Below are 144,179 nucleotides of genomic sequence, written 5' to 3' on the forward strand. Positions count from 1 at the left end.
GGTAAAAAATAAAAAAAGATACACGAAGATGTTTAGTAAAGCTTATGAAGATTTGAAATGAAAGCGCTAAAGCTTTACTAAAAGTCTTCGTGTATCTTTTTTATTTTTAAACTATATATATAGATATATATATACATATATATAAAAGCACTAAGTTCCAACAACACCCGATACCTAAAAGTGTCGGATCCACAACATGGATACAAGGTCAAATACAAAAAGTTATACATACATGTAGCACTAAAATGACCAACGACACAAACAACCAGATTGTCAAATTTTCGGGACGACCCGTCCCTTCTTCAGGACAAACGAAAAGAATGACATAATGTGACCATTTTTGGGGGAGAGGGATCTCCGCAATGGTGTAAATGCGGGAGTGATTCACCCCCGCGACATTTTCGATCATTCTAAACATTTGCTAACTTTCTTAACGTAAATAAAATGATATTCTATGTTTCTTAGTCAATATATAGATTTACAACCCTCAACGTATGATTTGTGAGACTCTATTCTACCGTTTCCAACAATTTCGATATATTCCAATTTCTCGATTAATATTTGTGCGCAATGTTTGATGTACTGAATTTCAACTTCCGATTGTCAAGTTATTTGCATATGCCATATAAGGTAGTATTTACATCAATGGACAAGTACGGATGCGAAAGCTATTTCGTCGGTATTAAAAAGGTTTAGATTTAATATCAAATTAAAAAACGAATAGCAGAGTGTAATTTTTTTCTACAACCATATGGTTTTCCTTTCTTTGTCGAAATGGCTCGAGTAAATACATTTTCGCTCAGATTTTCAATGTTTAGGTTTTTCAGTAGATCCACCCACGAGATCTCGCGATGACAAGCATGGCGGAGCAGACGAAGAATTTACATGCTGTACATGATATTTAATGAAAAACACCTTTATTAGACATGCCCGAGCACAAAGTTGGTACTCATTTTGGCATAAACAACATTTGGGAATAATACACGGAGCTCATTATCGGTTATTCATAAAATTAGTTTGCACCATTACGGAGATCCTATGGAATTGTGGTCATATCCCGAAAACGCCAGAATAAAAAAAAAATCGAATAGGGCTACATTATTGCAGCTACAATTTATCATATTCCTTGTGTAATTATAATTCTTATATCACTTCTGGTTTAGTAAACAGAGTAGGAGATATGGTGCATACTTTTGCTTTGACGTGTCTAATATGGGATTTTAATATTCCTCTGATGCCTTTAATCCGTTCTGAAAATGTATCAAGTTCCTTGTCGTATTTAGCTCATCGTCTGACATAATCTTAGACATAATTCACACTGGAGATGAAGTTCTGTTGCCAATTGAAAGACCGGGGTTCTCTGTATTTAGGATCTTTTAGTAAGTGATTTGATGTCCTCATTCTCAACTATATCAACATCACCAGTAACGACATGCCCAGTTGGACTATAGTTGAAAGAAGACGAAGAAAAGAGCACGTGGATTAAGTATAAGATAGTTTATATCTAGGCACTGCAAAATTTGTTAATAATTAAACTTTGGATGCAATAGTAGAAGTATATTCGTAGGAAATACAGGGCGTACACTTGAACTTGAAACTTGGAATGAAAGAGTAAACTCGTTGATGACGAAGAATGTTGCTTATGTTGACGGTATTTATTGCTTTGTGAATTTAGGAGTAAGGGAAGAAGGTATATTATCCATCACCCGCGATGGTTTAAAGAGCCTTTGATTGGCACCATCTATCATCATAGAGTTAAGTCTATATAATGGTGTTGAAATATTCCAGAAAACACTAACTTGGGTTATTCTTCAAATAACGTATATATATTGTTGTTTTTTAAATTCCACTGACTGAAGAAGCGAAAGTGCTTTAGAATAAATGTGAAATCGTCATGTGACTAATATATATATCAGATCAAACGAGACGCAAATACTTCTTAACGCAAAGTGTGAGCGCAGAGTAGATCTAGTATAGCTAGTGAATAGCTCTAGGTGGACGCAGTGACTGATTGATTAATTTTTTTCAAAATTTTTTCAGTTATCTAGTGGCGCCTAACTTTTATTGGTGAAAGAGAGAACCCAGATACAATGTACCTTGGAAGATACCACTGACCGTCCGAAAGTATACTGGGAGCCTTTCTCACTTGTCGGCGCGAGCGGGATTCGAACCCTCACCGACAGAGGTGATAGGCCGTGTGATTTTGAGCGCGATGTTCTAACCATTCGTCCACGGAGGCCGTTGGACGCAGAGTGAGACGGGGATGTAGAACGTATCCAATAATAGCAATAACCTTATTATTGCTTTACATCTGTCACGGAAATTGAAGATAACAAACAGTGATCAATCTCATAACTCCTATAAGCAATACAAAATAGATAGTTGGGCAAACACGGACCCCTGAACACACCAGAGGTGTGATCAGGTGTCTATGTGTCCTCTGTCGACTGGTTACACCCACCGTGAGCCCTAAATCTTTATCAGGTATACGGAGGTATCCGTAGTCAAAATCAGTGTGCCAAGAACGGCTTAACGATCGGCATCAGACACGTCAGATAGCATTTGCCCAAGGTTGTATCAGCAAACTAGATCGTTTTAACGACCATAGAATTTGCGATATGCTGACTTTAAACGAAATGTTGGAACCCCTGCAGTGGCCTGCACCATCAACTTGTTTGTCAGTAACCTGCTTATCAATATGATACCGTTACTATTTCCTAATATATCGAGCTTCTATATTCAAACTGAATTACCTTTCGCATATCACGAAGTATTACGAACTCAATATTGATTCAATTCTTATTTTTCATGTACGTTATCAACGTTCAGATCTTTTGAAACGCTAAGGATTTCATTTTATTCTTACATCTATTTAAGATCTACATTTTTATCAGATTTTGAAAAGGAAAAAAATATACAGCACGTGCAGTGATGCGGGAAAGCGTATCCGTAGACAGATAAAAATTATAGCGAATTGCAAGATGTTTTGAACAAGCTGATGTAAACCTGTCTACATACATGAATAAAATGTGATAAATATATCATACATCCCCTCTTGAGCATTACCATGTATAGGTGAAATAGTCAATATCATATTGATGAAAGGTGAAGATAACGAACTTTGATCAATCTCACAACTCCTATAAGCAATACGAAATAGATAGTTGGGCAAACACGGACCCCTGGACACACCAGAGGTGGTATCAGGTGCCTAGGAGGAGTAAGCATCTCGTTCGACCGGTCACATCTGCCGTGAGCCCTAAATCTTCACCCGGTATACGGAGTTATCCGTAGTCAAAATCAGTTTGGAAAGAACGGCCTAACAATCGGTATTAAACACGTCAGACAGCATTTGACCCAATGATAGGTTGTATTGACGAACTAGATCGTTATAACGACCATATAATTTGTGAAATGCTGACTTCAGTCGAGACTGTTGAAATCCCTGTACCAGCAACTTGTATGTCAGTAGCTTGCCTCGATTTAAAAACTTACTATACACAGAACAAGCTGTTGTAAAACGAATCAGATAAAAGATATAAACCATATATTGACGATATCGTAGATATCGTATTTGCATCGTGTATTGGATATTATTTGCTCATGTAGTGTACATTCAGGTAGCTTTACTCCATGGCCCGGAAAATTATTTCAATTTTACATAACACTAATTACTGAAAAGGATCGTGTGACAAGGTGTGATGGTACTCGTTGTTATGTAGACTTGTTGACCCCTGAGGTCAGCAACAACATGATAATAGTAGGACAACAAAAAGGGTTCAGAAATTTAAAGAAGGACACATATCTTCTATTTTCAATAAGATACATGTAGCTAATGAATTTGATAGGATCTCTTATATAATTTATAGTTAATAAGATAGCTTATAAAATATATAAGGTGTCTTATAAACTATATAAGAAATCTGGAAAAGTTTATGATAATAAACAACATGTAGTATAAAGTTATGAGATATCTTATAAAACACATGATATCATTTAATTTTACATGTTACACGTTTTTTCATTGGTTGAAAAATTATTGGAATATCGTATCCAACGAAAAATAAATAAATAATTTTCTATTGGAATGTTGGGGATTCCTCTGGATGCTTCGTATTTATATATAGATTAAGGAATCCTGAAAAGAAAATCTTATCAATTATATCGATCTATATAAATTTATTAAACAAAAACAAACAAATATCAAATATAAATCCGGGTTGAGAGTTAAATGTATTCAACCGGGGATGACAATAATCCAGTTTGCAATTTGCGACAACTTCCTTTATGTCACGAACCCAAATACCAGATACACCGCACACTGCCTCAGAAATACTGCGGCATAATATGTTTATGAGTGCAGTGGGCACCAAAACGAGGCTTCCGTACGACGTTACAACAGCTGTGACGCCTTAGATATTCACTGATAAAACTTGAAGAACCTTCAGTAACACTCACTTGTCCACTTGGAGGCCGTGACAACCCTTAAGAGAACTCTACCTGGCATCCCGCATCTTGATTATGCACGTGTCCCACGCTTTCCTTTAGCACCGACATCGAACTTTGCTCTTAATTCAAGTTCCACTCAACAAAATTCCAGCAATTTTCTCTCAACAGGACTTCAAGAAACCCGTTTGCTCAACAGTTCGTGGAAGTCGCCATTAGGCCTAACGGATTTAGTTCTTTTTTAAGTTGTGTATTCACAAATTACTATGCCCATCTCGAAATGACATAGAATGTAGTCCAAGAATAACTCGTTAATTCAACTCAAATCATATAATGTTTTATCATATAAACTCAATGCTTTAAAATATTGAATGATAGGGAATAAATTTATGTTTTTTTTCGTTGGATGGAGGTATACCACGAAAAAAAGAGGACTACGCGCAATGATGCAGTTTTCCATCTTTTATTTCGTGGTATACCTCCATCCAACGAAAAAATAACAAATACATTTCTTAGATCTTGTATCTTTTAAAAGATATATGATAAACTTTATAAGATACTTTATATATTTTATAAGATATTTCAGAAATGATTTTTATAAAATATCTCATAAACTGTATAAGGCATTTAAGATATATCATGCTTTCTAAGATAAAACAGATAAACATAATAAGTTTACGGGTCTAGTTTCCTAACGCTTTGCATGCACCCTTGGTGCCAAAATTATTCACATTTTTACTTTGATTATTATATGACAATTGGTTATATGCAAACTCGTTTATCAGTTTTCTATCTTACCTTTGTATCCTAGAAATTGGTCTAAATTCTATTTATATCACTCATATTATTTTTCTTTCACTAATTAAACATATTGATCATTCATTATTTGTCTCGGTTATTCGTAGTGCACAGTAATTACAGAATCTCACAGGAAATAACCTGCATTTTGCAATGACTGAAATGATTAATTGACTCGGCGTACCTGAGATTAATCAAATGTCTGTGTACGATATTACCATGTTAATGGCTATTAATGGGCATGTGTCAGAATTTCATAAAACTGGGTATATATATACTCTATATAACCCAACTTGAATATAATGATGGTAATTTTCATTTCATTCCATCGATAACCATGAAAATTATTGACACTGTGTACTACGCGTTTCGTTTATTATTTTTGTTGAAAAAATTAATATGTCATGCAGTTTTGGTTTTATTGCAAAATCCGTGCATTAACATTTAGTGCACTGTGCTATGAATTTCTATGTATCTCTGCAATATCATGGAATGAGCGTCATTAAAAATATGAAAGTGTTGATATGACGAAGATGCTGAAATTTTACCAAACTGTACTTATTTGCACTAAATTAGGTATACTTGTCTAAGAAACGCCTTAATTGATATTTAAATATTTCTTTGATCTATTTGTATTGAAAAAATAGCTGTCTTGAATATTAAAAAACCTAGTGTTTAATATATAATGAGAAATAGTGAGGAGATAAATTGATTTAATGGTGTGTGTTTTCAGATTTACTGGAGAATATCGTTTTATATTTGCAAATATGATTTCAGATTTACTAATGTTTTCCAAGATATATATTTATTTTATGAAAAGGTGAATATAACGAACAGTGATCAATTTCATAACCCATATATGGAATACAAAATTAAAAGGTGGGCACATGAAACCCTGAATATACCTGAGGTGGGATGATGTGTAGAGTAAACATCTCCTGTCCACCGGTTTCATCCGTCGTGAGTTCTATATATTGATCAGGTAAACAGAGTAGTTCGTAGTCAAAATCAACGTGTAATGAATAACCTAACGATTGGTGCCAAACACGTCATTCAGCATTTGCCTCATTATCGGGTTGTTTAGGTAACCTAAATCTTTATTACGACCAAATATATGTGAAATGCTGACTTTAAACCAGACTGTTCAGACCACTGTAACATGAATATGTTTGTCGGTAGCCTGCACATATTTAACAACGTACACAGACAAAGATCCAGTATATCATGATTCAATATAATTAGCCGTCGTTAATTGTTAATACACGTATATATATATATATATATATATATATATATATATATATATATATATATATATACACATGTGTATGTATGTGAATATATATGTATAGCTTTTCATACCCGCCCCTTTTCCCTCTTGGACTACATGTACTTCTTCTACACCATGAATATTGACCCCCATGGTTGTTTTAAATACCACTTGTTATAAATTATATATGATCACGGAACCCATAATTTTATTCTTATCTTTGCTTGTACGTATCATTATGAGTATATTTTTTGGTATTTCAGAAGGCCCCGGGGAAGAATAATACCATGTATTAATCGGGCCACCTTCTCTAAATAAAATATTATTACTATCATCATCATCATCATCATTATTATTATTATTATTAATATTGTTATCATTATATAAACACCATATGTACATGTACCATGTGTAGGTGATAATGCATCAAGATGAATCTTGAACACCATAATCCATCGTTTCCTGAAGTGATTGTTGTTAACTGAAAGTGTGATCCCAGTGAACAGGAGTGGACGCAGATTGAGACGGAACACCTAATGGGGACGTAGAACGTATCCCGAAATAGCAATAACCCCATTAGGGATTTCATATGTTGCTTTTTCATGATATATCGAGCTTCATCTATTCAAATTAAAGTATGCTTCGCGTAGCACAAATTATTACAATATCAAGATTGATTTAATTCGCATTTTTCATGTAAGCTATCAACGTTTATATCTTTTGAAATGCCGAAAGGATTTCAATTTAATCTTACATCTGACTAAAATCTACATTTCTATTACGTTTTTAAAAAGAAAAAAATATAGGGCATGTGCATTGATGTAGAAAAAACGCATACTTACAAAGATAAAAACCATTTTGAATTACACGGTGTTTTGAACATACCATGGTAAAACTATCTACGTAAATGAATAAAACATCATGATTATAATGAACAGTGACATTTAATGAATCCTATAAACAATAAAAAATGAGAGTTAGACAAACACGGATACCTGAACACACCAGAGCTGTGATCGGGGTAACTAACCGGCTACTATTGATCGGCCACCTCTGCCGTGAGTGCTATATATCTTGATAATCTAAATGGGGTAATTTTATTCTCCAAATCATCGTCGCAAGTCACGGCTGAAACGTACACACTTCTTTCCTTTCACCCGTGGTTCTTTGCGTGACGATTTCTTCGTTTCTCATATATATGCATGACGAGAATGACGAAATCTGTTATCAATAGACGTAAACCTCTATAATGGGTTTGGCAATGAAATCGTGTTCTTTGTGTTTCAAAATTCCAAAATTGCATAAAAAAGTCCGTCAGATCGATGACACTGTTTATTTCATCATATTCGTACAGAATTTTCCTATGTTCCATTGGGAGTTTTACATACGTTATTTGAAGATGCCACATACAATCTGTACTTGGATTTTTCAACACCTGAATATAGACTGAATTCTATGGATGTTGCCAACCATATGCTCTATAAACCACCACGGGTCATAAGTGATATTCCTTCCAAATCATGCCGTCAATTTCTTAAGCTCAAAATTACAAATAAAGGAATATATGCCATCAACATAGCAGCATTCTGTGCCAAAAAGGGTTCAGTCGCGTATTACAACTTATTTCAAATTCAAGTCTTTACCCTGTATTTCCTACAAATATACTTCTATTATTGTTTTTTGAACTTTTAATCACCAGAAAATGTATAGTAATATTAGAGGTTGTATGGCTACGTTTAACCACGAATGACAACTACGACAGTTCATTGTTGGTATTAAAGTTTTCCTTGCAATTATTGACATTTTTATTTGTGATTCATTAAATTTTGATTTAGAGACGGAGATCAAAATTATCATTGTGGGAAATAATGATTTTCTTTCCCAAACCTAATTAATGGTTTGAGTATGCAGGGATATATTCATTGTAACTAGAATCAATTTGAAAATTCAGAGCGTTATAGACAGTTTGTCTATTCTAGTGCTCTTATAAAAACAATATTTCATGGGACAAACTGTCTAAACAAGGGAGTGAGCTGTCTATGCAAGGACTATGTGAAGCATAAAACTGAAAGTAAAACAAGATGTATTTGTTTACCTACGCCTCGAGTGACAACAAAGAACAATACACAAGGTCAATAACTTTGAAACGAAAAGAAAAGTCTAGTCACACGAACATAACAGTTCTATCTTTCACCATTCAAAAGTTCTTAGTAAGGTCAAAGTTCTGAAATTTGAGTCAAAATCAAGCTAAAGGTCACATTGTCAACAGATTTAGCACCAAAACAAACTTGACCTGTAACCTATGGATGTAAGTTCCTGTATGCATGTACAAATCAATAGTTGCAGAGAATGATACTAAAAGTAAAAAACGAAACAAGCCACATCCCTGCAATGTCCTACGTTTAGGGCTCATAATGCATTTAGAAATAGGTAAACTAAACCCAAACTCAAATGTGATCTGTAATTCATTGATATGAGTTCACATATAAATTTTCAAATCGATAGCTGCAGGTATATCAAAAGGGTTAGGAAAACTGTCAATACATGAATGCTCACACTGGCTGATCACTTTAGAGCTCTTAGCTACAGCCTATAATATACATTTATGTTATGAAAAGGTGAAGATCACAAACAGGGATCAATCTCATAACTCTTATTAGGAATACGAAATAAAGAGTTGGGTAAACACGAAACCCTGGACATACCAGAGGTGGGGTCAGGTGTCGACGAGGAGAAAACATCTCCTTTTAATCAGTCATACCCGCTGTAAGTCCTATATCTTGATCAGATAAACGGAGTAATTCGTAGTCAAATGAATGTATAAAGAACAACCAAACAATCGGCCAGACAATAGTTGACCCATTGACAGGTTGTTTTCTTACAGTGGATCGTTTAACGACCAAATATTTGCAATTTTGACTCTAAACGAAATTGTTTAAACTCTGTGACATCAAATTGTTTGTCGCTTACCAGCTGAGATTTAAAAACTTACCATACACAGAACAAACTTCTGTATATAGAAAAAAATCAACAGACACAAACATAATATACTAACGGAAAAAAGAACTGTGTATTATTTAATATATGAACAAATAATAAAAAATAACAATGAACAAATTTTATTTTTTGTAATACTGATAACAAATGTATTCATTGCAACATTTCATAATCCATTAATGTTAACGTCGAATAACGTCAATTTCAGCAAACTCGAAAGACACTGGTATTCGACCTTGAATTAACAAAGTTAATACCGCGTGTGACCATCATTTGCATTCATGCATGCTTGACAACGACGCCTCATTGATGCCACTAAAGTGCTCAGAAATGCTTGAGGGATGTTGGTCCAGATGTTGGTTAAAGCCTGGCCTAAATCAGCCAATGCCACTGGTTGATTTGGTAAACGGAGTAGTCGTCGTTCCATTTCATCCCAGACGTGCTCGATCGGCGATGAATCGGGGGGAACAGCTGGTCAAGGCAAGACATCGACATTTTGTTGAACAAAAAAGTCCCTGACTAGACGTGCAACATGTGGCCTTGCGTTGTCTTGCTGCAGAGTGATGTTATTTTGCTGTCTCTGTATGAAGGATATCACATGACGCTGAATAATTTCGCCTCGATAGCATACGCCGGTGAGATTTCCATTGACAATTTGTAGAGGGGTCCTTCCACGTGCTGTTATTCCACCCCACACGATAACGCTACCTCTACCGAATTATCGACGTTGCACAACACAAGCGTCCTGGTACCTCTCCCCAACGCAATGATACACTCTACAACGGCCCTCACTGCTATCCAAATAAAATCTGGATTCATCAGTGAACAGAATATTGATCAAGTCCTGTATTCTGAATCGCAGATGTCGTCTGCACCACGCTAGTATAGCGATAAGATGACGTTAAAGCAGTATTGGGCCCACCGCTGGACGTCTTGATCTGATGTTGTGCTCGCGCAGACAATTACTCACAGTTCTTGGACTGATTGGTCGAAGTCCAGGAATGCTACGAGCAGTCAAACATGCTGCCTGGAAACCATTTCTCGGGTGCACAAGTCTAATGTGGTTGTCCTGTCGACGCGACGTCACGAGAGGACGCCCATAATGTGGTCGATCCCGAATGTTACCAGATTGTTGGAAAAGTCTCCAAAATAACTGGATGGTGTTCCAATGAACTCCAAAGTGTCTTGCTACGATATTTTGTGCCATCCCAGCTTGAAGCATCCCACACTGGATGAAAACGCTAGTTTCCGCAAAACTGAAACCATATGGAAACCTTGCGGAAACCTGACGTTGAGGTTTCCCATATGGTTTCCGCAGTGCGTAAACGATTATATAGTTTCCGCAAGTTTCCGTCAAGTTTCAGTCTGCGGAAACCTGAAGTTGAGGTTTCCCGTATGGTTTACGCCGTGCGTAAACGATTATATAGTTTCCGTCAAGTTTCAGTCTGCGGAAACTGTAGGCTTTGATTCCTAATGGTTTCCGCAATGCTGAAACTTAACAAAAATTCGGAGGTTTTTAAAGTAATAATTCAATATGCAATAAATAATTCAAATGCGAATTTAAAAAATACACAAGAAACTTTAAATTTTAAGTGAGAGAAGAATAGTAAGCACTTTGTATACATCATATTGTTATAAGAATTTTTTCAGTTAAACAAAACAGATATGAAATGAGATACAGAAAACAAAGTATATTCCGTGTGTTGTTACGTTTGACAAGCTAGCATGCCTGTGTACTTCAGTTAATCCCTCCGTGTATTTCTTGTTAGTTCCATGTTAATTGCAAGGATTTTCCTCCGTCATGGGAACAATAGAGATAAATACACAAGGTAAACTGGAAGAATAATGTCCAGCTTTGTCACCGCATAGAAACAAAGATCGAAGTTCATTGTAATTAAACATAAGTGCATATGTGGGGTTGAATTGAACATAAACCTTCAACTGGGACATTCATATACAATCATGTATTTACGCAGATTTTACGTTGCATGTGCATTACTAAGAATGTAGATTTTTTTATTTTCATTTTTAGCAGCACGATTACGTTGGTTTTCGCTGAGCCGTGGCATGACAGAAGGGTACAGTTTGTCAAAACTAAAGTGCTTTCCTTAAGGAATAGTGTCCAAACAAACATTTTACACTTCTTACTCCAAACAATATAGGCCAATATAACTCGTGCGTATGAACACTTCAATAAACAACATGTGTTCACTAACCATGAAAAAGTCCGTGCATTTGAATCGGGTATTATCCGATATTGTTAAAAAAAAAACATCACCTTTATCGATTGTTTAGATTTTATAAATATAAACAATAAATATAGAAAAATTATGCTAAATTTTCTAATGTACAGTTTCTTTTTTCCGCTAGTATATGTATATGTACATGTATACTACTGCTAATATATAAGTGTGTATATTTGTTTTCAGGAACACAATGTAAACTAGTTTTTAAACTGATTGTGCTATCCTGTTTAAATAAAGGACATTATTATTATTATTATTCAAAGTTAATTCAAGGAAACGGACTAATATAAGCTGCTACAACTTCTTTCCGAATCCTGTGTGCATATTACTTATTGTATATGTGTTGACTTATTCAAATGAAATAAAGTATAAACTAACGTGTGAGCGAATTGGTAATCAAGTGAATAAGAGTGCGATAGAGCATCTGATGGGGACATAGAACGTATTCATGAATAAGAATGATATCATTATTGGTTTTATCTATCTTATGACACGGTGGCTGTTTCGAGATATATCGAGTTTCATCAATTCAAATTAGATTACTTTTCACAAAGCACGAGGTATTACAATATCAAAATTGATGTATTTCGTATTTTTCATGTAAGCTATCAACGTTCATATCTTTTGAAACGCTAAGGATTTCACTTTTTCCTTACATCTCATTAAAATCTACATTTTTATCAGATTTTGAAAAGGAAAAAATAAAATACGGCACGTGTATTGATGCGGGAAAGCGCATCCGTAGACATATACAAACTATAATGAATTACATGGTGTTTTCAACCAGCTGATGTAAATCTGTCTACATACATGAATAAAATGTGATAAATATACCGAACAGTGAATAATTCAATAAATGGTATAAATATTTCAATGTCAAGAAGCTATAACTCTGTTGGGATGCCAACACAAATATCCCCGAACACCTCCACATGTCAGGAAATATTTGTGATGCCAGAAATGGACCCGGGATCCTCAATAAACCCTAGAAATTAAATTTGGTTGAAATCCGTCAAACTTGATTTTTGGCAGCCATTTTCTTAAATGTTGGTCATTTTGAAACATTTGGAAATTAAATGGAAGGAATTACTAATGCAAGAAATGAACTGTGTACCCTCAATTGACCACATAACCCAAATGACGAAGATATTTTAACAGTTTGAAATATCTCGGTATATGACGGCCATTATGAAAATGGTGGCACAATTTTTTTTATGCTAAAATTGACTCGGGGTGATCAAAACCTAAAACCCTAAAACTAGAATTTGGTTGAAATCCGATAAACTTTATTTTCTGACGTTTTTTTTTAAATTTGGCAAGCTTATTTCACCCCTCCTTATGATCCCCTATCATCTCACAAAGTTGAAATAGATCTGTCGAAGCACTTTCATAAATCGCGGGGACAACTCAAGAAGAGGAATGATAATAAGAACAAGAGAATAATAATAAGAAACGGAGGAAAAACAATATGTCCCCGACATTATGTGTTCGGGACATGATAATAGGGCAAACAAAGATATCTGGACACGCTAGACTTGTGCTCAGATGTCTAGGACGACTAAACGGTTACTATTGACCGGTCACATGTACTCAGGAACGCTATATATCTTGATCATCTATACGAAGTAATTGGGGGTAATTCATTGTCAAAATCAGCACTTCAAAACGTATTTTATACAGGTTAAGAAGGACAAAGATGAATTTCTTACAAAAATCATATTTTCAAGACAGAAAACACAAATCTAAAGAACCCCAAAATTATATTGAAGTAGTTAGTTATCAATCAAAATTGTTGGGAGCATTATGGTGTTTGGTTTATTGATTAATGAAAGGTAAAATTATGCATGTAATATTATTTTCTAATAGATTGGTTATTATGTAAATTTTGTGGGAGAGAGCGTGTCTTTAGGAACAGAATGCATTCATAAAGATTTATTCTTGATTTATTATCACTAAATGTAAATACAATGATATTAAATATTCATATTTATTCGAACGTTCGCATGGTGTTAATACAAATCATCGACACACAAAAAAGGAAATCCTCTTAACACTGACGATGCGAAATATATTTAATGAAAGGTGAAGATAACAAACAGTGATCAATCTCATAACTCCTACAAGCAATACAAAATAGATAGTTGTGCAAAAACGGATCCCTGGACACATCAGAGGTGGGATCAGGTGCCTAGGAGGAGTAAGCATCCCCTGTCGACCGCTCACACCCGCCGTGATGCCTATATCCTGATCAGGTAAACGGAGTTATCTGTAGTCAAAATCAGTGCGTCAATATTCGACATTCTGCTGCTCAATGCTAGGGGTTTATTTTGGATAAATCTCTTCATTTATTGATCAAAGGTATCTTAACATATTATGGAATAGAATCATTTCAAAACGCATTAAAGTTAAGCAGCATTTGAATCTGAAACATGCTGAAAATGGATCTCATAAAAGGCATATACTTATTTCTATAATCATGGTATATGTATGCATGTTATTTCTGACGATTGTTTACTATGACACGTGGTCTTGTGTTTACAGTGTTGCTAGTTTGGATCCTTTGAACGGACACAGTTTCGCAAATATTTTTTTTTTGTAAAGATGAAGTCAAATGTTCTAGGGCAAGACTGAAGACATGAATTGCGATCTAGACACAGAGCCCGTTGACAAAGTCTATACTATGGGGGATGATGGCCATACTATCTGAAATTGCATAAATACATATTCTATTATCGGAAATTGGAAAATATGCATAATGTGGTGCGTATTTCATTTTGTAGAATAAATAACTGAATAACCATATCACTCTAGAAAAATAAGCCCCAATTTTCCAAAAAAAAAAAAAAAAAAAAAAAAAAAAAAATGCAGTAAAAGGCAGAAAATGATATTCAATTTACGTTGATTGATACACGACTCTCCCCGGAACTTTTTGATTTTAATTTTTACTTTGTGGAACTTCGAATCTAACTGTCGTTTCTAAACACAGAGGTAATTCCAAAGAGAGGAAATGAATTCTACAGTACTTGAAGAAATATTTTAAGATTTGTCGGTGTTGTTTTCGGAAGAAGTTTATGTTGTTCGATTTTTCCTACATATAAACTATTTTTCTCAAAATTTCCTCGAATAGAAAGAAACATCATATCGATTGTTAGGCCGTTCCTGGGACTCTGATTTTGACCACTGATAACTCCGTTTACCTGATCAAGATATATGGCTTACGGCGGGTGTGACCGGTCGACAGGGGATGCTTACTCCTCTTGGGCACCTCATCCCACCTCTGGTATGTCCAGGGGCCCGTGTTTGTGCAGCTCTCTAGTTTGTATTGTTTATAGGAGTTATGAGATTGATCACTGTTTGTTATCTTCAACTTTCATCATATTATTTTATGAGTACCGGTATTGTCAGACAAGGTGAATTGTTATTCCAGGAAATCCATTAACATTTATGTCTGGACTTAACCCAGATCCTAAAACCAGTAAAGCACATTTAATCTCTCTGATTTTTAAACCATACATTTATAGGAAGCATTATCTGAATGGAAAATTCTCTATTCAAGGATTACTTGTAGATATCAATACACACATTTCAACATTGAAATATATGGTTATCAAAACATGCGATCTTGACAATTCAATTACTAATAGTATTTTACATCCAAACACATACAACTTGACTATTTAAATTCCTGACATTAAAGATATGTTTTATATACACTTGATGTTTCCAGGTATGACAACTTTATTATTTATTTATTATTTTATTATCATTTGAGTACTTTCAATTATGGCAGCCTTATGTTTACTCTCTCTCTCTCTCTCTCGTTCTGTTTTTCTTTTTATATCTCTCTCTCATATATACACTGTGATTTGTATCATTTTGGTGTCATGTATTAAAAGATGCTTATACCCACAAAATTAAACAGTGAAATGAGAACAGATCTTTGTTCTCTGGGAAAGTAACTTTGCTGAAAAATATGAATGCACTGTGAAGCATAATCTATGCTACTGCTTTAGTACAATGAGTGGTACATATATTACACTCTACCATCCAGGATTGATATGTATGCTATTTTTTTCTAAATAAAATGGTTTATCGTCTCGAAGATTTTTTTATTCTTTTGTTTGTGTCAACAGGGGATGCTTACTCCTCCTAGGCACCTGATCCCACCTCTGGTATGTCCAGGGGTCCGTGTTTGCCCAACTCTCTAATTGATTTTGCTTATAGGAGTTATGAGATTGATCACTGTTCGTTATCTTCACCTTTCATTTATACATGTAGCTGTCATTGCCTTTTTTATTTCCAATACTGTAAATGGTTTTAATATCACGATGCTAAAAGTTCGCGGTTATTCATATTGGTCTAACTGCGGTTGTTTTAATTTCGCGGAAAAATCCCGACAGCGAACATAGCCAAATTAAAACCACCGCAATCATTTCCCCATTTACAATATTGTTATTACATCACGAATGTATGCTGAAGCACGAAGCTTTTGCTACCAAGTCAATCGCACATAATAAAGTCTTTTGATCGGAGTGTGGAACGTATGAAATCATTTTGCTGTTTGGTAAAAGGAAATCATGTATTATGTATAAATTTATATAACCATATTGTCGTATAAAGTTGTTTTAGATCAAAGTGAATGAAACCCCTAATCGGTTTAATCTTTTGTCAAATGCACTTGTTTTCTTAACAAAAACAACAACAACTATCTAATACAGACAAGTATATTTTGGGATATCTTTCATCTCAACATTTTAATTACATTAAAATTTATGTAATGCATAATATTATATGTTTTATTTTTTACGTGTGAAATCCTCTGATAGCAAATATAAAGTGGGTAGCAAGTCACATGCATTCAGTCACAGCAGGAAAATAACGACATTCAGAGAAGATAGGTGTAGTTTTAAGGTAAGAGTGTTTTCAAAAGTGTATCATTGATCATTATTTTAAAAAAAGATTAGATATTATTCTGAACTTGATACAAAGAATCAAAATAGGTACCCATGTTACCATAGTTTTGATATTTTCTTTATGATGTTCTGAATTCCTTATACCACAGTCTTATTTTTCTTTCATCACAGGGAATGTGGATATTTGGATTTGAATTGTATTATTTCAAAATCGTACAACAGTTTACATTCTAAATAATTTACTGTAAATATACATGTATATTTAGCATGCTAACCACAATAGACGTTCTTTGTCTATATTCATTCATACAGTACTAGAAACATCGATGTAGACAAACGCGAATTCCATACCGACAAAACGGTCACCTGTTGTCCTCCGTAGGAGACGGTTCAATTGTGTAGAAACTCTGCCAAGCAATTTCGATATCAAATTATGTACATATTATTTCAAAGGTTTCTTTCAATAACAAGTTTATGAAAATACGGTTAAATCATTAACAGAACTGAACCAAATAACCAGAATACCTTATTGTTTTATACCATTACATCCTATTTTATCACTACATATTCATCGCAGTTGCATATAACATTTCACATGTGTTAACATAAAAAAGAACGTGTCACAGAATGTGAAAAACATATGATAAATCCATATGAAAGTTTTCTTGCTTGATCATGCAAGTGCGTGTTTTCAAAGATGTGTTGCAGTGATTCTGAAAAATGGTTTCCAATGCATATAATATGAATTAATTTACTCCTATACATGCTTTAGTTGGTTTAAGACAGTATAGACAATACATTTAGACAACACAGTTCTGAAATAATCAAAATAATGATTGTTTGTACCTAACTTCCATTCTTTCCTGCACGTTCTAGGCTGTGAATCATGGGTTTGTCTTTGATGGTTTTCGCTATAACATTCACCCTGTCGATAACAATCAATGCTGGAAAGAATTCAGACGGTTATTTTGCAGAGAAAGGATACAATAAGAAGGATGAGTGTTATTTATGGGGTTATCCCAAAAATCGCAAGCTGCCTATTGGTTATGGAGATCAGGATTCAAAGATCAAGTAAGTATTCATATCATTGACAATTTGATGAATGGGGAAATGTAGGTTTTGTTTGTTTTGTTTTGTTACATCAGAGTAAATTTCTTACTCGCTCTTTCTTTTTCTTTCTCACGAATTGTGCTCCTTTGTTAGCTGAACTGTTTTTATATTCATATGAAGCAGAATTTATTTAAACACTTCTACGTGAGAAGAAACAATCTCTCGCTGTGACCTTCAATTCGACTTTTAGATATATCGATGACATTTTGTCTATTAACAATGATAGCTTTCATTCATATGTCGATTTGATATATCCCTGTGAGCTCGAAATAAAGGACACTACAGAGTCCTCCACTTCTGCTTCATACTTAGATATTTTATTGAAAGTAGACATTAACGGCAAACTGACAACTCAACTGTATGACAAACGGGATGATTTCAGCTTCTCCATCGTCAACTTCCCATATTTGTGTAGCAATATTCCATTATCACCTGTATATGGTGTTTATATATCTCAATTGATTCGATATGCAAGAGCTTCTTCTGGGTATAGTCAGTTTTTAAATCGAGGTAAGCTACTGACAAACAAGTTGATGGTACAGGGATTTTAACAGTCTCGATTGAAGTCAGCATTTCGCAAATTATATGGTCGTTATAACGATCTAGTTCGTCAATACAACCTCACATTGGGTTAAATGCTGTCTGACGTGTTTCATACCGATTGTTAAGCCGTTCTTGGTACACTGATTTTGACTGCGGATAACTCCGTTTACCTGGTCATGATATAGGGCTCATGGCGGGTGTGACCGGTCAACAGGGGATGCTTACTCCTCCTAGGCACCTGATCCCACCTCTGGTGTGTCCAGGGGTCGTGTTTGCCCAACTATCTATTTTTTATTGCTTGTAGGAGTTATGAGATTGATCACTGTTCGTTATCTTCACCTTGCATTCACACCCACGCACTCGTACACACATGGTATTGTTAAATTCATTGCTAGATTTGTCCGTATCATGAATGTTGATATTTTTCGTTTAGTTACTGACCATTAACTGTAGTCTTCCATCATGTTTACATTCTTTAAAATGATTTTAGACGGAAAATTTGCGACGCACTTAAAGATTATCCAGCTGTTAAAGAATCCCTGAAGAACAGTAGAATAGAATGCGAAAATGCGTGAGTATTTAGGTGAAAACTTAATAGTTTTATAATTATATTTTATAAACATTAAAGTATGTATACATGTACATGTGCAGGTAGATGTCGGTATTAAATTCAAGGTTTGTCTGAGTGTGACAATATTTCATGAGAAGCATCAGAGAATAGTGGTGGTAGTTATGATTAAGATGATGAGAACAGAAAAAAATAAGCAATACATTTTGTGAGTGTGTACAAGTATCAACACCTACTGGATACAAAATAAACATGGGAGTACATTTTCGAAACACGTGGTTGCATTCGACTTAATCACTCTATGGACCAAGGCGGATGGGGAATAGGTATGACTGCCGTGGGGTACTTCTGCTGTAACTAAGGACCTGAACAAATTCATCATAAATCCACTTTTTGTTTCTGACTATATTCCATTGATATCATTAACTCGATTAACAGGAAGAAAATAAATTATGTAAATGTTACATAATAAAGATTATATCTAACGTTCTGAACGTGGGGTGCTCTTAACTTAAGTTATCTTTTGAATTTGATTTCCTTGGACAATCTAGTGTTATTTCTAAGAAATCGATATCCATGGCATATTCAGAAAACATAGTTCATTCTGAGATGAGGCCGTTTAGGCTTTTAAAGCCCCTACCTCTTTCACACCATGAACCCTGCGGCCAGGATAGGAGCTAGGTAGGATTCCAAAGTTTCAGATAGAAAAATCTAAAATAATTATTTCAAAATGCTCTCTCAAACCGATCTACTTTATAAGTACAATTGGTCACTATATCAACTGATGACTGACGCGTTCCATATGTATTTAGTAACAGTTCTTTACATAATAAATTTGACTACGGGTTACTCCGTTTACCATATCAAGATCTAGGGCGTACGACGGGTGTGACCGGTCAACAGGGGATACGTACATCTCCTAGACACCTGATTCCACCAGTGATGCGTCCAGGGGTCAATGTTTATCCTACTCCCAAGTTTGTATTTTTCATAGGAATTTTGAGATTGAGCATTGTTCGTTATCTTCACTTTATCCAGATAGTACAACATGTGATGGTAATCGATGTACCCATATAGTGTAACATTATGTATCTTTTTTTCTCAATAACCCAGTAGAATGGTTTCAATTTTACATAAAAATATCAAAATACTTCCAAAGGTAACACTGTGGAAAACATATGGAATTTATATAGGCAAAGATATACATAAATTATATAATCATGTTTCAACACAGTATTGTGTTCAGAGTAAGATCACAGATGGGGTTTACTATTCAATTCGTAATGATGCACCCAGCAAAATATCTTTTGAAAACAAGTTGTGATGGTACTCGTTGTAGTGTAGACTTGTTCACAATCCCAACATAACCCTAGAGACAGAGGACAACAGAAGTTGTTCAACATGTCACTCGCGAATGTTTCTTGCAAATAATTTAAAACACAATAGATATATTATCTCATATTCATATGCAAGCCTGCTCATGTAGTGTCGATTTATATCTCCAAATTCCACGACCTTTGGGGCCAGGGAAAGCCATTAAGAAAACTTTAGGCATAGATTTCAAGACATGAATTCTTACCGAAATCTTCAGAATTCAAAATTTTTCTTCGGTAACATTTATGATTGATATACCTTTCATACAACTAACTAAATGCTTGAATTAATCCTTTGAATTAATTTACTTATCGATGGTTAGAGCATCAAACTCAAAATTACACGGCATCTCACCTCTTATCGGCGCGGGTTCGAATCCCGCTCGCGCCGATAAGTGAGAAAGTTTACCAGTTTACTTTCGGAAGGTCGGTGGTTTCTTCCCAGGTACATTGCTTCTTGGTCCTCTCTTCTACCAATAAAAACCGGGCGCCACCAGATAACTGAGAACATGTTGAGTGTGGCGGAAAACAGCACAACAAACAAGCAAACAAGCACTTGAGCAAATCGATACATGAAATCTAAAATTTAATAAAATGTAGATATTTTATTATATTTCTTACATTATTATTTTTCTCAATTTTAAGTTTCGTGTAAATCAATAAAAACCACCCTATCAATCTTTTTAACATTTCATAAATTTTATTTACGTTACACTAGAGATCGGACTCAAAATTTCCATTATTTTCGTTGACAACATGGATATGTATTCAATTACTGTAGACGATAAGATTATATTCAAAATCATGAGGAAATGATGAATGAATACTTCTTTCTTCGGTAAGATTGATTTTAAATCTACCTTCGCAGAGAGAAGACTTCTAAAAAGTCACACGTAAATCGAATCCTATGTGCTACGACTACGACAGGTTTTGTGAAACGTCCGTATACCTGCACCTCGAATTTCTTTATGTCAGTCCACATTTGTATAAATTGGTAGTTAGATATATTTTTTTAAGACTCTAAAGTGCGATGGTCGCTCCAAAGTGCGATGGTCACGCCAAAATCCGATGGTGCGGGGTTCAGTAACATTTGTGACGTAACATCATTGTGACATCATTCTTCACGTCTTTCAAAATAATACCGTAGAAATGCAACGTCAGGGTTTTTTTCTGCATGGATTTTGCACTGATATTGTAGTGAAACAACACACGGTTGGTACAGCCTGTACCAAAACACTGAGTCGTTCACAAACCAACGAACTTCGGCGGGTCACTCCATCGCACTTTGGAGCATTAGTGTGTGCCACCGGACTTTGTCATCTCACACCATCGCACTTTGGCGTGTCATACCATCACACTGTGGCGCATGAGTGTGGAAAATCACACTTTGTAGTGAAACACCATCAGGATGTGGTGCCGATCATCGCACTTTGGAGTGTAATCGCACTTAGAGGAGTCCTACATATTTAAATAAGAGATTATGCAAGATTATGTCACAAAATGAAATTGATTCAACAAAAACTTTTAAACGTCTCTGTTTGATACAATCCTTAGTAATATAACGAGGGATTTCAAAGTATAGCTTGTATTGGGAAAATATATCAGGAATATTTCGTTCGAAAATCTTGAGGCAGCGGCATGAAAATATGAAAATGTAATACCAATTATACGCAAAAAGTACATGTATATTGCATAATCATACCTATGTGATACATATGTTCTTGTATTTTTGTTTTCGACTCATTCTGACCCCCACTAGCTATTCTGTTATATATAACTTCGTCATTTTCAAAATAAATGACATTTTTTCAATTCACATCACTGCACTGTTTTCACTGCCTTTATCAAGTAACAAGCAAAGGCTACTTGGCAAGCCATATTAACTAAGGAACATAAAAGTATTATTATTTCTGTTTCCGGTTGTTTTTTGTTTTTGTTTTTGTTTTGTCTTATGTACATTTTTCTTACCTAACGTTGTTATCAATTCCAACTCTACTCCCCTTGTTCAATGTTCAATGTCTTAAACTTATTCAACGGTTATCAATATATGTCTCATGAAAGATAAATAATATAAGCTAATCTTTGTATGAAACAGATACGACTATCACTATAATGGACAAGACGAAACATGTCCGACCGAGCTTAAACTGGTCACTAAGGTATACATTGGAAAGGAGTGGTGCGACGTGGCTAAGCCTGACTACCAGTGTGTTACAGCTGCATCTTGCTCAAAACCTAAGTATGTCACTCTGTCTGTCTATCTGTCCGTCCGTCTGTCTGTCTGTCTACATCCCTCTCACTCTCTATCTGTATCTGTGACGTTTGTTTAAGCTGTGTAGTACATACATTTGAAATTTTCATCGATGTTGAAATATGAAATAAATATGAAAATATATGTGAACCAATGGTTTGAAGCTATAATCTCCACTGTAGGGACTATTGTGCTGGGAACCAAAAATGGCCAAAGTCCAGTTCTTGCCTAGAAGCCGGATTCCGATACTTCCGTGTCTGGGTTTACTGTTACAGTTGTGGTTTCAAGCTAATCAAGCTCAACTTGCCTCAGTGCTGTTCCTGTAGAAAAGTCGTAATGTGTGAGGATGATACCATTCTCCCGCCTTAAGAAAAGAAAGGCATCAAATTTCTAATAAATTTCCTGCATTCAGAACTGTGTTTTATTATTTCTTGCTACACTATAATGACATTGCATGTATTTGATTGGGAGTTTGTTCGTGTATGTATTCAGATATAAACAGTCAAAAATGAAAGAGTTGGTATCGCACAGTCAAATTCATTAAAATAAAAAAAAAATGAAAACATACTAAAGTAGACTACCAAAGACATTGTAATCCATACTTATTCTTAAAAGTACATTTTCCAAGGAGGAAATAGAAACGCTGGAGTAGGGCTTTACACTTACACCAACACTCAACCACGACAATCTGACTTTGGAAAAATACAGACGAATTCATTTTTTTTTTCAAATTAGGATTGAAGGAATTTTTGGACGTGCAGAAAATTATAATGATTGTATCATCCGGAATAAAAAAGGCATACCAATACGTATACGAAGGGGGCGAAACAAGGACTCAGATTGCTCTATAGATGTCCTTAACGCTACAAAATCATAGCAGTGTAACAAAAAGATAGTTAAAAACAATTTGAATGTAATACAGAAAAAGCCCTTCAAAAATTACAGAATGACTCTGAAATCATACTTAAAGGACAAAGGAGGAGCAATTATCCGTATGTATGAAGCATTCTATAAATTCCCTTTGCTTCAACATCTAGGAAATGGGGAACTTTTATACACCTCTGGTGTGTCCAGGGGTCCGTGTTTGCCCAACTATCTATTTTGTATTGCTTGTAGGAATTATGAGATTGATCAATGTTCGTTATTTTCACCTTTCATGTAAAACTACCAGAAAATCCTGATAGAAATATCGTAAAGGAATCAAAAGAGCTGAGTCATACATACGGACATATTTTACATGTGAAGGAGAAAACGTTTCACTATTTAACAAACTTTGAAATGCAAAAATAGTAATCCCTATGGGCTACCGAAAATACATCAATGCAACCTAATCAAAACCATCATTGAAGAGCAAAAAACAATCATATATACCAATGGATCTAAAACCACTGACCTATTGTTAGCCCTGCATGTCCAACACACAGACTTAGTAATTTTCTAGAGATCTGGGCACAAAATTCCAAGCTACATTCTGGTAAATATGGATTGTCTTAACAAAACCCCGGAAATGGTAGATCCGAATTCCTTACTTTTAACGTTTGATGTAACGAGTTTATACACAAACATCCCACAAAGGATTTTGGAATAGAAGCTATAACCTTTTGAATAGAAAAACATACAGAACTTATTTCAAGAAATTTCTCGATGGAATTTACCATAAATTCCATGAAGTTAATTTGGAAAACAGTACATTTCATTTTGATAGCGAATTCTACAAAACAAAATCAAAGGAACAGCCAAGGGAGATCTAAAATGACCCCTCCTGCATCAAGTAGTTTAGTAATGGGATATTTCCAAGATATATTATATAGAAAATTTGAGGAGGAAATGAGTCAAGAGCTGGGACAAAATCTGAGAAACTCATGGGAAAGATATCAGATAACTGTTTTATTTATTGGATTAAACCCAAGGAACCGATCAATTTGTACAATTTGTTGAATTTCCTTAATCCAAATATCCAGTTTACCATGGAATACAGTGATATTTTAATTCCCTTTTTGGAGTATGGGGCATTGAAAATAGTGTTTTCTAATTTTCCCATAGATTTCTTTTTTTCAAACATTTGAAACCGCACCACGTTTTGATACCCCTAAAACACATTTTTCCTCCAACATATTGTAAAACTTGAATGCTTAGGATCATCTATGTACATAGGCCTACCATACCATAAAATGATGTGAACTTGCACCTAGCCATTTTGGACAGGTTTAGCTGCGAGGAAGGACGAGAAAATAATAAGAAGAGAAGAAGAAAAAGTGAACGACAAACAATAAGTCTCTAAACTTCGGGGCACTGAGAAACCCAACAAGGATAGCAGATATATTCTAATCAGTACCGGAAGTGAGTCTAGAAAATTATAGCAATACTGTTCTCATGCCCGTAGTCTGATAGTCACACATAACACTCAGTCTAATTTTGCACTTCATTTTCCTGAAGTCGTTTTTCCTCTTCCGCAATCTAGAAAAGACATTCATATAATTATTATGAAACTTTCATATTATTTAATCATCTATCAGAGATGAAAACTCCTTTAAGCAAATTCACCATGCTCTGTAATCAATGATATTCTACACCTCGCATACATATTGTCAATATGATACATGATTGATCTAAATATTAGTTTATTAGGGAAAAGTATTAAATGAGTAAATTGCAAATAAAATTCAGTCGTTGTACCTTTCTGAGTTGATGTCTTCGGTAAACTATTCTGCTGATGAGAATACAGATTGCTAGAATTCCTAATCCACCAGCCGCGAGTCCCGTTATCATTCCGATTTCCTCTGCAATGAATGAATGTTGAAATGGAAACGAAAAGAATATAATATTTACTCCCGTATTGAATGTTGTAGATAAGTATAAAGCTGAAGACTACTCATCTATTTTATTTTAGGAGCAGACAACAAACCCGGGTGTCTTATGTATTAGAACGAATTCAATGATAATATTTTCTACTCAATTTAAAGAAGATCCTATTTTGACAGACAAAAAACGTGGTTGCCTTTCCTTGTGTTCATTATTCTTAAATGTGACGTAAAACAACTTATAAACTATACATTATAAATCTATATTTACAATTACTTTTTAATCCATTAATAAAATGCTTTAGAAAGTTTCTAGTGATATTTGCTTATAAATGCAAAGACCGAATCACTAGGCGTATGGATACTGTCAAGCATATCATCTGCACCTCAGTCCACAGGAACCAGTAATTTTGTAATGATAATAGGGGTCTATACCATTCCCTTATGATATTATTATTACCGCTCACTGGGGGTAGTGTGGTATATGATATGTTGTAATTCGCTCCACACTTAACATTGATTGCCAAACCTAAATCCCCAGAAACATATAGTCTGTAGTGTAAATACGTTTGTAGATTTAGTGTACTTTTATTGCTAGGTGTCTTTTTGTTGTATTGTTATTACATGTATATAAACTTTTTCGTTTGTCCTGAAGAAGGGACGAGTCGTCCCAAAATATTGACAATTTGGTTGTTCTATATATCAATGTGTGTGTGTGTGTGTGTGTGTGTGTGTGTGTGTGTGTGTGTGTGTGTGTGTGTGAAGATAAGGAACAGCACCTCATCAATGCTATAAAAAGATATTAAATTAGAAGAAGGGCATACTGAATCCATGGTCACGCCAGAGGTAGCATCGGGTGCTTAGGAGGAGTAAGTACCAAATGTTGACCGGTCACACCAGCCGTGCGTCCTATATCTTGATCAGGTTAACGGGGCAATCCGTAGTCAATACCAGTACGTAAAGAATGGTCTACGTGTAGCGACCAACAAACCAAGTGCTGATCACACTCGCCGTTGATCAAGAGAGATACTCTACCACATAACTAGAATATAAGCTCCATCTTACACTGTCCGTTACACACGTTAGACAGCTTTCGACCCAGTGATAGCTTGTATTTGCAAATTACATAATTTCAACAACCATATAATTTGCGAAATATATGTAATGAGGAAATATGTGAACAAATGATAATAATTATCATAATATAACAATTAAAGAAATTCCTTAATTTCAGAACCTTAAATTAAAGTTACCGGGTAAATCCACATTTTATTTTTTCAAGTTGCAAATATACATACCTTTTTCATCAGATAAGGAAGGAGTGTCAGCTGCTATATTGAATCGGTCACTTTTTTCGCATATAATCTCGATGAAATCGGGTGGAGTGGCTGTCAAGAAACATGATATATCATTACGCCACCTGTACTTCTAGTTTTTCACCAATCAGAAACTTACGTTGAATTTAATCGTGTCGTTATTACAAGACTTTGAACATAAAACAAACGAATATACAAACTGTTCAAACCTTCAAACAACAACAGTGAATTGTACACTTACAATTGTATACTATCCATTAATTTTCATCTTAATGAAAGGATTACAAGGGTCATTAAACATTAACTACTTAATAAATGTCCGTCTATCTTGTCCACGCACAGCAATAGAACACATTGCAAAAGTATCAAGCGCGATTATCCTAGTAAGTGTGACGCTGTGGTTGCCATAGTACATATGTAAGATTCCATTATTAAGCAAGAAAGGTGAAGATAACGAACAGTGATCAATCTCATAACTCCTATAAGCAATACAAAATAGATAGTTGGGCAAACACGGACCCCTGTGATGCACCAGAAATGGGATCAGGTGCCTAGGAAGAGTAAGCATCCCCTGTCGACCGGTCACACCCGCTGTGAGCTTTATATCTTGATAAGGTAAAATTAGTCATCCGTAGTCAAAATCAGTGTGCTAAAATGGTCCAACAATCGGCATGAAACACGTCGGACAGCATTTGACCCAATGATAGGTTGTGTTAACGAACTAGATCGTTATAACGACCATGGAATTTGCGACATGTGAAAAGCATCTAAAGCAATACATAATTTCTGAACGCCTAAAAACTTTAAGTAAATCATTTTTGAATGAAGAAATGCCTTATGATCCTGTACGGTATTTGTTATTAAGGTATTCTACCCCTAATTAGCCCCGAAAATAATTTCTTAACAAAGAACAAAATCAATTAAAATTGATCAATTTTCTTCCGAAGATGTTAAAAAGTGGGGATTTACGGAGATATATTGAAACATTGTCTCATAATAGAAAGATATGGCTTAATCAATTTAAAATTGAAATATATGCAGAACAAAGACAATTTTCATAGATTAGAAATAAAAAAAAAGAAATTTTGTAAAAATTATCTCATTAAAAAGAGATCTACCGTAATATCATTAGTAAATTGAAATACTAAATTGCATACATGTAGGTCAAAGGTGATTTTCTTAAAATTTGATTTTAAGGGGGATAACTCTTTAAAATAGCAATGAATGTCAATTAAGTTTTGTGTTGATATATTTTATTTGATACAGCGGAAGTTTGATATTTTCAGCAAATAAAAAAAACAAATCAATTGTTTACTTACTGAAAATAGCACACACCAACTCTGTTAGGGGTAGAATACCTGAACTCCAGCTGATAAATTGCACGGCACCTGAAAAGTTCTATTCCAACAAACCTTTGAATCCAAGCCATACATACTCCAAATCGTTGCTTGTGGTTTCGAATTTAACGCTGATATTCGATGTATTAAAGTGCAATCGACGTGGATCAAAATTATTCGCTGTTGTCAATCGTTGTTTAGAATTTCCGGATTTGATTTCTATAAGCTGGGAAAATGCCTCGTTAAAACGGAGATCCATTATCCACACTTCGATGTGCGACTGATTCGACGTCACCACGTCACACGTGACATTTCTCTCCACTATGCCGTTTCCATATGAATTGCTGTCACATGCTGTTAGATATAGGATGTCGTGCGGTGGATTACTGCGAAATGTCAAATCTTTCACTGGGGTAGTGATCCTTTTCCCTAAAAATAAGATGAGGGTTGAAGGCTTGTGAATTTATTAAATGAATTGGGCTGACAAAAAATTTCAATATTTCAACAACAAAAATATCGTTTAATTTTTACATGTATCAAAATAATAGCTCACGCTCTATACAGTAGTGTTCCATATAAATGATGCTAGACTGGTCCTGATACGTCACATTACCCGTGATATTGCAACCCATGGTATTTGTGGTTTTCCATATGATTGGTAAATCTCGACAAGCATTCACGCCGATACATTTCGTCATGTAAGTGGTTATATTTGGGTTATCGAATACACTTACGCAGTCTGTGGACGTGTTTATGGTTTTACAACACGCCTCATACAATATCGTATCATTATCATTGTAGTTATTCTCGTATGGCTTACATCCTAAGGATAGTGGTTTAGCACCAACATGCACGGCTAGTGGAAACAAATATGAATCCGCGGAACAGCTGACCTCCAGGAAACTCTCATATGTCGATCCATAACAAGCCGGCTCTGATGATATTATATCCTCATGGGTAAATAAACCGGTCACTGAAATCAGTTTAAGAAGCATTTAAGTGTTGTTGTCTAGATTGCTTTACCTGGCATAGTATTCCATTTATGATAAAAAGATGGGTCCATTTTGTCATTTCAAACGTTTCTATTTCTGTATCATCAGTTACAATTCAAAATTTGATTATATATACATAAAACAATAAAATAATTTAACATGAAAATATTTGTTTCCGGGAGTATTTTGAATAACAGTTTAACTTTGAGCAATGGATGTCAGATTTCATTAAGAAAGTTAGCTCCTCAGCTTTTGAGCACAGCTGAGCAGGATGCTACGACTAAGTATTTACTGGTTCAATACTGATCCCATTGGTACAAACATATTTCACATCTATCACTGAACCCTATCCAGTTGAAAACAATTGTGTCCATTCAAATTTTGAAAGGGTTTGACAGGGACTATGTTTTGTGGCGGGATGATTGATTAATCAAAAAGTTATAAATCTGCATGATATTACAGTTTCTGTTTCATCCAATATATCTTCTATTTTTATACTGCTATACGTGTAGTATAATTGTATAAACAGAACAATCATTTTGTATAAAACATCATCAGAATATGAATAAATAAATACACATGTCAATTGTATAAAACTTCGCATATACCAGATGTTATCACAGTCATTTATCACAGTATTGTCATCACATACAAGATATTATCACTGCTGCATTATGTACATATACATTATTTGTTTTTGTATATCACAGTCTACCTAGGATAACCCATTAAAGCAAGAGTATCATTGCTTATTTCCAATGGGGTCCTAGAGAAATTAAAAATATATATCTATGTCAATAAATAAATAATAAATTATGATTGGTTGGCATGGACAACAATGTGTAAAATATTTTGGTAAATAAATGATATAGTGTGGCCTGGATAGAGTAAGATCAATGTAAATTAAAAACTTAAGATAAATAATAAAAGGTGAATGAGGTTCAATTTTTATATACAAACTCCCTACACTCCCTCTGGAGTGTTTCTTGTGCAAAGTGTGTTTTAACTAATGATTTGAAATTTACTTTATCATTAACAGACTTAATTTCAAATGGTAAAGAATCCCAGTCTATAATAGCGTGGTAGTAAAAATTGGAACCATTATAATCCCCCACCCTTGGAACCATGAAATTGAAATTGGAGCCCGCTCTAGTAACATTGTTGTTTCTGACAAAATGCGCGTGCAAAGTGAAGATAACGAACAGTGATCAATCTCATAACTCGTATAAGCAATACAAATGGATAGTTGGGCAAACACAGACCCCTGGACACTCCAGAGGTATATTGGTGCAAGGTCATGAAAAATATTTAAAACATAATTAAGACGCAGTTGTCTAACTTTAACAGCTACACAGAGTGTGTTAACTGAGTCAAAGATTTGGCAATTTATAGTGGCTCTAGGGCCTAGATTTTAGATGAACCTGGTTGTATTTTATTGAAACACCTGTAATTTCTTTTGCATGGATTTAGATATACTTGCATACCATACAGACGAGCAGTAATCAAAGTAGCATTGAATAAATGCTGATGCTAACGTTGACCTTGGCCTTCTATTTAGCCAAGTCTCATTTCTGTACAGGAATTTTAACCGTGAGTTGACCTTGGTTTCAATTTCATTCACAATGACATTACAAAAACCTATCAATAGATAACCCTAAAGATTTGACATGGTCACTTGCTTTGATGACATGATTATGACACTTGACTTAAAATTGACCTTCATTAGAAAGTAAGTGGAGTTATCCGTTGAAAAAAAAAATCAGTGTGCCACGAACAGTCTTAGAATCGGCATGAAACACGTCAGACAGTATTTGACCCAATGATAGGTTGTATTGGCAAATTAGATCGTTATAATGATCATAGAATTTGTGAAATCATAAGTGCACAAAGATCATGTTTAAAACACTTTAGCTCAATAACAAGCATTGCGACCCCATTATTTCTTTTTATTTTCCTAATTCTCCGTCAATGTAAAAATCAAAAATACACTCCCCAAAGAATTGACATTACTCGAAATCTCAGGCGCTTTTAATCTCTTTAAATATTGGTAAACAACATGGACATTCTAATTTCATCCTGTTTGAGCATACAAACATGTTTGCTATGCTACCTGTATCACACGGGGGTGGGTTAAGGCAGGTTATGATAATCTTAACTGGGATAAAATACGTCAAACAAGGTGACGTCTATCTTCGCTTGCCGAGAGTGACGATACACGGTGAAAGAGAAACACCGTAGATCGTCATTTGTTCCTTGTCTAGTGAAGATATGTGACGTCATAATTGAAAAATGTCCGATACATGATATAAACCATGCAGCTACTAAGATCAAAGGAAATACTAAATGTTATACTGCTGTCGTGTAATTATATCAGATCCATATGAAAGTAGATTGATGACGTCATAACTATACTCCTGTGGGGGATCTGGGCTAGAATATATGAGTCCTCAATACCCATTACTTGTCGTAAGAGGCGATTAGATGGGCCATGTTAAATTAAATTCGGATGATATCGCAGAAAAAAAAAGGTCCCGTGTCACAGCAGGTGTGACATGATAAAGATATCTCCCTGCTAATCGAAGGAACATTAAATAATATGCATGTACAGCCAACCAACCAATCATAATTATACATTGAGTGACAATGACCCATGTGATAATCAATCAGCTGAGTCATGAAAACAAGAACAAAATATGGGGTGTTTGAAATCTATGCCATGGGATATGTGGAATACGTATGTGAAATACTGAGAATTTATTTAATATCATGAAGGCATGCTGATTGTATCCATTGACAATACTCTTCAACGGGAAGAAAGGATTACATTTAACATGACCGTCCTATTTTCCTTTGCCATACACTGAAATAAAACTGCCAGAGTATATACCACATTAATGTACACGGCATTCCCTCCTAGAATCGTCTGTTAAGAAAACTTTCAAAGAAAACACCAGAAAATCAGTGTAAAATGTAAAAGACGGAGATGATTTCATGTATAGATATCTAATATTTTTCTTACTGAAAGCAGTACTTGGGATTCTAGATGCAGTTTTGATAAACTTCAGATGTTTTACCGCCATTATCACCAGTCAGCTGATCAATGTTTAAATACTGTGACAGTGTTTCATTATCGGGATGAGAGTACCAACCTCTCGGATGCGTAACCCGGAAGCAGTGTACCCAGAATTGAGCGGAAGTATAAATGTCTGGGTGTTGGATGACTGGCCTACATCAGGCGTGAAATTATTTGGAATTGAAATAAATATTGCGAAAGTTTAAATCAATTGTCCTGATGAAAAATTATCGCAGAAAATTGAGAAATGACTGCGGAAATTACCACGGTAGGGGTGTGCTTGAAATGAAGGGCGTAATTTGCTGCAGATTACTCATCTTCACAAGTCAAGAGTTATTGATTCGTTACCTCGCACTAACCCTTGCCATCAGTGGTTATCAAGAAGTTGTGCTCGTTCTGATTGTTTCCACAAAAGAATGGGAACCAATGAAAATGCGGTTCTATTGATAACAACGCGGAGTGAGAGATTCAAATAAAAACACGTGTACCGATACCTACAGTTACGGCTATTTCAATCGTTTAAGCAATATTGTCTTAAACAAAAAGGTTTTCCAACTTGATCTACTATCAATGAAGGTAATTAGTGGTATAAATATTACAATTGCGCGTATTTATCAATACAGCAGTATGATATCGCGTCATTTGTATCCATGTACACCATAATTTCATTGGATGGTTTATTTATAGTTGATTGCGTAATGGTTTAATTTTTTGATAGTCGGTTAGTGCGAGGTAACGAATTAATAACCCATGACTTGTGAAGATGATTTCTATGTACTGTGAAACAGTACAAATATGGCCTATAAAAGTAACGGAACCCTATATACTTTTTTGTCGTTTTATATTAGCACTTGGAATGAACGTCAAAATGTTTGCTTTCATTTGTTTAAAATTAATATAGTTAATAATATATATTAACGAGAGAGCCAAAGGTTAGTATTTTGGTCTATGGGAAATGGATTGGTACTCTTTTTTCCCTTAAGGTACACGCATGATCTATTTATAAGACCCCCCTTAACCCCCCCCCCCCTTCGTAATGTGCAATTTACGTGCATAATATCTGCAAAGTGTCATCAGTTGGCAAGATGTAAACAGGTACTTATTGCATTTTGTCACTAATGAATTGGCTCAATGTTTCACATAGTGATTATAACGTATTTAATATTCGAGGTCATTAGATAATTGATTCTACACTTCTTGCAAACTTGACCCCCGATTTGAACGACCTTGAACTTTCTAAGGTGTTACTACGAATATACCCTTTACAAAATGCTCTTGCAATGAAGTTTGGGTGTAATACAAGAACGTCATGATTGCTTTAGTTTTTGGTTCGATTTCTTGCAGCTGCAGCGGAAATAGAATTATTGTTATATTCAACACAATGTCTGATTTTTTCGCTTTGATTTTTTTTTTTAGCAATTATAGATAACGGTTTTCTGTGATAATCAAATATTGAAGAGAAAAATAATTTGTTTTGAACAAGATATCTGGCAAATGAGGATTCTAGCACTAAACATTTCTGTGAAAGTAGCTCAATAGACATAAAACATGCATGCTTTACTAAAAACATAAAATTTATAACATGGAATGTAACACAAAAACTTAATTTGCCTTCATTGATTTTCCCTAGAAATGTACAATTTGATATGTCAATATTTGATTACCCCAAAAGGCAGTGATCCTTACAGTTTTGAGAGAGAGAGAGAGAGAGAGAGAGAGAGAGAGAGAGAGAGAGAGAGAAGAGAGAGAGAGCGAGGGAGAGATTTGTTCCAGTTCGGCAACGTTAAAATCTTCAAAAGCTTTTTAACTGGATAATTAGTATTTCTCATATTTTTCATACATTAATTGAAATGAACGTTTCAAGAGAATATATAATTGAAACAACGATTTAGGATTTTATGGATAGATATGACGTTTTTCCCTTGAGTGGGATCATATAGAACATGAACAGCGTACAATGTACACGTAATTACTTATCTCAGGAACAATCTCTTTTAACTAACCCCTCATCATCCCATGTCTTTTTCACACCAGCGGACGAAATAAAGGGTGTTACATGAATTCTTATAGTCTAAGCTAAAAGAGTTTTTATAACTTGATAACACGTATGGAAAGTGTACTAGCTATTCATGTCAACACCGTCTGATAATCACGTGTGGTGGTGTAGTTACTGTAAGAAAACGAGAAACCGATCACGTCTACCTTTCAAATCCATTTGATTTATGGCTCCTTAAACCCAAGGTCAATGAGCAATGCAGCGCAGTGATTTAACCGAAGTTTTTCGAATGAAAGATTTTCAATACCCCTTTTGATGAAAGTCAAATCAAAGGGCCCTACATTACAGACAATAAATAAATTAGAAGAAAACCAAATGATAAGCAAAAAATAAATTAATTAAAAACAGAGACAAAACAAATTTAAAACCAGAGCAAACAAATAACAGAATAACACTACATAATTTAAAAAAAAACAGTTGCTATGTATGTTTAGTGTCAGTTCAAACTGTTCATCTATTTTCACCAGTTTTATATAAATGTATGATACATTTACACTTTATAGAATAGCCAAGGCATGCATGGACATCAAATGCCGTCAAAACGTAACTCCACAAGTGCCTACTACACATGCATATCATGGTGTCCTCAAATATTGCTATATCAGAGACAAACATAGATATTTAAAAAAAATTGAATTCAAACTCTCAAAAAATCTAAACAAAATTGAATCACAGAATAGCGTTATTCGTTGCTATGTACAGACCCTGGAGCATACCACTGCATCATTTGAACCGATGCGTTACCGTTCCGATCTAATTAAAATTAGATCCTTTGATCCGCTCATCTACTATCGCTATATGTAGCGATAGTAGATGAGCGGATCAAAGGATCTAATTATAATCAAATTGCGTTCCGATCCCCATTGGAACTCTTCGCTTCAATCCGTTCATTGTTCCGTTCCCAGCCCACAGCGTTTCGTTCTCGTCTAAAACCGTTCGTTCCTCAAACCATTCGTCCCCGTATGGTCATTCGGAACTCGCTTCAGTCTGTCAATGTAGGTCAACACGGTGCCTGGTCGAGATGAAAGAAGAATATCGCTCTAGATTCGACACCATATTTTAAAGTTGAACAAGGATGGGCAGTTTTGCAGATCAGATCCGTAAAAGTTTACAGACAAATTACCAGTTCATCACGACACGACAAAGCATATTTTTATTGTGGAGTAAACGGCATATTTACTTTCATCAAGATTGTGAACGGAAATCAACTCACTGAAGAAGAAAATATGTGAATTTTAAAACCAATAAATAAACAAATAAATGAATAACGATAATGTTACTATCGATGAAAAAAGTTCGTGCCACACCTACTGCGACACGGGACATCCGTTTTGTGGGTCATATCCGAGGATCCGTGACATTCACACGTTTGGCGATGGAACTGTCACTTGATTAGTCACCGTGATATTGAATCAATGCAGGTGTTCCCTTATCAAATTTAAACACAAAATACATCTTTTTTGAAATAATTATTATCGACTTTTTAAATTAGATTCCTGATTATTATTCATTATTAAATCATATGCATTAATATATTCATTTTGGATACTCTCATTCTGAGAATGAATAAGAATTTAAACAATTCAATCGGTTTCACGCGTCATATACTCCACTGTACATATATAAACCACTGTACATATTGTAAGTGTACAAGGTTGTACATTTGTACAGCTCTAAGCCCCTGAATGGCCTGATTTAAGTTTACAAGAAGTAGATGTAATACATGTACAAACTGACTTCCGCTTTAAAAACATCTCTGTTGTGTTTAATCGAAAACTTTCATAACATTTCGAAGTAAGGGTGACATTGTTGTTGAAATCAGAGTTGAAATAACCGATATATTCTTTTTTAGATAAACAGAAGTTGTTTTCTATTGAATACACTAAGTACATGTCCCCATGTGGAATCTTAATCATATACATTAATTTACATTCATTTCCTTTCCTTCCATTTTTGATTATTCATAATTTCAATCAGATAAAAAGTTTCATGTAAGCAAGGACTTTTTCTCTCCTGCAATGTTTATGCGTTAAATGAAAAGCACCGTGAGGGTCCGATGTGCAAAATGTTAAATCGAGGCCAAACTGTTCGTTCCCAATCACAAAGCGCTCCGTGCTCGATGAGAACCGTTCGTTCCCAATCACAGAGCGTTCCGTGCTCGATGAGAACCGTTCGTTCCCAATCACAGAGCGTTCCGTGCTCGATGAGAACCGTTCGTTCCCAATCACAAAGCGTTCTGTGCTCGATGAGAACCGTTCGTTCCCAATCTTAAAGCGTTCCATTCCAACCGTTTGTTTCTAAATCAAAACATTTTATTTCCAAACCGTTCAGCGTTCGTTCACCGTTCCACTGGTGTAGAGTACGCTTCAGGGTCTGTATTTAAAAATCGATTTACATATTCGGTATACTAGTGAATACTCTAATCCATTTTCTATATATAAATTCTCTCCAACGAACGAAACTCACATGAAATATCATTTGTTTTCCGATGGTTGTGTAGATGCATTCAATTTCAAACAGGTTGTTAAAAATAAATGCAACGAATATATTGATTTAGAGGGGGAAATGAATACTAACAAACCTTCAAGAACAATACAACCGACAAGAAACAATGAAAATCCAACTTTCATATTCTCTTGATGACCAGCCATCGTCCTGGGGCATGCGGTCATGTAAGTCACATATGCACTTTTTTCTTGCCGCACAGTCTGTTATCGGTTGCTTCTTTTGTATGATTACGTAGTGTTCATTTACAGCATGCGTTAAACAAACAAGTCTCTTTTCTAATGATCGGGAAGTTTAATTTCAAGTGTATAACTACCTAGTATTCGGAGACCTTCACCCGACAAAAACGTACCTTTACCAAGTTTGGCTAATGTTAGTAAACGGGTCTTAAAAGGGAAATTATATGACGTTATCAACAAGAAACAAACTTTTTAAGAATTGATAAAAAAAAAAATCGACAAAAACAAAAACTAATATTTGACGTTGGGCAATTGCCTCAATTCTCAAAGGATCACTACATGCAACAGTTTCTGTAAAGATTCTGTATTACATAAAAAATGTCACGTGGATTTTTGTAAAACATTTCGTTCGTGGCACACGGACTTTGACTACGGATAACTCCGTTTACCTGATCAAGATATAGGGTTCACGGTGGGTGTAACGGGTCGACAGGGGATGCTTACTTCTCCTACGCATCTGATCACATCTCTGGTGTGTCCAAGGGTTCGTGTTTGCCCAAGTATCTATTTTGTATTGCTTATAGGAGTTATGAGATTGATCACTTGTTCGTTATCTTCACCTTTTATACAAAACAAAATGTAACAATTGAAACACTCACCGATCAGCTGATTCAAATGTCACGTGACGCAAACACGAAACACATACACAAAGAATGAAAACACACATATCACACAGCACATACATGTATAACACACAATGCTTACGACATACGTCAGAAATATAATATCCAAAGTGAATACTGATGAAGTGAGTCTAGGACGATGTTCCAAAACAATGCACAGCTGTGTCCATTCACGCATGACAGCTATTTAGGTTATCTACTGAACACACTACACTGCACCAAAGCCACGGACCGGTCTTACTATTCGAACACTCGTCACCTCCGCAGATTGTTGTTTTCCAGAAAAGTCATCTAGGGATTTTACAGGCGGAGGAGTCCCACGATGGGCGCCATTTTATAACAGGCTTTCTGACGAATTGAACAACAAAGTCCTGTATGGGTTCTTCGATGCCAATCATCTCCATTTCATTGCCAGAATATAAGCTATAGATCTATCTATCTATCTATCTATCTATCTATCTATCTATCTATCTATCTATCTATCTATATATCTATATATATATATATATGACACTCTGAAACATATCAAACAAATATAAGTACAATTATATACATTTAAGTATTACTTAGTTATACAAATTACCTCTTTAAAATATATGTTCACATGATATTATAAAAGCTTAATTTCCTAATACTATATTTATGATATTTCTATAATGACTATACAGACATTATTCATTAATCGTAGAATACATCATGAACACCATCATATCATTCTATGGGAATAAGTGATGGGGCAATAATCCGTCATTTAACAAAACATGTCCATGGAGATAGACTGTAAATTATGAAGTTTTACATAAATAAACTTGCATCATAAAAATATTAAGCATGTATCTAAAAATATATCAAATATATGAAACATATAAGGTATCTGAAAATATATCAAATATGTGAAACATATAAATTTAACTTATTTAAAGCTAATTGATTTATGCCTCACAAAATATCATTTTCACTGTGCAAGTCTATGGAATTAAATCTACCAAATAATAAGTTTACTGCTAATTAGAAATAATATCAAAATTAGAAAATAAGCTTACCTTGTCAAATGTCTGTCATATATTTTCACCAACTTCTCTATAAACCAACTTGACAAAGAAGAACTGAACACCACCAAGAACTTTTGGAGGAAAAAAGAACTGACCAATAAAACACCAGCTAACAACACTAAAACCAATAGGAACTTCGAACACTTTCAGACCTATATACAAATGTTTAATTAATGACCTAAGGCAAAATTGAATAAATCAGAACAGATATATTGCCTGTCCTACTTGGGTGAGCATAAAATACATCTCAATGTAATGGTTATTCAAATAATGTTTAATTTGAAATATATATCGGGGGGGGGGGGGGTTACAATGTTTTATGTTTTTCAGTGTGTCTTTTCGCCCTCTAATATTGTTTTTACAATTGTTACTTGACTTACAAGAATTAATGTATTTTGAATTGTCTAAGATGTTCTATAATTAGAATTTTGTTTGCATCAGTGATCATGTGCCTATATGCTAGACTACTACTGGAGCAGCTGGAATAGTTCCAAATATCATATGATTGTTATACCTTTCAAAATTATAAGTCCCCTACCGGTGAAACCAGGGGGACTATATAATCTTTATCTCTATCTTTCCATCATTTTGTCCCAACTTGATTTTCCAGACTTTTTGTTTTCTTTATCCTTTTGAGAATTGATTTGAAACTTGCTGGATAGCTTCATATTGATAAACTACAGATCAATTTTGACTTTCGTTCGGTGATTAAAAGAATATGTGACTTATATCCAACACAGCAATTATTACTTATCAAATTCAGCTTTCGTTACTTTTTATCCACAGGTGGTAATGTAAATATTTATTAAACGTCGCTCATATTTATGATCGGGTTAATGCCCCAATATATTGAAATCGAGGTCGGAAAAAGGAGACGACAGCATTTAGCTATTCCAGTTATCGCCATTTAATGACAAAAATAGCCACAACCGGAAGGCTACAAGTACCCATATTTCATGCTAATATGTCTTACGGCGTGACCGTGTTTGAGGGCGAAGCAAAAAATATTGGCATTAGTATCTAGATCCATAACACGACAAAAATTATCCCGAAATATTAGCACCTAACGTGTGAGGACAGAGCTCAATCAAAGTATTCTAACTTTAGACATTTTTGATCCGCCTATTCATTGAACGCGGGAAACGTTATGCAACTGATGTAAACAGTGCATTGTGACGTCATATTCAGCGTCGGTGTTTAGCAAATACACAAGCATAGGAAAACGTTGTAACGATACAATTCGCGTTTTAAATCGAGGAATGATTATATATGACTTAGGGAATAAGATTTACATGTTTTCATGGATTTTATGTAACATCTCAGAATAACGTGAACTTGGGTACACGAAATTCAAAATGGAGAAATACATGTTCCCGCGATAGCATTCGAACCGACGCCATTGGGACCAAAATTTTCAAGTTCCATAGGTATGGTTTAATTTTTCATTCGTTTTGTATACTTTCCTTTTAAACATGCATATACGTGTTACCTATAGGGAGAACTCTTCGCCCTCTAATATGTTTTACGGCGTGACCGTGTTTGAGGGCGAAGCAAAAAAGTTTTGGCATTAGTATCTATATCCAAAACAGGACAACAAAAAAAACCCAACAACCCGAAGTTAGCACGCGGACGGAGCTGTATCAAAGCATCCTAATTTTGGACATTTGATCCCCCTATATATTGAAAGCGGGAAATATAACGCAATTGATGTAAACAGTACATTGTGACGTCATATTCAGCGTCGTTATTTAGCAAATTTACAAACATAGCGTTTGAACCATAACAAAAAACATGGCGTTATTCGTGGAATGATTATATATGATTAAGAAAATGAGATTTACATACTTTTACGGATTTTATGTAACACCTCAGAACGACGTGAACTAGGGTAGACGAGATTCAAAATGGAGGAATACATGTCCACGCGCTAATATTCGAATCGACGCCATTGGTACCAAACTTTTCAAGTTCCATAGGTATGGTTTAATTTTTCATTATTTTCCTATATTTTCCTTTTAAACATGTATATACGTGTTACCTTTAGGGAGAACTCCTCTATTAACTCTATATGCCGCCCTATGAGAAAGCCCGATTGTGGTAAGCTTTAATACATCCCGAACCCGATGTCAATTTGTCATGGCAAAATACCCCATGGGTGTAGTACCGTTACAGTATTTTACAAGATGATTTTGATGCAAACTTGAACTTTAAATCTTCTAAACTATATAAAATATACATATATGGAATATTTCATTCGAAAACAATATTAAGAAACAAATTCACTTTGATTCGACTTCCGGTTCCGATTGACTTGGTCATGTAGGTTCAAATTTCGGCTCCTGGATTTTATATCTAAATTCATATGTAACCCATTGTGATTGGTTTTTAAATCATTTGGAAAAGTTATAAGACAATCAAGACGCATCATTTTATAAAGAAAAACTGTATACGGAGATTTAAAAGAAACTTTGGACTTTTCTTTGTTGGTGAATACTTGTAAGTATCAGTTCACTATGGAGGACAGTAGGAAAAGAAACCGTGAGGAAATGCAGACAAGTCCAAGTAAGTCTTTCGAATACGTGGAAAAATATGAACTAAATGATGTCATGAAAGGCTTAACAAGCATCCGAAGTACCCTCGCTAATCTTATGATAAGTTTTGAGATACAAAGAAAGGAGCTGGCAGATATAATTGATTGATTGATTGGTGTTTTTCCACCACACTCAACAATTTTTCAGTTATCTGGTGGCGCCCGGTTTTTATTAATGGAAGAGAGAACCCAGATACAATGTACTTGGGAAGATACCACCGACCTTCCGAAAGCAAACTGAGAAACTTTCTCACTTACCGGCGCGAGCGGGATTCGAACCCGCACCAACAGAGGTGAGAGGCCGTGTGATTTTGAGCGCAAAGAACGATGTCTACGGGAAACACGGTGTTGAAAATAGACTCCAAGAAGTTCAAGCTCAAGCTGATGACGCGATCTCACAAATCACAGAATTTGATCACAAACAACACAAACTGCTCAGAGAAATAGCAATGCTTAAGGATCTTGTAGTGAAACTAGAACAGAGGGTAGACCTTCAAAATCATCAAATCCTAGAACTCAAACTGAAAACCACAGAGACAAATGTTATTATTACTGGCTTAATTGAGAGAGAGCGTGACATTCTTCCCGATCGCATATCAGTTTTTCAAACAACACTTGGAAATGTCGGATGAGGAAATCAGCGAAGATTTCCCAGACCTGCATTTATACAGTTTCAAGACATTTACCAAAAGGAGAAGATCATGAAAAAAATTCCTAAACTCAAAGCTAAAGGTGTTCCCATTAGGATATCCAACCATTATCCCGAAGAGATGAGAGAGAAGCGCAAGCGACTCTATGATCTACAGAACAGCTACAACGAGAAGAATATTCCTACAACGATCAAGGTGACAAACTGGTCTTCAACAACAATGGATTAGTGTACCGTGAAAAAATTGCCAGACCGAAAGCATGCGACTTTCTTAAAAATCCCAGCGACAAAAACCTGTCCGAAATCCACCAAGGTAAACAGATCGATGACAATGGGAATCGTTTTACATCGCATGCCACTAGAGTATCATCTGTAAAGCAGGTAAATCAAGCCCTTAGAGATATTTTCAGGATTCCCTAAGTTTCAAGTGCATACATATTCACAAACGCAGACGGAGTGATGCACGAAGGAAGTGATGATGACGGAGAACACGTGGCTGGCCGAGCCTTACTGCAGGAATTGAATGGCCAATTTGTCTTAAATTGTGTAGTAATGGCTTCGCGTTGGTTTAGTGGTAAAATTGGTGCCCATCGATTTCGACATATTCTGGAGGTGGGAATGAGCGAGTAACCAGCGTAAAATAATTGCTTAGCTCCGTTTTGATCAATCACTCTTGTTGCAATGCATAGTGATACGCATATCAACTGTTCTAACTTTATAAAACATTTGCTTTGTACCGAGTACATTATTTAGTGCAGTATAGTATATACAGATACATATTCTCTGATTTATACATGTAATGTGAATCCATTATATCTTGATTTAATTATTCACAAATTAGTGTTAGACATAATGTGAATTTATCATTGAACAATCAGTATTATGTCGTTATATCTAAATCATTATTAGCCAGTAATTATATCTGACGATCTGGTTTACCAGATTTTTTTTCTTGTCAGTACTATACAAATTATATTATTATCATATCTGACGATCTGGTATCCCGGACTAAAGTCAAGCTAGCGGACAATGAAAATAAGGATTTTTCCTAACATTTATCGCTTAGAAAATGTACGTATAACGAACCCGACAAAAAAGTACTCTCAATATGCGGCACCTAGCGCCTAAACTAGGACTTGTAACACTTAGGTGACCACACTATACTTACCCTTTTGAGGCTAGATCCTTTTAGGGGGTCAATGCCCTAAAATACCCTGTGGTCACCTGAGTGGCACAAGTCCTAGTTTAGGTGTTACGCGCCGTACCTAGACCCCTATCGCATATAGTTAAAAAGTAAAAATAAGGTATATTTGGCACCCCGTGCCCCAAATCGGTGCATATACTTACCCTTTTGAGGTCAGATCTCATTAGGGGGTCAATGCCCTAAAATGCCCTGTGGTCACCTGAGTGGCACAAGTCCTAGTTTAGGCGCTAGACACCGTACCTAGACCCCTATCGCATATAGTTAGATAGGGTATATTTGGCGCCCCCGTGCCCCAAATCGGTGCCTATACTTACCCTTTTTGGGGTCATATCCCATTAGGGGGGTTCATACCCTAAAATACCCTGTGGTCACCTAAGTGACACAAGTCCTAATTTAGGCGCTAGGTGTCGTACCTAGACCCCTATTGCATATACTTAGATATAGGGTATGTTTGGCGCCCCCGTGCCCCAAGTCGGTGCCTATACTTACCCTTTTGAGGTCAGATCCTATTAGGGGGTCAATACCCTAAAATCCCCTGTGGTCACCTGAGTGGCACAAGTCCTAGTTTAGGTGCTAGGCGCCGTACCTAGACGCCTATCGCATATAGTCAAATAGTGAAAATAGGGTACATTTGGCGCATCCGTGCTTCTAGCCTAGGTCACGCAAGCCGTTTGACTTCCCACTCAAACGCCTTGGAGCGTTCTATTTAAAAATATTACACCGCGAGGGGGCGCTATCGAAAAACTGAAATGGCGACACCGAAGAAAACAAAGAGCACAGCTGTTGTTCCAAATGTCAGTTTATGTGTCGCTTGTTCTAAAGAAAGCAAACGCTGTGTTTTTGCAAGTTCGAAACTTGGTCCTTCATTAGAGAAACCAGTGACGATATGACCAGACTTATGCTGACTTCACGAGAACTAGTAGTACTATGCAGGTTTTCTTCAAACATTAATTGCGGTAGAATCATATACAATAGCGATTTCCCATAGCCTGTTGGTAATACTTCCAACACGTCTGACCTATTTGCTAATTTAAGTAAACACTCTTTCTGTAAAGGTTTCAGCGAGAATTCGATTTTTAAATCTGATAAAACTTTGTTTATCTTCTGTTCGACTGCGTCCGTCATCGTTATGCATCAACCAATCAGCTGCTTTATCAGAATTCGGATAAGCCTCGTTATGGAGTATAAATGTTTATCGTAGAATGCTCCTAGACTTTGTCTCGTAGAACACTGCACTGACAAACGTGTAGTTGACCTAGACTACCGTGCCCCAAATTGGTGCCTCTACTTACTCTTTTGGGGTCAGATCCCATTAGGGAGATCAATGCCCTAAATTGCCCTGTGGTCACCCAAGTGGCACAAGTACTGGTTTAGGCGCTAGGCACGGTATATTGATAGTACTTTTTTGTCGGGTTCGTTATATTATGAAAAATCCTTATTGTCCGCTCGACTGACTTAGGCCCAGCATTTTGGAGTGAGAGTACCAAACCCCCGTATGCGTAACCTGGACGGAGTTTACCCAAGATTGAGCGGAGGTATAAATGTCTAGGTGTTGCATGATTGGCTAATATCAAGAGTGAAATTATTTGGAATTAAAAGAAATGTTATAGAGGTTCAAATTAATTGTCAGGATGAAAAATTATCACACAACATCGAGAAATGACTGAGGAAATTACCCTAGTAGGGGTGTTATTAAAATGAAGTGTGTAATTTACTGCAGATTGCTATGTGTTGTAAAAAAGTACAAATATGGCCTATAAAAGGCACAGGACCCTATATATTTTATGTCATTTTCTATCAACACTTGGAATGAACTTTGAAATGTTTGTGGTCATTTGTTTAAAATCGATATAGTTAATTAATGAGAGGGCCAAAGGTTAACATTGGGGTCTGTGGGAAATGATACTCTTTTCCCTAAAGAGACCTCATCTGGTAACTTTTCAATCCGGAAATAATGCTTATTTCACTTTATTTGAAACCAGAATCACGTTTTTCATACATTTTTATGAAAATTGGATTACACAAGAGCCAATGGGATTGAAATCACAACATTTCAGTTTTTCGAGGTTCTATAACGATTAATTAGTATGGGGTTCTAAAAATATCCCAGTAAAGGGGGAGGGTAATACCACAGAAGTACCAGGTGCCGTGCCTAAAATACAGAGATGCCTAACCAGGTGTTAGTATCTCACATATCAACCATTCTGTCATTAAAGGCTTTGTATCGGCCTGGAGATCCTGCTTTGTCTCAGAGGCAGATTTCTAGGGAAGGGGGTGGGGTACAAATGTTATCATATAATCTAATTTGCAGGAAACCAGGTAATAACCATTTTATTTATTGGGTACATATATAGTGTAAGTTTCATAATATAGTAAAATTGTGTAGAATTTACTACTTAAGATAAGAGTATATTAAACAATTTTTGTGGAATTTTCAGGAAATTTGGGGTCATTCTCAAATTCCGGGTAAAATCCACCCGGATGAAGATATGAACAAAATTTTATTTTAAAATGATTGTATATTCCATAACAAACAAATCACATACGATTTACAGATATAATATTTATTACAGTCGTCAGCTAGATGGCGAACTTGGGACATTCTCAAATTCCAGGTAGAATCCACCCGGATGAAGATATGAACAAATTGCAATTAACTTTTTTTCCAATAGCAATATACAGTTGTAATATGAGAAATGAGGACAGCTTTTTACATTTATACATACAGCGTTTTCTTGAAATCTTATCCGTACAGATATGCTTTAATAGTTGAGTAAAAGGATAGTTGAATTGGATTTTGATAAGTCTTACATATGTATTTTGTGCCAGAAGTGGAAGCTTCACGTTGATTGAAATCAGGAATTGTAGTTTCTGTGGACCTATTACCCGCTCATTGTTCTGATCAATCAGGAACTGTAGTTTCTGCGGACCTATTACCCGTTCATTGTTCTGATCAATCAGGAACTGTAGTTTCTGCGGACTCATGACCCGCTCATTGTTCTGATAAATCAGGAACTGTAGTTTCTGTGGACCTATTACCCGCTCATTGTTCTGATCAATCAGGAACTGTAGTTTCTGCGGACCTATCAGGGCCGTAAGTAGGGTTCTAAATCAGGGGAGGCAGGGGATTGGGGGCCGCCGATTGACTTTACGACTGAAAATGACACTTTTTAAATCCCAATTTATCATGTTTGTGTTTCATTTGTACTATGTAAAGAATCGTAATATGGTGTCAAAGACAAAGGTGCTTGTCTTCATTTTAAACATATATCCTATAATATAACATTTATATAATTTTATTTTCTTTTTTGCCAAAAAATCAGACGAGGCAGTTGCCTCGTCTGCCTCATCGGCAGTTACGGCCCTGCCTATTACCCGCTGTAGTTTCTGCGAACCTATTACCCGCTCATTGTTCCGATAAATCAGGAACTTTAGTTTCTGCGAACCTATTACCCGCTCATTGTTATGATCAATCAGGAACTGTAGTTTCTGCGGACCTACTACCCGCTCATTGTTCTGATAAATCAGGAACTGTCAGTTTCTAAGGACTTATTACCCGCTCATTGTTCCGTTATCAGCTAGATGAATCATAAGAAACAAACTAACTATCATGTTCCTTTTGGTTTTAATCTCCTAAAGACATTATTTTTTCGTTTTCAATACGTTTTTCCCAATGTTTAACATTATAATTCATTAATGAAAGGTAAAGATAATGAACAGTGATCAATGAAAGGTGAATATAGCGAACAGTGATCAATGAAATGTGAAGATAACGAACAGTGATCAATGAAAGGTAAATATAACGAACAGTGATCAATCCCATAACTCCTATAAGAAATACAATATAGATAGTTGGGCAAACACGGACCCCTGGACTCACCAGAGGTGGGATCAGGCGCCTAGGAGGAGTAAGCATTCCCTATCGACCTGTCACACCCGCCGTGAGCCCTATATCCTGATCAGGTAACGACCCAACAATCAGTATGATTGATTGATTGATTGTATGTTGTGTAACGTCTCGCTCGAGAATTTGTTACTCATATGGAAACGTCACTATTGCCGGTGAAGGGTTGCAAAATTTAGGCATATACTCGGCGCTTACAGTCTTTGAGCAGGGAGGGATCTTTATCGCCTCACACCTGCTGTGACACGGGACCTCGGTTTTTGCGGTCTCATCAGAGGTACCATCCCATTTAGTCGCCTTTCACGACAAGCAAGGGGTACAGAGGACCTATTCTAACCCGGATTCCCACGGGATCTATCAGTTTGAAACACGTCAGACAGCATTTTACCCAAGTAGGCTGTATTCGCAAACTAGATCGTTATATCGACAACAGAATTTGCGAAATGCTGACTTTAAACGAGACTGTTGAAACCCCTGCACCATCAAATTCTTTGTCATAAGCAGAACAACCTCTTGTGTATTTAATCAATTGAGAGATATAAACACCATATACAGGTGATAATGGAATATTGCTACATATATTTGGAAAGTTGACGATGGAGAAGCTGAAATCACCCCGTTTGTCAAAAAGTTGAGTTGTTAGTTTGCCGTTACTATCTACTTTCAATAAAATATCTAAGTATGAAGCAGAAGTGGACGACTCTGTGGTGTCTTTTATTTTGAGTGCACAGGGATATATCGAATCGACATATGGATGAAAATTATTTCGTTTAATAGATAATACGTCGTCGATATATCTAAATGTCGAATTGAAGGCCACAGCAAGATATTTCTTCTTCTCACATAGAGGTTTTTGAATAAATTCTGTTTCGTAGGAGTGTATAAACAGGTCAGCTAACAAAGGAACATAATTCATGTTCATAGGAATTCCAACAGACTGTTTTAAGACCTGATCACCAAAGACTACGAAGATATTGTCAATGAGGAACTCCATCATATTATATTATATTTCAAATTCAGGGTACTTTTGCGTGGAATAAGAGTAAAACTAAGTGGGTTGAAAATCAACTTAGAAATTGAAATTTCAATCCAATGTTTTCAAGGGAGTCCGTGTAGAAAATTACGGAAGCCGATAGGTGCCAGGGTATAGAATCAATATCTTGTTTAACTGGCGGCCGCCTCTTCATTTAACTGGCGGCCGCCACTTATTATCTGGCAGTCGCCATATAAATTAACTGTCGGCAACCACCTAATTCATCTGGCGGCTGCCACTTAATTTATGTGGCGGCCGCCACTTAATCTAACTGGCGGCCGCCACTTATTATCTGGTGACCGCCAGTTAATTTATGTGGCGGTCGCCAGTTAATTTATGTGGCGGCGCCACTTAATTATATTGAGGCCGCCAGTTTTAACTGGCGGCCGCCAGATAAATTAACTGGCGGTCGCCACTTAATTTATATGGCGGCCGCCACTCAATTTAAAACATTCATATGGCTGTCACCAGTTATTCAATTCCTCTCTCTTCCTCTATCTCTCTCTCTCAAAATGAAAGGGATGCAATCCATCTCCAATGCTTAATATTATGTATATATGTATATGTGATATATATATATATATATATATATATATATATATATATAGAACCACGGGGCTGACCCTCCGTTTTTTTTACAACGTTCAATTTCTATTATTTTCATATGCAAACTAAATTATTTTCACATGTGAAATAAGATTAATTTGCGGATTGATCCCCACCCCACTCTTTGGGTGGTATTAATGAATGGTAAAAATTTAATAATGAATGAACTGATCAATTGAAGGATAAACGGAGTCGCCTCCCTCCAATTTAGGAGTGCGAAGTTTGAACAAAAGAGACATTTTAGGTTCCTTTTCTGTTTGTCAACAATTGTAGAAGACAATTATCCTACGACTGTCCCTATATACTTTGATAAACGATGCTGCGTGTTTGCGTACTATTCTAAATCTTTCCAAAATAATCACTCAGCGATACGAATTACATTGTTTTTGCAATTGACAGCCGCCATATATAAATTAAGTTGCGGCCGCCAGATAAAATAACTGGCGGCTGCCAGATAGTTCAGTTCAGTTCAGTTTATTTCTTTGTGCCATCTGGCACATCAGATATACAATTTATACATAGTGAAATATAAGGTGAACAACATACACATAATCAGAGCTATAGATAATAAGTGGCGGCTGCCAGTTAATTTATATGGCGGCGGCCAGATAATAAGTGGCGGCCGCCACATAAATTAAATGGCGGTCGCCAGTTAAATAAATATTAATTCTATACCCTGGCACCTATCGGCTTTCGTAGAAAATAGCCCAATCCGTGTGCGGCGAAAACTTACATCTTTTCAATCCGCGCTGAGTTAGCATCCGCACTTTGCATTGTGAGGTCAAATGTTTTTACTGTAACAGATGAACATCGCAACTGCTATATATTTCATGTCTTGCCACGTTATGTTCGCCGGTCTTAATAATCCAATTCACAATTTTCTGAATAAGTGATTATTTGTATTGAAGAATGTATAACATGTCCCTGATTTAGATCATTTTATTACCCTGTAAATTCAAATATCCTCATCTTATCATGGATCATAAGTACACGACAAAACAATTATTCGTATACAGTGTATCATCATAACAATGAACGGTGAAATTTTTCACACAATCTATCGTATTTCTGTGTTATTTGACAGAAATCTTAGTTTAACAATGCGGAATATCCAGAGTAATTGTTACCATAGAAATCTGAAAAGAATCAAGTCCGGTGTTGACTGTGACTTCAGATTTTGAATATAAACCTGACACTTTCCTGAAAGTAAAACACGAATGTACCAAATTGACCATTAAAACATTTACAATGCTGAGAACATGCATGTACATCATGACTGAGGTCACATCAATGTGTCCTTGACACATTGTCTCTAATGAATGACACAGCCGCTACTCTATCTCTTCATTTTCTGGAAGGTTTTTAATTTCCTCTCCAACCTGTAATGTATAAAGGAATGACAAGCTAACGATTATGTCTATGAATAACTGAAAACTTAAAAGAATTTCAACAGTCTTCTTTAAAGTCAAAGTTAAATCCTAAGATCGTTTGTTTTTTTTTTTTTTGTTTTTTTTTTTTATTGCAAATACATATCCTACTTTAAAAACACTTGAAATTACATTGCATAAGGATATCTCCAAGTCAGCAATGGTTTTAAAGAAAAGTGTTTCTAATTACTTTTGAATCTCTCTCTCTCTCTCTCTCTCTCTCTCTCTCTCTCTCTCTCTCTCTCTGATATTCAAGCGCTTCTTGAGAAAAAGAAAATGTTTGCAAACGAACAGACAGCAGACATGCATCGAACGAACAACGAAAAAAGCCAGCTCAGGTAAGTCAACAGTAATATACCTTTCTAAATCTGTATCTCCTGTAGATTACTATGCCTAAGATGATACAGATTGCTAAAAAACACAGTCCACCTGCAGCACTCCCTATCATTAGTCCGATTGTCTCTGTGAATAATAAATATAAAGACGAATTTGACTCCACTTTTTTGGCACACTGTTTTCCCCTATAATAGCTCTAAAACGTCATTGTTATTTCGGATTTCAAACATTTCGGATGGGCATGACAGAAGAGACATTATTTGTCGAAATGCGCATCTGGTGCATCAAAATTGGTACCGTATAAGTTTTACATGTACAAGTACTTTACAGGATATGGAAACGGAATATTTCATTAAAGGTGTTATCCTCGTGCCTTGTTCAATTCTTTACGTCAGTTGCGTATTTCTTTTAAACATTGATATTAGAATGAATTTTCTTTTCTTGTTGCATAATATTATCGGCCAGCTTTTACACGATTGTGCATGATTTGCAAATACGCGTAATTTCAAGAAATGTCTCTACCCTAAATACCTACTTTCTGCTTCTGATAATGGTACATCCTGGTCTGCTATGTAAAATCGACCACTTTCATCGCAGGATATCTCAACAAAATCGTTACTTGAATTCGCTATAATAAGAAACATAATATGTTCTGATTACAATAATAGACATTTAACGACACTTATTCTTTTTACAAGAAGGTAAGTTATAACGAACTATTAGTTATAAACCTTTTTTCTCTCGAAAAATACACATCTTTATTCACAATGCAAAAACTATGTTGTTGATGCCAGTACATGTTATCCATATAGCTTCCTTATTAATATTTGGAATGTTAAAATAATACTTTGTGGGGAGATACAAGTACCAATAATCTCCGTTACAGAAACTTTTAAATGAATATGGAATTCCAAAATACTATAAAAGTAGGTTTCATCCTTTACATGTTGACCAACCTCTAAACCCAAGCCATATAAATTCAGCGTTATGCTTGTTCGTTTTGAGCGTGATGTTGACGCTGGACGTGTCGTTTAGAATCAATGTCGGATGGAAAGAGTTGTTGTACGAATTATCTAGAATCTTTAGTGAAGCTCCGTTATCGATTTCCACGTGCTGTAATGTGGACATGTTAAGGCGAACATCCATGGTCCAAACTTCGACAACCGATTTATTGGATGTTTTAACACTACATGTCACATTGTTCTCCAATATACCGTCCCAATAAGCGTCCACACTACCCGCAGTCAGATACAACAGATTACCTCTACTTCGAAGTTTCAAATCTTTCATGGGTGTCCCCATCCGTGTTTCTGAAAATAATTAAGTTTGATTTGAGGCATGATATTTACTGCATATTGAACTTCATTTATTATGCAATAATGTGGATTAGTTTTAGATATTCTGGGTACCCGTATTTCACGAGTTTAAAAATAAATACAAATGAATTTCATATTTGCAATAAACATGAGAGTATGAACTCAATCGGATCACGTACTCGTTCTTTTCAGTAACCGGTAAGACGACTCGTAGTTCATATCATCATGTATGTTTAAACAAATGAAATTTATATTCTATATTTACACCGCATTTTCATTTTCTGTCGGAAAATTCCCCAGTCATTAAAATAGACGTACTATATTTATCAATATTCGTACGCACATCGCTCACACTCACGAAGATATGGTTATCATTTCAGTTGGCATAAACATACATGGCAAAAAAATGGAAATTTGGATATATCGTTATAAAGAAATTAACTCGAGGAAATAACTTTCTAAAAATAGAGAAAAGTAAAAGAATGGCGATTGGCAAAAACCATCCTCAATGAATCTTATTATGAATAACCCACGAGGAAATCTGTTTAAACCTCCTTACTTGCTATGCAGTAATATTCCAAATAAGCATAGTTTGAGACCTCTTTGTACGTTTCACTGACGTTACAGCCCATGTCGATGGTTGACTTCCACACTGTCCGCGTTTGTTCACATTTGTTTCGTCCAACACAGTTTGTCATGAACACTGTCCTGTTCTCGCCATCGTACTCATCCCTGCAATCATGATCTCCATCTATATGTCCACAACATTGCTCTCGTAGCGGATCATTTTCACCGTATTCATCATCGTATGTCTTACATCCTGTTGAATTTGGTTTTGCACCGACGAATACTTCTAATGGAAAGATGAGTCTTGAATTATATCCACAATCGGCATTTACAAAACTATCGAAAGTCGCCCCATAGCATGAAGGATTTGACGTCAGAATGTCTTCATATGCAAATGCATCATATCCTAAAACAAATAAATAAGTAATCAAAAGCAAGTACAAACTTAACAAATGGAACTTGAATTTTTTGTATGTATCTGCACTTTAAGGAATTGTGATTATTACTTTTATTCTTAAAATTTAATACGCCACAGTAACGTTTTATAGATTTTGATAAAATATGTTAATAGCTTGTGAGAATTGTATTTCCTAACGATAGGTGCATGACAGTTGAAAATAGGAATTTATATGACAATCAGCAGAAAAGGTGAAGATGGATGAGTAAGCATTCCCTTTCGTTCGACCGGTCACACCAGCCTGAGCCCTATATCTTGATCAGGTAAACGGAGTTATCCATAGTCAAAACCAGTGTACCAAGGACGCCCTAACAATTGGTATGAAACTATTTGAACCAATGATAGGTTGTATTCTCATACTAGATCGTAATTACGACCATAAAATGTTGGAAATGCTGACTTTAAACGAGACTGTTAAAAACCCCTGTACCATAAACTTGTTTGTCAGTAGCATGTTTCTATTTGAAAAAAAAAACCAACTTATGATACACGTATAGAATAAACTCTTGTGTATCGAATAAGTTGAGATATAAAAAAAAAACATATGCAGATGATGATGGAATATTGCTACATGTACATAAATATGGGAAGTTGACGATGGAGAAGCTGAAATCATCCCGTTTGTCATACAGTTGAATACGTTTCCATGGATATATGGAGATAACAACTAACGGCATGTCTACATCATGGTCATACTCTTCATGTGTTTGAATAAAACTAACATTAGTAAATCCCATTGACAATGCCAAACGGGCTAGGACATTTATTCACTTGTCAAAAGAAATAAATATGTGAAACCGATACGAAAATTGCATAACAAACCTTGAATGAGTGTAAATCCGAGGATAAACAGGCGGCATGTAGAAGATATTGCGCTGGTGTGTGACTTCATTCTCCAAAAAGCAGCGGTAACGTGTATGTTTCTATATTATATGGAAACATACAAATTTATATCACGTGGGCAATCTGTCTTTGATTAACGACACTCAAAGGACGATCGATTTTCGTACTCAATCAGGAAGTTTAGTTTGTTCTATAAGTTATGAGATAAGCAGCGCGCGGCGATCAGTTTATTGATCCTCAAATCCAAATATGTGATGTCTATCTTACACTCATCTTTGCAGTTTACAAACAACAAATCACTTCTTTTTTAGTATCTTTGTATTTACCCGATAAAATGTACATACGATGTTTCCATCTCTCTCAACGATAATCAAACAATACCTCAGGTAATCAGAACCGCATAGGCTATCACTGTCGCTATACAAATATAATTGCGCAAGTAAAGAAGGGTCTGTGCATTTTGTTGAAAAGAAATGAACTTGAAAGTATGGCAGATTTATTATATTGGTGTACATAGTTTTACATTGCAGAGAAGTTCTGCTAAATAACACTTATTTCAGAGGTAGAGTCCAATCTTTATAACGGGATATTGTATTCAGTGAGAGATCACTACCACATCGGGTTATATGAACACAACATTGAGCTCAAATATTCACAGTACATTTACGAGATGATTTTTTGATTCCTAATGAGTAACATGGATTATATTCTCTGCCCTATACTAAGATGCTTTGTACTATACTACGACGCTGGAAAGGGACACTAAAATTGACCCCCCCGAAAGCTAATGAATGTGGTGGAAGTGAATCAGCATGGTTTTAATTAATTTGTGTATATCATTAACTTTTTTATTTCGGTGACATGGGGGATCAAAAACAACTTTAAAACGTCTTATGAACAAGTGAAGATAATAATGCATACAGTGACCGATCTCATAAATCCTACAAAATTTAACGATGAACTATCACTTCTTCTCACGTATTATTGCAAACTTAGTTATAAACTATCACTTCTTCTCACGTATTACTGCAAACTTAGCTATAAACTATCACTTCTTCTCACGTATTACTGGAAACCAAGAGATAAACTATCACTTCTTCTCACGTATTACTGCAAACTTAGTGATTAACTATCACTTCTTCTCACGTACTACTGCAAACTTAGTAACCGATAAAGTATTACTTCTTCTCACGTATTACTGCAAACTTAATATCCGATAAACTATCACTTCTTTTCACGTATTACTGCAAACTTAGTAACCGATAAACTATCACTTGCTCTCACGTATTTCTGGAAACTTAGTAACCGATAAACTATCACTTCTTCTCACGTATTACTGCAAACTTAGTATCCGATAAACTATCACTTCTTCTCATGTATTACTGCAAACTTAGTGATAAACTATCACTTCTCACGTATTATTGCAAACTTAGTATCCGATAAACTATCACTTCTCCTCACGTATTACTGCAAACTTAGTGATAAACTATCACTTCTTCTCACATATTACTGCAAACCTAGTATCCGATAAAGTATCACTTCTTCTCACGTATTACTGCAAACTTAGTATCCGATAAACTATTGCTTCTTCTCACGTATTACTGCAAATTTAATGATAAACTATCACTTCTTCTCACGTAGTACTGCAAACTTAGTATCCGATAAACTATCACTTCTTCTCACGTATTACTGCAAACTTAGTAACCAATAAACTATCACTTGCTCTCACGTATTACTGGAAACTTAGTAACCGATAAAATATCACTTCTTCTCACGTATTACTGCAAACTTAGTATCCAATAAACTATCACTTCTTCTCACGTATTACTGCAAACTTAGTGATAAACTATCACTTCTCACGTATTACTGCAAACTTAGTATCCGATAAACTATCACTTCTTCTCACGTATTACTGCAAACTTAGCGATTAACTATCACTTCTTCTCACGTACTACTGCAAACTTAGTAACCGATAAAGTATTACTTCTTCTCACGTATTACTGCAAACTTAGTGTCCGGTAAATTATAACTTCTTCTCACGTATTACTGCAAACTTAGTAACCGATAAAGTATTACTTGTTCTCACGTATTACTGCAAACTTTGTATCCGATGACTATCACTTCTTCTCGCGTATTACTGCAGACTTAGTATCCGATAAATTATAACTTCTTCTCACGTATTACTGCAAACTTAGTATCCGATAAACTATTGCTTCTTCTCACGTACTACTGCAAACTTAGTAACCGATAAAATATCACTTCTCACGTGTTACTGTAAACTTAGTAACCGATAAACTATTACCCAGATAGGAAGCTAGCATTGGGCCAACGTTGGGCCAACGTAATCAGTTATATTGGGCCAACGTTGGCAAATGACGTTGGCCTAATGTAATTTTGCTCATCGGCCCAATGTTGGCCCAACGAGTTGGGCAACGTTGGCCCAATATAATGCGAGTTTTCTTACGACATTGGCCCAACATTGGATCAACGTTGGCCCAATTTGTGTTACATTGGGCCATCGTTGGCCCAATGTCATAGGTAACCCTGTGTTGTGTGCCTTTTTCGAATATTAGCCCAACATTGAATCAACGTTGACCCAATGTGTGTGATATTGGGCCATTGTTGGCCCAACATCATAAACAAGTTGGCTTAATGTTGTGTGCATTTTCTAATGATATTGGCCAATCACTGAAATAAAATTTGCCCAATGTTTGCCGAACATCATAAACATACTTGGCTATTTGTTTGGGGTTTTTTTTGGGGGGGGGTGTTTCATTTACGCAATACAATACTGTATTCAAATTTTAGAAACGATTCCAGTTTGCAGATGAAGTAATCTCATTATCTTCCTTCAATTACAAAATAAAGTTGACCACTATTAGAGATCAATAGAAAATCTATCCATTTTTTCAAATCTCCACCAGAGACATAAGGATTGTTCAACTTCTGCACAGTATCAAAACAAAATAAAGGACATCTGATGAATTTAATTTGTGTTAACTGGTCAAATAAAAATATGATTCAAACAATAAATGCATTCCAGTGTAAAGAAGTTAACTTTGTCTCTTTTCAGGCTAAATCTGTTTACATGATAAAATTGATAATGTGCATGCACTTTAATTCTTCCATAATTCTTAATCACTGTCCTCTGTTGCATTCTGGGAGCTTTGGTTTCTTTCTATTTCTTTTTTCCTTTCCTCTCTTTCTTTTCGCCCTCCTTCACTGTCACATGCGTACCGGAACCATTCTTTAATAACATTGTTTATCTCACTATGTGTTGATTCTGCACATAAACGGTTTGCTCGAACAGCTCCTTTCAATAAAAGTCAAATTATCCTAAATGTCTCTCTAGTTAAAATATTTATTATAATAACTTATTTGATTGATATATATATATATATATATATATATATATATATATATACACATGTATATATGGTACTTACATTTCAGTACATATGCCGGGATGTATTACATGTGTACTTTAATCTGCATTCACAATAAAAACGATTCCCCAGAATAAACTTTCCTTTTCAGTTGCCTTGTATCTCGTTATTCTTCAGTAAAACTCCGAGATAAGAATGCTGGACGCGTAAAATAGATGCAGGGTTGACCATCCCAACATATCAGATATCAAGATTACCATAGAAACTGGCCAGTCTCGAGCTGTGAAAAACTCTGTCCTAATTGCTTGGTCAGTAAATGTGCTCTTAGAATCTGCTTCCTAAATCCAACACTTTATAGCAGTTATGTAATCTTTGCAATGTGTTAAAGCTTTCTCTTTTGAGTTCATTCTTTTGATATGCAAGGTTAATTTGTATCCCTGCATAAACGATATTTGCATGAATGTATATTATTTTTTTAAAAATGTTTTCTAAAAAAAAAATCAATTATGTGTGTTTATAAAAATTATAAATATTTCAAATCAATTATACATTCTACACTAATCTGATCTAAATTAACTCAGCATCCTCTTCTTCAAAATATGCGAGTCATGTGCATTTGTGTGTGCATGTGTCATAAATATTAAAATCTATCTTTTAGTCGAATTTCATCACGATCTTACAACGTTGGCCCAATGTTGGGCCAATGTTGTATTCCCAACTAGAGTATGAAAGTGATAAGATGACAATGGCCCAATGTTGGCCCAGCATTGTGTTGACAACAAACTCCGGCAATTAATTAGTCACAATATTACAACGTTGGCCCAATGTTGGGCCAATGTTGTATTCCCGACTAACCCCGGCATCAGAGTATAAACGTGATATGTTGACATTGGTCCGATGTTGGGCCAACGTTGTTTAGCCAACGCCAACCATCGGCCAACGGTCCAACCATTAGCCAACGTTGGGCTAACGTAGTCATGCTATCTGGGTACTTCTTCCCATGTATTACTGCAAACTAAGTATCCGATAAACCATCGCTTCTTCTCACGTATTACTGCAAACTTAGTAACGATAAATTATCACTTCTTCTCACGTATTACTGCAAACTTAGTAACGATAAATTATCACTTCTTCTCACGCATTACTGCAAACTTAGTAACGATAAATTATCACTTCTTCTCACGTATTACTGCAAATGTAATGTTCATTTGATCAGTACACTGTCGCAAAACAAGGGTGCATCAATGTAAGTAATGTTCACGATGTCCAGACTAGCACAAAAATATATTACTCTTGTGTTGATCATGAGAGTTGTTCAGAATTGATCAAGACATTGGGATTTATAACTGGAAAATAAAAAAATTCTACTACAAAAGATTAAACAAGATATAATGGCAATACAATGATACCAAATGCGCGAAATTTTGTATCTCCAGTATTGGTATTAATCGCATTGTTCATTCATGATGAATGCAATCACGATAGTACATTCACGTGACGTCATTCACGGTAGCATAATATAAACTGTAACTATCCCTAGGGCGGATCCGGAGGGAGAGAGCCCCAGGGGGTCCGGACACCCCATTTCTTTGTGGACGAAAAGGTTTTTTAAAAAGTTTTCAAAAAAGTTATTCACTTTTTTTAAAACGATATTTTATCATGTAAAATACACAAAAGGATTGGACAACAGGCGTTGCCTATATAAGCCCTCTCCATATAAATACATGGTCAAGGTCATACAGAAATAGTTATCATATAATGATAATGAATCAATATAATAGTTATTGACTTTTAATGATTCTATGAGTCTAAATCTGAACGCTGATTACTTACATGTCAGTGCATCATTCAAACTTATCAACACCAGTATATCATTTAATTGTACGGTAAATAAGACGACACACTGATATATATATATTGACTATATTTTCATCATATACAAGTATCACTTAAAAATTCTTAAGAAGTATATGTAACATAAAAGTTTTGTTTAAGAAGTAGATAATTTGAAAGTGAAAACGAAGTGCCAGGAAATGCTCAGAATGCAGGATTTTGCACCATTTACCCCAAAGCTTCTGGGGGCCTAGACTCCCCCCCCCCCCCCCAACCTATTGGGAGTAACCTTAAAATAATATTCTTTTTTTTTTTTTTATTTCATTGCCAAAATAAGATCTGTGTGACTAGAACTTTTGAAACAAGCAGGCAATAAAATTAACATTTTTCATGTCTCAAAAACTCTCATGATCTCCCATAGTATGTTGTGTACACAAGGGAAGGGAGTAAATGGCGTATGGGGTGGAGGTTATGAAAAGTACCTAAAAGATCAAGTGCTAGACCTCCCCCTTCACAAATCTGGATCCGCCTATGTATCCCATATTTCCTCTTTTTTATCCAACACACATCGAATGATGACAATCAAATGCCATGCATATTTAGAAGTTCAATTTGCACTTAGTTTGATGTCATGACACTAATATCAAATCACACAGCGATATCTTTTATTGTTAATTAACTTTGATTTTTCAAATGCAAGGTGAAGATAATGAACTGTGATCAATCTCATAACTCCTACAAGCAATACAAAATAGATAGTTGGGCAAACACGGGTATATATATGTAAGACTCTAAAGTGCGATGGTCGCTCCAAAGTGCGATGATCACGCCAAAGTGCGATGGTCTGCGCCAAAGTGCGATGGTTTGTTAACGTTACGGACGCCAAAGTGCGATGGCCACGCCAAAGTCCCATGGTGCGGAGTTCAGTAACGTTTGTGACGTCACGTCATTGTGACGTCATTCTTAACGTCTTTCAAAATGAAACCGAATAAATGCAACACGGACGACAACAACGGCAAGGTTTACACTGTTGAGGATAGTGAGAACGGCAAAGTACATTTGTTGTCGAACTATAATTCATGATCATTTATTACTTGTGACGTACACGTAATAAAATCTTGGGGATATGCTATAATACAAAACATTCTTCACGATTTCGCGTTGGAAATTTTGTGTTTAATAACACGACAACTGGATGGTAACGAAATAAGTTGAACTTTTTACTTTTTATGCATGGATTTTGCACTGATATTTTAATGAAATAACACGGTTGGTACAGTCTGTACCAAAACACTGTGTCGATTACAAACCAGTGGATTTCGGCGTGTCACACCATCGCACTTTGGCGTGTCAGACCATCGAAATTTGGCGCGTGAGTGTGGGCCATCGCACTTTGGCGTGTCACACCATCAGGGTTTGGCGCAGACCATCGGGGTTTGGCGTGACCATCGCATTTTGGATTCCCTTCGCACTTTGGAGTCTTACATATATATCATCCATTCATTTGTTGCGCTCAACAATTCAAATAAAGATATCTTCAAATAATTAAAGATATCTTCAATTCTGAATTATTGCGCGCATTAGATGAATCGTTGATAGCATTGGAGAATGTTGAATTCATGCACATTATCAAGTAATACGATATAGTACCTCATATCGAGTTTCGAATTACCTTTTTACATAGTACGTATACATGTACAGCGTATTTGACTTTTCTGTGAGTTTTTGTTATATATTATGTGTGTCTTCAAATGCAATGTTTCCGTATGAGTAAAAGATTCCCCAAGAGGGTCGTTAGACCTCTAGCCCTATAATCACGAAATTCCGCGTTCATTTGTTGCATTGTCCTTCACCAACTCCCCCCCCCCCCCTCTCTTACAAAATCACACTTTATCTAATAAAATTAAATGTGGTTTCCTTATTTCTATTCTCAACAAATTTATCGGAATTTTCTTAAGTGGGAAATTTAACTTGCATTTGACCTACTTAATCAAAATACTCAAAATCGATACTGACAAGACCAGCAAATCCCAAAATACTTGTGAGATGAAGAATATTTAGGCCTATGGTATAACATACTTTAAAAATGAATTTTGTATCATTGTCAAATGCCAAATATCTGAAAGTCCTGATCTGATGAAGAAATCTGTAACAATGTTAATTTGCACACCTGTTTATTTTATAGCATTCATATTAAGGTAATATTGCTTTGTAAAGTGCTACAAGGAAGTGTGTTGCTCTCTCTCTCTCTCTCTCTCTCTCTCTCTCTCTCTCTCTGAATTGTTGTGGGTATCATTATCATCATTGAGTTCACAGCATGAGAACATGCTAGGAAGATATCCAGTAACCAGTAAATCTGTAATGCAAAATACATAATTATTATTCATTTACTATTATGTTCTGGGACGTTCTCATAACGTATATGAAGTTTTCTAATACGGACATGCCAGCCATTCAAATATGGACCCCCATAATTCAGAGTCTCTCCACGTGTCAATGTGGTAATTGAAGCCAGTTTTCGCTATATTGCTAGCAAAGGCTTGGAACCTTGTGTTGTGGCTCTGCTCAGCGTCCACTTTGCTGACGCCGAACATGACGTACGGAACACTATTGAACGCTGGAGAAAAGTCCACGTGGACTGTCACGTTCCCACACTGTGCTGCATCCCAGTTGGGAGAGGAACATTTTCTGACATACTGACTTCCTCTCTGACCTGGAAGAAGACATATAAATCATATCTGACACGACTTCAACGCTCTTTAATTCATGCTTATGTACAAAGAAAATATTATAAGGAAATGAGAAGGGAACAGAAAAAAAGTAGAAATTTCTGAAAACAATTTATTATGAAACACATATACAAAAAGTGAAATTGCATGTCAACAAAATGCACAGAAGACGGTAAACTTGCATTTGATCCTGTTTCGCAACTTTCCTGCAACATCTACAAAAATACGCCGTTCATTAACTTAATTATTCATAATACATGTATTACTAGCTTGAAAATACGGATGTATATTTAATTGCTGTTATAAAATTTAGAAATTCATTTCAAAATTAAGGATTATCTCCCTCATGCATAGCTCTTATCCTTGGATGAATTTGGCTCCACTTGTTTGGCACGCTGTTTTTGGCTATATTTAGATCTAAAACGTCATAGTTATTTCGGATTTCAAACATTTCGGTTGAGCATCACTGAAGAGACATTATTTGTCGAAATGCGCATCTGGTGCATCAAAATTGGTACCGTATAAGTTTTACATTCAAATAAGCAGAAATTATTAATCCTAATGGCCAATCGAAACCACGTGAACTAAAAATCATATTACCTTCAATTGAGTGGTTTAGTTTGTTAATGCTTTTAATTGCTTCCAGTACGACGTCTAAAGAACTGTTTAGATGCAAGGTGAAGATAACGAACAGTGATCAATCTCATAACTCCTACAAGCAATATAAAATAGATAGTTGGGCAAACACGGACCCCTGGACACACCAGAGGTGGGATCAGGTGCCTAGGAGGAGTAAGTATCCCCTGTTGACCGGTCACATCCGCCGTGAGCCCCATATCCTGATCAGGTAAACGGAGTTATCCGCAGTCAAAACCAGTGTGCCAATGTGCATGTATTATGTTTGATCGCTTATATACGAACGTGATGAGTACGACGACCTGCATCTGTCATTTCTTTTTCAAGAAAAAATAAATAAAAATACCTTTAGCTGGGAAAAAATCACAGTAGGCGTTCTAGAAAGAAGATATTTCAAATGAAGATAATATATCCACACTGTATAGCCAAACACTTCTCAGCTAAGTTCTCAGTTAACAAGAGTATCCCAAACCTTTGCTTACCGTGGGGGTCCGGGTTAGAATAAGTCACCACTAACCCTTGCTTGTTGTAAGGGGCGATTAAATGGGGCGGTCCTTCGGACGAGACCGTAAAAACCGAGATGCCGTGTCACAGCAGGTGTGACACGATCAAGATCCCTAGCTCCCTGCTCAAAGGCCGTAATCGCCGAGCATAGACCTACATTTTGCAGTCCTTCACCGGCAATGGTGACATCTCCATATGAGAGGAAAAATATGGGGAGGGTCGCTAAGCAATATACAATCAATCAATCAATCCTAAACCTTGCTTGACCTGACAATCCAGCTGTATCTCCGTTTAAACAGCATTGCATGATAAGACGTTTAGATATAAGTTCGATATTTTGAAATCATATTTGTTAACACAGTACCGGTATGTATGGCAGCCATACCAATATTTACCTTCTGCGTCAGTTGTGTTTTGTTTCTTCTGTTAAAGAAATTGTAGATACTGTAATTCAAGAATGGTGATCATGTTTATCATATCACGTAATACCTTACATCAGAAATGAGTAAATATTCGATTGTTGTCTGGCTTAACTACCTATTTTTAACATTAAACGGATCACCAAGCATGCTTGTTTGAGGAAATATATGGATATACACTTCATAAAATCTACAAAATACGTCACAAATGCAGACTATATGTAACAAAAATACAGTATGTCCCAAAAGACATTCTAACATATGCAAGGATATACAAGAATATCAACTCCATTTGAGTATACAAGAAAATCGTATGATAAATGTGTATTTTGTAATGAAAGTAAAGGCCTTTCAATTATATTGTACCAAACAAGCCAGATCAGATTCAATTATTATTCAATTCTGATTACCTACTCCTGTTGCGCGTGAATGTAGTAGGAAGCTTTTACTTGAAAAATGTCTTGATAGTGACGGTAATGTTGAATGAACAAAATCAAGAAACAAAACTCAGTTTTAAAGCAATATCATCTATCGTTTTCGATTCGAAAAGATTCTTTTTGGTGTTAAATCATAATAATTTACAATTCTAACGACAGAGAAATAAGTTTTATATCCTTATGTCATTCAATTTTGTGTTAGAAAACCTATTCAGAGATTCTGAATGAAGACAAATAACATTATTACTTTCCGTACAAATTCGATTTCTAAAATATGCTATATATTTAATAAAACCAAAATATTTATTTTGAAAAAAACAAAACAAAACCAAAACCAAAAAAGAAGAAGAAAAAACAACCGACAAACAAACAAACTTCGTTTTGATTTCATTAATGACGTCTCCAAATGAATGAAATATTTTCAAGAAGGACACCATGAATGCTGTTTATGGATAAAATTACATACAAAACTATCATACACATTGTAATACCACATGCTTAAAGTGGGGCCCGAAACTACCTACCCACCGCGATAGTGTTGTAGAAAACGTTGATGATAACAACAAACGGCTACATTGTACATGTCTTGGGACCATACTTAGTGAAAGGTCGAAATAAGGAAAACATTTGAAGCTTTGCACGGGGCTTTTATGATTTTGAACACAAGTATAGAGGGAACATATGTTTGGATTTTTTTATCTTAAAATTTTGAAACGTTCATGCAAGCCATGTAAGGCATCTACCCTGCGTATTTTTTCTGCGCCGTAAATCGAAGGTTATATTGGGAGTAGGTATGTAGCTCTCTGATCTGTCCCAGTATTTTCCAGAGAGCTACATATCTGCATTACAGTGTAGATTGTCGTCATACATGCTCGACTCCCAATACTTTCAGTACTTTGATTTCTCTTTGTCAGAATGATTCAAGTAAACAAGGACAGTTTTTAGCTATAAATTGAAACGCATTCTCCCCGAACTTTGACGTCAGTCGTAAGATTGCTTTGCGAATCAGGGATGTGGTTTACAAAATAACTTACGATTTACGACCAACTTTACATACTGAAATTTTCTCGTTTATTGTAAAATCATTCACTCCAATGCAAAATGATGAAAAAAATGAAGCTGAAAATTAAGTCTTATAAACGTTTTAATTCATTCATACATACTAATAACTGTGAATACAATTTAAGTTTTGCAACTTTGTCGTCAGTTGTTTTGTAAAATGGGCCCCAGGCTATTGCAGATTGTTGAATTGTGGCACGTATCCCGTTACAAGTAATCTGCATAGACACGTTTTTGTGCACATTGTTAATATTAGGAGTATTTATAGGGCGTTTGTCTGAAATGTTACCATATGTTTACATTGAAATTCAACAGATAAGACATGTCCTCTTTACTCAGATATTTTTAAACCTTTAATTTCATGGGCCAAGGCCATTCGTCTGGGTAACAACAGCGATATTTGGTTGAAATTCGGAAACACTTTTAATTATTAAAAATTCCAAGAAAGCAAACGTAATTGATTTTATCAACATATTTCTAAAAACACGCTTCATTTTCCTGTATTTGGTGGACAGAAAAAAGAGCTCGTGTCTGCGTATGGTCAGTTTTTAAGTCGAGGCAATCTACTGACAAAGAAGTTGATGGTACAGGGGTTTCAACATGCTTGATTAAAGTAAGCATTTTGCAAATTCTATGGTCATTATAATGATCTAGTTTGCCAATATAACCTATCATTGGGTCAAATGCTGTCTCACGTGTTTCATACCGATTGTTAGACCGTTCGTGGCACACTGATTTTGACTACGGGTAACTCCATTTACCTGATCAAGATATAGGGCTCACGGTGGGTGTAACCGGTCGACAGGGGATGCTTACTTCTCCTAGGCACTTGATCCCACCTCTGGTGTGTCCAGGGGCCCGTATTTGCCCAACTATCTATTTTGTATTGCTTATGGGATTGATGAGATTGATCACTGTTCGTTATCTTTACCTTTAACACATGCATTCGTCAGGGAGGTCAAGGAACATGGGTTCCTCCTTTGAATATTCCGTTTCCAAATTAACAAATATAGACTTCTTAATTGTTTTTATATCCTCTAATATAAGTTTAGAACGATATAATTTTTAGTTACTTATGCGACATATTTTGCCGTATCGACAGATTTATAGACTGCTCCCAATTTTAAGTGTAATAAAATTACGAACATAGGGAGATGCCCGAATTATCTCTAGCAAAAATTAAACAAACAAAACACAAACCATTTTGATTTTCGATCATTTGTTTTTCATCATCAGATGCGAATTGTTTGTTGTCGTGTTTTTTTTTTGGGAGGGGGGATATCTGTTTTGTCAGCATTGCAAATGGGGCCGAATTTCGGTACTCATTAAAATGAATGTGCTCATTCCGAGGAAATCTTCATTAGAAAAAAATAATAGGCTAAATATGAAGAAAAGAGCAAATAAATACGAATTTTTCTACGATATCTAAAGAAGAAAAAAATGTTTCACATTAAGAGGAACGAATAGATTAAACTGTTGGGTTAATAATTTGATTTTGATGAAACAAAATTATTTCAGATCTCATAACTAAAATCAACTATTATTTTCACCAAAACAAATAGATGAATATGAACCGGTGAACGTAAGATGTTTTACAATGTATATATCAAGCAGTAATTTGAATCGAGGTTGGCGAAAGACCAATCGGTTAACTCCCTTATCCCCATCAAATATAAGAAATCACAAATATGAATTATAGCTACATGTAATTATTTAGTTTTATATGAATTGTCCCACCCTCGGACTTTACTGTAGCTGAATGCAATTAATATTTAAAAAAAAATGTTAAAGCTACACGATTTTTACAAAGTCAACATAGGGAAATAAGATTTTTTTTCACCGCAAAATGGCGGACAAGGGGCGTAAATGACGGCGAAGTGTTGGTACGTGCATCAGTTGTTTGGAAAACGGTAGTTGATAATTATAGATGCATATTCTGCTTATCACCACATATGGTATATGGTATATGGTTTCATATTTATAAATGCGACCGAAGGACTCGTTACACCTACCGAGTGATTTAGTATACACTATGTATTTGAGCAGACCCAATCGTGAATAGTGATAACAAACATATTTACGGGAAAAATGGGTTTACGTATTGATAGAGAGTTCATGATTACCACCTTTTTTCTGAGTCTTCTACTATCCAATGCAAGGTAAGTATTTGCATATGTCTGTAAATAGAGAGAAAGAGAGAGTAGCCATTTGAAAAAAATACACATTTTATATTTTCAAACAGACAATTATGCGAAACTTCAACAAATCAAACTTTCTTGGTACGAAAATACGATGCACCTAGCTTCTTGTAAATGATGAGTAAGTCAATATCCTGATTAAAAGCATTGAATGTCAAATAAATTATGAATAATACAATCCTTACTGATATTTTATCCAAGTTTTTAGTGTATATCTATGAATGGTGTATTTTTAGTTACCCAGACTAGTATACATTTATGAATGGTGTATTTTAAGTTACCCTGACTAGTGTATATCTATGAATGGTGTATTTCTAGTTACCCTGACTAGTGTATATCTATAAATGGTGTATTTTTAGTTACCCTGACTACTACTCCTGTGAAGGACTGTCGTTGTATGATAGGATACAGTGTTGCACATATACACATCTGGTTAAATGCTGCAGTGGGTGGAAAAAGCTATACGATTCCTGCACGATACGTGGGTCATTGCTTAGTATTTTAAGGCATTGGTAGTTTTACTATTCATGTGTATACAAAGGCATTGGTAAACTTCCTAAATATTACTATTTATATATACATGGACTTTCATAGATCTTCGAAGTAAATGTTTCTTAGGAGAAATGTTCTGCAAACATTTTTACAGTTTTCACCAGATTTCTATTAAATGTTTTAATTAGGGTCAATAACAATGTGTTCTACACTACAGCTGTTTGCAACCCTTCTTGCATAAACAGTGGGCACTGTGTAGCGCCCCAGGTGTGCAGATGCAGGCCGGGATACGGGGGTACAAGTTGCCAGACACGTATGTTGATATATATTGTGTATTAGATAAATTAAATATAGTCATTCCTGATTTACCTAGATTTGTGAAAGCATTGCGTTGCAGAGATATATACAGTATCACAACTGTACAACTAGTTATACATGGACAAACTTATAGCTAATTTTAATCAAAGACCTAGACACCGTGACAATTTTACCATACTCGATTCGTTTCAATACGGGTCAAAATCTTAGACAGTGGAACATTCAGTGAAATAATTGGACGTCATAACTAGGCATGATCAAAGATACATTTTGACTGCGGATAACTCCGTTTACCTGATCAGGATATGGGGCTCACGGCGGGTGTGACCTGTCAACAGGGGATGCTTACTCCTCCTAGGCACCTGATATCACCTCTGGTGTGTCTAGGGGTCCGTGTTTGCCCAACTATCTATTTTGTATTGCTTGTAGGAGTTAAGAGATTGATCACTGTTCGTTATCTTCACCTTGCATACATTAATGCACCATCCATACTGTCTATGATAAAAACTACAAAATGGCTAAAACTGAATTGGAATGCATGTGTCTCCGTGGTCACTCAAGGCACAGAGCTAGGCTGATGACGTCATACCTGCGTATTGAGTACATCTAGATGGAATACTAGTATACGATGACATGATATTGTAAATATCTACAGAATTCTAGTTAATGAAATGTATCAATCATGTTAATATAGTATATCATGTATACACGTGTGACAGAAGACACATTGTAGGCCATTTAAATTGGTCGGTCTTTCCCCAAGACGCTGCATGTAATCTGAAGTTAACTAATGCAAATGTTGAAATCTTGATAAATTCTTCATATAAAAAATCAGGTCCTGTGTTGCTACGTAAACATGCCCATGTCTATTTAAAATAGTTCTCATCATTTCAACAGTGAATTCACTGGTATAACTGTACGTAAATAATTACATATAATTTTCGTTTGTATATATATTCAGTATTTATGTACTTTAAACTTATTCAAAATTAAGGGAAGTTCTAGATGCAGTTAGTAATGAAGAAAACACAATTTTTGACAGATGGGGAATTGGGTGTTTAAGTAGTCTTCTTTATTTTCCGCAATTTTGAAATAGAAGAACCTGTATACGAGCTTACAAAAAAAAAAAAAAAAAAAAAAAAAAAACCCAAAAACAACAAATAAAAAAAAAATATAGAAACAAACAAAAAACAAAGCCAAAAAAAAAAAAAATAATAATAAAAAATAAATAAATATCCTCTGGCATTTCGAAGCTCAGTATTTGTAAATGGATAATCATTGAAATTTCTAATGAAAAGCACGACATTATAAGTGAACATGTCATTCATCATCATAATCTACTTTGTGGATATTTTGTTTTGTAAAATATTGAATTCAGTTTGTTATATGTAGAACGTCCTCTAATTTCATATACAAGCATTTGTAATCCCAGTTGTTTGTTATATGTAGAACATACTCTAATTTCCTATACAGGCATTTGAAATCCCAGTTGTTTGTTATATGTAGAACATACTCTAATTTCCTATACAGGCATTTGTAATCCCAGTTGTTTGTTATATGTAGAACATACTCTAATTTCCTATACAGGCATTTGTAATCCCAGTTGTTTGTTATATGTAGAACATACTCTAATTTCCTATACAGGCATTTGTAATCCCTGTTGTTTGTTATATGTAGAACATACTCTAATTCCCTATACAGGCATTTGTAACCCCAGTTGTTTAAATGGAGGCCAGTGTGTTGCTCCTCAGATATGTAAATGTGCTCCGGGATTTTACGGGAAAATATACGAAAAGGGTACGTTGAAAATGCGATATATCACCATTAAAGGACACATGAACAAGTGTAGCCATTACATGTGTCATTTAACCACAATATTGAATAGGTAGTTCTTTAGAACATTTTTGACTCTTTTGAAATGATGTCTTTATTTTAGGTGATGCTCTTAGTAATTTGTATACACCCACATTGCAACTGGCGGATCAAAGTGTTGCATCAGTCGATTCCTGGTACAGGATAGGATCACCGTATTTCAAGGCTTGTTTTCTCAAAATCTACATTCAGGAATACTCATTCGTGTGGTCAATGTGGTTACTTTGCATACAGGAGGTCCCAGGTTTGATCCCGATGCCGACTCAAACCTATGACTTAGCATACTATTGCTGAAAGGGGGGGGGGTCCGTTTCCGAGGTTTGATTGATTGATTGTATATTGTTTAACGTCCCTCTCGAGAAGTTTTCACTCATATGGAGACGTTACAGTTGTCGGTGAAGGGCTGCAAAATGTAGGCCTATACTCGGTGCGTACGGCCTTTCAGTAGGAATTGATCTTTAACGTACCACATCTGCTGTGTGGTGGGCTCGGTTTTAGCGGTCGCATCCGAAGACCCGCCCCATTTAATCACTTCTTACGACAAGCAAGGGGTACTGAGGACCTATTCTAACCCGGATCCTCACATGATACCCAGGTTTGATCCGGGCGCCGAGTAACCATGCTATTAAGTGATGACTGTTATTTTGCCTGGTATTAGAAATGAAGTCACTGATCTTCTGGGTATGACTTTTATATGCAGAGGCCACATGTTAATGTAGGTATCACGTGTTAATGTAGGTATTCCGTGTTAATGTAGGCGTCACGTATTACTGTAGGCGTTGGAAAGGTCAAGAACCCTCACTGCTACGGTCATGCATCGATTAAAATCTGTGGCACTTTATCCAAAAGCTGGTGATGTTCCTATATGAATGAAAAATATTCCATTGGGACTAAATACCGCACGCAAAGAAAGGTATTACTACGTAGAAAAGTATGTTGATAAAACTATTGATGCCTTAATTTACTCGATAAAAGATCAAACAGAGACGTCCCTTACATAGACATTACGGAATCTTCTATTTTTCTGATAATATAAACCAATATTTAGGGAGTGTGAGGGTTTAAATCTTATTCTTAATTTGAAATGTAAAGGTACCGTTGTCGATATTATTTTACAAATTCCTTGAAAGTTTATAAGCCCTCAACTTTAAAGATGATTTAACACCTGCAAATCACGGCAAAATTACACGATAAAATTCTCATATTTGCATCATTAGAATATGAGAATTGCAGTCATTTTCGAGGCTGTCGCTCACATTTTCTGAAACCAAATACCTTTGGTGCTATAGCGAGTTTAGGTCGGTTGAAAAAAGGAATGTGAGAAATGCAAATCTTTTAACGTCATGCATTGTAAATCCATGATTCATTACTAAAACTAGCATTGTATTTGTGTACCTCGCCAATTTAACACTATCTCGCCATCCATGTAGCTGCAAATCACTATCACATGTGGATAAAGTAAGACTATAACTGAACCCAGTTCTTTACAAGAAGATCCAATTTACACACTAACAGCTATACAGAATCTTGCGAATTTAGACATTATTGGTTGCAAGGTACATTCCAAATATGTAACGTACATAAATTGCTTAGGAGTATCAGGATAAAAAAAAAGAACGAGTGATTAGAATTCCAAATACAGACAGAAAAACTGGACTTGACACGAGGTGTCCTTTGAGTGACACGGTGGACGGTACGTTATCGCTGCCATTTCTTTAGACAATGAGTGACGTCATACCTTGTCTTTTCACCTGATACTGACTCGTTTTCGTTAATATAGTAATCAAATAGATGCAATCGTATCTAAATTCTTATATGATATACGCAGCGTAAGTGTTTTGAGCTCTATGGCGTTGAATATATTGTACATGTGAACACTAGCGCAAGTAATTTTGATAGGAAAAAATGTATTTTTCTAGGTGGACTGATGTTGTGACATTCACTTCTACAAGCTATGATGGACGTGGGAATACACTCGGAAATTACACCTCATTAGCAGTAGATGAGGAAAACTCAATCCAAAGCAATGGACGTTCAGCTTGTCTGAATATAAAATGTTCAGAAGAAGGAAAACACGCTTAAATAAAACAAAAGTAGTGACAACGGCTAACACGGACAGAGAATGTAACATAACGTAAGTAAGGGCTATAATCAATTTACCGTATGATATTGTGTAAATTGCATTGTATTTGAAAGAAGAAAACTTTTTTTCCGATTATTCGATCGACAAACAAGCAGATTATTGGGGGATAACATTCTAGAGACCGATATAAAAGGCGGGGATGAGTACGGCCCCCTGTACGGTATTTACGCTGCTTACGGATCTACGATATCATTTCAGACAGTTGCGGAAAAAATGTGTCAATGCAGAAGCAATCATGTAGAGAACGACCAAAGTATTTCTCCATCTACATACCCTAATGCTGGATTCAGTCGTTGAGATACTTGTATTTTGCATGCGCAGTACACTTGAATTCACAACCCAATTCGGATTTCTGTTTCATTGTTTTATTCTTATTGCAAGGCTACAAAGAAATAAAGTATATCAATAGCATTGTTCCAATTTGCTTACAATGTTAAATTAGCAATTAAGTGCAATAAAGTTGACAAATAAACACAAATTTTGAAGGAAAAAATTAGTAAAAATGTGATATTGCACTCATCCATATGCAATAATACCCCAGTTGTTAACCTTCATAAGCAAGTGAATAAAATGATTAACATAAAACAACTGATGCATGTCTAGCTGTATGATAAAGATTTCATCGAACGTTTTATGAACATTTTAGGCTCTCTAATCTGAAAACACAATGCGCACCAATATTCATTAATATGAGCTCCATAACATAACGATATGATTTCATTTGGCACGTATTAATTGCCAAAGAAATATATATTCTTACCTGCACTTTCTGTTACAAAAATAAGATAACCATTACACCTTTTCAGGTAATTTTCTTCCCATTGGTGTATCTTTAAGAGATTCATTTGCAATGACGATACACACCATATTCGCCGAAGCTCTCAATGGTTGCAGTAAAGACGTCTGCAAATGTGCACTGTTTCTTTAGAAATTGATTGATTGATTGATTGATTGAATAATGTTCGATAATATTTTACTCATATGGAGACGTCACCAATGCCGATGAAGCAGGGGCGGACCCAAGAATTGCAGATATGGGGGTGCCACTTTATGAGGCAGGAGTTCTGGGGACCGCTTTGAGGCCCTCAAGTAGGCCCACGAGGCAAAGCTCTGGGATCTTACAGATTTCATAGGGCTTGAAATATGTTTCCTAGTTAGTCATTTATATTATTTTCTATCATTTTCTCTAAGATGAAATTAAAATGTATTGATTTTATATCCTCAAAATTGTATATGTATGTTTACTCACCCTCTACTGTCTTATTTGTATATATTAGTAAATAGCTTGTATTTATGACTGATGAGCTGTATAGCTTAAGGAAATAAAGAACCTGATCTGAAATCTGGTCATGCCAATACCTGCCGTGACACGGTACCTTATTTTGTTTGGATTCCTTTAAAGATCCGCCACTCTCGCTTCTAAATTTCGAGCATTTGGCATAGAAGTCACTGCCTATTTCTCCGTGTAGGTGCAATGATGCCCTAGAAACGGGCGGGGCTCTTATCCCCGACCCCCCCCCCCCCCCCCGATAGGTGGTGTCTTACCTGTTCGATATTGTTGGTGTAATTAAGTTTGTTGCTTTGCCCCGGGGTACAAATTCAAGCTACATCTCTTATTAGAATAAGTTTTCTAAAGGAATGTTATCTCACAGAATAACTTAGGTTCCTAATCACTTATGAGTTTAAATTAAAAGCCCGAAATTTACTGACGGAGGTTTACAACTTGATAGATTCAATATATCGAATTACTTAAAAAAGTGATCATTTTGTAGTGATTCACAGGAACATTTATTTCTTTTTATTCAACGTTTAACAAAGGCAAAGTGACATTAAATTCCTTCGATAAATAAATAATAGAAACAGCAGACTTATCTAAGGTAAACATTTAGTGATATGGAAAACATGCACTAAACGTCTGATAAAAAATCAATAAGGAAATGCATGTGATAAGGATTGGATATGCGTTTTGTAGTGACAGAGAAATGCACTCATTCGGTTAGAAAATCTAATTTTTTCTGCAGAACAATATTATCAACGAACAATCAATGCTTAGAAACGCCGGTAAATATATTCATGACGACGTTGGACGTCCCGGACTTCCGTGAACAGTGCATGTGATGGACTTCAGACATGTTTGGTTAACTGAGTATGTGTTATGTATTATGTATTTCATTATTATTCATCATCATATCTCCCTATATTTACTGTAAACCCAAGTCATTTTATACCAACGAATGGGTGATCCAAGTGGAAGGCGGGGCCAAAGATGCCGTACACGTGGCATCTACGTATGGGTTACAGTTGCTAGGAGAAGTAAGTATCATGAAGAAAATTGATCAAATTATAAAATTGTTTTTATATATAAAACAAAAAACTGTAAAGTAATTATTTGACTAGTTGTTGATAAAATGAATTGCAAATATGATAGAACCTCAGTACATTTGGATTATGTTCCTCTGTACAGGTCTTTCCGTATTACTATCATTATAAACAACACGACAGAACAAGACGCAGTGTTCGTCCGTCCCTTCACACACATAGAAGATTACTGAGGCACCCCAAGGTAAACAATTCCATTTTCATAAATTAAATTGTTCAACATCAACTCACTAATTTACCATATCTATTCATGTTTCTCATATTCCTGTAATGTACATATGTCTTAAGATGAACGGAAAATTAATCTCGTCAATCATAATAGGTGTATTTCATTTTACTTCACTAATAAATGTTGCTATTATCTTTTAAGTTCTGAATTACCGGGTGCTTCGTGTCGTAAAGCACGTTATTCGGTTAATTTGTTTTTCTTTTACCTTTGTTTCAGATAACTACTGCTAATCAAGTATTGTGGAAGTTGCGACATAATCGAGCTACGCCATTCAATGATCAGTTTTGGTCGGACATGTGGTACATAGTGAGTATCTCTTTGAAATGTTGTCGATCAAATGGCAAATTTACTAGTACTGATATGGTCTTCAATTCTTTTTTTGTATAATATTCTTAATGAAAATAGGAAATTATTGTTTCATAGGTAAGTTACAAAGTACTAGTACTATCGCTACCTGTATGTCTTATTGCTCTTAGAATATACCTTATTGTTACTTCCGGTTACATCTCACTTTATAGATACACTGGATTCTATTCTTGTAAGCACTAGACTAAGTCGTTCTAAAATTTGACTAGTATATGTCATTCAGCACCTTAATTACAGACAAGTGCATCGCCTTCAATGAAAGTGTCCGAGGCCTGGAATCTTGGGTACCGAGGAGACGGGGTAACGATAGGGATTGTGGACGATGGCGTCGACGTCAATCATCCTGACCTGGCGGCAAATATAGTATATTATACTTACATACATGTACTACATTGTTATCATATTCCGCTTCTTTGTGAACAGCATTTTGTGTTTGTAAGTTATTTTTATGTTCTTTGTCTTTGTATCTCAGGCCAGAACGAGCAGCTATGATTTCTTCGCTAACGACGGGGATCCATCTCCAAGTCTTTCATCTCGGGGGTTAGTGCTCTGATATTCAGTAAAACACACTCATAGAGAAGTGTTGGCGACAACGGCTTTTGATTCACTAACCTATCATTGGGTCAAATGCTATCTGTCGTGTTTCATACCAAGGCCGTTCTTGTCACATTGATTCTGACTACGGATTAAACCGTTTACCTGATCAGGATATAGGGCTCACGGCGGATGTGACCGGTCGAAATGATTTGCTTACTCCTCCTAGGCACCTGATTCCACCTTTGGTGTATCGAAAGGCCTGTGTTTGCCCAACTATATATTTTGTGTTCCTCTTATGAGTTACGAGATTCATTACTGTTCGTTATCTTCACCTTTTCATAAACCTAATTCCTTATAACATGATTTAAAACTACAGGGAATAAAAACCGTTTCGCTGTAAACGTGAATTCATTATAAAAGTGCTCATTGTAACCACCTTTTACTGTAGGATAAGGCGGGGGCACATTAAGTGTCAAGAAATGAAATATATAGCATTCGTGATGTTCATCTGTTACGGTTAAAACATTTGACGTCACAGTGCGACGGGCAGATGTTAAATTCAGCGCGGATTGAAAAGATCTAAGCTTATCGCCACGCACGGATGAGAACATTTCTTTTAAGCGCGGACTGCCTTGAAAACTTTGGTTTGAAATTCCAATTTCTATGTTGATTGTCAAACCACTTAGTTTTACTCTGATTGTATTAATGGATTATAATGTTAAACAATTGGTGAAACGTATTGAAAAGGAAAAAATGAGGGGAACATAATTATTACTTCAAGATGCCCGTCGCACTGACTTCAAATGTTTTGACTGTGGCAGATGAACATCACGAATGCTGTATATTTCATTTCTTCCAACTTAATGTGCCCTCGTCTTATAGAATGCTCCCGAATATATCTGCATAGTGTTATAGAAAAAGGACTATGTGAGTATGCTATGGACCTTTCATTTTAAGTTTTAATTAAAGTATATCGTGTTTTTATAAAAGTACACGCACTGCTTTCATATACAACATCCCTATGTCATATGTCAATGCATAATAAATGTACAACTTGGCCCGGAATTTTTAACCATTGATGAAAAAGTAGAAGTCTCTCCTCAAACATAGAGAGATAAATGGGGAATATTTTAATCATGTGATGGCCAATTTATGGTACGAAATTTGGTGTAAATATCAACACAGTTCGAAGCTTGAAATTAAATTCAAATCTCAAATATTTCAAAGGAATTTCCAGTTTTCACCTTTGTTTATGCGCCAAATGATATCCCAACTATCCATGTAAATATCTCTTTTTCATTTACATTCAATGTTTGCTAAGTATTTACATGTATTTTTCAAATGGAAATACATATACATGTACATGCATATCATTTTGTCGTTGAAATGTTTCTTTTATCACAGCATTATATATAACAGGCATGGTACAAAATGTGCTGGAGCGGCAGCGGCAGTTGCAAATGATTCACTGTGCGGTGTTGGATCTGCATACAAAGCAAAGATTGCAGGTACATGTACGATTGAAATCCGATCACAATAAAACATTCCCTCACCAATAGATATATCACTCCGCACCCATTCACTCACAATCACCATAGCGTTATTACACCTTAAATAAACCTATCACGATATTAAGGTAGCTATTGATAGCTAGCACCCAAAAAACCGCTCATTGAATTTATTTTCAATTTTATTTATTATAACATTTTGACTTTATCTTAAAACATATCAAAAAATCAACAAAAGTAATCAGGTTAATTTTCGAGGAAAGCGAGATTGAAATCCCCTCTTTTGTAGCCCCGAAAGGCAAAAATACCAAAATTAAGCAAATTAACACAGGAGCCAATAAAAATTTTATTGACACCAGAAATATTGTTTGTCATATATAGTTATGTAAATTACACACAAACAGATAAAAAATCAACATTTATTAGAAATTCAAAATGCATCAAAGGAAAACATTGGGATGATTCGACTTGGCAATTGGCCAAATTTACCCTAAATATGGCGTTTCTCAAATACTATCAGGCATACATTTTCTGACAACAACAAAATTCTGCTCATAAAATTTCTGATTTTATTTCATTTTTACAATAAGTCAAGTAGTATCTAAAATATTGAATAGAAAAAAATATACCAAATGAGGTTTAATCTGAAACTATGTCAGATTTTGTAACCCTACCCCCTCCCTTCTAGAAACGAATTTTAAGAGATACAGTCAGCAGAGATAAATTATTGACCTTAAATGATTAAGCATTCCCAAATTACCACATTGATCATTCAAACTCACAATACTAGAAGTTTCTATGAGCCATTTAAGAATGATATATAGTGTATGCTATTGCAGTTGACCTTTTCGCACTCACAATGATTGCCTAAATATTTAGTTATTTTGAACAAATCTATTACCTATACATATTTTTTGAAAGAAATTTATATCACTATACAGTATAATACACCAAATATGTTTAAATAACCATTTCATATTTCAATAAATAATTAATATCAATGGAAAGAGACCCATGGTCTGCCCATGGATCACTACATGCAAGTCCATCTGAGTCATCTTGCCTTCACAGATAGGTGTGTCTTTCAAAAGTTTAAGATTTTTAATTGTAGTTTCACAATGAACCAAAAACTCACTATTGGATAACTGAGAATGTATATTGCATTAACTAACTGTAGTTTTCCCCAGGTGAAGATCTATGTTCACTGTATGTATAAGGAGGGGGGGGGGGTGAATTAGTTCCATTATGAAACTTTTCTAAAAATTTGATATACATTAATGTATCAATGATGTATGTTTCAACTAAATTTTGAATTACAAGGAAAATTCAAACACATTGATTAAAGTTATAAAATTGATATTCTATCATGTGCACATTTTTTACTAATATATCTAAGAAAGAATAATCAACATTGAAATTTCCTTTACATCTATGCAATATTATTGTCTTTCAAAAGGCATGTACATGTAATACACGAGTACATGTACTTGTTTTCCCTCAAATTCACAATTTAGTTTAAATTATGTTGTACAACATCCACTGCTCTGAGCTCATATAAGTGAAATAATGTTTTTCATCCAAGTCCCAAATTTTGCAGTAGTTCTTTAATCTTCGGAACTTGATCAAACATTTTTAAATTTGTGGAGTTGTGGGGGTCCAGAGGATATGTCATCATCACTGTAAATGGAGTAGTTGTTCAAAATATAGATAAGTATATTTAAATATAGCAAAAAAGATGAATATCTGATATACTCAGAATTGTCTTTACAAATGTTTATCATAAGAAAATATAGTACCTCTCTTGCTGTTATACTTGTTGACTCGAAATCCACATCAACCTACACTGGTCCTATCTAACCTCCCTTGGTCCTCAGGCTGATGCCTAGAAAAAAGACCATCATAATTGATATTTGCACAGTTAGGTCTATATTATACCATTGAGTAATTAGACTGCGTCAGACAATGTGAATTTTAAAATTGTGTCTCAACACATATTCAGTGAAAATTTAAATACTGATTTTTCAAAATTATAAATTGCAACATGAGATGACATGTATATATGTTTTCATAAACTGCCATAAACTTATCATATCTGTTTTATTTACAAAATGTGGGTCAAGAGAAGGGCATACGTGTAGTATACATATCTTACTTATACATACAGTGCATACAGTTGCCTATGAGAGGACATATGTAGACTTGTGATTAATTTACATTATTTTTAAAAAGGTTTTGCCAACCTACATGCTTGTGTGAAACACTAAACCTCAGGTTTGATATATTTCTTAGGTCACTGAAATTTCAAAGTAATAGTATATGTATACATACTACAGTCTAGGGAATTATAATTCAACCCATGCCCCCCCCCCCCCCCTCCACTTTCTATCCGGTTCCCATATACCCCTAGATAGTAGGTCTATACAGATATTTGTTTTTCATTACTTTTATACATGTAGTTCAGGGTATGTTATTTTCGTAACGGTATTTTCTTAATAAACGAGTTGTGAGAGCCCATGTTTACAAATGTGGTATACATTTACATGACATCCGTTCGTTTACAATCACATGCACAGGTGGGAGTTATAGTTTAAGCACACATGGAATACATATATACATACAAAATAATACATCTACTGTATGTCGCGTCGTGTGTTCAAACTTACAGATGTTATTATAAATCGCGTTGTGAAATAGCAGAGGAAATGTGAGTTGAACTTTTGAATACAGATTTATGGCATTTTTTTCACTCACCAAACGAAACTATGATTTCGTTGACCAAGTTGAATGCATCCACCAACTTCCTCTTCTTGCAAGAAACTTTGTTTAGCCTCTCAATGACTGTATAAACAGTATTTAATATCGCAGCATGCTGTACTCGGACATAACGATGTATCAACCAACAACTTTGTTTACGTAGCGCATCTATGTACATAAATTGGTGGTTGGTTTAACATTTCGATTAGCAAAAAGTTTCACACAGATGAAACATTTGATCTACCATTCTTACAAATATTGACGTATACTTATGTGGTATGTGCATATTTTCTCTAGGCGAGTCAGTCACAGCAACAAAACACTTTCGGAACCGCTTTTTGTTTTTTGACTTATTCTATGACGGAGTAAGGAATTCCGGAAAATGAATTCACGTGAAAATACACAATTTTTACTGATCACGTGGTTGCTATCCGTCGCTACCTTAATACACACCCATTCACTCACAATCATCAAAGCGTTATTACACCTTGAATAAACCTATCACGATATTAATACGCACCCATTCTCTCACAATTACCGTAGCGTTTTTACACCTTAAATAAACCTATCACGATATTAATACGCACCCATTCACTCACAATCATCATAGCTTTATTACACCTTAAATTAATCTATCACGATATTAATACGCAACCATTCTCTCACAATTTCCATAGCGTTATTACACTCCCAAATAGATATGTTCCAATACACCTAACTTTTATTGTGTACTTACCTTGTGTGTGCAGGGATACGAGCCAGTGATGGCGGGTCCTCCTCTGTCATGGAGGCGCAGTCATTAAACCATGACTGGAATAATATCCAGATCTACTCTAATAGCTGGGGAGGAGAGGACAAAAAAGGATTTGACGGTCCCGACGCCATCGTAAACCTCGCAATCATTAGGGGAATCGTGCAGGTATGTATGGGTGTTCAGTTTTAAGGTAACTAAATTTTATCTTTAGGTATTTTAGTATTCATATTTTATTTGAAAGCAGTTTAAAGTTAAAGCCACATATGTCGTATTCTTTGGCTATCACCCTAGGAATAAAAAGCATGTATTTTATAACAAGTTATACACTTTATGGAAATTATGCAATTTAACTCGGTCGGATTAAACAGTAATCACGCTAATTTCCTATTTAATTACGCATTTTCCAAGTCGGATATTGAACGCCCCATTTCAAAATATTTATGATCACGTGACGTAGCACACATAATTTCGAAAGTAAACAAGCCAATGTGAAAGTGTATACGGCCTGCAGGGTGTTATCGAGACACCTTTAGCAATACAGACAGTCAGAAGAAAAACAAGATAGAGAGAACCACTTTGAGCAATAGAAGGGGAGTTAAATTCTATGTTTAACATGGAATCACCATTCAGTACGACTATATACTGTAACTCCCATGTTTCGAATAATATTGTTCTCGTGCGCTTGTGCACAACCACCATATTCGTCACTCCTTTATATATATCATTGCTTTCTCCTTACATCGTGTAGACCAGTACTCCTTTAATACCCATATATTATTTGTCGGAAAATGTCGAATCATATCGGTTTTCATTGTTTAACATACTGACGAAACTGTGGTCTAGTTCTTAACATCAAACAAAATACTGTTTGATGCAGCACATATTCGTTGAATAGTAATCCAATCACATAATGGTATATGCTGCATGAAGATTTATAACTAAAACATCTCGTTGAAAACAAATTTTAGATTCCGTTCGTTATTCCTCAGACATAATAACCGTATGGCGTACCATAGTATGTCATTTTGTAGAATGGGACATTCCATTTCAACGTATTACTAACCCTGGAGGTCTGGCTTGAATAGTGATATTTCAGAAATGTTAATTTAAGGTGAAGTTTCAATTCATCAAAGCAAACAAAGCAGACTTTTGTCATTGTAAACCAACGCTACTTTATCAAAACAAAACAAAGAAATTCTTGTAATGATTCTGTAAAACCTTTTCTAGAAATTCAAATATCCCTACGAGCGATGTATTTGCAAATATCCTTAACTTTTTGATCGGCATATTACACAGATATGACAGTATGATATAGCTATAATTAGAAAATGGTTATAAATACTACATTGCAAAACTATGAGTTAAAATAAAGCCTTTAAACTTGAAATATTTCAGGGGCGGTCAGGTTACGGCTCTGTATATGTATGGGCGGCTGGTAATGGTGAAAATGAAGATAACTGTAATGCGGATGGATATGCGAATAGCATATACACCATAGCGATATCTAGTGTTAACAGTGATGGGTATGCTGCAAGCTTCAGCGAAGTCTGCTCAGCAGCCATGGCTGTAACCTACAGTCAAAGTACTTCAACATCTAATATTGTGGTAGGTATCTAAGGACGGTGAAGTTTTGTTTTATTTTTATTGGATAATTTTCTGTTCGTTCTGCTCTTTAGATATATGTTTTATATTTTTATTACTATTCTATGGTTTGTCATGCACGTTGTTCCGTTGTTATGTGTATGTAATAAAAAAAATCATCGATGTACATATATTTTTTGTTTTCCATAACGAACTTATTTATTTAAGTAAAGAACTTCCCAAGAATGTTTCTTTACTTAAAAACGAAACAGATAGAGAGAGCGACGGAATTAGATTATATCCCAGGCAAGCTGTCTTCGGTAATCCATCTCCTTACATTTGATGATTTTGTTCCCTAATCAATTTAGAGTAAATAGCCATTATTAATTTATCCCATAACTTTTGACCATACCACCTTCAATACAATTTAATTCTTAGAATAACCATATAGTATATTAATCAAACATTGATATAAATCCAACTTTGATAATTATCACCCCAAGTTTGATCAAAACATTGTCTCTGTTTAGTTAATCCAATCCTAACACAGGCGTATTTCGTTTTGAAGAAAATAAGAATATTTCATGATTCATATAATTGAATACGAATACACGGTGTTAATGGAAAAAGCATGCGTTATAGATGCCTAAAAGAATCTACCCTAAAATGCAATGGACATCTTTGTATGAAAGGTGAAGATAACGAACAGTGATCAATCTCATAACTCCTATCAGCAATACAAAATAGATAGTTTGGCAAACACATACCTCTGGACACACCAGAGGTGGGATCAAGTGTATGTATTAAATTCACCTTAAGGGCTGTGCATGCTCTGTATATGATGCGTCTTTTTTAAACCCCTTGTTTTATAAAAAGTTCAAATTCATTCATTGTAGACTACAAAAATGGGTGGTGGGTGCGATAAGTCATTCACAGGAACATCTGCATCAGCTCCGATGGCAGCAGGGATTATTGCCCTTGCTTTACAGGCAAAGTATGTTATGTTTTGTTTTCAATTCATACGCTTTGTTTTCTCACAAGGACATATCTAGAAATTGCAATGGGGGAGTTGAGATTTTCGTTTAGGGATGAGAGAAACGCCTACACCCTAAAAAGGCATACATAAAAATTGTTCGTAAAATGTTTTCAACAAAAGGAGCTTGCAATCCATGTGCCTCCTCCTACATCAGGAATGTCCTGTATGCTTCAGGGGCGGGTCCTTGATATTTCAAACCGGACAAGAAGACAAGAGCTAATCAAATATATTAACCATGTTTATTGTTTTGTTTGAAGTTTTTTATTGTTAAAGTTCTGATGTCTTTTATAAAGAAATGATATGACTTGGAGAGATGTGCAGCACCTGATAGTTAACACCGCACAAATGTCTGGTCTACATGGAAGAGATATTGCATCTAATGGAGCTGGAAAACGATGTATGTGGACAAATAAGTATGCATATGTCTTCCCGGCTTTCTTGGCGAACGAAAATAATAGAATACTATACAGTAGTCGTGCGGTACCTTAAATCATTGCTTGTGACTATAGTGATATGTACAATGTTACTATAAAGAGGAAGAGCTTTGAGCTGTTTTCATAGTGAATATATTTGTTTTTTCTTTAAATAGCCCTGGGCAGAAATAGTACACTTAAGTAATAGAATTAAAGATGTGGAACAAATATGACTGAAAAGAAGAGCATGTGTAAATAGTTCTACAAAGAAGCGTTTTCTATCATAGTTAGTAATTTCTTTGGCTTTGGTTTACTTGATGCTGAGGCAATGGTTTCGCATGCTGCTAACTGGACACTGGTGCCGAGTCAACGAACGTGTACAAGTCCCAACATAGCCGTTCGAAAGTATGCCCGATTAAAACACCATGTGGTTAAGTATAAATTTTAAACTTGTCTGTTTCTAAAAGTAATACAGACCTATTTGTGATTGTCTATATGAATAATCAAATGTCGTTTTTCTCATTAGTTACCATTTTTCAACCCGGCAAACAATAAATATGAACAAAGACACATCTTTGGTGTTTTAAAAGACGTTCCAATCTGTATTCATAAAATGCCTCTATCTTAACAAGCAAATGAAATGAAAATTGACGAACATTCCATAATTAAACATACTTTTGAGTATTTTTCATAAACATATGCTATTCATATGAGCTGCACCACTAAAATTGTAGTGGAAGAATCAGCGGATCAACGAGGCAAATCTTTTCCAAGGTTCAAAGTAAAGGTTGTGAAGGAATGAGCGGTGAAGTTAAATTCCTTGAACATGTGGTTACAGAAATTACGTTTTCTTCTACGCAACGTGGACAGGTGGAACTGTTATTAACATCACCCAGAGGTACTACGACAACGTTGTTAAGTGTGCGACCAGCTGACACACCGTACAGTGGGTCCATCACCTGGTCGTATATGTCCGTGCATTTCTGGGGAGAAGACCCCAAGGGAAATTGGACTTTGAAAATGTATATAAGAGACACTTCAACTTCAGGTAGTTAGCATAGTTATATAGAACAGTGTCTATCTTGTGCTTAGTTTGTGGCTCTCTATGTTTCATAGTGTTAATTGAACTATCGTATTTGATTGAAATTTACAGGTTCACTTGACAAATGGAAACTGACATTACATGGAACAAAAATTGATCCGAAATTAGGAATAGCTGCAGGTAATGTGGCAGTCTTCTTTGTCTCCATTGATAAACCAATGTATATGGCTCATTTGCGTCACAATCATTGTTACAGTAATGCTTCTGTTGACAATACATGTACATGTAACATCCATTAAGACGATAAATGTTCATCTTATAAGTGACTGTTGATTATCATCATTTGTGAACTATATATTCGACAGTTGGGACACCTTCTAAATAATACCTTTCTTTTTTCAATTTAATACCAAATCGACTAAATTTAAATCTTTCAAGCTGATGCTATCCAAATAGGACGGTGCACAAGATTGTTCAAATTTTCATTTCTGAATTCGTCGATACTGTCAGCGTTCAACTATTATTTTTATTTAACACCATGCCATAGAGTGTTTTGTGTGTTGTCTCAATCAATTGTCTTAATGGATGTTCAGGACCTTTACGATTAGTTGAATACTAATTTGTGAGAATTTACAGCTTGTTGATTCTGCTCATGCTGTTACATGTGTATGCACTTAATGTGTTTATCGTGTTCATCCCATACATGTGCAACGCTTTTACAAGACTTTATTTCATTTCAAAATATTATAACGTTAAAATATTCAATATGTCTTGAAGTAGGTAATGAATTATGCGTATCTGATTGTTGGTATAGGCTCGTAAACATGTGAGTAAATTATACTGAACACATTATATACAAAGAAAAGTACCATAACAGTGGTTAAAATGTCCAAATAGTCGAAGATTAGCACCTTTGTCTTTTTGCATTAAATCATAGGAAATGAATTTAATTTTGGCGGATATTATGCGATATAACTTGATTTAAGTCGTTTATGCGTTTTTTAAAATCACTTTCATGGATTACAAAACGTAAAATAACCCATATCTCTCTCTCTCTCTCTCTCTATATATATATATATATATGTATATATATATATATATATATATATATATATATATATATATATATAACACGACATAAAACTGCATATTTCCTTTAGAACCTGATCCTGTAACAATGACAGTTCCAACAACAACAACAACAACAGTCCGTGGTGAAACCACACCCAAAAAGACTTCAGCTTATATCATTATAGGTATAATATGTGGGATATTTTTCGCAATAACTGTACTTTGTACGTGTTTTTACCTTTGCAATCGTCGTAAGAGATGTAAATCTGGTAAGGTGCAGGAAGATGAATGTAAACAGAGTAACAATGCTGAATATGAAGACCAATCCATTGTCAATACAGAAGAATTATAGAATAAAAAGTGCATATGTAGAACAGGCTTTCAAACCAGTGAATGCGGTGACTCAGTAATAAGGAGACAGTGTGATTGTTAATGTCATATGAACTTGTTTTTTTATTTACATTTGTATTATCAACTATGCGTTTCATTGCGTCCACTAACTCGGAAGATTGCTCGATATGAAACTATTAAAATTAGTGTTATTTTTCAAGTGCAAATGCAATATCAGATGTTTTCGCATATGTGCTAAAGAGAGGTTTTTAATTCATAAAGGATTGAAGAGCCATGTATTAATTGTATCAATTGGATAGATATTAATGGAAATATCTCTAAAACCTGAAAAAGTTACGAATAGCAACTACTGAAACAGAAAACTTTGATTAGTTGCTTAATGATTTGTCCTCTCTAGAGTATTTTATTCGTGTAGAAACGTTACCAGCTTTCGGAGACTTAATTCCGAGCTGTAGTAGGCACTAGGTGCCATTTAGCTCTGGGTCTCTTTATCGTAGGCAAAATTCAAAATCCCCGTGCTTTCACTTTTTAACACCCAGTGCTTTATGGAGGAACCTTAAAACTTTTAAGATGTTAGGTATGCCACGGCCGACGCTTACTTGTTCTAAGCACCTGATATCATCTCTGGTGTATCGGTCCGTGTCCATGTTTGCCCTACTCTTAATTTTGTATTCTTTATAGGAATTACGAGATTGATCACTGTTGCTATATTCAAATTTCATCACGTGCAAATGTACATTCTACATAGATTGCGTTTGCAGAAAACGGCTCTTTTCTATAAGTAATAATTTTCCAAATTATAAGTGTTGATATAAAACAACTTGGAAAAAGTCGAATTCCAGATAGTACGTAACATTGCCATAGTGTTATTATCAAAGTAGAGGCCAGAATTTTAAACTACAATTTATCACAGTAAAGTATATATTTCTTTTTATACATATGTAGTTATTATTTTTGTTTATTTACGAGATGCCAGAAATAAAAAAAAAACCTTACCTTTACTTGATTGATTGTTTGTTTTACGTCCCGTCGATAAATTTTCACTAATATTGAGACGTCACCAGTTGTAGGTGAAATAACAAATTTATAATTATGCTTAGCTTCCATGGCTGTAGCAGTCAGGGTTCTTCATCGTGCCACCGCCTACCGCGATACGGAAGCTCCTTTTTAATGTAATATCAGAATGATCCGTGAGTCTCACTTCTAAATCCCGAGTGTTTGGCGAAAGACAATCACTTCCTTTGTTTACGTCTTAGGTTTGACACGGCCATGACACGAGCGGCGCTCAAATTCACGACCTCCCGGTTACGAAGCGAACGCTCTCCCATTATTTAATCTCCAACAGCCCTTTGGTACAGCTTACTTGATAAAGGTTTCTGTTGGTGTGCTGGAGATACAACTGAATCAGAACACTATCGCCATCGTTTTTTAATTGGTGACGGAAATGGCCGAGAAGCTATGATATAGTACGATTCCAGAGCTGAAACAGTTGGTGGGCGTAGTAAACTGTTCTTTTGCCAAGAATTCAGAAGCATAAGTAAAATTTGGGGGTATTTATGATGATGCATTCTAAAGTTTCGATAAGCTATGAAACGACAAAGAAATGGCCAGGCATGTGCAGTATAGATTAATTAGATAAATTTGCGGCATGTCATTTATCTTGTTTGAATGAAAGCTGTTCTATGGGATTCCGAACAGCAAACCAACCAACCTTCAGAGAGTATTACTTTCAATTTTACATCCTCGCAAATTTACTATAGATATTATTTTCGGTAAATTAAGTGCTTGCACAAAACAATGGACATGCAGGGCCTACGTGTATTAAATTATATGTGGAGTCATAAGATATAAATTCATTTATTGTTAGCGCAATGCATAACTATTCGGAATGCTATTCTGTATGTATTTGGATATTTGGACATATGTTCATCTACCTGATACTATAAAATGATATATACCATAAAGCGAAAAAAGGAATGGTTTATAACCCCCAACCCTACCAACACCTACATGTAAGCACTTGATCCCACCTCTCGTATATCCAGAGGTCTGTGTTTGTTCATATCTCTATTTTGTAGTGCGTATAGGAGTTACGAGATTGATCACTTTTCGTTATCTTCATCTTTCCTCTATTGTAATGTTTGCTTCAAGCAAGCTGAATTCTGCGTGTCCTTATCTTTCCAGAGGCTAGTACCCTGACAACTGTCACAGATCTCATTTCATCAGTCATCACTCTGGACTCCTTTTCTCACAGAATAGGTATCCAATGAAATTACATGTTTGATAAGAAAATTACTCTGAGTTTAAGATATCTAAGTAAATCTGTAAATTGCTATCCAATTGAATTAGGATACTTTAAATTGACAACGTATGAAAAATAACTTTAGTGTTCAAATTCATGGATAAACCATATCGGACTATAGTTTTTTCTCGATTGTAATATACCTGTCCTTTCTTATCGGTATAGTTATATATTCTAAATATTGCTTTTGTATGATAACCATGTATACTCCTTCAAATAATACTTAAGTACTATTTTTTATTTCCAAATTAATGTGGTTAATGTGTATAAATTGAAGAAATCGAATAACTTGTGCAGCGCAAATTATTTCATTTCACCCCAGATGAAAGGATTTGTTGAAATTTGTAGTTCATTTTTGACTAATTTAAGTCTCAGATACATGTATCTTGTATTGGCTTTATTCGTGTTACGTATCTGTATAACACCGAGTTTATCAACTGAAGATAGTGAAGTAAGGATGTATCACACTAAATTCAACATACTAGATAATGTGTAAAACAATATGGGGTAGTTAGATATGCACAGATACAATTACTGGGGAAAGTAGCACGTTGCATGTTAATAAAACAGTCAGTAGAAAGACTCAAGGAAAGCTGTTGTGTAAAAAAGTCTGTTTTGGACACTATTTTCATTATATGAGAGCATATAAGTTCACTTCTTTTAAATCAAGACAGGCTACTGACAAATAAGTTGATGCTACTCGGATTTCGACAAATTATATGGTCGTTTTAATGATCGACTAGTACAACCTGCCATTGGGTAAAATGTTATCTGACATGTTTCGTGTCAATTATTTGGCCAATCGCTAAATACCGATTTTGACTACGGACTACTGCTAATTACCTGATCAAGATACATATCTTACGGCGGGTTTGACCTGTCGAAAGGGGATGTTACTCCTCCTAGGTACCTGGTTCCACCTTTGTTACATCTAGGGGTCCATGTTTGCCTTTCTCTTAATTTTGTAGATCCTTTATAGGATTTATGAATTGGATCACTGTTCATTATCTTTACTTCTATACCTGTACAACTGTATTTTTTGAATGGATATTCTTGGCACACTGATTTTGACTGCGGATAACTCCGTTTACCTGATCAGGATATGGGGCTCACGGCGGGTGTGACCGGTCAACAGGGGATGCTTACTCCTCCTAGGCACCTGATCCCACCTCTGGTGTGTCCAGGGGTCCGTGTGTGCCCAACTATCTATTTTGTATTGCTTGTAGGAGTTATGAGATTGATCACTGTTCGTTATCTTCACCTTGCATATTGTTTTATTTTTGTTTCATTTTAGTAATGTAATACTGCAGTATTGATACCTTTATGAAAATCTAGCATAGAATTTGGAGCATTTGTATTTTCAAAGGACTAAGACCATGTTTAGCTATATCGGCCCTGTGGTGTGTTAAAAAATAAAGCAGAATGAATTGAAATAAAATTGTTATCATTTGATAATATAATCTTTATACCATCGCGACGTGCCAAGTTTTCCCCGCCAAAACGTCAGCTTGTGGAATTCTATACAAGACAAAACCGGTATCGGTCTGGTTTTCTGCAGAAATCTCCACTTTTTTCAAATTTAGTCATATAATTCATATAAAACACGACCTTCGATCCAGAAACTGACTGTAGTCTATCAAAATCTATCAATACAAATAAATTTTGTACGAACGATTTTTTGGATCGAAAGGTGTGCTGTTGATGAATATCAACTTTGAAATAAATCGAGAGCAATCCGGAATTATTTATTTTTGTGAGAGTTGTGGGTATTTTATTAATTATGTTGCTTTGAAAAATTAAAACAATATACTTATGTGGAGTCTACATCATTCCCATGCAGAATACACCCCTATGTGGTGTTTTTATCACAAGTTTGTACAGGAATTCTAAAAGCTATAGAATTTTGATGCGTAAACAAACGAATCTGCTGTCCGACAAATCGGATCTTCAATGCTATAGAAAGTTTTTATTTAGACGACACCAACAGAATTACTAAGATCAAAATGAAAAGAATTTATAGAACATGCATTGATATAACTAAAACTATTGTCGATATATCGAGAGTATAACGTTCACTGGGGCAAGTAAATATATGAAGGATTTTTGAGCAAGTGACGTCATAGACGTCGTGGCTTAGTGGTAGAGAGCCCGTCCTTCAATCGGGAGATCCGGGTTCAATTCTTACCCGTGTCAATATTATTTTTTTTAAAATCATAATGTTAACTACATTTTTCTTGGCGTTATTGAAAAATTTATTTCTTCCAAGACACTGAAGATGAAATTATACCTGAATACAAATAAAAATCAATAGGCCTATGTAATCACAGAACACCAAGAAAATATGCAAGGATTACAGATTACATTTTTTAAAATTCATTGAAAAAAAAACACCCCAAAATACTTTATTTTCGGACTTGATTTTATTTCAAAGTATGAACCAGCAAAAGATAATGGAAAGGAAAGTTTTTCCAATGCATTTAATGTACAGAAGAAAAGTCAGAAAAAATGTGAATCCATTAGCTATTCGTCATTTCCTGCAGAGTAAGAACTTTCTTGTTGAAACCACCACATGCTATATTGTGTAGCAAGTGTAGACATGTGTATCAGTAAATTCACATCCAACAAAATTGTCACCACCAGTCTCGGCCACTTCCTGAGACAAAGTCTCTACAGACAATTTCAATACCTCTCGACAGAACCAGGGCTGGGGTAATGGTAATTAAATGACAGCCAATTCAATGTAATGGGGGTGTAATGGACCATTTTTGCATTACAAGTAATGGTAATGTAATGCATACTGTACTGCACATTATTTTTCATTACATTTACACTACTTCAAATATTTGATGATATTTTGAAGATTTAGAATAATTCATTTTATTAGTAATTGACTGAAGCATTTGAAACATTGATGACAATCAAATGCAATGAATAACTTAATAGATATGTTTCCTAACATTGCTGAATATTTTGTGTACATATGTTAATGTATAATTAAAAATCATAATACAGAAATAATTTTTCTGCCATTTCTTTAATATCTGACAGTATGTTATGTAAATGTGTAATGTAAATTCACTCTCAAGTAATGTAATACATTATATTTTAAAATAGGAGTAATGGTAATGCGAAATTTTCTAGGTAATGTAAGGCGTTACATTACTATGTAATTGACCTCAAGCCTGGATAGAACACCTTCTCATGCATATATGCAAGTGCCTTGGACCCCAACTTGTCATTTCCTCTTTTGCAAGATTTTCAGCATTTCTTCATAAAGATCATAATTCCAACTGCAAGGTGTCCAAGATGATGAATTCAGACCTGACCAGTGTTTTTGACAATTTGATAACTTTTGACTCTACACTTTTCATCAGGACAACCATTCTTGAACTCATTCAAAAAGTACATTATGACATTCATAATTCAACATGCAGATTTTCATTTGAATCATCAAATATGAATTCTTCCAATTAATAACACCCCCCCCAAAAAAAAACACTTTAAAAACCTCCACAGGTATATTTCAAATGACATAGAACCATGGTATCAGGATGTCTCTGGAAGTGCCATGGGTTAATAAGGGTTAAACTTCAGAGTCGACATGTTTCTTCCAAGCAATATAGTCTTGTTTGGATCCAGTTTTTCCAGTTTTGATATAACTGCCTGATACTGTACAATGTAGGTGTCAATCTGGTCCCCCTATTGTGGGAATCTGTTTCCACATAACTGCTGTATAATCTGGTACCTTGCTATTGGCAGACACAACAAGGAAGCTATTCCTGCAGTGATGTCCAACACTTATCCTCATGTGTCACTGATGCCACTATCATTGATGAATCTGATGGCAGTGATGATAGCATTATTGAGGAGTAGGAATATGGATTCTTGTCAATCTGATTCATGTCACCCTTGTCATCAATTTTTGCTGTACATATTATATCATCCTGTATTATATCATTATCAAAACTACAGTATATCATAAATGAAAGGTGAAGATAACAAACAGTGATCAATCTCATAACTCCTACAAGCAATACAAAATAGATAGTTGGGCAAACACGAACGCCTCTATTATAATATTCATATAAAAGTTGTACTTTTGTTTCATGTCCTCATGTATTTTCATTGATATAGAATTCAGAAAAATTACATTTATGTATTCGGTGGGAGATTGACATGTCTCCAACTAAACAATAGAGGACAGTTTAGCTACATGTACATTTCTGCATAAATAATTATATACACAAACATTTCATTTGAATTTGATTCCCCATCTAATAATTTTTGTTGTAGCTAATGTTGATATATTATCTTACTTCACAATTATCAGCAAATTCACAAAATATTTTTATCTTTCATACTCTTTCTTGTGGTAAATGTATGGAAAAATTTAATATTCAATAATATAAAGGAGATAAGCTAACAAAAAAACATATGCCTAAATCATGGTAGTACCCATGAAATTCAACATTCTTTGAGTGATTCTATATCTAATCCCAATGCAGGCATGTAAGTTGTAAGTGTAATTGTTGAAATTAAGTTTGACATGTTTACAATTTATCTTGAAATAAGGCATATTTAAATTATAAAACCAAACTGTTCTTATGATTTTCCTGGCTTAATGGTGCTTTTAAGTATTTAAAAATTATTGAATGTAAAAATCATTCCGACTTTTCTAATCCATGTTTCCGCGTAAGGCCAAAAAAAATATATATATGTTAATTGGTTTCCACTTTCCCGACCTACCCTAATTAAAAAATTATGTTGACCCTAACACATTTTTTTCTATTCTCACAGATTTTGCAAATGTCATCACTACAACAAGAATATATTTATTGACTTATGAAGTTATCTATTATGCACTAATACCAGACAGATTCCAAAACACAGAAACAGTTTTTGTTTACAGTAAATTGATGAAATGTATCGATTCATCATATAACTTTTATTTGATTACTAAATAATCACTAAGTCAAGTTTAAACATAGTAGAATACTAGAATACCAAATCATTCGAAAATTATTCAACCTATAACCCCCCACAGGTCTATACATGTTACCCCAGAGACATATACCATTATGGAAATATACATCTATATACAATTATATGTCTCTTTAACCTATACAAATACTTTTTAGACCATACAATGATACATGGAAAGTTCAAAGTGTGAAGTGAGTCGAACATCATGTAAGAAAATTCAAATAGACCCGAGAAGGTCATGCACTTGGAATTGAAAATGGCATGATCGTGAAACAGCTGATTTTTCTGATCAACTGATATACATACAATTTTAAATCTTAACAATATATAATTATAATAGATAAACAATAAATATATGTTGACAACAGTTAACAGATTTGTTGTGGGATTTCCAACAGCCCAATGCGTGAATATTATGAGTTTATGTCAACACACCACAGGCGCACCATACTATTCGTTCCATGCGACTTGTTTATTATTTTTAAGAGCAATTGGTACACCTATTTGGTTATACAGTTTAACGAGTAGAGGTGAAGTATATTCATATTTCTAAAGCTTACGTTGAAATGCGATGAGTACATCCTCTGCAACTTCCACGAACAGCTCAAACAGGCTAACGGCGCGGCGTGTGAAAATGGCCGAATGAAGGATTGAAAAATATGGTGTGCCATTCGGACTATAAGTAAAATAACCTTATTGCGTATTGGGAAAGAAAATTTCTTTTTCAAGATCTTATTATATATTAAACCACTAATTGCATAATTATGTTTTACAATACGTTACCACTTCTAATAATATATAGCGACGTTGTATGACGCAATCTTAAAAAGTAGAGCAAATTATAGGATTTATACTAGTAATGTAAACCTTAAAATAGTGTTCTTTCACGAACTCTACATATAAAAACCAGTTCATTATAGGAAAAGAACATGTTAGAGAATATTTCTAACAAAAAAATATTCACTTTGGACGTTAGGCCGAATTTTGATAAACATGGTCTTAGTCCTTTACTGATCACTACGAAAAATGAACTCATATCTTCCTGGTAGAGTTATGAAAAACTAAAGATTAGGAACGGTGATCAATCTCATAAATCCCTAGAGTATACAAGATGAAGACATATATCATCTGATCAAATTGCTTCTAAGAGGAACGGTATATCACTCTTCATGATGTTTTCCGAGCATGTATATTTTGCTGATTGTGTCGTGCGGTGTTTTTTTATTATTTCAGAATCAAGTCATATTGCATACAGCACTACCGTTTCCCATAATACAGTGCAAAATATAGCTAGTACACTGTACCAGGTGGTAGTCATTGCCCTTGGTGCATTTATTGTCATTGTCGTTGCAGTCATTGCTTTATGTGTTGTATATAAGGAGAAATTCAAAAATAGAACGTCACAGTGTACCAGCGAAGGACACATAGCAGCAAACACCCATTGTGTTAATGAACCTAGAGGACACGCATGGATAGCTAATTTACATTCATAAATACATTTACTTTGCAGTCGTTAGTGTTGTTTATACCTTGATCCATTTCTATGTATAAATCAACAACTGCGATTCAAATATTGATAATGAAGGTACACCACTTGTATAGCCTAACTAATAATGGAGTATGATGAAACTGCAAGGTGCAAGTGCAAATGTCAGATACATGTAAACTGTGTCTTTGTGTATGACACAGATCGTATCATTTAAAAATAATATAACGATATCAGTGCAGTCGACTATTGAATCCATTATGTTTTATTTTCCCCTTGTAAACGGAGTTGTATAGTTGTTACGTTGTATCTATGTACTTGATGGTGTCACTGTATTCCTGATTAAAATTGATACTTGGCTGACAGTATTTAATTAGCGTTGTGCTATGTTTATATTAGATGTACGTGTATATAATATGGTGTTTTACTTGTTCTTATCAAACTTCTGATATCAAAATATTTATCATCGCATCTAAAATTCTAGGTCAGTGATTTTCTTTGGCTTTCCTCTCTGAACGCGCTATCTTAATAGAATTTGAAACAAAATAAAATGTTTTTTTAAGTGCTAAGAAAGTCAAACTTTTATGATATTCCGAGATATAACTCATACAGTGTTGTTTGTGCGATCGAAGCCTGACCTTAAAAGTAATTAAACTTTCTCCAGTATAGATTTGCTCACATTCGGAGCACGAATAATATAAAGCAGGTTCATAAAATCGCAGGGCATATCGGAATTGAAGGGAAAATGTTGGGTTTTTTTCAGATTGAAAATTGCCTCCCTACTTCAAATATTCACATACACCACAATGTAGATACTGAGACCTAGTAAGAGAAAACAATTTCTTTTCCTCAAAGATTTAGTTTCTTTTGTTGGGTTGTGGATTATCGTTTTAAGGTGTGTTAATTGATGAGTATCCATTACTTTTGTTTCGTCCGTTTTTAAGATGTCCTTACATTGGTGTATAGTGTTTATTATATTCTCTTTTGTTCGTATTATACAGTGCTATAAGAAGGCGTATTTGGAATATTTTGTATTACATGTATTTCGAATATGGTTGATTAATTGATTGAAAATTGTTTTACGTCCCTCTCGAGAATATTTATCTCATATGTATACATCCCTATTGTCGGTGAAAGGGTGCAGAATTCAGGAATATGCGCAGCACTTATGGTCATTAAGCAAGGAGGAAATTTTATCGTGCCACACCTGCTGTAACACGGAACCTTGGTTTTCGCGGTCTCATCCGATGGACTGCCCCATTTAGTCGCGTCTTACGACAAGCGAAAAGGTACTGAGTACTCATTCAAACCCGGATCTTCATGGGATTCGAATATTGTTTCCTGACGACTGTGTATAGAAACATCATTTCATAGTGCAGAATACTTCCTTTTGTTTGCAGGGTAGCAGGGACCAAATTATAGTTATTGTTAAGTAACCATCCATTTCTGAAGTCTGGTTTATATTTGGCATGATTAATTTGTTTACCAGTTTCCTTGCATGTTTAGGACGCCGTAAGAGGTTATGGTGTTTACATTACACACGGGCATCAAATGATTCTTTGTACGGACTTTCATAAAGAGGTACAATAAATCTTTTAAGCAGTGTTGAATGAGTATCGCTGCATTTCTAAATAATAATACAGAAATCGTTTACAGTGCATTTTGACATACTCTGGAACGGTAAAGAAAGTCTAGTGGTTAAGACATTAGCTTCGCAATTGGGGTGTACTGGGTTTTTTTTTATTCCGTCATGCATAGTTCATGGACAAAGGACATTCCTTTAGTAAACACACAGCATTCAGAGTGGAAGTCGATGTGTCTTCAAATATTACCTTAGAAATGGGTAAAGAACCTTCAGTATTGAGGTCCTGGGTGTCATTTTTGGCATTTCAAGTAATGGGTAAGACGTAATATTCATATGAGTGACGAATGGGACGAAGCAAAACAGCATTACAACAACAGTAATAAACTGGCATTTTGCATCCTATCTTCTTAAGTTGACATCAGGGTATTATAATATAATGTTGTAACACAGTCAACCTGTGTGGGGAATATTAATTACAAGGATTTTAAACACACATTAAGTTATCTAAAAGAACACGAATTTCTTAACTGTCCAAGATTAAGACTTTTGACCCAGTGAAGTCAATTGAAATCACATGTCGGTACGCCAGTAGAAGATATGTTGTAGCACAGCGTTTTTCAACAGTTGCAGAAAGTGGAGTCTGTAGGAGCACTTAATAGATCGTGCAGTATCACTGGACCGATTCAAGTAACATATTGTTTTTTTTATATTTGATGGGTAATATGTCCACATTCATTTTCAAACATTCAAATCCATCGAATATAAAACAACATGTCACTAATCTTAGCCCAGTTCTACATAACAGTGCGTTAAGGTAGCTCAATCTTCAAGTGAATGATCAATTTTAATTTATACTTAATATAATTTTATGCGATCAATAACCAAAGGTAATGTGCATGTTGCCACCGTTTTACTCATAAACGGGAGTATATGTGAACATCTGAAAGTCGCACAATTTCATTAAGAAGAATAATAAAGATACATAAAACGTGTTAATATATATATATATATATATATATATATATATATATATATATATATATATATATATATATATCTTAAACACTGAATGACACAAAGACTGTGTGGGATTGCAATAGTGTGTATAAGTAGCGCTTTAGGAGCATAACAAAGCTTCCTTTTTTAGGGAAGTAGTTGTGGCCGAGTGGACTTACGCACTGGTTTGACAATCTTGCTAGGCGGTGGGTGCCGTACGTCGCTGGTTCGACCCCGGGCTGGAGCGAAAATTTTCAGTACCTAGTTGTGATTATTTAGTGCTTTATATATTAATTAATTGATTTTCACATGTATCGTTTAGATCCTAGGGGTAAACGTAAGGTTGGGTGTTATAATTGTTTGTTTGTGCTTTATATTAAATATTCTATACAATTGCATCGAGAGATCCACTCTCCTTATAATATATATATATATATATATATATATATATATAAAGCACTAAATAATCACAACTAGGTACTGAAATTTTTCGCCCCAGCCCGGGGTCGAACCAGCGATATATATATATATATATATATATATATATATATATATATATATATATATATCCAAAGTATCTCTTTTGTAAGAATAATAAAAAAAACATTAAAACACTTTTCGAAATATTTCAGCCGTTATACCAGCCTTCATCAGTCGTGTTTATTAAAATGCATAGCAACTAACGTTGAACAACGTATTATGACGTCACAATGTACATACATCTGAAAAGTAATGCCATGTATCAAAATTGCGCCAAAAACATCTGAAAAATTGCGAGAGATACTGTAATAACCTTTTAAATCATACCTGTAAGTGGACTCTAATTGGTGTAAAGTAAATTATTGCATATACATAAACATATATGTTTTCAAAAAAAAAAATCAAATAGATAGTACACATATACTACACCCAAAAATGTTCATTAAGATAGTTTATAGACAGTAATGTTCCCTTTTGTTTATACCAACTGGTATATATGTATTAAGCTTTTTCTTCCATAGATTTTCTCTATATTTCCGGTAAATATCGCTCTTGTACAGTTTTTCAATGCCTATTATGCTATAATCATCTATGGTGTGAAAATCGGAATAAAAATGAACAGCCACAGGGTCATCAGTTTCCCTTCTGATGAGTGATAAATTCAAGACATGTCTCTGATATAAAGTCCCACCAGTTTCTCCCACATACACAATCTTGTTACATTTTTTACAAAAAACTCCGTACACTACATTGCATGATTTACAATTAATATAATTTTTGATGTGATAATTGTTTCCATTATCATCCTCAAACTGGCTTGCTTTGACAACATATTTACAAAGAATACACTTCTTAGCACCTTCTACCTACAGAAATATCTTCAGGAAAATGACAGGCTAATCCAAAAATACATAAAGAGAACCATCCACTGAGGACTATAGTCAATGGTCGTCAACATCCCACGGAAAAGTTAGCTGAGTATGTCAAATCTCAGCTTGAGGACGCTAATAAATCATTGAAAAGTTATATACAGGATACAACTGATTTCTTAAAGAAACTATCTAACATAAATCAACCATTGACAAATTCTATTTTGTTCTGTATGGATGTTAAAGCACTTTATCCTAGCATACCAAGAAAAGAGGCAAGAGAAGTCATCAAAACGTTTTAAATGAACGACAGAAAGGGGAACTTGACACCAATACGATATTAAATATGATGAATGCTGTCCTTGACAATAATAAGTTTAGCTTTAACAACAAGTACTACATTCAAACCGAAGGCACCGCTATTGGGTCAAAACTTGGAAGGAACTATGCCTGCGTTTATATGGGGGAATGGGAAGGAATTCTTTTTGAAAAATGTGCAATACCACCCTTTCTTTACTTGAGATACATTGATGACATATTTGGGATCTGGACAGGGACAGAAGACGAACTACACAACTTTCATGCAACTGCCAATAGTATACACCCCAATATCAACTCGACTTACGTTTTTCACAAAATCAAAATAGAGTTTCTTGATGTTTTAGTTTCTTTTGATAATGTAAAACGTGTACGGTACCAATTTTGATGCACCAGATGCGAATTTCTACAAATAATGTCTCTTCAGTGATGCTCAACCGAAATGTTTGAAATCCTAAATAACTATGCAAAGTGAAGATAACGAACAGTGATCAATCTCATAACTTCTACAAGCAATACAAAATAGATAGTTGAGCAAACACGGACCCCTGGACACACCAGAGGTGGGATCAGATGCCTAGGAGGAGTAAGCATCCCCTGTTGACCGGTCACATCCGCCGTGAGCCCCATATCCTGATCAGATAAACGGAGTTATCCGCAGTCAAAATCAGTGTGCCAAGAACGGCTTAGCAATCGGTATGAAACACGTCAGACAGCATTTGACCCAATGCGAGGTTGTATTGACGAACTAGATCGTTATAACGACCATATAATTTGCAAAATGCTGACTTCAATCGAGACTGTTGAAAGCCCTGTACCATCAACTTGTTTGTCAGTGGCTTACCTCGATTTAAAAACTGACTATACCCAGAACAAGCTGTTGCATATCGAATCAGTTGAGATATATAAACACCATATGCAGGAGGATAAAGGGTTCCTTTAAACACACGTTTACTGCAAACCTACCGACAAGCATATGTATCTCAACAAAGCCTCCAGCCATGCCGAATCCACCAAAAGCGCGATTCCATTCGGTCTTGGCTTACGAGCAAGCCGAATATGCTCCACCGACAGACAGTATCGTCACCAACGAGAAAAAGTAAAAACAAATTTAAAGAAACTCGGTTATTCAAACAAAGAAGTGGAAAAAGCAACTTTTAAAAGTAGATAAACTAAATCGTTGAGATCTGCTGAAATACAATAAAAAGAAACAATGTGATCGTGTTCCCTTAGTACTTACCTATTCAAAAGGACTTCCAAATATTCACAACATCTTAAAGAAGCGTCACCAAATCCTGGAAAATTCTGATCGTCTAAAAGACGCGTTTAAATCCAAACCTATTGTTGCCTTTAGAAGAGACAAACATCTGAAATACATTCTAGTTCATAAAGAACATAATAATTTATTTTTTAAGAAAGGAAATCTGTGTGAGCCGTGTGGTGCTAAGAAGTGTATTCTTTGTAAATATGTTGTCAAAGCAAGCCAGTTTGAGGATGATGATGGAAACAATTATCACCTCAAAAATTATATTAATTGTAAATCATGCAATGTAGTGTATGGAGTTTTTTCTAAAAAAAAAAATGTAACAAGATTGTGTATGTGGGAGAAACTGGTGGGACTTTATATCAGAGACATGTCTTGAATTTATCACTCATCAGAAGGGAAACTGATGACCCTGTGGCTGTTCATTCCGATTTTCACACCATAGATGATTATAGCATAATAGGCATTGAAAAACTGTACAAGAGCGATATTTACCGGAAATATAGAGAAATTCTATGAAAGAAAAAGCTTAATACATATATACCAGTTGGTATAAACAAAAGGGAACATTACTGTCTATAAACTATCTTAATGAACATTTTTGGGTGTAGTATATGTGTACTATTTATTTGAATTTTTCTTTTTTTGAAAACATATATGTTTATGTATATGCAATAATTTACTTTACACCAATTAGAGTCCACTTACAGGTATGATTTAAAAGGTTATTACAGTATCTCTCGCAATTTTTCAGATGTTTTGGCGCAATTTTGATACATGACGTTGCCTTTCAGATTTATGTATATTGTGACGTCATAATACGTTGTTCAACGTTAGTTGGTATGCATTTTAATAAACACGTCTGATGAAAGCTGGTAAAACGGCTGAAATATTTCGAAAAGTGTTTTAATGTTTTTTTTTATTATATATATATATATATATATATATATATATATATATATATATATATATAACTTATACAGTACCAATGTTGATGCACCAGATGCGCATTTCGACAAATAATGTCTCTCCAGTGATGCTCAACCGAAATGTTTGAAATCCGAAATAACTATGAAGTCTTCGAGCTAAATATAGCCAAAGACAGCGTGCCAAAAAGGTGGAGCCAAATTCGTCCAAGGATAAGAGCTATGCATGAGGGATATAATCCTTAATTTTGAAATGAATTTCTAAATTTTATAACAGCAATCAAATATACATCCGTATTTTCAAGCTAGTAACGAAGTACTTAGCTACTGGGCTGTAGAGACCCTCGGGGACTAACAGTCCACCAGCTGAGGCCTCGACCCAGGGGTCATAATGTAAAACTATAAATAACGTTATTCGCTTCCCATGCATTATGTTTCGTTGGTTTACTGATATGGCGATACCATTAAATCAGGCAGTTCGTCAGAAACAAAGATTTTTACATGTTCATTGATAGATGAGATGTTTCGTTAAACAAAACGGTGTATAGCTACACCATTCTCATTGCTTTATTTACTTTCATGGGACTTTGTGATGTCTTAAGCACACACAATCAAGAACGACAAGCGTGTTACAAATTTATTCCATGTACGAGTTTACAGCTTAATTCCTTATCAATGCAAATGATTTTACACATTATTATCCCCAGAAATCGTTTCATATTACCGTTAAGTTTCGAGTTTCGGGACTTCTGATATATACTCATAGGCTATCATTAAAGTTATATTGTAGATTCTGTATCTACATTAATCAAGATGATATTGACATCAGCTGCAAATCTCGTGGGTGTTTTTTTTTCAAGACGGTGTACACTCAAGAGGACAGATTCTTGCTTGAGCAAAAAAAGATAATCTAAATGCATAGACTTCAATTATTCAAATTTTATTCTTTTCATTTGAAAAGTTTATTGCCGAATATAATAAGATGTGCCATCTTGTATTATGATAAAAATTCACATCTACATTTGTAAGATATGCCTATATCTGAGATGACCTGCTTAAAACATAGCTATTAATGTGAAGACTTATGTACATTGAAATATTTTAATGTTTTGACAGCGACTTGCCTTCAGTTCTATAGAATTGTTATTTATTACTAAACCCCAGCAAGGATACTTCATTCATTTTATATTTCATGAACTTTACAAATCTTAGTCATTTGTGAAAATTAGACGTTAAGATATTCGTGGGCACATTGGGTTGTTTTTTTTAAATACTTTGTACTTAGTGAAGACAACGATTTAGATTACTTACATTTGAATTTTAAATATTTTTCCTTCTGCAAATATTCTTTCTTTGCACAAAGTACTATAAGGCGCACTATGGATCCGATCGGATATTAGTCATTCTGGGTTTTGAGTGTGAATACACAATTCATTTTTATCAGTCTTGTTTATCCATGTTGATCTTCTCCAGAACACCCCAACAATGGCACTTCTCATCCACAGTTTCATCTTTACATTGTTATACTTTGATGCAGTATTTTTCGTATTTGTATTTCTCTTTAGGTTCCAGATTTTTGAATGAATAACTTCCAGGTGAATGTTGAATGCTGAAAATCAGTTATTTAAATGGAAATGATATCTTGATTCAAATGTACTGAATTTGAAACACTTATGGATGTTTATTTAATTGCTGGGATAAAAGTTTTGAAATTCATTTCAAGATTAAGGATTATCTCCCTCATGCATATGTCTTATACTTGGATGAATTTGGCTCCAGTTTTTTGGCACTCTTGTTTTCCTTTTAGCTCTTAGAAGTTTATTGTTATTTCGAATTTCTAAAATTTCGGCTTCCGCATCACTGAAGAGACATTATTTGTCGAAATGCTCATCTGGTGCAGTAAAATTGGTACATATATCGTATAAGTTTTGCATCATGACCCCTGGGTCGAGGCCTCTGTTGGTGGACTATTAGTCCCCGGGGGTCTCTACAGCCCAGTAGCTAACTACTTCGTTACTAGCTTGAAAATACGGAATATTAAAATGATAAGTGAAGACTGTTGTATCCACACAACTTGTGTAAGTAATTAGTGGTGGATCTCCTGGTTAATACATTTGTAAGTAGGCCTAAAATTTGTGATAACATTGATTTGCTTTAGGAATAAAAAAAAAGTATACACTATTCGTCAAAACATTGATACGCAAATGTCGAAAATCATAGAAATGTATCACTATAAAATCGCTCGAGATGTTTAGAACACTTAGAGCTGAACTTCCCTAGAGTCGAGCCGTCTGTTAACCGTTTATTCGGACACGCCTGTCAAAGTCTTTTCGACGCTTAAGGTAATGGTAGCAATTGGAGAAAGTACTTTGACTTAAGAATGGATGTGATTGTTGGAGGTAGAAAGATGGACCAAAGCTGTGTTTTGTAAAACGATTCTTGTGTTGTTACATCATTGTGAATCTAGTTTGAGATGTCTGATTCGGTTCACTAAACAACTTAGCATCACCTAGCATAGTTCATCTTTCACCGTAAGCACTTAACACCAATTCTAAAATATGTAAACAAGTTGTTGTTGTAAGCTAGGCCTATTCCGAAATTCAACAACATATGCCAGGAACTTGTAATTTAATCTGCAATGATAATACTCCTACCCTTTATAAAACCACAAGGATGGTGGGTGACGATAATTTTAAGAACTATTTTGAAACGAAGTTTTGAGTAATCAATCAATGTATTTTGTCCCCATTAGAGGATGGTACGGTATGGTATATGCCCACAGTATTATTATTCAAACAAAATTACCGGTTTCTGTGAATATTTTCACACCTGACGACCTGTGAAGGCTTGTAAATAGTGAATGTGTGGAACTACATATGAATGAGTATTTCATAGTGTTCTTGTCTGCTTGTTGTGATTAGCCCCGTCCAATTTTATACAGATATTTTTGTGAAAGGGTTATATATGTATACGCTTAAAATTGCATGGGAAAGAGTTTAGTAATACAGAGCTTCAATATCCTATGCCATATTTCATGTTGTTTAGACATTTATTCACAAGAACATAAGCCTACATATAGGAACTTATGATTACTACATTTTTAAGAATCATGACAAACAACACTCTTTAAGATACATTTTTTCTGGTTTTTTTTTTTGTTATATTCATGGAATAAAAATCCCCATCCTGTGTTTTATTTGGGATATCTATTCCCATTCATGTTCAAATAGGATATTTACTGTCATTTGATATTCATTATGACACATTTCCTCCTATAGGACATTGTATCCCATATTAAGTTTAAATTTGGGAGTTAAAATCCTTTGGGAGAAATTATATTTTTTCTCCGATGGGATTTTTGGCGGGAGTGAAAATCCTCCCAAGTAGGAGTGAAAATCCCACCAAAATCCCATGGAATTTTTTAAAGGTAGGTCCCTAGTCCTGGACCTACTTGTGATTTCTCAAAAAATTGAGTTTAAACACTTAGATTGTTCATTTGATGGTATGATAAAAACAAAAAAATGGGGGGTTGTCAGTATAATGAGTAAATTATGGTATTTTTATTACGTGCACCCCCATTTGTCAAATGGCAATATCAGAATTCATTGAAGAAGTCCTAGAATATGTCCATAAAATTTTGTTTGAGGTATGATGCGGCAATTTTTTTCCTCAAATATGAAATAAATATGTTTAACTAAATAATTAAAAGTGAAATTTTAACACAGTTTCATGTTTTTTAATAATGGTGGTAGAAAATTGAACTCAATACAGGCCCTCAGCAGTCAAAAACACGGCACTGCAACACCACTAATATGAATATTTAAAAAATTTGACTTGTGATTTTTCATTCAAACTCACATATTATGTTCATATATGAATGCTTGTTAAAATACATTTAAAAAATCTGCCCTTTCTCAGCATAATATTTTCAGAGCATCTCAATTTATATTTACATTTTTTGGCCAAAATAGCCAATTTGAAGATGATTTTCACATAATAGAAGATAACAAATATATAACAAGATAACAAATATATAACAAGTGCAGAATTGTTTTATTTAATTCCACAAGTGCATTATCGCATATCATGGATTTTTTTAAATTTACAGATAATTTTAACATGTAATACCCCTGCATATCAATTAAACAATATGTACCTCTGGTTTTATGTGTGAATTAGATGACAAAAAATGGAAAGAAGATTGGAGCCATAGTCTACTCAAATATAAGTGATTTAGTGTTATTGTATTCATTTTCTAAATTAAAAAACATCCAGGTAAATGTAAAAATACGTTTGATAATAATAGTACGTGAACCAATACCAGAGTTCAATCCGGACATGACGTCACGCTACTAGACCCCTACTTTAATTTCAGGTGAAATATCTTAAAACTACAATAGTTACAAGTGTAAAATGTTGGTGCGTGTCTTGTGAACATAAAATCCAAGATTTATTGTAAAGGGTTTATTTGTATCCTTAATAAAATGGTTGGCGAAACTCTGGACTTCTGTCGTGTCCAGACTTAATTGTCGCACTGTTGAATGTTTATTTAATTGCTGGGATAAGATTTAGAAATTCATTTCAAAATTAAGGATTATCTCCCTCATGCATAGCTTTTATCCTTGGACGAATTTGGCTCCAGTTTTTTTTTTTTTTTTTGGTACTCTAGTTTTTCTTTTAGTTCTTACAAGTTTATTGTTATTTCGAATTTCCAAAATTTCGGCTTGCGTATCACTGAAGAGACATTATTTATCGAAATGCGCATCTGGTACATCAAAATTGGTACCGAATAACTTTCACATTAGGATGCCAAATGTCTCGTGTATTTAAAAATGATTCATATTGCATAAGCAGTATTTATTACACTAGTTTAGAATGAAATTTGCATGCTGTCTAAAGTTTATTATCATATAGATAAACAAAATAGCATACGGCAGCTGGTTTTGATTTATTTGTGTGGTTCTTAAATTTCCATTAGACAGACCTGCTTGAGAAATAAATTTTGCAGTAGAAAAAGCTGTGATTGGAAATGATTCAAGAACAACACTGGATTCCAACCCCAACCTCCAAACAAATTAGAATTAAAATTAAATTATGGGCCCCTAGTGTAAAACTTATACGATACCAATTTTGATCCACCAGATGCGCATTTCGACAAATAATGTCTCTTCAGTGATGCTCAGTGTGTCATAATATCCTCTTCCCCAGATAAGAATATTCATCTGGACATGATAAGGCCGTTTATATAATTAAGTGTGGGATTTCTGAATTAAAGATATATTGCACATAGCAGTGGCGGATCTACACGGAATAATGAAAAGCAGCGGGTTGTCCCGAAGCCCTTAGTGAGTCCAGTGCTAACCTCCCGCCCACTGCAACTACTGATTTCTAACAAAATAAGACATACATGTTTTAAAGTGATTTGACATATTTCTGTAAAAAAAAAAAAAAAGGATGATAATTTCTGATGCTATCAATAGTAGTTGATAGCTAGTACAGAAATAAAACGAATTTCTCCCCAAAGTAACCAGGTTTGTTTGCAGTTTTACAGTGGGCAACTAATGGTGTCTCTAGAGATCTAGAAAACAAAGAACACAATACAAACGCAACATTTAAATTCGTCTCTGCACATGCTCATAGATAAACTGGGCTATTTTGTGTATTGTAAGTTACATCTCATGCACTGATTAATGGTTGTATTCCTTTTGATTGATTATTGAAAATATTTAAGCAACATACATCACTATATTCCACTTGACACACGTTGGGTTAAATATTTAAAATGATATATTCATATAACGTTAGGTACATGTAAGTTCAAGTGGATCTTGAACGGTATAAAAATACGCGATATGGGGATTACTTTCGGTATAGACGTTGAAAAATGACAGATATTTGATGATATCTTCAAAAATTGCGAGGTAGGAAAGTTGATTATCAAGTTATGTAAACATATGTTGGGTGCCGGAAAAAGTACTAATATTCCAATTGTTTCAGAATTAGGTAGATATCCTATATGTGCAATCAATAACCCAAAGTATTTTAATATACTGGCATATATGTGAAAGTAATCTAGAATCTTCCTTGTTATACATAGTTTATTCAAGTATGCTTGCAATACCCATCGCTTCAATAATTTGACCCCCCCCAAAAAAAATAAAAAATAAAAGAGGACATCTAGTTTTAGCCGAACCTGTAACAAGTGAAAAATGACGTACGCCATATATCACGTGACAATAATAACAGTGGACGTCTACCGCAAGTTTCATACCAATATACTGTATAATTCTAGATTTTTGTTACATTTTATATTTAGAAAATGAAGACCTGCTCTGTGTATGATTACAAGTACTTCAGCGAAATTGCTGACGTAGTCAACACCCGGAAACGACAACGCGCACGGTAAACAAAAGGTCACCGTGTCTGGTCAGTCGCCGAAATAGGGCAGTCGACGATACATACCTGTCAACATTATCATCCCTCCGCGTAAAATTGTTTCTACTAACTAATAATTTTGCCATAGCAATTAAAATATATCTTCATTAAAGTATGACTTTACAATAACTCTACGTCCTGAAGAGTTGTAAAGTAGGAAGCAGACGTGGTATGAATAAAAGGTAGTAAATACAATAATTTGAGCATGGAACAAACGCAGTACAGATTGACATCTTTATGTTAATACGTTTGGTTTATTACTACGAATTATACAACTCAAAGGCAGTTAGCAATAACTTCAATTCCTCAAAAAATACGTATTACATCATTCAGACATAGAGTCACATCAAAGCATAAATGAAAACATCAATTCTGCAGAAATACATGTACAGTTTGAAAACCCGTATCAGCACAGAGATATCTTAGGTGATCTGTTATGAATAGCAGTGCGGTATACTTGTTGATTACAACGCCGGTACGTGTACCTAATGCATATCTGTGAATTAAGGAATGTACCAGAAGATCAGTGATAGGGAATTAGCTTCGCATATATAGTAAGACGTCATTCCTAAACCTTCAAATATTGCTTACAATCAAGTTGATTTAATTTTGCTGATGCAATTTTTGATTTTCTGTCTGCAAAATCCCGGTGCTAGTATCCCCGTGTACATACAGTTACAGCTACAGACACACAGAAGCGCTACCACTACACTAGCGGGCTCTATGGAATAACTGTACCTGGCGCTAAGGATGAACTAGTACAACACCAAATGCAAACAACTATGGTGTGAGGAATATCATCATCAATCTAATTGGACTTTGACTGGCTGTTGGGAGTGGTTGGGCAATGACACACCTACTTCCGCAGATGACGTAGTTCTTATGCATATAATAAACGAGTTTGTGAGTCGTATAGTATGCGACTTCAACTGCTATCCGAGAGGCCACTGATATCGCATTCAAAATGGTAAGAATTATTATGCATGTTATCTCTTGTAACAATACAAGCCACGTATTGTGGAACAATGTAGTGAAGTTAATGCTGATCGGAATACAAAAAAATAAAGAAGTTAGAATGCAGCGATTGATACAAGAATATTGTCAATGTGATAACAATTATCCTTTCTGTTTATAGATACTGAAAACTCATCACCGATATATTGACAGATGCTTAGTAATTGATATACATTTTTTGAATACTCGTATTTTAATCTCTTAATTTTTCATTCATGAATAAACATCACTACTTCATTATTTCACCAGGTATTACTGTCCCTTATCATCGTCTACTTTCTTGTATTCACCGCCTTCGCATTTCCAGATGGCATTTTCTACCGTCGAGGGAAAGTGGGTAGAAGGAGTTTTACCGATGGTGAATTTATTGATGCGTCAACTGAACATGCTCAAAATACCGACAATGGAGAAATGCTAGTCAGGGATAGAAAACATGTCTTTGTGAGTCAAGTTTCTTTTCTACTCAATTTGATCAAGTTAGGTTATTTGCCTACCTGTTATCATTTACTCCCATTACACCAGAAAGGAGGGGGTGGGGCGTTATGATTTCGATCCTGAGATTCAAATAAACAATATCAGCAAACAGAGTATATTATAGCTTACGGTACCAAATTCTTTATTATGCTGATATTGAACTGTTGTATCATATATATGAATAAAAACAAGGTTTATATTCTTTTTATATTACTAAGAACACATTTTGAATGTACATTTCGTCAACAAATGGGTTGGGAAAGGGGCTGTGAGAGGCACCATAAGGGTGACATTGAACATATGCTTCATTCATGAAATTTTCATAGTCCTTAGTAATCAAGTGTACGTAGGGAATTACTATGGGCACAAATTGTGGTCAATTCTTAACTGCCCTGCTTTATTGCTATTAGACATTTATTGAAAAACTTCTACATGAGAAGTAATAATCTCTTTATTTGACGTTCAACTCGACATTTAGAAATATGAACGATTTATCTATTAGCAATAATCATTTTAATTTATATCTCAATTCGTAATATTCCTGTGAACTCGAAATAAAAGACACCACATAGTCCTGCACATCTGCTTCGTACTTAAATAATTCATTGAAAATAAAAATCAACGGCAAACTAACAACTCAATATTTCGTTGAACGCCATCGGTACTTTTCTTTACTTTGAATATCAAGATATATATGACTTACAAATAGTAAGATGTTGCTTGCTCTGTATATCAGTATTTGCATGACTAAGAAAGATGCAGTTGCTCATTACTCTATATGTCAATATTTCTATAATCTGAGAAATAGTAAGGAATGACTATAAATCTCAGCTTCATAATTGTGTCTAGATTATTCAGAAAATTATTTAAAGTTTCCTTAATTTACAGGAATATCCATGGCGAGCACATGCAAAATAGGCTTATACATGGGCACACCTTGCTGATCTGACGAATTGCAGCGAAAATGAACAATTTGCATGTTTAGTTTTTGCTAAAATTTGATTAAACTTTAATCCTTATTTTGGTCAATTTGTAATTTGATAGCAATACAGGTATAGACGTGGTAAATGCATGCCAAATATGTGCGTTATATAGTAATGAAGAAGAACAGAAAGTTTTGAATAAAAAACGTAAAGAGGTTTATCAATTCTTATTAGCCCTATTCAACATTATACAGTATATTAAAACTCGCAGTACTCGGACATTACGATGAATAAACAACTTTGTTTACGTTGTGCACATATGTATTATTCATGGTGGTTTATATTTTGTTTGGTAAACAGTAACGCACGCGCGAAACATTTGATATACCATTATTACAATGACGTATATTGTTCCTAATCTAAGAGATCGCTCATTTTTACAAGATAGTCGTTAAGCCTCAATCTTCGAGTCATCACAGCCACAATACACTTAGGGAAACTCTTTTTCTTTTTCAAGCACTTGATGGCAGTGTAAGAATTTTCGAAAAAAGAAATCCACGTGAAAATGAACATTTTAACTGATCACGCGGCTGTTATCCGTCACTACCTTAAAATCACGAAAGAAATTGATTTCACATTCCTGGCGCTATTGAATGAGAAATGTCTCCAATCCCTCAAAAAACATCACCTTTCTCCAAGTGTAAAAATAATCAAAAGATCGATGGTGTGACTTACAACTGACATGAAAGGTGAATATTACAAACAGTGATCAATCTCATAACTCCTATAAAGGTGAAGATAACGAACAGTGATCCATCTCATAACTTCAATTAGCAATTCAAATTAGATAATTGGGCAAACACTGACCCCTGGATATACCGCAAACAGAATCAGGTGCCTAGGAGGAGTAACTTTCCCAGGAATGTCATGAGTTTAATTTTTGTTCTAACCAGCATGACATGATCTACAAATGTATGTACATAGTTTATCAATAAGATCATTGTTTTTGTTGCATGTGTTTCTGTGCAAGTGGATAGAGCTGTAATAATTCGTTAGTTATACAAGGATATCGAGAAAACTAAATGTAGCGACAGGGGACATTTTTTAAAAACAATATATTTTCAACATTTTAATCAATATTCCACTAAATTTAAATGTGCTGATTTAAAAAAAAAGTATCGATATTGCTTCAAAACGCTAATAAACATACAGACCCTCGGTCATTTTAGCTACTGGACGAGGAAAATTATAGTATTTCTGTATGAAATTCTTCACAAATATTATTGTAACAATTACATATGTATATCTTAATTGTTGTTTATCAATATCCTTGATAGAAAAGATTAAAAGATTGTACCAACGCCACTAATGAGGGCAGAACAAAGCAGTTAGACATGCTGGAAAGTAGCATGCCAGTTTGTTCTGTGCCTTGCGAAAGATCATTTTCTGCAATGAGACATCTTAAGAATTGGAACAAAGATGGGCTGGTCGGTCTTAAATTGCTATGTTATTTATTCTTCACACCCCCCCCCCCCTCCACCCCCACCAGGGCTCTGCCCTGGACACCGCTTGTGGCCTTAAGCCAAGGCAGTCCTAAAAAAACAACCGTTGTTTATGCCGTGAGCGCCACCTACTGACGGTACAGTATCAATTTCCAAGGCGAAGTACAAAATCTAGGATAATTATATATCTTTTAAAATAAACCTGACAATTTGATAACGGGAAACTTTATTGAATCACATATATCGGCGATTTATTGCGGACATGATTTATTTTTCCTTTGTTTCCGATTACAAATATTAGAGTTATCGTTCTTGTAAATTCTACCCAACAGGTTGAAAAATTTATTTTACCACATTCACCGGAGATATACGCATTATCTCAGTGTTGTTTAAAGAAAAAGGAACTTCAAATTATTTAAATATCACCGTAAAATCTGCGAATATGGCCGATTTCTGGTCTTGCTACTTATTTTCTTACTTCAAAACACCGACAAAATATCATTTCGTACCACGTGCTTTCTATATCACCATATACGTAAACTTTGAACTGCTTACTTTCGTTTCACGTTAATACTTTCGTATTTAAACTTCGGGCTTTATCATATAAAACCGTGAAAAGTACCTAGCGCAGTGAGGTCAACTTTTTGTGATTACAGGAAATGTTGCCGCCAGCGCCACCTACCGATGGCGCCCAATGCTACTACATGCAATGTGATTATGTTAAGTCAAAAATAAAATGAATTGATCCCCATATAGCTTAGCAATGATAATGATTTTCATGCATATTTTGTGAATTTGGAAACATATTTCAGCTCCACTTTAGAACATGCGTTTTGATTTAAATCATACCTGATTAATAAATATAAACATCAATTGACCATATTGAGAAAATTTAAGTATAACTCCCACGACATGGCCCCAAGACCATACACTAAGAATAGACTTAAGTCTAAATTTCAAATCCAGCTAAGTTTGGAAATAATTTTCATAAACAAATAAATTTTTCAGTATATGTTTGCATTTTATTTTGTTTTATAAACCTGCAGTTTTTCAAACATCTGCGCTAGATAAATCCTCAGATATAAGTAATCAATATTTCTAATTAAGTATATTCTCAATTTATGATCTTGGGGCCTGTTGCGGACCTCGATCGTCATTTTACTGCCGGCCATCATTTTAATGTTGTCTTTTGCGATATGCTATTTCATGTATGCAAGTAACAAAAGAGTTCAGGGTTACATGCATTGAAACTAGCAAATTAGCTAAAGTAGAGCACTATATATATGCAGAGTATTATAAGTCAATAGAGTAACATATTAAGATGATTTAGAAATTTGCATTAAAAGCAGTCATTGAAAAAAAGAGTCAGGAAAAGTAATTTCTAAAAAAAGTGGGTTTAAACAGATTTAAAAAAAAAACGTTTTTGTCAGCTTTATAGATATATAAATATTACCAGCTTAAGTAATGGTAGATGAATTGCATCCTGTCACCTTAGTAAAAGTCCGAATAAAATATATTCCAGGCATAAAGAATTTCTCATTGCCATCACTGAATCTGATTTTTGAAGAGGAACAAAAAAAAAAAACAATTAACAATAAACTTATAATCAACACCCACTAATGTACATTTGTCACGGTATATGCCATAATCTTAATTACAATTTTGCTGTCTTTTTAATTGCTAATTCATCAATTCTAGGATTGACGAAAAGGAAATATGAAAACAAATACGAAGTCGTTCAAATTAAAAACAAAAAAATCGCACTCATTTCCGCATATCCGATATGGGGCTCAGGGCGGGTGTGACCGGTCAACAGGGGATGCTTACTCCTCCTAGGCACCTGATCCCACCTCTGGTGTGTCCAGGGGTCCGTGTTTGCCCAACAATCTATTTTGTATTGCTTGTAGGAGTTATGAGATTGATCACTGTTCGTTATCTTCACTTTGCATAAATGCAGTTATTGGGCTGGGTTGTAAACTAAATCATGAGATTAAAACAAAACGGTTTAGAGATGCTGGGTCGGGTTTTTTTTTCGTAATGAAAGCGTCGTTACATAAACCATGAATGACAGTTGATATCAGAAAATAAATTATACATATGACAAGCATATCAACTCTTTCGAAAAATTGACAATGAATCCGCTTTTGAAAAAATCAATTACAAACTTTCATACCTATGCTTGTGTGTTTTGTTTTGGAGGGTGTAAATACTCTTAGCACAAACATTAATCATTCTTTCGCACAAATGTTGACGTCCTTGAAAGAAGAAAACCATGCTACAGACCACAGGATGATCCCTGCAAATGGATTTTCTGCCTCCATGTTTTATTGACTCAATTATAGCAAAAGTGGTAATTTTCACTGCAGTAGGAGGGGGAGAAGGGAGCAGAATACTTTTGACCTAAATATTTGAAGAAATTTCGTATTTGGAATTGAAAAGAAAAAGAAACACCCCCTCCTTCGACAGCAATATAATAAGACATGGATGTTTTAGCTTCTCTTTCAATCGTTATATTTCAATCTGTATTATGAACAGTACATTCAAGACATTATCAGAGGGTGACACTAAGAGTTTAAATCTGGTTAACCTACTACTGAGCTAGTTATAAATCCATGAATTCAACGGATCAACAAGTAGAGATGTTAGTCCAATAAACATGCACTGTACATGAAATTAACTTCATTTATATTTATATCTAAATCGATTAAAGGACACATCACATGCATATGTTTCCAAAATATGCTTTATATGCATTTTATCTTATGCTTATAGTAATTAATTCTGATATACAGATAGTTCATACGCCGAAATATTGCGATAATTACATGTAACCACAATACGGTTTTAAAACTAAGAGCCGATTTCAAACTCGAAAAATGCACAAACTATTTCATTCAAAACACATTTAAAGTAGTTTTAGGCACAAGAAGAATTAATTTTGCTGAAAAAATTAAAGAGTTTAGAAACATGCGATGTGTCCTCTAAGAAACTCGTTTAATAACTACATATGGTTAGAAAGTTTAATACAAAAAATACGAATTTTCAATGGCCTAAGCTGATTCAAATTGATAAGTTTTTTTTTTATCTTTTCATAGATATTACATGTCTTTCAAATCATAACTTGCATTAATCTTTTCTTTTCTTTCTTATTTCTTTCTTTCTTGGAAGGGGGGGGGGGGTACAGCGAATGAAGACTATATATACATGATTGCAGAATAAGACACTAGAAATTATTCAAAATATATCATATCAACTATTTTTCCTTAACAATTTTCACCTGAAGAATCAAAGAAGATACATGTGGTAGATAGGGCAATGCTATCCATGAGTCAGCTGCGTTTGCTTATATACATGCATCCCTGTAAAAACACGGGCAATAATTGCAATTCACATTAACTCATTTTCTAAAATCAAGGCTGGTTGTGATTCTGAAATATATTTCATTACTACAATCATTCAATGTAGCAAGACCCATGCGTAGTTATGATAGTAAAAAAATCGTTCTATTTAATTTTTCCCCAATACATATTGATTTTTGTTTTCGTTCAATTCCGTTTTCCATTCCGCGTTTTAGCAACATCATTACCGATGCAAACAATCGGCGGGAATAAGATTTAGTAAAAAAAATTCGCTTGTATTTGATGAAAAGAGTCGTTGAAATACGCTAGAATTACCATGAGTCAGTCAGGTATCATGAGTAAAGTACCAGACGAAATAATATATAGCCAAAAACTTAAGTAAATTTAAAATTCAATAATTAATTAACTTTCTGCACTTTTGCCCCAACATTAATTATATATCTTATATATGAAAATAGTACTCACCGACTGTTATTAATTTGTTGTTATGAGTGGAAGTGAATATTTTCTATTCTTATAGTGATTTCTGCTCTTAAAAGAATAGTAAAGGTTATAAACATATTATACACGTTACCTTACATAAACGTAATGCAATATTTTCAGGAGGAAGGTGCCAACTTTGCAATGTCAAAACTCATCAAATATAAGGAGTTTCACTGAAATATTTGATAGTTTTATTTATTGATATAAAACTTATCTAAAAATGTTAAAATCTCAGTTTGTTGAAAAATCTCAAGAAGCCTGGTTTTCTTGTGGCTCATCACATATGTTTCGAAAGTTTTCCCACATCACAAAGTCATATGAGACAATACGCTTACCACATGATCAAAAAGTTGTCAATATATTGTAATGGGTGGATTGATAGATTTGATGTTTTTATACAGTTTGAATGAGGCCTTAAGAGCTTTATTATATAGGTTATATATTGTCTCCACGAATGAACCATAGGCAGATAGTATTACACATAAATGTTGATATTTTTACATGTTTAGCCATGTTAATCTTCTCCAGAACACCCCCAACAATGGTACTTATCATCCACAGTTTCATTATTACATTTTTATACTTTCATGCAGTATTCCTCTTATTTGTATTTCTCTTTAGGTTCCAGATTCTTGAATGAATAATTTCCAAGTGAAGGCTGAATGATGAGAAATCTGTAATTATGGAAATGCAAATGATATTATGATTCAAATGTATTACAATGTATATTTAATGGATTTGAAAGACTTTGGATGCCAATCGCCTCGAATTCCAAAAGCAGTATTTATTACGTTAGTTTAGAGTGAAATTTGCATGCTGTGTAAAGTTGATCATCATATAGATAAGAAAGATTTAAAAATAATATAAAAATACTTTGCATGCGACAGCTGGTTTTGATTTGTTTGTGGTTTTTTCTTAAATTTGCACCAGACAGACCTGTCCAGAGTTACCCCCCCCCCCCCGCCCACTGCAACTATTGATTTCTAACAAAACAAGACATACATGTTTTAAAGTGTTCTGACATATCTCTGTAATAAAGAGGATCATAATTTGTTATACTATCAATAGTACTTGAAACTGAAATAAAAAGAATTTCACCCAGAAATAACCAGGGTTTTTGCAGTTTTACAGTGGGCAACTAATGTTTTCTCTAGAGATCTACAAGACAGAGTACACGATACAAACGGAACATTTAAATTCTTTCTTTACGTATGTTCATAGATAAACTGGGCTATTTTGTGTATTGTAAGTTACATCTCATGCACTGATTAATGGTTGTATTCCTTTTGATTGATTATTGAAAATATTTAAGCAATATACATCAATATATTCCACTTGACACATGTTGGGTTAAATATTCAAAATGATATTTTTGTCAGCACAGGGTATGCTAGTTTGGTGGGTCTGAATGACAAAGTCTTGTTGATGTGAAAAAGGTCATTTATTAATTTATTAAATTTATTAATGTAAATGACAGATAATATGCAATGGTTAATACAACCAATAATAAACAAGATATACATGATGAAACATCACAATGAACATAGATTTAATATCCACAATTATATGTCCCACCAAAGATGGGAAACTTAACACCCCCCGCCATATCAAAAATCAACTAGCTTCAATATCAACCCCTAAATTGTGACACTCCTTGGCACAATACCCCCATCCACACCTGTGTTGACATATACTTGATTTTTTAAAACAGACTTGATCACCTAGGTATATATACATGTATATACATTCATTTACCATATTCTGCAACTCATCTGATATGCAGTATATTTCTTGACTATACCTATGACCGTACACTTTTTCAAAAATAAATTCTTTTACTACAATATATTTGTAATACCTTTACAAACATGCTCAACACAATTCAAATTCTAAAATGTTATAAAGCATATACACATATCTTATTCATTGACCTCTGTCTCCCCAACCAACATTGTTTAAACTATATATGTGGCACCATGCAGACATTCAACAATCCTGTCAAAACCGTACTTGACTAATTGGGGCAATATGGACCCCTGTCCCCATGATGCCCCAAATTTAAGCATCACTTGTGACCTCTGATCACAAGTTCTTAAGTACCTAGCATCCTAACCACTGTTTGACTTATCGAGGCAACAGAAGCGCCTGTCTCCATGATGCCCCAAACATCAAAGAGCACCTATGGCCCATTATCACAAGGTGTTAACTACATTCTTAGTAGAGGGATCCTGATATATTTTTTAAAAGAATTTGATTGCCACCTACCCATACTTTCGATTTTTTCATCTGAGATGCCCATGTTTGCTGCCGTGTTAGCTTCACCTATCCTAAAGCTATGGGATAAACTGGTATCATATCCTGTCCATAACAGAGAGAGCTGCAATTGCTGTGTAAAATATTGTCTTGTAACTGGTTTTCCATCAGAAAAAAACATAATAAATGCCTTCCCATCCCCCTCCCCCTAAGTTCACAACACCTCGTTAATACTTGGACTGGACATATTTCAGCATCCTGATTACTTTCAATATACAATACTTTACATGACTTTCCTTTAAAATACTTAAAGTGTTCGATACCTATTTCGGCTGCATGAATCTTACTTTGAGCATTTACCACAAACTGAATGGACTGCCTGGAAATTGTATTTAAACTAGCTCCTGTAATTTTCCCTATTCGCAAGAAGGCGTGCAATGTTTAGAGGTACATTGTCTTGAGTAAACCTTGTACAAAATATGCAAAACCCAAATGTCCCATCGACTGTACTATTTTTGTCAGTATTTCTGGTGTTATTGGCAACCTTGTATCAGCTCTAGACGTTTGCTTTCTATACCCCTCTAAAGCTTTCTTAACAACAAAGTTCTGAGAGATATCTTGAAAACCAGCCATACAATGCACATAATTTAGCATAGACAAATATGATGCTACAGTATTATAAGCCCTGATTTTGTGCATGCAGAAGACGATGAAAAGTATTATTTTATTTACAGCTAATGGTAAAACTGTACCTTGTGGAAAATAAATTGCTAAGAAATTTATATAGCACTGAACAGCCCGGCCATAATTATAAAACGAATATTTTCACAAAGAACGTCTGATAATATCCGTGGACAACTGAGTCAGTGAGGCTCGACCAATATTGATATATCTGCCGGATGCTGATCCATATCTGGAACAAGCCTTTTGAACTCCGAGAAAGCCTATCAGCTAACTCATCATTCAACCCTGGGATATGCACAGCCTCAAACTGAATATTAAACCTTAATGCCTGCACAACTAGTCTTTTAATAAGTATACTTAATTCTAAGTCCCTAGCCGTCTGTTTGTTGATGCAATGTACTACTGCAGTATTGTCACAATATAATTGAACCCATTTATTAGATAACTGGGTAGCCCAGGCCAAAAATCTAATGCTATAACTTTTGGATAAAATTCCTTCACAGATATGTTTTGTTAACCATTCTGATGACCATTTCCCTGCAAACCAATGGGTTCTAAATAAACCTCCAAACCCCACATCACTTGCATCTGTATACATCTGCAATGAGACAGATGTTTCAAGCTTGGACTCTTGAATTACAGTCTCTGATAGGTCTGTTGAATTATGCTTGTGCAGTTGTATTGCCAGGTCGCACAATTTTGCACATTTTGCCTTCTTATTAAGCCTTTCCCATTAAAACTATCCAAGAACAATGACCAAGCCCTTTAGTCTAGCTTCGACTCCTTATTAAGCCGCCTCTTTTCGTTTGGTTGTTGTATGCTCAATTATCAATTATCCTACGCAAAAATATGCGACCTGGCAATACAACTGCACAAGCAAAATTCAACAGACCTATCAGAGACTGTAATTCCCTAAGTGTCGCCCAATTTCTTGCCATGAACTTTTTCACCATTTTCCGACATTTTTCTAATTTTCTAATGACAATCTGATTTCCATTGACACTGTATCCAACTCTAACCCCATAAATACTAAGCAAGTTGTAGGTAAAACAATCTTCTCCTGCTTAATTGGGAGACCTATCCGCTCTGCCATTGTCATAAACATATCTAATCCGACCTGACAGAGCATAGCAGGGGCAGGGGAAACAAATAGAAATCGTCAAGAATATGTACACAACCTTGTATACCCAATTTATTCTCTGTTATCCAATGCATTAATGTGCTGAACACTTTAAACAACTGACAGGCGTAGCTCAAGCCCATAGGCAAGTTTTATCAAAATAAAAACATCATCTAAAGCAACACTGAACAAGTTAAAATTGTCTGGATGTACTGGAATTAACTTATAGGCATGCTCCACATCAACTTTAGCTAGCTGACATCCTCTACCAAACTGCAGAATAAGATGACAAGCATCATCTACTGATTGATATTTTACAGATTTACAATCAGAGCAAATTCCATCAGTCACTGAATTACCCTCAGGTGAAGAAAGATCATGAATCCTGAATTTTCCTATCTGAGCTTTTAGAACTAATTCTAAGGGAGATACTCTAAACATTTTAAAGGGAGATTCCTGGAAAGGACCTTTAACTCGACCTGCCCCAATTTCTTTCCCAAGTTTTTCATTCAATCCATCTATTCTACCTACAGCTGATGTCAACTTTTTATTCAATCGAAACTCTTGTTTACCTTGAAAAGGAATCTTAAAGCCCTCTGTAAAACCATTTACCAAAAACTGCACCTTATGCTTATCATACCCTGCAAGTAAACACTGTAATTCATCTGCCTTTATCGTGGTCACTATCTCATGTATCTTATTTTGGAAAGGGTTGTGAGGCACGAAAAGTGGAGTGCTTAGTTTGGGGTTACCCTTTTTCCCTTCTGTTGTGGACGTGTTCCCCGTTTGTTTGTTTGGGCAGTGTAATCTACTGTGGGTGCCCTTACAAATCTGACATAAGTCACCATATTTGCACACTTTGTATGAACAGCTCCCTTCATTGTTGAAGATGAAACAATGTTTTGTTCGCACTGAGTTTGAGGGAAAACCTTTCTGTTGGGGATGAAAAGGACCCTTGTTCTTAAAGTTCGACAACGCCATAGCCATTGCTTCTATGTGCAATTCCCCATTTACCCCCTCCCATGGCAAATGGTCGGGATCTTGTTCCCTCCACCTACGAAAAGTTTCATCATAACGTAATGCCCCCCTCCATATTTGACTTCTGGGCCAACTGAGAAATAATCTGCCCATATTTCATTGCATTAGTGGCCTGATGAGGGTGTCTTTGACACTAAATACCAGCATATATATAGAAGGCATCCTGCCACTGTGTTCAATTGCTTATCTGTTTTCCTGTTTTCTTTCTAACAAATTGCAAATTGCCATCTTTCTATTCTGCAATGCAATTAAATTTCTCTTCAGATTTCTTGTGTTTTAACAATTCATTAAAATCGACATACTTATTCGACACAATATCTGCACGTAACTTAGGATCTACTCCCATAATGTACTGTTAACGCCCTACTTTCTGTGGTTTGACTAGTGACATGTGCAATATTACCTAACAGTTCTTGAGCAATACTAAAATTTGGGGACTTATTCGCTCCTTCATTTGCACCATTTCCACCACCCACATTATGTGCGGCAGCCTCGTCAGTGGTACTTCCAGTGGCAGGACTGCTCTCCGATAGATTAGGCTGGGTACTTGAGTTGTTCTGTTGTAGTGTTCCACAAAGCAAGATACCGCTGTTCTGTAGGACTGAAACAACAGTTTGTGTAATAACCGGGATAGCTGCTGTTAACATCTGTGTCATCGACTCAGTAGTCAGGTTCTGGTTGCCCACAGGAATTGGAACAGTTGCGTCTCCGTGTTCATTGGCCACTTGTGCAGCTGTGTTTATCTGTTCAGTTCCTGTACCTTGCCCTACGCCTAGAGTCGGTCTACTGTGAGTGTCTGAGGCAACTCGCGTCCGACTTCTTGCTTTGCCACGTGGGGTTCTTCCTACGAACGTTGACTGTGTTGCGCTCCTCCTCGGTGTTGTACTCCTTCTCCTAAGTGTTGCGCTTCTCCCACGAAACTCCCCCACCTTCCTCCGCTTTGAACGTAAAGTGGCCTGTTCCATAACCTGTGTTCAACTGAAAAAATCAATTCATTATTCCTTTGCCTCAGAGAGTTTATAATTGTTTACATAACAACAATTTGTTGTCAGACTCTCATACAAAGTTCTGCTGATTTAATCAGTTACATAAAATGTGAAATATCAGCTTACATCTGGTAATTGTATTTCACCCTGACTTTATATATACCATGAGAAACAGATACACAAGGTGTTTATTATAATCACGTCAGTTCCATTTGAACTGAGTATCAGTTACCCTATTCCATTTCCATATGAACTGAATTATGTTAAATGCCCAGTTCCATATGAACTGTTCAACTGTTCCATTTTAACATATACTTATCAAATTCAGGGTTCCATTGAACCACAAATTCCATATGAACATCTTTCTAATATATGCATCAAACCAAATTCCATTTGAACTGGCAGACTTAAGTCCATATGTGAATTGGCTAAATTGTCATACGCTCTATAAGTAATCTCCATAGAGCATTATAAGACCAATTCCATATGAACTGGTTATCATAAAAAAATTACTGATTTAATGTAGTATTATCCATCCAGTAATGAGCCATCTGTGACGTATAACATTGTGTTATCTAATACATATTTTATTTAAAAGCCCATCATTCTCAAAAACCCATCATCTCATACTTAACTTAATTGTGTCGTATTGCTGTTAGAATGGCCCTTCTAATGTTCCGAAAATATTTTGGCATGCCAAACTGCCATTTGAAGTGTACCCAGTCTACATAATTACTATCCATATACTTCTTCATCCCTTTGATTTCCCAGTATGTTATGGCACTGTTTGGTGCGCGAGACAATTCTGCCTTTAGAAACTTGTTTGTCTCTCTTGGGTTCTCATTGTATTGCGAAGGTTGTATCACACGAGTTACTTCGCTTGGCAGCAGTTGACACACAAACATTTGTTTGAAGTTATATCACACTTTCCACAACTCTGTCATCGTAATGAGTTTAAAAATCACTTCCTGGGGCGTAATATTTAGGGAGTCCATATTATTCCTCCAATCTGAATTATCAGGCATTTGGGCGACCCTCCCGCAGTGTTGATGAATTTCTTCACGTCCCTTGAATTTGTAATGTTTCCCCCGCGCATTCCATACAAGGGTGTTTTAACATTTACATTATTCAAGTTAAAGTTTTTGCGCTCAGGTTTGTTCTGCATATAGGTATTGTAAACGTTTCACTTGGGAACTTTCAATGACTACAACATCCATGCCGATTTCCTCGGTAATATCGAATTAATGTTTACCTATATCAGGCCCAGGTTAACACTGGGTAGCATCCGATGACACTCAAACAGGTACACTCAAATATATGCAACACAAATTGACTTATATGTGTTTTTTCTATAGGCCCTAATGATCTTCAGAAATATTCTTTTTTCTAGACCTGTCCAGCCATTAATTTTATAAATTTCTAGAATGCGCCAATATGCGCCCTCTATATGCAAAAGTGCGTAACTCAACAATCAAAATTACCTCCCCATGCGCTAAACATGAACAGTACAAGAGAGATCACTCTAGTAAGATATACAAGCCTACAGTTTGCGAAAAAAAAAATTATTTCATAAACTCTATTATTTATATAACGTTATATATATGTAAATTCAAGTGAATCTTCAGCGGGATAAAAATACGCGTTATTGAGAATACTTTCGGCATGGACGTTGGAAAATGACAGAGATTTCATGATATCTTCAAAGATTGTGAGGTAGGAAAGTTGATTATCAAGTTATGTAACCATCATCAGGTTTACTACTACTACTACTGCTGCTTAAAGTATTTTCGCCAAGTGTACACGTATATCTGCGATCCTTTACATATATTACGAGTAGACCCGGTTAAATAGTCGTCCGTATTCGATGCGTTTTCATGGCGAGCATACATGTCATGTGCATGAGTACAATGGTATTTATGTATTTGCATTTTGCTTGAAGTAAGTGTGCATGACATATATTTTATACCCTTTGCTAGTTCCATTTTATCAATATATAAATGAAATATTTCTCCACGTTTTTGTATAGTGTTCACATATTTACTGCAATTGTACATAAATTCACGTAATGAAAAGCCATTCTAAATTTATCTATCCAAAGCTTCTAGAATGATCTACTATTGTTTGATATGTTTATTGTAATTTTGAGCAATGCATGGAGTTCCAAAACGTGATTTAGTTTCTTCTGGATATCCTATCAATTAGTATCGGAGATGTACGTGTTGCACAGGTAAATCGAAGACACTGATGTGAAGTATAGCGTAGCAAAACTCGTTCCCTTATATACCATGCGAACCCTGATATATATAACAATAGAACATCCGCCTAATATGGCGGATAAGCAGAAAAATATAGCGGGCACATACAATTCTACCATATTTTATAATCCATGTCAGCTTTAAAGGAAAACAAGTACATATACTCATGTATTATATGTCTTTTTGAAGACAATATTATTGCATACATTTAGAGGAAATATCACTGTTGATTATTCTTTCTTTGAAAATGTGGACACGATAGTATGCCAATCTATTAAAACTTTAATCAAGGCACCTGACCCCACCTCTGGTGTGTCCAGGGTCCGTGTTTGCCCGACTCTCTATTTTGTATTGCTTATAGGAGTTATCAGATCGATCACTGTTCGTTATCTTCACCTTCCATCAATGTATTTGATTTTTTTTTTTTTTTTTTTTTTTGCAAATCAAACTTAAATTGAAACATTATGCATCATGATTGGTAATGAATTTTACATTTTGTTAAACTATTTCATATATACTATAATGTATATGGAAATTGCCATAATGTGAAAATTGTAATTGGTTTTGTTTTGTGATTTGTGTATATTCTGAACGACGTACAGTACCAACTAGACCCAACCTGATAGAAAGCAGTCCCAGGGCAGTCCCGCAGCAGTCCCACAGCAGTCCCAATAAACAAACCGAAAAGCAGTCCCAGCAGTCCCAGCGGTCCCAGTAGGTGAGGTTAAGATAACTAGTGGGGGGGGGGGGAGCTAAGCCGACAGTGAGATTATCAATAAAGATTGTCGATAATTGCTGGAGCGAGTCAATACGGCAGTCGAAACCGAAGATAAATGAATTACAATGTACTTAAAGAGAAAAACAATACTTGGAGAAGGCTTATATAGGCTGCAAGCCTGCTGCCTAATCCATTTATGTTTCATACATAATAAAATATTGTTTAAATTTAAAACAAACAATACAGTATACATGGAAACAACACGTATTCAAAATACTTGTGTGACACTTTTTCATGAATTTTTAACAAAATGATATTTTATGGATACGAGTGAAAAAAGATGCATGCAGGGTTTATTAGTCTGATAACCACAATTTCACAACGTAAAATCAATTGACGTCCATGTTCTGTCAGGCAATTTTGTTGTTATTCATTATTTATTTTTTAATATTTCATACATGTGAAGTGTAGCTTGGGTTCTGAAAATGATGTAGCATAATTATATTTATTTCTTGACTGGGTTATTGAAATAAATGTGTTTAAAGTCGTCTAAATGATTCATTCTCTTATCGTCTATATTAAACTAGCAAAAAATGCCTTCCACTTACGTGTACACGTATTTTTAAATTGTAAATGATTGGTTAGATATGGGTTACTTATTGCCAGCATTGTAAAATTGTTCAATTTCACTACAACATTGAGACAGATTCAAATAATTATGAAGATTCCAATCAAAGTGTATATGTACATGTTGTTTTAACCTGAAATCGAAGGTATATTGTTTGTAAAGTGCAATTTCCCGAATAGACATGTTCAAAGCGTTACCGACGATAACATTTAACAATAATTGTTCTTTTGCTACCCATCATACATGTAGCCCTGTTTTGACACCTGTAAACACATGACGGCATTCTGTTTCTCCCGTCCCCATGGACACAGTATATATAATTAATACTAATAATTATTCAGTCAATTATTTTTCGTCAAAATTATCCAAGACCGAATGTAGGGAGATATTCTTGTTATTCTATTTCCATCCATTATTTTTTCAAGTTCTGTAGTGAAAGTGCGTCAGTAAGCGGTGAAAAACTACTACAGTGATTTGTGTATATTCTGAATACACGGTGGGCGGGGCTTTCCTGTCAATCATAACATCACGTGATTCATTCACGCTTTGCTGAACACAGCAGTCCCAGAAAACATTCCCGAGGACTGCTGGAACCGCTGGGACCGCTTGGACTGCTTTCTATAGCAGTCCCAGGGCAGTCCCAGAACACTCCCACTTTTTGAGAGAGCAGTCCCCGGAACTGCTTTCTGGGACTGCTTGTGTGTTAGGTTGGATCTGGTTGGTACTATACAAGTTCTTACAGTTGTATCGCGGGGAAAGTGTCATAATAATATGTCGTTATTTACTACCGTTATCAAGTGATAAGCAGTATATATGAACATTTTCTTGTCAAATGCTTATCATATAATCATATATTATTTCTTTTTCATATCAAATCACTCTGCATTTATCATATCTAGTTTGAACGAAGGTGATGCTAATTTTGTATTGTTACCTTGAAATCGCACCTATATATTCTCCTGATTCCGTTGAGCACTGCGTTTAATTTACATAATTATTGTGACAACACGCAGTAAATGTAAAAATGCAACGATGTACAGTGTATGGTGGTGCTTGATGTTTATATATTTATAATCTTATTACATTGATATATCAGAAAAAGTGTCGAGAGCAACTTCTGACACACACACACACACAAAAAAAACCCCAACGTTTCCGCATCTGATAATCTCTTGCATACTCTCGAATATTAAGAAATGTGCTGCATTGGAGGCATTTTAAACTTTCTTCCTTTTATCGGAGAACGGGTTTTCAATTATTGTAGAGTATACTCTATTTTTCAATATTAAAAGGGTCGGCCTGCATGTAACCGATATCGTTGCACTTTCGCAACTATCACAATAATTGTTGTTGGTTCTAAATATATAATGTCACATGATAGTCTCGTGATGATAAACACATAGCTTGATGATAACATATGGAAGCCTATTGGGTATCGGTTTAAACGTCGTTTCGTTATCGGATAGTTTTCAAAAATATTTTTCATATAAAACACTAAAAGCCATTTCATGGATCTATTTTACTTTATTTTTGTATGGGACTCCTTAACTCAATTGAGTCATGTCCCAAAGAAGTACCATTCAGAAATTATAGCCTATATTCCATATACTATATACTAAATTTGTTTATTAAAAAAGTATAAAACAATATTTATAATTAAAAAAATAACTAGATCATATGTCAGCGGGTACGTAAAATACTAAAAGCAACCCCCTTGTGGAAATGGGAAAAAACAATTTATTAATTGTGGGCACACGAGGATATACCAACTGGGTATGAAGAACATTAGTACAACTAACGTATACAGCTTCCACAGTTTTAAAAGCTACCCTACACCTACCTCAACCATATTTGTGGTTATGTGTATCAAAGGGGAAATGGCATTAGATCTACCATTATAGTTTTGAGACATGTTTTATTACGATTCCTCATAAATGAAATTTACGCAAGTTCATAGTGAATGTGATATTTTGCAAATAACGTCAAACGTCAGGTTCTGATGGCTAGGGATCTTAGTCCGTAAAATACTAGGCTTCAAGATCATACTCTGTTGAAGAACCGTTATTCGTTTGCCGTGCATTATTCCTGGCTGGTTCAAACTGATGTGGCGGTACCACAAAATCCGACAATTCGTCAGAAACAAAGATTTGTCCATGTTCATTAGATAAATGAGGTATTTCGTTAAACCAAATTGTGTATAGTTACACCATTGTCATTGCTTTATTTACACCCATGTTTCTTTGTGATGTCACAAGCACACACAATTAAGAACGATAAGCGGGTTACAAATTTATTTCATGTACGACTTCACGGCTTAATTTCTTATCAATGCAAATTATTTTACACCTTATTACCCCCAATTTAAACTTTCATCCATACCAATCTTGATGTTTATCAAGTAAAATACCACCATTAGAAATCGTTTCATATTACCGTTACGTCTCGGGTTTCGTGACTTCTGATATGTACTCATAGGCTATCATTAAAGTTATATTGTAGATTCTTTATCTACATTAATCAAGATGATATTGACATCAGCAACAAATCTCGTGGGTGTTTTTTTCAAGACGGTGTACGTTCAAGAGGATGGATTCATGCTTGAGCAAAAAAAGATAATCTAAATGCATAGACTTCAATTATTCAAATTTTATTCTTTTCATTTGAAACGTTTATTGCCGAATTTAATAAGATGTGCCATCTTGCATTATGATAAAAATTCACATCTAAGATAGGCCTATATCTGAGATGACCTGCTTAAAAACATAGCTATTAATGTGAAGACTTCTGTACATGGAAATATTTTAATGTTTTGACAGCGGCTTGCCTTCAGTTCTATAGAATTGTTATTTATTACTAATTCCCAGCAAGGATACTTTATTCATTTTATATTTCATGAACTTTACAAATCTTAGTCATTTGTGAAAATTAGACGTTAAGCTATTCGTGGGCATATTGTTTTTTTTTAATGCTTTGTACTTAGTGAAGACAACGATTTAGATTACTTACATTTGAATTTTAAATATTTTTCCTTCTACAAATATTCTTTCTTTGTACAAAGTACTATAAGGCGCACTATGGATACCATTGGATATTATGCATTCTGGGTTTTGAGTGTGAATACACAATTCATTCTTATCAGTCACGTTTATCCATGTTAATCTTCTCCAGAACATCCCCAACAATGACACTTCTCATCCACAGTTTCATCTTTACATTGTTATACTTTGATGCAGTATTCCTCGTATTTGTATTTCTCTTTAGGTTCTAGATTCTTGAATGAATAACTTCCAGGTGAAGGCTGAATGATGAAAATTCTGTAATTATGGAAATGCAAATGATATTATGATTCAAATGCATTACAATGTATATATAATGGAATTGAAAAACTTTTGATGCCAATCGCCTCGAATTCCATAAACAGTATTTATTACGTTAGTTTAGAGTGGAATTTGTATGCTGTGTAAAGTTGATCATCATATAGATAACCCAGATTTAAAGAAAATAAAAATAATTTGCATACGATAGCTGGTTTTGATTTATTTGTGTTTTTCTTAAATTTGCACCAGACAGACCTGCCCAGAGTTAACCCCCCGCCTACTGCAACTACTGATTTCTAACAAAACAAGACATACATGTTTTAAAGTGTTCAAAACCGTACTTGACTAATTGAGGCAACAGGGGCCCCTGTCCCCATGATGCCCTAAACTCCAAGCATCACTTGTGACCCCTGATCATAAAGTTCTTAAGTACCTAGCATCCTAACCACTGTTTGACTTATCGAGGCAACAGAAGCCCCTGTCTCCATGATGCCCCCATAATCAAAGAGCACCTATGGCCCATTATCACAAGATGTTAACTACATTTGTAATAGAGGGATCCTGATATATTTTTAAAGAGAATTTGATTGCCACCTACCCATGATTTGGATTTTATCATCTGAGATGCCCATGTTTACTGCCGTGTTAGTTTCACCTATCCTAAATCTATGGGTTTCATATGAACTGGTATCATATCCTGTCCATAACAGAGAAAACTGCAATTGTTGTGCAAAATATTGTCTTGTAACTGGTTTTCCATCAGAAAACCCCCCAGAATAAAGGCCTTCCCATGCCCCCTCCCCTTAAGTTCACAATACTTCGTTAATGCTTGGACTGGACATATTTCCGCATCCTGATTACTTTCAATATACAATACTTTACATGACTTTCCTTTATAATGCTTAAAGTGTTCTATACCTATTTCGGCTGCATGAATCTTACTTTGAGCATTTACCACAAACTGAATGGACTGCCTGGAAATTGTATTTAAACTAGCTCCTGTAATTTCCCCTATTCGAAAGAAGGCGTGAAATGCTGAGAGGTGCATTGTCTTGAGTAAAACTTGTACAAAATATGCAAAACCCAAAGGTCCCACCGACTGTACTATTTTTTTTCAGTATTTCTGGTGTTATTGGCAACCTTGTATCAGCTCTAGACTTTTGCTTTCTATACCCCTCTAAAGTTTTCTTAACAACAAAGTTCTGAGATATATCTTGAAAACCAGCCATACAATGCACGTAATTTAGCATAGACAAATATGATGCTACAGTATTATAAGCCCTTTTCTTGTGCATGCAGAAGGCCGTGAAAAGTATTATTTTATCTACCGCTAATGGTGAATAAATTGCAAAGAAATTCATATAGCATTGAACAGCCCGTCCATAATTATCAATGAATTTTTTGACAAAGAACTTCTAATAATATCCGTGGACAGTTGAGTCAGTGAGGCTGATCCATATCTGGAACAAGCCTTTTGAACGCCGAGAAAGCCTATCAGCTAACACAATATTCAACCCTGGGATATGCACTGTCTCAAAAGAGTCCTTAGCCGTCTGTCTGTTGATGCATTGTACTACTGCAGTATTGTCACAATAGAATTGAACCCATTTATTAGATAACTGGGTAGCCCAGGCCAAAGCTCTAATGCTATAACTTTTGGATAAAGTTCCCTAACAGATATGTGTTTTGTTAACCATTCTGATAACCATTTCATTGCGAACCAATGGGTTCTAAATAAACCTCCAAACCCCACATCACTTGCATCTGTATACATCTGCAATGAGACAGATATTTCAAGCTTGGGCTCTTGAATCACAGTCTCTGATAGGTTTGTTGAATTATGCTTATGCAGTTGTATCTCCGTGTTCATTGGCCACTTGTGTAGCTGTGTTTATCTGTTCAGGTCCTGTACTTTGCCATACGCCTAGACTCGGTCTACTTTGAGTCTCTGAGGCAACTCGCGTCCGACTTCTTGTTTTGCTACGTGGGGTTCTTCCTACGGACGTTGACTATGTTGCGCTCCTCCTATATGTTGCATTCATCCTCCTAAGTGTTGCGATTCTCCCACGAAACTCCCCCACATTCCTCCGCTTTGAACGTGAAGTGGCCTGTTCCATAACCTGTGTTCAACTGAAAAAATCAATTCATTATTCCTTTGCCTCAGATAGTTTATAATTGTTTACATAACAACAATTTGTTGTCAGACTCTCATACAAAGTTCTACTGATTTAATCAGTTACATAAAATGTAAAATATCAGCTTATATCTGGTACAGTACCCGCAACGTTATTCTTGACATTCCTATCGTGCTCTATCGTGCGTGTATCCTATCGTATAGTGCGTGTATCCTATCGTATCGTGCGTGTATCCTATCCTATCGTGTATCATGTTTTCCGTTTTCTATCGTGTTTTGCGTTTATCAGGTTTATCGTGTATAATATTTTGCGTGTATCAGGTTTTCCGTTTATCGTGAAAATCGTTTATAGTGTAGCTTCGGAAACTATCGGGATCGTATATTAAATCTAATGAAAAAGTAAGATAGTTTCCGAAAGCATTATTCGTTTTGTTAAAGAAGTTATTTTTAGGAATCGAGGAAAGACAGTATATTTGAAAGAGAGCATAAAGCTGTCAATTTTAAGGCAGAAAAAGAGCTATATGTCTGTCCAGAGAGGGTGAAAATTTATCACAATTTCATTCTAAGTAGTCTGGAAAGTAGGCAGTGGTTTGCCGAGCAAACTGAGGACAGTAAAACTGAAAGCTCCTTCATCTGGAGTTCATAAACATTTCCTTGTCTAGAAACAATTATTTGTAATTAACACTAACAGAGAAATAGGAACTTCCGATCTAAAAGGAAAAATCAGTAAATTATTGTTTATTACATATATTTTAATAATGGTTCTTTTTCTTCCGATTTTGTTCACCTGTATTCAACTTATATACCAATTACTGAACTTGTGTGCGTTCTTATCTATCTGATTTTGTGATCATCCGTGTTTTGACAGTAAACATTCTCAGGGACATTGTATTTCACACATTTAGAAGATTAAGTTTTAAAAGAGTGCAAGGGTATATTGCATCTCCAAAAATTCTGCTCAACTGGGCACGATTCAGCTGTTGTTGTTTTTTTTATTTGTACATGTACACATATACCAATAGTCGTACGTGTAGATACTGGAAATTTATGCTGGTTTTGATGATTATTTGATTTTTTTACATGCTAAATACAAACATTTTAAAGCGTTTCTAAATTGCGACTTTAAATCAAGCCGGGTTTCGTATATGTTTTTAATAGTTTATTTATTTTTTGTTAACAAAATATCAATTCATATAAATATGTTCCAATTACTTATGACTATCAATTATCACTCATAGTGTAGAAATATCTAACATATGAGCATATGGTGTAATGCAGTGGATTGTATTTAAAGCGGTCATTATGAAAACAATTGTAGTTGTTGAATGAGCGGTGAACTCAGAGCTTGATGCAAAGTAACTCTCCCCCCCCCCCCCCCACTCCTCGCTACACACAAAATATTACTTGGTTTCATTTGATATCAAAGATAATAGACATTAGAATAAGAGAACCATTGAAGCATGATATCACTACATTATATTACATTTTGTTAATTCCCTGTTTAATTGCTAAACGCTCGGCATCAAGTGTGAATGCCACGGGTCTTCGGAGATGACCTTAAAAACAGACGCCCCGTGTCACGGTAGGTGTGGCACGCTAAAAAACCCTCACTGCTCAATGGCCGTAATTGCCGAGCATAAGCCTAGATTTAAAAGCTCTTCACCGGTCATGGTTACGTCTCCATATGAGTGAAATATTCTCGAGCGAGACGTTAAGCAAGATAAAAAATCAATCACTCCCTGTATGATTCATATATTAAACATTCAAGGTGACAATATATACGTTTTAGAATCATTGGCTGAGAAAATTCATATAGATATCAAATAATGAATTCAATACCGTATATAGTTTAGCTTCCGGATTTTAGCTGTAATGACGTTAAAAAACATAAATAGAATTTAAAAAAAACCCAGCAAAAATACACGTACAACCGTGGATAAATAAATTATATGTTTTAGGTATATATTGATTATTGAAATCCTTCAATACTATTATTATCAACATAATGTAATTATTTTGTACGTATCAAACTTTCGTTCTGTCTAAATTGTTTCTAAATTTACAACATTTCTATCAGGTTTTCCGTTTATCGTGAAGATCGTTTATCGTGTTTTGCGTTTATCAGGTCTATCGTGAAGATCGTTTATCAGGTTTTGCGTACATCAGGTTTACCGTGTATCCTATCGTATCGTGCGTGTATCCTATCCTATCGTGCGTGTATCGTGTTCTATCGTTTATCATGTCAAGAATAACGTTTCGGGTAATGTAATTATATTTCACTCTGACTTTATATATACCATGAGAAACAGATGCACAAGGTGTTCCTTATAATCACATCAGTTCCATTTGAACTAAGTATCAGTTACTCTATTCCAGTTCCATATGAACTGAAATATGTTGAATGCCCAGTTCCATATGGACTGTTCAACTGTTCCATTTTAACATATACGTATCAAATTCAGGGTTCCGTTGAACTACAAGTTTCATATGAACATCTTTCTAATATATGCATCAAACCAAATTCCATTTGAACTGGCAAACCAAGTCCATAATATGTGAATTGGCCAAATTGTTATACGCTCTATAAGTAATTTCCATAAAGCATTATAAGGGGATGCTTACTCCTCCTAGGCACCTGATCCCACCTCTGGTGTGTCCAGGGGTTCGTGTTTGTCCAACTATCTATTTTGTATTGCTTATAGGAGTTATGAGATTGATCACTGTTCGTTATCTTCAACTTGCATAAGACAAATTCCATATGAACTGGTTATCATAAAAAAATGATTTAATGTAGTATTATCCATCCAGTAATGAGCCATCTTTGACGTAAAACATTGTGTTATCTATTACATAATTTTGTTTTAAAAAGCCCATCATTCTCAAAAACCCATCATGTCATACTTAACTTAATTGTGTCGTATAGCTGTCAGGATAGCCCCTCTAATGTTCCAAAAATATTTTGGCATACCAAACTGCCATTTGAAGTGTACCCCGTCTACATTATACTATCCATATGTAAAACTTCTACGGTACCAATTTTGATGCACCAGATGCGCATTTCGACAAATAATGTCTCTCCAGTGATGCTTAAGCCGAAATTGTGGAAATTCGAAATGACAAAACACTTGTAAGAGCAAAATGGAAAATTAGAGTGCCAAAAAACTTATTCACCCCTTTGATTTCCCAGATGTTATGGCACTGTTTGGTGTGTGAGACAATTCTGCCTTTAGAAACTTGTTTGCCTCTCCCAGGTTCTCATTGTATTGCGAAGGTTGTACCACACGAGTTCCTTCCCTTGGCGACAGTTGACACGCAAACATTTGTTTGAAGTTATATCGCACTTTCCACACCTGTGCCATCGCAATGAGTTTAAAAATCACTTCCTGGGGCGTAATATCTAGGGAATCCATATCATTCCCCCCAATCTGAATTATCAGCCATTTGGGCGACCCTCCCACAGTGTTGATGAATTTCTTCACATCCCTTGAATTTGTAATGTTTCCCTCCGCGTATTCCATGCAAGTGTGTTTTAACATTTACATTATTCAATTTAAAGTTTTTGCGCCCAGGTTTGCTCTGCATATAGGTATTGTAAACGTTTCACTTGGGAACTTTCAATGACTACAACATCCATGCCGATTTTCTCGGTAATATCGAATATATTGTTTACCTATATCAGGCCCAGGTTAACACTGGGTAGCATCCGATGACACTCAAACAGGTACACTCAAATATATGCAACACAAATTGACTTACATGTGCTTTTTCTATAGGCCCTAATGATCTTCAGAAAAAAAGATTATTCTGGATTTGTCCAGCCATTAATTTTATAAATTTCTAGAATCCGCCAATATGCGTCCTCTATATGCAAAAGTGCGTAACTCAACAATCAAAATTACCTCCCCTTGCGCTAAGCATGAACAGTACAAGATATATAACTCTAAAAAGATATACACGCCTACAGTTTGCCAAAAAAATAGTTTATTTCATAAACTCTATTATTTATATAACGTTAGATACATGTAAATTCAAGTGAATCTTCAGCGGGATAAAAATACGCGATATGGGGAATACTTTCGGCATGAACCTTGGAAAATGACAGGGATTTGATGATATCTTCAAAGATTGTGAGGTAGGAAAGTTGATTATCAAGTTATGTAACCAGCATCAGGTTTACTATACTAATTAAAGTATTTTCGACAAGTGTACACGTATATCTGCGGTCCTTTACAGATATTACAAGTAGACCCGGTTAAATAGTCGTCCGCATTAGGTGCGTTTTCATGGCGAGCATACATGTCATGTGCATAAGTACAGTAGTATTTATGTATTTGCATTCTGCTTGAAGTGTGAATGATATAGATTTTATACCCTTTGCTAATTCCATTATATCAATAGATAATAGATGAAATATTTCTCCGCGTTTTGCATAGTTTCGACATATTTATTGCAAATGTACGCACATTCACGTAAAGAAAAGGCAATCTATATTTACTGCAATTGTACATAAATTCACGTAATGAAAAGCCATTCTAAATTTATTTATCCAAAGCTTCTAGAATGATTTACTACTGTTTGATATGTGTATTGTAATTTTGAGCCATGCATGGAGTTCCAAAACGTGATTTCAGGTCTCTACAGCCCAGTAGCTAAGTACTTCGTTACTAGCTTGAAAATATGGATGTATATTTAATTGCTGTTATAAAATTTAGAAATTCATTTCAAAATTAAGGATTATCTCCCTCATGCATAGCTCTTATCCTTGGACGAATTTGGCTCCACTTTTTTGGCACGCTGTTTTTGGCTATATTTAGCTCTAAAACTTCATAGTTATTTCGGATTTCAAACATTTCGGTTGAGCATCACTGAAGAGACATTATTTGTCGAAATGCACATCTGGTGCATCAAAATTGGTACCGTATAAGTTTTACATTCTGGATGTCCTATAAATTAGTATCGGAGATGTACGTGTTGCACAGGTAAATCGAAGACATTGGTGTGAAGTGTAGCGTAGCAAAACTCGTCCCCTTATATACCATGCGAACCCTGATGCATATAACAATAGAATATCCAACTAATATGGCGGATAAGCAGATAAATATGGCGGACACATACAATTTTACCATATTTTATAATTCATGTCTGGTTTAAAGGAAAACAAGTACATATACTCATGTATATGTATTATATGTCTTTTTGAAGACAATATTATTGCATACTTTTAGAGGAAATATCACTGTTGATTATTCCTTCTTTGAAAATGTGGACACGATAGTATACCAATTTATTAAAACTTTAATCAAGCACCTGACCCCCACCTTTGGTGTGTCCAGGGTCCGTGTTTGCCCGACTCTCTGTTTTGTATTGCTTATAGGAGTTATCAGATCGATCACTGTTCGTTATCTTTACCTTTCATCAATGTGTTTGATTTTGGTTTTTTTGTAAATCAAACTTAAATTGAAACATTATACATCATGGTTGGTAATGAATTTTACATTTTGTTAAACTATTTCATATATACTATAATGTATTTTAATGTGACAATTGTAATTGGTTTTGTTTTGTGATTTGTGTATAGTCTGAACGGCGTACAATACCAACCAGACCCAACCTGACAGAAAGCAGTCCCAGGGTATTCCCGCAGCAGTCCCACATAAGTCCTACAACAGCCTCAAGAAACAAACCGAAAAGCAGTCCCAGCAGTCCCAGCGGTCCCAGTAGGTGAGGTTAAGATAACTAGTGGGAGGAGCTAAGCCGACAGTGAGATCATCAATAAACATTGTCGGTAATCGTTGGAGCGAGTCAATACGGCAGTCCAAATCGAAGATAAATGAATTGCAATATAATTTAAGAGAAAAAACAATACAGTATACATAAAAACAACACATATTCAAAATACTTGTGTGGCACATTTTCATGATTTTTTAACAAAATGATAGTTTATGGATACGAGTGACAAAATGATACATGCAAAGTTTAAAAGTCTGTTAACCACAATTTCACAACTTAAAATCAATTTAAGTCCATGCTCTGTCCGGCAATTTTGTTGTTATTCATTATTTATTTTTTAACATTTCATACATGTGAATTCTATCTTGGGTTCTGAAAATTATGTAGCATAATTATATTTATTTCTTGACTGGGTTATTGAAATAAATGTGTTTAAAGTCGCCTAGATGATTTATTCTCTTATCGTCTATATTAAACTAGCAAAAACTGCTTTCCACTTACGTGTACACGTATTGTTAATTTGTAAATGAATGGTTAGATATGGATTACTTATTGCCAGCAGTATAAAATTGTTTAATTTCACTACAACATTGAGACAGATTCCAATAATTATGAAGATTCCAATCAAAGTGTATATGTACATGTTGTTTTAACCTGAAATCGAAGGTGCATTGTTTGTAAAGTGCATTTTCCCGAATAGACGTGTTCAAAGCGTTACCGATAACATTTAACAATAATTTTTCTTTTGCTACCCATCATACATGTAGCCCTGTTTTGACACCTGTAAACACATGACGGCATTCCGTTTCTACCGTCCCCATGGACGCAGTATATTTAATTAATACTAATAATTATTCAGTCCATTATCTTTCATCAAAATTATCCGAAGCCGAATGTAGGGAGACATTTTTGTTATTCTATTTCCATCCATTATTTTCTCTAGTTCTCTAGTGAAAGTGCGTCAGTAAGCGGTGAAAAATCTACTGCAGTGATTTTGTATATTCTGAATACAACGTGGGCGGGGCTTTTCTGTCAATCATAACATCGCGTGATTCATTCACGATTTACTGAACACAGCAGTCCCAGAAAACATTCCCGAGGACTGCTGGGACCGCTGGGACTGCTTTCTAGAGCAGTCCCAGGGCAGTCCCAGAGCAGTCCCACTTTTTGAGAGAACAGTCCCTGGTGCTGCTTTCTGGGACTGCTTGTGTGTTAGGTTGGGTCTGGTTGGTACTGTACAAGTTCTTACAGCTGTATTGCGGGGAAAGTGTCATAATAATATGTCGTTATTTACTACCGTTATCAAGTGATAAGCAGTACATATGAAAATTTTCTTGTCAAATGCTTATCATATAATCATATATTATTTCTTTTTCATATCAAATTCCTCTGCATTTATCATATCTAGTTTGAGCGAAGGTGATGTTAATTTTATATTGTTACCTTGAAATCGCCCCTATATATTATCCTGATTCCATTTAGCACTGCGTTTAATTTACATAATTATTGCAACCATCGTAGTATCACTTATTAGGAAAACCTTGTGGGCAGGATACAAACCGAACCGTAAGCTCCAGGATGAAGACGGGACGTATTATGGTATGGCGTCGTCCGTCTGTCTGTCTGTCTGTCCGGACCTTGTTGAGAAAATTACAGGTTGTTGAACTTAGTCTATTTGGAATTTAATATTTTATGGAGAGTACATAATTTGTCTTCCCAACTCCTCCCACAGTTTTCAAGTGAGGACCTTCTTATTTTGTGAAGTGTTTGTATAGGTACTGAAGATGTGCACATGGGATGGATTTTGATTTTCTACAATTTTTGAGAAAATTACAGGTTGTTGAACTTTGTCTATTTGGAAATTAATATTCTATGGAGGGTACATAATTTGTCTGTCCGACTGCTCCCACAGTTTTCAAGTGAGGACCATCTTATTTTGTGGAGTGTTTGTATGGGTATTGAAGATGTGCATCTGGGGAAGGATTTTGATTTTCTTCAATTTTTGAAAAAATTACAGGTTATTGAACTTGGTCCATTTGAGGAAATCTCGATTTTTAAGCTAAGACCCTTTGTTCATATGAAAGTTTGTCACAGCCTCATGATGGCTGATACTACCTGAAGCAAAGTAATACAACTTATAGCACAAGAAAAACACCCTATGTAAGCATTTCACGGGCGTATTATGTACCGTTTGCGGTACTCTTGTTAGATTTTGTTTATTACCCCCCACCACCACCATATGGTGTATTGTTCTTTCTCCGTCTGTTTTTATATCAAGAACTTTAACCATGCACCAAACTATTGTGAAATACTTGCTACCTAAAAGTTCCCGTCATATTGATCAAAGTTCAAGAAGACTTTTATTTTAAAAATACATACAAATATATAGGGAAAATCGTTAACAATTTTTTCCTTAATAACCACTGGGCTAGGAAAGTACAAGTTTACATGAAAGTGTCCTGACATAGTGTAGATTCAAGTTTATTCAAATCATGGCCCTTGGGGGTACGTTGGGGCCACAATAGGAGATAAAAAATTTCATGCGAGTATATAGGGAAAATCTTTAAATATGGACCAAGGTGAGTGATGTGACCCATGGGCCTGTTGTTTAGAGATTCATGTATTAGTACACTTACACCTACATACAGTGTGTTCATTAATTTTGTTTGTTTTTATTGAAGACTCAAAAGGAAGGCCATTATGATTTAAGAAAACATCCATTAAAGGTATGAATTTTGTGATGCAGGATCAGTACATGACAGTACTGTTGTTTTATGCTCCTGTATTGAGGCATATTATTTAGTTACACGTACAGTATATATTGTGTGTGTGTGAGTATGTATGTATTATAAGATCAATTATTACTGAAATATGTCGTATATGTTAAAAAATTATTTCAGAAAAGAAAGAAAAGTTATTTTATGTACTCTGATATCCGGCAGAATGACAATGAAACAATGCAGACAATTCTTGATGATGCCAGGCAGAATGACAATGAAACCATGCAGACAAATCTTGATGATGCCAGGCAGAATGACAATGAAACCATGCAGACAATTCTTGATGATGCCAGGCAGAATGACAATGAAACCATGCAGAAAATTCTTGATGATGCCAGGCAGAATGACAATGAAACCATGCAGACAATTCTTGATGATGCCAGGCAGAATGACAATGATGATGCAACTTGTTCTTCTGGTAGGTTAGATTATAGAAACACCAGCTAGCTAACTTGTCTCATAGTGTCAAATTTTAAAAAAATTCTGTTTAGTACATAGTAGTATTCTTCTAAAAGACTTCTCGGCATAATAAGTAACACTATTTTAATGTTGGACTTTTTTTCTCATAAGAAATTACATAGGAACTGTTTGTGCGAGAGAGAAATAGTAATTAACACAGTTAACGAATATACAGTCTTGAATTCACAACATCCTGGGGGCGCCAAAAAAGAATTCACAACACTGTTTATTAGGGGTTTAACAATAATATGACCTATAACGAGTGATATTGATGTCATGCCTTTACATTTTCAGAAATTAATACAGATTTCATCTCAAGAAATGTAAGTCTGTTTAAAATGTCTTCGCAAAGAAACTGCATAATGTTCATTATATTGGTATAATCTATTACGTACATTGTACATAAATCTTTAAATATTACATTCTGATATTATAATACACATAAGCACATACATGTATATGCAGGTAAACAGCATTGTGAAAACTGTTAGAGACATTATGAACTGCAACTTAACCAAATGGTAAGTTTTCAATTATTCTTGACGTACCACCTGATGAGCCATCAAAATCATGAAAAATTAGGATGGTTAAATGTATTTGAATTGATTACATAGTATGAGTGTATTTTATCGTACAAAACTTTTTATGGTATGAACCCCGCATATCTACGAGATCTATTCCCTGCATTCCGAATTAAATGATAATTTTTGTTTACCAGAACATCAAACATCTTATTTGAAAACGCTCTTCACTACTCAGGTGTACTTGTATGGAATTAGCTACCATTAAACATGATATTATCACCAATCTATACCTGTTTATAGAAGAAATGTTGGAAAATTCATAATTAGCTGTTGTTAATTTTAAATACACATTCTTGTATGCATATTGTGTATGTATGTGAATACATATGTATCTTTTCGCCCCCCCTCCCCTCCTTGCGCCTTCTTCCCTCGTGTACTACATGCACCTCTTCTATACCATGAATATTGACCTCTGTGCATGATTGTTGTAAAATTTGAATTTCTGTACAAAATACAAAATCTGTCAATTGAATTATGATAAAGATCACTAAAACTCCTTCTTGTCCGAATCGATGATGCAAATCATAGCAGATTAATTTGTAAATCGTTTGTCCTTATATTCAGTGATAAGGTTGAACATAAGCGGCATCATCAATTCATGAACAACCCTGAAAAGGTTTACAGGGACAATTTTGTAAAATATTGTTTTGGAGCCAATTATATTCAACCCGAGGTAAGAAGTGCATGAGTGTTCTTAAAGATGGTTTCTTTTCAACTTTAGTCAGCATGTTTTTACTTCAGAAGCATGACATTATTAGGGCCAGCCTATAGATGGGAGCCCTATAGTGATCAGTCTGTGCATCCATCCATGCATTGAAAATTTTCAGATTTCATCTGGCAATTCCGACAACTGGGTTTCAGATCAAGTTTGAGCTTTGTTGAACTATTTTTGAAAGAGTTATTGACCTTGAATTCAAAATACACAAACCTTAATAACATAATTCACATTTCAAAAGTCCGCCAAAGTCTTCTGTCAAATGAACATACATTGTATTTGGAAATGTATGTCCCATTCATCTTTTAGCAAGAAAAGGTTGTGACATTAACATATTAAATGTGTAATTAATTTTATTTCTTTCAATTGTGTAGGAATTAGAATACCTTCAACATTTTCTTTATGAAATGATGTGCACCAGCAAATTTTTACCAGGGTATGCTGATCTCTATTTGAGGGGGGGGGGGGATATACTTAATATGATAAAACATTTAAAATGACTATTTCTCAGAAACTTTCAGATACATCAGTCTTGAATAACTTGTATGTAGTTATCATGTGTAACAGTTAATTTGTATGATTAAGATATCTAATATGCATTACAGTAGGTTAATTTTTTGCAGATTTTAGTTCACCTTAGGCAAAGGCTCTGATTGAAATTTGCCCATATGTGTGTGTGTTAGTTATTTTCCTCTTTGACTTCTTATCTCAAGGACCACTTCCTCAATTTCAACAAAACTTGGCATATGGTATTATTAGATGAATTGAGTTCAAGTATGATAAAGTGAAGGGTGAGATACTCAAGAAAAGGAAAAAATAGAATGGATTATTTAAAAATATAATCATCATAACAACAGCAGGGCCCCGATAGTCCTATTGATAATGGAGCATCCCCATGTTGTATGGATTCATGTTTAGTTAAGTCATGATACTTTGCGACAAGAATGGAATCAAAATATGAAGCCCAGAATTTTTCATGAGAATAGACAAAAGAAAAATCTTTGAAACATGATATTGTGAAGAACAGTAGGACTGGGGTTATTCAAGTGAGCATTGTGGGCCATGGACATATTGTTTTATATCATTATCACCATTATTGAATTGATTTTGCTACCTTCATTTAAAGAAAAGTACTTTTTCATTTCAGATCTATTTTCTCCCGTTACTCCACATTTGTTGACTGCAAAAATGAACTACTCGAGCAAATCTTTATTGCTTATCCTTTGTAAGTTTGCAAGTATTCCTTCTGATATATTATTCATTAGAGGCCATGTTCCGTTTGTTTGTATTTTTCAATATTTCCACACAGTGGGCATAGGTTAATGATTTTAAAACATTTCTTGTTTCTGAATTATTTACAGAATGGGACATCAGTACTTACAATTTGTTGTTCTGAAAGAGGCCATGATACACTTAGTTTGCATAAGCACTGGACTCACTTATGAAGAGGCAAATGAAAGATGCACTAAAACAGAAATGTATGTAGCTGAATTTAGACGTGGCACTAACTGAAATTCAAGGAAGTTATGGATATTTTTTTCGATTTTGAGGGGATGTTATTTTCCAGAGAATATCTTATAAAACAGTCAACAGATTTGATTCAAACTTTGTATATATAGTATGTGTATAACTAAGTTGTGCACCTGTAATTTTTATTGAAATAATTTAACATTAAAGGAAGTTATGGATATTTATGCCCCCAAGATCGAAGATCGGGGGGCATATTGTTTTTGTCCGGTCTGTCATTCTGTAATTCTGTCTGAAACTTTAACCTTGCTAATAACTTTTGAACAGTAAGTAATAAAGCTTTGATATTTCACATGAGTATTCCTTGTAACAAGACCTTTCAGTAGGTACCAACATTTTCTACCCTATAACCTTGACCTTGGAGTTTGACCTACTTTTTGAAAACTTTAACTTTGCTAATAACTTACCATAAATAGATCCATTGACAGCAACCAATTATGGAAGATTGGTTTCTCTGGTTATGTTCTAAACTGACTGGGTTAGGTTGAAAACTGATTGTTTTATAAACCTGCCTGACTGGGGTATGTTCTGCTCCTGTAGTACTCAGTGGAGCGTATCAATAGCCTAGGGTACTGGTTTCCTACTCGTCCCGTAGAACTCAGTGGAGCGTATCAATAGCCTAGGGTACTGGTTTCCTACTGGTCCTGTAGAACTCAGTCGAGTGTATCAATAGCCTAGGGTACTGGTTCCCTACTGGTCCTGTAGAACTCAGTGGAGTGTATCAATAGCCTAGGGTAGTGGTTTCCTACTGGTACTGTAGAACTCAGTAGAGTGTATCAATAGCCTAGGGTACTGGTCCTGTAGAACTCTGTGGAGCGTATCAATAGCCTAGGGTACTGTTTCCTACTGGCCCCGTAGAACTCAGTGGAACGTATCAATCGCCTAGAGTACTGGTTTCCTCCTGGTCCTGTAGAACTCAGTGGAACGTATCAATAGCCTAGGGTACTGGTTACCTACTGGTCCTGTAGTACTTGGAGGAGCGTATCAATAGCCTAGGGTACTGGTTTCCTACTGGTCCTGTAGAACTCAATGGAGCGTATCAATACCCTACGGTACTGGTCCTGTAGAACTCAGTGGAGCGTATCAATAGCCTAGGCTACTGGTGTCCTGCTGGTCCTGTGGAACTAAGTGGAGAGAATCAATCGCATAGGTACTGGTTTCCTACTGGTCCTGTAGAGCTCAGTGGAGCGTATCAATAGCCTAGGGTACTGGTTACCTACTGGTCCTGTAGATATCAGTGGAGTGTATCAACAGCCTAGGGTACTGGTTTCCTACTGGTCCACTAGAACTCGGAAGAGCGTATCAATAGCCTAGGGTACTGGTTTCCTACTGGTCATGTTGAACTCAGTGGAGCGTATCAATAGCCTAAGGTACTGGTTTCCGACTGGTCCTGTAGAACTCAGTGGAGCATATCAATCGCCTAGGGTACTGGTTTCCTACTGGTCCTGTAGAACTCAATGGAGCGTATCAATACCTTAGGGTACTGGTCCTGTAGAACTCAGTGGAGCGTATGAATAGCCAAGGGTAATGGTTTCCTACTGGTCCTGTAGAGCTCAGTGGAGCGTATCAATAGCCTAGGGTACTGGTTACCTACTGGTCCTGAAGTACTCGGAGGAGCGTATCAATAGCCTAGGGTACTGGTTTCCTACTCGTCTTGTATAACTCAATGGAGCGTATTAATAGCCTAGGGTACTGGTCCTGTAGAACTCAGTGGCGCGTATCAATAGCCTAGGGTACTGGTTTCCTACTGATCCTGTAGAACTCAGTGGAGCATATCAATCGCCTAGGGTACTGGTTTCCTACTGGTCCTGTAGAGCTCAGTGGAGCGTATCAATAGTATAGGGTACTGGTTACCTACTGGTCCTGTAAAACTCAGTGGAGTATATCGATAGCCTAGGGTACTGGTCCTGTAGTACTCGGTGGAGCGTATCAATAGCCTAGGGTACTGGTTTCCTACTGGTCCACTAGAACTCGGTAGAGCGTATCAATAGCCTAGGGTACTGGTTTCCTACTGGTCATGTTGAACTCAGTGGAGCGTATCAATAGCCTAAGGTACTGGTTTCCGACTGGTCCTGTAGAACTCAGTGGAGTATATCAATCGCCTAGGGTACTGGTTTCCTACTGGTCCTGTAGAGCTCAGTGGAGCGCATCAATAGCCTAGGGTACTGGTTACCTACTGGTCCTGTAAAACTCAGTGGAGTGTATCGATAGCCTAGGGTACTGGTCCTGTAGTACTCGGTGGAGCGTATCAATCGCCTAGGGTACTGGTTTCCTACTGGTCCTGTAGATCTCAGTGGAGCGTATCAATAGCATAGGGTACTGGTTTCCTACTGGTCCACTAGAACTCGGAAGAGCGTATCAATA

At 35.2% G+C, this 144,179-nt stretch overlaps 6 protein-coding genes, 2 long non-coding RNA genes and 1 pseudogene across 11 annotated transcripts; 5 read left to right on the top strand and 4 right to left on the bottom strand.

The window, feature by feature from the left end:
- The first annotated feature begins 16,604 nt into the window (after positions 1 to 16,604).
- On the top strand, positions 16,605 to 23,046 carry LOC125674070 (uncharacterized). Its single transcript, XM_048911111.2, has 5 exons — positions 16,605 to 16,668; positions 17,547 to 17,741; positions 18,814 to 18,894; positions 22,360 to 22,503; positions 22,698 to 23,046. Exons 2-5 carry the CDS (start codon positions 17,557 to 17,559, stop codon positions 22,882 to 22,884), a joined length of 597 nt encoding a protein of 198 aa, XP_048767068.2. The 5' UTR covers positions 16,605 to 16,668; positions 17,547 to 17,556; the 3' UTR covers positions 22,885 to 23,046.
- Positions 23,047 to 24,763: 1,717 nt separating this feature from the next.
- LOC125674069 (uncharacterized) lies at positions 24,764 to 37,088 on the bottom strand. The gene is made up of 6 exons (XM_048911110.2): positions 36,672 to 37,088; positions 28,523 to 28,942; positions 28,045 to 28,398; positions 26,615 to 26,704; positions 25,192 to 25,295; positions 24,764 to 24,972 (listed from the first exon to the last, which is right to left on the bottom strand). The coding sequence occupies exons 1-6, from the start codon at positions 36,760 to 36,762 to the stop codon at positions 24,925 to 24,927; spliced, it is 1,107 nt and encodes a 368-aa protein (XP_048767067.2). The 5' UTR covers positions 36,763 to 37,088; the 3' UTR covers positions 24,764 to 24,924.
- A 12,331-nt stretch (positions 37,089 to 49,419) lies between these two features.
- LOC125675381 (uncharacterized) lies at positions 49,420 to 53,674 on the bottom strand. The gene is made up of 6 exons (XM_048913015.2): positions 53,421 to 53,674; positions 52,134 to 52,547; positions 51,215 to 51,568; positions 50,794 to 50,886; positions 50,281 to 50,384; positions 49,420 to 49,874 (listed from the first exon to the last, which is right to left on the bottom strand). Exons 1-6 carry the CDS (start codon positions 53,488 to 53,490, stop codon positions 49,827 to 49,829), a joined length of 1,083 nt encoding a protein of 360 aa, XP_048768972.2. The 5' UTR covers positions 53,491 to 53,674; the 3' UTR covers positions 49,420 to 49,826.
- A 7,418-nt stretch (positions 53,675 to 61,092) lies between these two features.
- On the bottom strand, positions 61,093 to 63,881 carry LOC130052870 (uncharacterized). Its single transcript, XM_056159017.1, has 3 exons — positions 63,877 to 63,881; positions 61,990 to 62,051; positions 61,093 to 61,373 (listed from the first exon to the last, which is right to left on the bottom strand). Exons 1-3 carry the CDS (start codon positions 63,879 to 63,881, stop codon positions 61,093 to 61,095), a joined length of 348 nt encoding a protein of 115 aa, XP_056014992.1.
- Positions 63,882 to 66,532: 2,651 nt separating this feature from the next.
- LOC130052871 (uncharacterized) lies at positions 66,533 to 72,942 on the top strand (annotated as a pseudogene).
- Positions 72,943 to 73,367: 425 nt separating this feature from the next.
- LOC125675378 (furin-like) lies at positions 73,368 to 94,619 on the top strand. Of its 2 annotated transcripts, none has more exons than XM_056160065.1 (16): positions 73,368 to 73,780; positions 73,932 to 74,030; positions 74,292 to 74,381; positions 74,679 to 74,804; positions 74,914 to 74,981; positions 76,398 to 76,486; positions 79,990 to 80,159; positions 81,390 to 81,599; positions 82,472 to 82,569; positions 82,905 to 83,008; positions 83,312 to 83,429; positions 83,759 to 84,072; positions 84,178 to 84,246; positions 85,227 to 85,322; positions 87,673 to 87,747; positions 94,007 to 94,619. In XM_056160065.1, the coding sequence occupies exons 1-16, from the start codon at positions 73,616 to 73,618 to the stop codon at positions 94,264 to 94,266; spliced, it is 2,151 nt and encodes a 716-aa protein (XP_056016040.1). In that variant the 5' UTR covers positions 73,368 to 73,615; the 3' UTR covers positions 94,267 to 94,619. The 2 variants fall into 2 exon arrangements, with proteins under 2 accessions (XP_056016040.1, XP_056016041.1); XM_056160066.1 differs by having other exon boundaries at positions 73,374 to 73,613.
- Positions 90,192 to 94,019, bottom strand: LOC125678973 (uncharacterized). Its single transcript, XR_008801762.1, has 2 exons — positions 93,334 to 94,019; positions 90,192 to 91,734 (listed from the first exon to the last, which is right to left on the bottom strand). It is a non-coding gene; the product is annotated as an uncharacterized LOC125678973 (long non-coding RNA).
- A 12,849-nt stretch (positions 94,620 to 107,468) lies between the features above and the next one.
- LOC130053233 (uncharacterized) lies at positions 107,469 to 109,639 on the top strand. The gene is made up of 3 exons (XR_008801761.1): positions 107,469 to 108,099; positions 108,396 to 108,587; positions 109,509 to 109,639. It is a non-coding gene; the product is annotated as an uncharacterized LOC130053233 (long non-coding RNA).
- A 28,722-nt stretch (positions 109,640 to 138,361) lies between these two features.
- On the top strand, positions 138,362 to 142,167 carry LOC125678389 (uncharacterized). 3 transcript variants are annotated; one of them, XM_056160070.1, is made up of 8 exons: positions 138,362 to 138,476; positions 138,693 to 138,948; positions 139,284 to 139,312; positions 139,455 to 139,510; positions 140,138 to 140,246; positions 140,663 to 140,724; positions 141,436 to 141,513; positions 141,650 to 142,167. In XM_056160070.1, exons 2-8 carry the CDS (start codon positions 138,708 to 138,710, stop codon positions 141,798 to 141,800), a joined length of 726 nt encoding a protein of 241 aa, XP_056016045.1. In that variant the 5' UTR covers positions 138,362 to 138,476; positions 138,693 to 138,707; the 3' UTR covers positions 141,801 to 142,167. The 3 variants fall into 3 exon arrangements, with proteins under 3 accessions (XP_056016045.1, XP_056016046.1, XP_056016044.1); XM_056160069.1 differs by lacking the exon at positions 138,362 to 138,476 and having other exon boundaries at positions 138,636 to 138,948; XM_056160071.1 differs by lacking the exons at positions 138,362 to 138,476; positions 140,663 to 140,724 and having other exon boundaries at positions 138,635 to 138,948; positions 141,650 to 141,759.
- Positions 142,168 to 144,179: the final 2,012 nt, after the last annotated feature.

The sequence above is a fragment of the Ostrea edulis genome, chromosome 3, assembly GCF_947568905.1.
Source record: "Ostrea edulis chromosome 3, xbOstEdul1.1, whole genome shotgun sequence".
NCBI classification, from domain to species: Eukaryota; Metazoa; Mollusca; class Bivalvia; order Ostreida; family Ostreidae; genus Ostrea; species Ostrea edulis.

Coding starts and splice junctions, on each gene's coding strand:
- LOC125674070 (XM_048911111.2), top strand. CDS start 17,557: ATGGGTTTGTCTTTGATGGTTTTCGCTATAACATTCACCCTGTCGATA. Junction 18,895..22,359: donor AGAATAGAATGCGAAAATGC/GTGAGTATTTAG, acceptor TGTATGAAACAG/ATACGACTATCACTATAATG. Junction 22,504..22,697: donor GCATCTTGCTCAAAACCTAA/GTATGTCACTCT, acceptor TCTCCACTGTAG/GGACTATTGTGCTGGGAACC.
- LOC125674069 (XM_048911110.2), bottom strand. CDS start 36,762: ATGACCGCATGCCCCAGGACGATGGCTGGTCATCAAGAGAATATGAAA. Junction 28,399..28,522: donor GGAACACTACTGTATAGAGC/GTGAGCTATTAT, acceptor TCTTATTTTTAG/GGAAAAGGATCACTACCCCA. Junction 24,973..25,191: donor GAAGACATCAACTCAGAAAG/GTACAACGACTG, acceptor TGTCTTTTCTAG/ATTGCGGAAGAGGAAAAACG.
- LOC125675381 (XM_048913015.2), bottom strand. CDS start 53,490: ATGAAGTCACACACCAGCGCAATATCTTCTACATGCCGCCTGTTTATC. Junction 52,548..53,420: donor CGGATTTACACTCATTCAAG/GTTTGTTATGCA, acceptor TATTTGTTTTAG/GATATGATGCATTTGCATAT. Junction 50,887..51,214: donor TATATGGCTTGGGTTTAGAG/GTTGGTCAACAT, acceptor TTCTTATTATAG/CGAATTCAAGTAACGATTTT.
- LOC130052870 (XM_056159017.1), bottom strand. Junction 61,374..61,989: donor ACTAAACCACTCAATTGAAG/GTAATATGATTT, acceptor GTCTTCTTCCAG/GTCAGAGAGGAAGTCAGTAT.
- LOC125675378 (XM_056160065.1), top strand. CDS start 73,616: ATGTGTTATGTATTATGTATTTCATTATTATTCATCATCATATCTCCC. Junction 74,805..74,913: donor CTGACCTGGCGGCAAATATA/GTATATTATACT, acceptor TTTGTATCTCAG/GCCAGAACGAGCAGCTATGA. Junction 87,748..94,006: donor CTCCTTTTCTCACAGAATAG/GTATCCAATGAA, acceptor TTATTATTTCAG/AATCAAGTCATATTGCATAC.
- LOC125678389 (XM_056160069.1), top strand. CDS start 138,672: ATGTACTCTGATATCCGGCAGAATGACAATGAAACAATGCAGACAATT. Junction 139,313..139,454: donor CAGATTTCATCTCAAGAAAT/GTAAGTCTGTTT, acceptor ATGTATATGCAG/GTAAACAGCATTGTGAAAAC. Junction 140,247..140,662: donor CCAATTATATTCAACCCGAG/GTAAGAAGTGCA, acceptor TCAATTGTGTAG/GAATTAGAATACCTTCAACA.